The following is a 131,377-nucleotide window of genomic DNA, read 5'->3' on the forward strand; positions in this document are numbered from 1 at the left end:
GGTTCCAGAATGACGGTGAGAGATTATAAGACTTTGCGTGAGACGAGTGTCCCGCGTTTATCAAATCTCCATCTGTCATTCAGCAGTAATGTTATAGTTTACTGACGCTTCCGCCGGCTGGTAAGAAAAAGATATTTTATTGACAGTATCTCATTTCTATCATTTATCACGTGTGGCTGAAGTAAGGGAAGCGTTTTTCTAACCTTTACAGACAACAAGCACGTATAAAGGTGTATTCCTGAGGTGAGGAAGCGGACCTGGCAAACTGGCAATACAATGAAGCCACTACTATGAAAATGTACTTGATGCAATGTCACCTCTATCCAGTAGATGGCATCAAGAGGAAGACAAGAAATCAGGTATTTTTAGAAACTAGACATTTAACATTAGGCCTTCTTTCACTAACAGGAAATCGCAAGAAAATATTTCCACACCGTTCGCTGTTTCAGCTGTTGCTGGATGCTGAAAGCACGCATGCATGCGTGCCCCTCCGGCACAACTCCAACACCCTCTCTCTCTCTCTCTCTCTCTCTCACACACACACACACACACACACACACACAGACGTATTTCTAACCACGAGCAGTATAGTCCTGTGTCTCTTGCTCTGTCTGTAAATTCAGACAGTATGTGCGTGCGGCTGGCGTACAGTCTCTGGACAGGAGTGTCTCCGCGTGCTCTGCGATTGCGCAGGTGGGGGAGGGGCGTGAGGCTGCATGTTTGGGTGTAGTTACATAAACGCCAGCAGTTATTATGCAACTCAAGGCCTTCTCTGCGCCCTCCTTTGTCCCACTGTTATTAATAATGCACTGGATTCACATCAAAGCACGGAGCAAAACGCATTCATAACCCCGTCTGCCATTTAATCTCTTAAACCAATCAATCCCTTTGCAGTTTTCACTTTCAGTTTAAAAATTAAGCAGTTTTGTAGACTGTGAACTGCTACAGTCCAAACCAGTATTCATTTATCACATGAGCGTGATGGAATTAAACAGTTTCTATGCTTGTGCAAAACTATCACCAATGACGATGTCACTGCTGAAACAACATTTAATTAAGAATGACCTCATACTCAAGCACTTGGTATGGTTTTATCAGATTATTCGATTATCATTCATTGTCACAGTCTTTTGCACCGCTAATAACATGCTAGCTTTTCCATGGAACAGTACTTTTTAGGGGGCTTGCATCGTAAATTGCGACAAAGAAAATCCATATAATATATTTCAGAGACACATTTCTCTTTGGCAAATCCGCGCCGCCGTCAGTAAAATTTAAGTATTTAAGTCCAATTTGATTTCGTGCGTCGATGTAAAACAGTTCTGCAGACTGTAATCTCATTTTTCTCGAGCCTAATAGGATTTCTCTCCCAAAGGCAATACTGAAACACGATTTCTGAAACACTTACCAGAACCAGAGGAACACCTAATAAAGAAAGCTGTGTCTAGGGTTAACCACTTTCTGAGAGCTTAGGTCCACAGGGGGTGTCTTGTGGGTTTGTGTGTGTGTGTGAGGGAGCTTATATGTTGATGTTCTGGTGAAAGGAACATGAAACTAGTCTGACTTCTGACTTGAAAACATGCAGGGTTTTTTTTTTTTTTGAGAAAATCTCAAATATCTTGTAATTCACATAGGGGCGTATTCTCCCACGCGCGTAAGTCAAAAAGCGCGCAGCTAGGCGCTTTTCAGCCTACGGGTATTCTCCCCTTGACTTACGACTAAGGCGGCGGTCAGCCTACTTTTAACATTATTATGCACGTAGGATACAAATGAAGTAAATTTACGATATTTGTGTGTCATTATTTTAAAACTACAATAACATTTCTTGTAACCCTATATTACATTGTTAAACAGAAAAAAATGTTTTGCATCGCATGGTGTTGTGAACAAGCCTGTTAAATAATTAGTTCAATTAGAATAAAACAGAAATATCAATTAAGATGAGTATAAACAGCAGAGCGTTACCCATTTATTAATCATGTGTTTCTTCGCTTTTTTGGGACAGCTGGATATTTGAGCAGTTTAGCTTCAGCGCACCAGTAGAAGCTTCAATAGCAACACTACACCCAGAACACAAATATATAATGTTCTAGTTAAAAGTGAGCTGCTGTAATAAGAATACCCCCTGCCCCTAACCTTAGGATATTGACAGTGGGCAAGGAGGACATCACTGTAGTTCAGAACATTAAAGTGAGGGTTTTAAAGGGTGGCAACTATACATTTCCCGTGTGGAGATGTTGCACATGTGATTTGTTGGTAGCTTATGGACTCCACAGTGTAGGAGAGTTCCAGATGCCTAAAAAGTATAAGGCTGCATATGTTTACACAAGATTATAAGATTTGTAGATGTGCATTCTCTTTTAGACCAAAGCAGCTACAAGCCTGTCTTGCAAATGCCCCAAAACAAATAATTATTTGGCAGTTGTTCAAAGTTTGACTTTCTGCTCCAACAGAGTGCTGCACTAGACATCTGTCAAGAATCATTAGGCTTACAAAGGACTCACAAACACTGCTGTTAATTACAAACCATTTTTTATTCTGTCAGGAGTATTTCTTCTGTCGCACTCACAGAGAGCAGACAAACAAGCCATATGATAAATAATGGAGTAATACAGTGCCTTTGTAAGAGTCGCTACAAAGAAATGAACGTGCGTTCCAATAGCTGTTATGGAAAATGCAAGTTTGGACCTGGAATGAAACTATCAGTGTGCTGCATGGTGACTGAGAATAGCATTCCATGCATTCGAGCTCCAAGCTTAGAGCCAGAGCAGTGTGAGGTGAGTTGTGAGTGCACACTAACCCACCGGACATTCATCCTTGGTGCGTGTCTGCCTTAGTTGTTGATTTTGCTGTGGTGTAGATCAGTTAGCAGCAGTGATCAGTTAGCAGTGGTGTAGATCAGTTAGCAGTGGTAATCAGTTAGCAGAGGTATAGATTGATGTTATGGAGTGAATTCCTCAATAGGGCTGTGCATTCTGAACACCTGAGGCATTGTTTAGCCCACAAGCCTGGTGCAGCTTTTCACCTGAATCAATACAGCAAAGAAGCAGCCATATATTCTGGGTACCAAGTGTAATGAGTCACTCTCAGCAAGGAAAAGGCCAAAAAAAGAAAAAAAATGAAGCCACTGCTCCAATGTTAAAGATTTACATTTGAAACTGGACAAGCTCAATTTTAATTGCATGAGATGAAGTTAAATATTCACAGCTTTCATGTTCAGAAGGGAAAAAAACAACTGTGCAAAAGATGCTTTAAAAAAAGGTGTTCAGAGTGATGTTTTGAAGATATAGCTCCTTGAACTGGATCTGCAGGAGAGACCATCAAAGAGAGGCAGCTTTCAGATGTTTGCCTTTGATATAGGCAAGCCAGGAGAACACGGCAACGGACAGAAAGTCCCTGACATCTGACCTCCCGGAAGACTCAACAGGCCTGTCATTATCTCCAACAGCCTCACAGCAAGAAGAGCAGCTGCAGTCCACAGAACTGCTAACATGTCTGCCCAACTGCCATTGAAGCAATGTATATCAACATACTACTGTAACTCTGCAAGCCTTTTTTCCAAGCATGGCCCATCTGGCTGGTTTTTTCACAAAGAGCAAATAATCATTTAACATCATCAAGATAAAAGCAAACAATCAGTCAACCTAGTTCTCATTTACTGATGGAATGAAAAATCCCACATAATATTATTTATGATCTATTTGTGAAACCCTGTATCCATGTCTCCATGGTAATAGGCATCATGGTCTAGTATACTCCTTGGTGATCCACAAACAATATTGATTTGCGAGAAGACAAACCTGAAGGGAAAATTTATAATGATCTTTTTCCCCTTTTTCTTATAACTGAAAGCATTTTTGTCATTCGTTTGCATTTATATCCTTGACAATTGGCAGCACCTCTGTTGTAATATCAACTAATTATTTTTCTAGGATTAAGTTAAATAATGGCCAATCTGGGAATCATTTATCATTCCCATCTGGTTGTAGTAATAGGGTCAACCTAATACTGGTAAAAATGATTTCCCACAGTAATTTGGACAATGCTAATGTTTAACAAATAAACCCATATGGTTGAAGTAATGGGCACCATACATCTTGGAGATTGTCCCAAAGTAAGAATATGATTGTGGCTGGTTTTCCATCCTCTGTTCTATATAAGGCACTAATTCATCCTGCCTTTAGTGAACAGATGGGTTGCTCGAGCTGTGGACTTCACACCCAGACTCCATACTGAGTGGGCTTTGAAGAAAGTTTGTCATGTGCAGGGAGAAGCATCTGGTGCAACCTGTGGTACCATTTTCTATTCTGAAGTTTATTTCATTTTTACTCTGTTAGCATTTGATATGCAATTAGCCATACCTCAGGTTTGTGGCTTTTACTCCAGTTGCTTGTATAGTTAAAAGCTTGATTTTCTTTACGATGCTGTATGCAGCAAGCAGGTGAAACTGAAATGCAGAGCAACATTCCTAAAATAACTGCATTTCAGGGCTTTTAACATTTGGGTTATTTTTTGGCAGATTTTCAATATAATGGAGGCAAACACGTTGTTAGAAGCCTATTTTTTTGTATTCTGACACAGTGGTAGCTTCTAACTGTGGTTTTGTAATCACACTGTGTATATTCCTATTGCAAAGCTGGATGTGAATAGTAAGGCTTTAAGTCATTGTAATTAATACATTTTAGAATTTCAGTGGGAAAGACAACATTCATAAACGTAGTGAAATTATCTTTCTATAAGACGCAGTAGTCCATTGATTGTAGTTGTTAGTGTTAGAAATGTATGAACTCAAAAATATCAGTCCAGTGAAGCACTGAAAAATGCACGCCTAAATTGACATTGACTGTGTGTAATGGTACATTTTTCATATAACAAGCCAGTGGTCTTGATTTCCCTTCAAGAAAATCAGCGCTGTTTCCATTGAAAGGTCCATGTGTTCAGCATGGCTTAATGCAGCTTGGAAGAGACCTAGATTTTGATTATGGTTCACACAATGTTTCCACACTTTGCAGGTAATGCCTCATAATCTTCAACCATAATGACACGCCATTTTTAATACTGAGGGCAGAAAAAATCATTTCAAGAAATAAGAAGTAATGATAAGAATGAGAAATAATCATTTCAAGGGAATAAACTGAATGGATTTGAATTCTGAATGTATTTTAATGAAATCTTGCTGTTCATGTGCTCAGAAAACAAAAAATAAACACAAACATATCCTCTGTAAACCATACTGACATTAACAAAGGCTTTGAAGCTACTGTGAGAACATTGGCAGTCAGTTCCTTCCAAGTACACAGTTTTTTTCAGGCTCAGTACAGTGTGGCCAGTTTTAAAGTCTGGGAGTTTCAGTGCTACAGAGATGAAATGTCATTGATCAAAGCAGCAGTTGTAATACGTTTCCCATTTAACCATTACAATGATCATTAAAGAGCAAAAAACACCCTCTTTATGTAGTTTTTAATGATTGATATTGAACAGTGTTTTTTAACCCCCCCCCCCAACAAACTCAACAAACATGTTTCACACATTAGTACCCGGGGCTGCAGCTAAGTAAACACTTTGACCCGCTTAAAAAAAAGACTTAACGCATCAATGGTTTAGTGTTAGTGATGAGGCCAAAGTTTCTATATACAGATAGCTTTCTAGACAAGCAAAGGAAAAATGTACATGTGTAATTCTAAAGAATTCATAAACTACTATAATGATAATAAACTATATAACTGTGCTGTTAATTTGTCACAGGTAATATTGCTAAGTTTAATTTCAGACATATAAAAAACAGTAACCCTGGCAATAGGGCTTTGGACACCTAAAAAAGGAACACTTATGTCAACACTACAGATGCTGTTTGGACTCAGGTTTCGATTTAATCAAAGTGCTACCATAGCGACAAGTTTAAATCATTTAAAACGTGATACTCTTTTAAATTAGGATTTTTAAAATCTAATTAGGGATCTTCAGCGCTTTGATTGAATCAGTTCCTATGACAATTATCAATTATAATATAGAGAGACGAAGTAAAGGGCTACTCCCTCATCTGGTTATCTCTATTCTCTATGCTACTGTTTTTTGCTTTGGGTCTCCTACAGTAATCAACACCTAGCACATGCTAACCCTTACGCAGAAGTTATACATGTCAATACAGGGTAATGTAGACCAAAAGTGTTTATATTCATTAATACATATTTTAGTATAGTGGTAATTATCACAAAACATCTCAACAATTGCCATTTCTTTACATGTAATGTGCATATATTATAGAATATATAGTAAAATGATACATATTACAAAATATATTCTAAAATACAGCATATGCATAAAACTGCATACATAAAAGAGGCAGTACTCATTATATTTTGCAATCTATGCAGCATATGTTGACATATTAGAATTTTGTTTAATAGATGGTGGAGTATATATTTGAACAGACTGTGGTATATATTTGAACAAATATAACTTTTTCGCAAGGGGACTCTTTGGGTTGTGACTGCTATCTGCTAGTCTGTTTTCTGTCAATACACTGAGAACATCAAAACGGCAACCTCAGACTAGGAGCTGCAAACCCAGTATAAAAGTAATTAATAATCTAACCTGGATTCAGTGATACAGGAGACATGGTGTGTCATTTAACTTTTTAGTCAGAGACATTTATCACAACATTATGGTGTCATTCTGTTTTAAAAGGCTTCTCTTGAGCCAAGATGAAGACACTCCTGGATGCATCTATACTTCCAGTTGCAATGTTCTAATGAATATTTTACACCATGTCATTTGCAATTCCCCGAATAGTTACCCTTTACAACAAAATTGTGCAAGTAAACTTTGTCTGGAGACGCTTCAAATGCCAGAGCTCTGGAGTGGGCTGTCCTTGTCGGTGGCATTTGACTGGCTGATCATTACCAGAGTTTCCCTGCTGCAGTGCTGCCACAGCGTCCCGCTCTGTGCTCTCTCGGAGGCGCCCGCCCCCTGCGCCCCCCGTCCCAGAGCAAGCACCTCCCCCAGGATCTCTCTGCCGGAGCAGGCCGCGTCGGGTGACTCGAAGGACTCCCCCCCCAGGTCCCCTAGTTTGATGTAGCCCTTGCTGCAGGAGCGCTCCAGTCGGGGGCAGCTGAGACGCCTGGTCCTGTCACCCTGCCCCTCTCCGGCAGCTGATGGGCAGCCGGCGGGGTCAGCGGACCTGGCGTAGTCCGCCAGGGCGCTGAGCGACAGGTGTGATGCCATGGCCCTCAGGCCGGGCGAAGGGGGCAGAAGCTGTGCCTGGGAGCCCAGGCGTGCTCCCTGCAGGCTGCCTGCGCTCCTGCGCGTCTCCCTCCGAGCGAACGTGCCCGCCGCAGGGGCCTCCGACACGCTGTCCACCGCGCCGCTCAGGCTATGGCCTGCCTGGGCCTCCTCGGGTCCACCCCGGGAGCACCCTGCCCCCCCGCCCTCACCTTCACCCTTGCCTTCTTCCGGTTCGGTGCGCTGGCCCTCCTCCAGCACGCAATTGTTCAACTTGATCACGGGCAGGGTGAACGCGTTGACGGACGAGGCCACGATGGTCCTGGTCTCCCACGGCTTGGGCACGGGCGCCCGCTCCGTGGTCCGGTTCTGGTCCCGGTAGATGCTGTAGACCGTGTCGGTGAAGGTCGGCCGCTCCCTCGAGGAGCTGCTCCGCCTGGCGAAAGATAAGCGCCTCGGGCCCCCCCCGCCACTGCTTCCACTCCTGCCCTGCTCTGAGGGCTTCCCGGGCATGGTGGAGGGCCAGGAGCTGCGGGCCAGCATGGCGGTGCTGTAGGAGGGGCCGGGCTTCCCGTCGATGCCCCTCGACTGCACGTAGTTCACAAAGCCGTTGAGCGGTGCGCAGTCTTTGGTTCGCAAGCTGTGGACATCGATGACAGTGGAGTAAATGTCCCTAAGGTTTATGATCTTGGTCTTTTTGTCACGGTTCTCATGCAGCACCGCGTTGGCGCAGATGAACAGGAAGATCCCGATGCCCATAATGAGGGGGCCAAACACCTTCAGCTTGTCCGAGTACAAATACCTGGCCAAGAAGTCCGCTATAAAGCCCGCTGAAGGCGGGGCCTCTGTGCTGGTCATGTTAGCATGGCTGTAATTGGTTGTCTCCTTACCCACTTGGAACACAGCCTTACTGTGTATGGTCCAGTTGGCAGAGCCAGACAGGGATTGGCTGAGACTGCTCCTGTGTTTCCCTGGCTTCTCTGATGCCCCGATCTCTGGATAAACGGGGCTGTCCCGGGGCCAGTAGCCCAGCACGGCCATGGCCACGCCCACCAGCAGGATGACCACGCCCACCGCGGCCACCAGCCCTGAGACGGAGCACAGCTTGAGCTTGCCCTTCACCACCACCACGTCGCTCTTCCTCTTCTTCTTGGCTTTCCTCTTCCTCTTGTTCTCTGCCCGGTTCTTAGAGCGGAGCGAGTCCTGGCGCCGGGCCGAGATTCGCAGCAAGCCCCCTGTCGCTATCATGATCCAGATTGGACAGTCGGGTTGTCACTCACCCTGAGGAGGAGGGAAGAGGAGAGGGTCAGAGGTCGACACACTACTTCTTAAAACCTCTGGGCTGTTCTCACAATATGCAGGTGTACAGTATAAATTCCTTGAACCGAACAATAATCCCCTGATCTGCATATTTACTGATATATTTATGACTTTGACATGCAAAACACATAAATATTGATATAGATGTAAAACAGCTCATAAAATATTCCTTATTTAAAGATCGCATGCACATGACTGAGACTCTCTGTATTTAACTGACCTGATGAGCACGACTGAAGTGGTGCATAAAAATGCGTACTTTAATTCCAGCTCTGATTTTGAGAGCCCATCTCTCCCCTGTGTGTTCTGGCATTGTAGCTGACTGGCATATTGTCAACAAGAGCAATACTTTCATATTCTTTTATCGTTATGACCAGAATACCTGTCATTTTGGCAGTGTATCCACCACGGCTTCACAGTTCCGTAAAGACGCAAATGTAGTGAATAAAAGAGACAGTGAGTCTCCCACACCTGATCTCCCCTGCCATCCTGAAAGGCTCCCACAGCCTGATTTATTTATGCATTCATTTTTATTATTAATAGATAATAAAAGCAAGGCTGGACCAACAATAGCTCAAGGTAGCAGAAGAGCAGGAGCCTCTTCCCAGGGTGAGCAAGGATAAATCAATAGGTGTGTTGTCTCGGGCTGCAGTTTGTCACTGGGTGAAAACCATGGAATACAAAACTGCCATCTTGTAGATGGACAGAGAGATAGGCACAGGGACAGGTACTGCTTCACCCTGGGTGACTCTGAGTTAGAACGCTGTACTTGTTACAGCTACCGGGGACTAGTAACCAGTGTGGCAGGGAGCTTCAGCCTCCCAATAAATACTTTAAAAAAGAGGCTCAGAGGGCTTTCTAGGCAATAACTAAATTTGGTGACACTAAAATACCTATAAGAATTTGGCTAAAAATTTTCAATTTAATCATAATTTGTGTTTTATTATATGTAAGGGAAGTATGGGACCCCTCTTTCTAACCTGAATGTTTGGACAAAACCCCAACATCTTGCATCTTCACAGAAATTCACCCACTAAGGCCTGCAGGGCTATACTGTGTCTATTCCCTCTGCAGGTCCAAATTCAAGCAAGAGCAACTAAGTTCCGGTGCCACCTAAACCAGGCAGCCCAGCACGCTCTAAAATTCAAAGCCCTTCTGAGCAGCTAGCTGTCCCACGACAAGGACTGCCTGAGACAACTAGCTCTCAGGCACATTAAACAGAGCCACAACAAAATCAACAAGCCTCAGAACCAAAGATGCAGATAAAAAAATCCCAGAACAATAATTAAAACAGTCTTAATTTGAAAAACAAATATTATGACAATTAAAAAAATGAAGAAAAAAATGACAAAACAAACTTCAGTGCTTTCAGCCTTCTAATACAAGCATTAAATTTGCTTGACATGCTTGAAAAAAGCTTCCATGAAAAGGAAGAGAAATTCTAACAAAGTACAGACTCAGTGACCAAAGCCTTGAAATTGAGAAAGGCAGATCCAAAAAAAAAAATCATAGCTGCCCAAAGAACAAAGACTGTGCAGTCTGTGAGCTGCAGGAGACTGAGACTGAGACACACTTCCTCTTATCCTGCTCAATATACAAAATAATATGAGGCACATATTTGTGTGTGCAAGTATGTATTGTGAGTGAGTGTGAGCAAGCGATAATGTATGGATGTGCATATGTACGTATGTGTATACATGTGAATACATTGATATGTGTATATGCATAATGATGTATATCACAATGCATATGACAAAATGTTTTGACAACACAATTTTATTTGTCATGCCATCCATTTGAATTTGAATTTGAATTTGAGAGACGAAGAATGAGGAAAAAAGATAAAGAGAGGGTGAGAGAGAAAGCGAGACATAGAGGTAAAGAAAAAGAGTGAAGTAACAAAGAAAGAAAATAAGAGAGAAAGAGCAAGAGAAAGGAAGAGAATAAGAAAGAAAGCCAGATTGAAAGGAAGAAAGGAGAGAGAAAGAGAGGAGAGTATGAAACGGTATTGCCTAAATGTCCTAAATAGAGTAAACAGATGAGGTGTGTCATCTCTTCTAATGTACATCACCGGACTGAGGGATTGCTGGGAAGGCTTTTCAGAGCCTTGATGAATCTCATTAAAACTTGCCCAGGTCCATGCAGAACAGGAGGCACTGAGATATGCAAGCTAAGATATTCTGCCTCACTAATGCCTCCATAATGCATAGTAACACTTGATAAAAGAATTTTTGAACATTCCCGATTGCTTATGACTTAATGCACACATTACGGCTGGCATCACATAAATGAATAGCAGTAAGAGTACCTATTCTGATAAAAAGTTGTGGTTCAAACAGTTATAAATCAGTATCAGTGTTTCACAAAGTATGTTGAGACAGTATGGATATGATGTATATTGATATTATTAGTATGGATTTGCTTATTGTTTGAAAAGAGAAATACGAAAACTTTGAACAAACAGTAGAATAATTGGTTATTAAGACAAACAAGCAAAGTCAAAGCGACACTGGAAGATGTCAAACACTTTAGAATACAGAGAGTGTCAATCTGAGGATTAACGTCTACGTAGTCAGTAGCGCCGGAACTGGGGATGCAGGGATGCATTTGCATAATAACCCCACAAACGAGTGCATAGGCATAGCCCAGCCAATCCACATCGTTTTACAATTCACGCCTGCCTTCTGGTCATTATGTCACTTCTACCATCAACCAATCATATGTCTAACTCGCAAGGTAGGTAACAGTACATGAAGGACACATGCGAGCTGTGCAATGTTTCGTTCATTTGGGAAATCGCTATCTGCTACCGCACTTACTCAATATAGCAGTCAGGAGTTTTTTTAACCTATTTATTTGTTCTGTAGGTAGGCTAACATTTCTTTATTCACAGGGGTAGAAACCTAGAGGTTACATCAATCACATTCCATCTCTATTGGCTAAACTCCACAAGTTAGCACTAAGGCTACTAACGTCACTTTGACAAATTGAAATGCAAACACAAACACAAAAAGGTGGATGTTGTTACAGCACAACTGGAACATTTCGGTACATTTGTGTGAATTTCCTTTTACACATCGTAATAAATGGTTATGGTAATATCAGTGTGTGTGCATTTTTCCCACTATTGTGGTGTATAATAACCCCTCACTCTACGAGTTAGCAACAGCAAATAAGCCAGCCCACACTAAGCTAGTTGCCATTGATGACATTTCTGTCGTGATTGCCTCTTGCTGCCATCGCCTCCCTGGACAGGCTAGGTCAGACTGGCCTCATGATTCATGTCGTTTAGGAAAAAAAAAAAAAAATCAGATTTGCTAAATGATGCAGCCAGTGATTTCCTGTTATATCAACAACTAAAGCTATGGGAAAAATTCACAGTTGGGATCAAGCTTCTCTAGCTAGCCTGTCTGTCGTTTATATTTAAACCAATGAGCTATGACAGCTAGTAGCTTGCATGTGCGCCTCCCGCCTCATAAAGGCAGGTTTGTAGAGCCCCAAATCAGATAGAACAGAGAAGATAGCCTATCCACTGTACACTGTCTTCAGCAATAATGATTAATATGGAACAATATGTCGGTTCACCAGTGGTGTTTTCTGATAGCTTATTCAAACAGTTTGATGTGTCCTCAAGAAATGAAATTTCTGTGAATAAAAACCTTGCAAATGTTTTCTCTGATAACAACTCGGATTATGAATGGTTAGGTCCTACTCCAGAGACAAGAAATAGACTACAGTTTCAGCTAACAAGTAGTGTTATTTCCATTCCATTCCAATGTTGTGGAAACTTTAAATGGTAGCTATAACAACCATAATAATCAACTGTTGACAATAACAATAACAATAACAGGAGGCTTAACAGTGGAATCAGCTCTAACCAAGCAAATTACCCAGTTTTTTGGTGTGTGTGGTTGGTAGTAGGCTATGTCTGGTTCACATGTGTAATCGACGGACCCTTCTTGTCTGTCTTTAGGCTACTCTTTTAGTCTCAAACTGTATGAAAATGGCGCATTTAGCTGCCAGAATGTTAAATTGTTAAAAAACCCCCAGACCCCCGGATTTGGCTTGGTTCTGCATCCTCACTTTGAAACTCGTTCCGGCACTGTTGTATGTAGTAGATAAGGCCAGAAACATTATCATGACAAAGGCACATGTACAATTTGTATGTGTTTTCTGAGACTTTAATTATGATTTTTAATTGCTTTTCTTGTACAAAACAGTACCAACAATGAGATCAGCACTTTGAATGCTTGTGATCTTTTTGATTTTCCAAAGGGGATGCACATTGCCCTGATTCCACAAAATAAGGACAACCCATGCTATGAAAAGGTTTCAAATCAAGCCACACAATCTATAGGTCACATGAAACCTAGTGGAAAAGCAAAATGGATTGTGTTCAACATTTAACAGAATAAACCTCTAGTTAAACACTACAATTATACAGTATACACCAATATTTAGTATATCCTACTATAGTATACTACAATGTATATTATATACAGTATGTTTTAGAGTGTGATATAGTGGTAAGGATCAGGGCTTGTAACCGAAAGGTTGCTGATTCAATTCCCCAGATGGGCACTGCTGTTGTACCCGTGAGAAAGGTACTTAATCCACAGTTCCCTCAGTTGTAAATAACCATACATGGATAAAAATTGTAACCTATTTGTATGTAAGTTGCTCTAGATAAGGGTGTCTGCTAAATGACAGTAATGTAATGTAATATGCCAGTATACAGTATACTAACATAGTGATACACTTTAAAGGGATTATATTATTATTATATTATTATTGCACTCATTTATACATTGACATGAGTTTTGTTGAGGTTTCGATTGCTATAGCCTTTGGTCTGTATTTTCAGAATGTCACCTGTAATTCTAGCACTGTGTAACACTGACACTCTTTATATATGGCCTTCTGGCATGCGTTTTTGCAATTAACCCAGGAGCTGCCAAATTAACAAATGTAAAAACAGGAAGTTACTAGACTAATACCTCATACACATCCTGCAGGCTCTCCATTTCACAAAGGCCTCCTAATTATTGACTGGCTTCAAGCTTGAACAGATGGAATATTGTTTAACAGATTCAGCAGAGCAGGAATCAGCCAGCATATTGTGCTGGCGTCTGTGTGAAACTATGACTGTGCATCATTGCTCTGTAGCATTATAGTCATGTTTTTCAGCCATGGAGGAGTGAACAGCGCACTGCCCTTTGCACACAAACACGCAGTGGATGAACGGCCGAGGGGGGAGTGCTTCCAGGCCCGGATCGCTCTGTAAAAGCAGCAGACGGCCTTCTTCTCGCGAATGTTTCCGCTTACGGTTGACGGCCCCTCTGGATGTAGCACAGTTGTTTTTGCGGAAACCTTCCACAAAGCAAAAGCTGAGCACCTGGTGTCTGACTGGGCCGTCAGAGAGCACACAGATGGCATTGTGGGGAGGTGTACCTAGACTGACCCGACGACATCATGTGTCAAGACGCCTCTGTCTGGAAACAGTCACACAGTCCATCTACGGCGTGATTGTTCCTGTCCCACACTCTGCTTCTGATTGGCTATTGGCTTACCCTCTGGGCAAGGGTGGGAAAAGGAAGAAACACAAGGAAATTTAGCCCCTGTGATTGGACTATGGCTCATAAGGTTATCCTATCATTGGTAAGCAACTCCCAGAAACCATCATGAGACAGTATCCTAAACTGAAATAGCATGATTCCTTTCAGATTGAAAAGAGTCATGGACTATGTACCTGACTACTGGGTAGTATACAGGCTGCTTACTAAGGGATCTGCTCATCCCTTTGGAAGGGGGTGTGTTCATGGTGTAATACAGTACAGTCTTCATGTTAACCTTTGACCTCAGAGCTCACCTGCAGCAGGTTATTGTGAACCTATGGCATTATAGTAATTGATTTGGGAAAAAAAAAGCTGATTTAAGAATTTTTACAGTGGAAAGAGGATTTAGGCAGAGCCCTAAAGCTCTTCATTCATAGAAATTGGCTCCAGAATAAGCCATCCTCAATGACTGCAGTTCATTGCTATCAGTCTTCAATAATGAGCAGAATTCATAGCGGGAGAGATCAGGGTACCGCGCTCACAGCACTCTCCCAGTGGAGACATTAGGCATTTTGTGCTGCTGGGGACTGGGGCAGCAGCAAGAAACCTTTGATTAATGCTGTTCATTACCATAACTGTTGCTTGCAGAAAAGACTGCTTTATTTTACAGGTTAAGGCTGACCCCGTTTCTTTGCACTAGCCATAGTCATCAAGAAAAAAACTAAGCCTCCTTTGTTCATTTCCCATAATGCCATTAAGATAACAGCATGTCATATTGACTGCCCTCTATCAAGGCTGAATAGATTAATCTGTTAAAGGCAATGCCTGCTTTCTGCTATTCAGGACAGGGAGGACTTTCATTGATCCTCCCCCATCAGGCCTGAATGGATGAAGGCAATAGCTGTAGTCTGCTCTGCAGGGGCAGAGTAAAGATTTGTGCTTGTCTGATTATGTCAGCACTAATATGAAACATTGACTCCTGTCTTCAGGTGGTCAGGTGGTCAAACGATAGGATCTGCTCTCCCACAATACCTGGAATACATCCACTCAGACTTGGATCGATTCTAGCTTCTAAAGGAGTGTAGGTCCTTTTGGATGTATGCAACCCAATAAATACCCCAAGTGACCCAGTTTCCCCTTCATGGACACCATCTATAGAAAAGGTCTGTTGATTTCATGACAGCACCATATTATAGCTAAACGACAGTGATGTTAAAAAGGTGTTTGCATAAACAATGTTACTGGTCACATGTCAGCAAAAGGTTTTAAAAGCACAGGAGAGAAACTTTAGATTACAAAGTCATTTATTAGGCATCTATATGATTGTGATATTTACACAGAGTTTTAGACCATTCAAAAAGCAAGAGATTAAAAATGACTTAAAAATCAGCACCTGTCAGCACGGGAAGCTTAAACTCAGTGTTACAGGCATGTATATATGGCTGTCTTAATCACTGATTTTAAACTGAAGAAACTGAAGAGTAAGATCAGGCCATCAGTATTTCCTTCGAAAAATGACATTTGCACTATGACAAAGCAGTGCTTGGAATGCAAATAGGATCTGTCTTATTACCTCTGTGGGATCAGGAGAGATAAACTGCCTCTAAAAAGGCCAGAAATTTTCTTCAGACATTTAGTAACAATGTCCTCTATCTTGCTAAATCTTATCTATCACACAGATATAAAAAGGGGACTGACATTCAGAAATATAATATGGTCAAACCTTGTTTACTGATACATAATGGCAGGCTCGGCGCCAGGATAAAATACAGAGGGGCACACTTGTAATCCAAGGGCTGGGGGGGGGGGGGGGGTTGCACTCTTTTCTAGTGTCAGACCATTGCATTGCAAAGAACATTCTGAAACACCATGTCTGCGCACTGATATTAATTCCCTTAACGTCAATATTATTAAAAAGGAGATCAGATATAAAATGCAAGTATCAGCGTCTATTCAGTGCACTGTCAGAAACAGACTTAGGACTAAGGACTCACAGGGTACGCTCAACATCACAGAGAACGCTGCTGTAGCACATTTCGCTAAAGGGTAATTTAACTGTCAGTGACATACTACATGTCCCATTAATTCTATTTTTCAGTTACAACATCATGATGGTATAACAACCAATCAATACAGATGAATCACTCAAGTTGGTGCAGATAGAGGGGGTATGCTACATTACCCCCAAGGGGGACATGGAAAAGAATGCTTGTGATGACTGGAACATAAGTGGCTAGTGGCGTGTAGCAGAACTGTCTAAACTGGTTAGCAGGGTTTGTTGATAGCCAAGACAGCATGTTATGCTGCACTAACAGAATGCAGAGGTGGATCAGAGACAGACTATCTACCCTGGTGGAGTGGCAGATCGGTTGTGAGAATTCTGATTGGTTGAGATGACTCGGGCAATACAAAGGTGAGATCATGTGCTACTGCATTCTATGGAGTTTCATTATGGATAACTGTAAGTTTTCATCAGCTAATTTACAATTAACCAATGGCTGTATCCCTGTCATTTCAACACAAATACAATCAAAGAAAAATGAATGCTTTCAAAACCGTGAGACCCACCTTGCATGTCATGATGTCTCTAAAATGAGAGGAACCATAACAAGTGTACAGTGTTATACAGCACACTGTGTATTCTGCACCACTGCTGACCACCACTTCATTCAACATCTACTGAGAATGCAACATCAATATTTATAGAACACTTTCAGGTCAACAGGCTTTCCACTGCTGCAAATACACATACACAAGAAATTTCAATCACCCCACTTGTTGTATACTTGTTCTGGGTTATGGATATATCACATGGAATGTAAGATGAAACAGAGTCTTTTGGGAACATGGGCTACAACAGAACAACCTGGATAGATCCACTCACTTTCAATCTTAGACACCTACTTTAACACACCCACTATCTCTCTCTAACACACTCACTCATTTTCATTCTCAGAAACCCACAATAACACACCCCGTTTAACACATCCACTCACTTTCACTCTCAGACACCCACTCTGATACATGCACTCTTACAAGCCCACACGTTTCCCCTCCAACACACTGGTGTTTTTTTGCATCTCAGATTCACGGCACCCCCTGACTCCCTCACTGGTTTGTGTGAACTGTTAGCATTAGCATGTTTTTTAGTTAATTAGTTTCTGAATTTGGTCAGAGAAAAAAAGTTTTGGTTTAGGACAGCTTGACGCTGTCCAAGGTTCTGACCCTTTCACAGCCAGAAATGAGCTATGTGCCAATGATCCCGACACTGCTGTTCCTATCTGAATGTCGGGAGGGACGTCACCGACCCGTTCAGGCCTGACCTGGCCATGCAGCACACATTTAACCCTTTCGTACGTGACTTATTTTATGCTATGTAGCGTGCGTGTTAGGTTTACATGGTTTGTTGTTTTCATTAGCGTTACTAAACTTCCCATAGTTTTCGCAGCCACATTTGCTATACTTTGTAATGTTAAATCACTGTTTCCTCAAAGCTAACATTAGCTAGAATTTTTCCAATCTAGTGTTCCGGTTTGACCATATGTGCAAAAGGGCTAATCACACCATTGCGATCGTATGCGCAAAAGGGTTAAACAAGGGAACTGTGGGGCTCCTTTTTAGGGACTTAATGCTGTGCTCTGACAGCTTTTAATGGATGGCTCACACAGTTGAGGGGAATGCCTCTGCAGACGGTGAAACGAGGCACAGCCCTCAGTGTTGGAGGGAATGGCTCACTTCCCCTGCAGATGCCACTGGGCACCAGGCCACACGACAGCTGCTTCCTGCTAAAGGTGAAATGTTGTGAGAGGGGGAAGGGTTCGGTAAAAAAGGAATGGTCCCCGCATACAGACATTGCTCCCAAACGAGGCGGTTTACTGTGTGGGCAAACAAACATACCGCATTTCATTACTTTATCTACAGAGATATAGAAGAAGAAAGGTCTTAATATATCTCGATCCTGAGCTTCCTAGCAGAAACTCAGGATGGAGCAGGAGGAGTCCCTCAGTCCCTGCTCCTGTCTCCCTGTGGGAGATGAAGAAAGGAGAGCAGACTGGTGCAGTGGTGAGGGGGCTACTGAATGTGCAAGTGGGGGGATATGAGCTCAAAACCAGGGAGAAATGGTCCTGCTGTGCCCCTTGAGCAAGTATTTTAACAACATTGTCTCACTTCCTGCTAATCTCGCTTAAAGAATGAACAGCCTAAACAGGTATGATGAGTGTTTTAAAGCCTGCCTCTGGCATGAACAGCCCAGAATAGAAAGTTCTTTAAAGACTACCTCTTGCAGAGCTGAGCCCTGTTAACTTCAATCACACATCACACTAGTGGTTTTAGATGGAGTCTAAATTCTTGGGGGGTCACTGTCTGAAGAGACCAAGGATTAGATGTCTGCCCTCTTCTGCCAGCTCAGTTCAACAGGCTGTAAGGTCCAGGAAAAGCCGGATCAGATACGATTGATATCAGTATGCAACACTGCCCACAGCGACACCCATAACAGTGCAGTGATAAGGCAAGCACTCTCATAAGCAGTAGGTTGCCACTTCAAGTCTTGGATGGGACACTGCTGTTGTACCCTTGACCAAGGTAATCACCCTGAACAGCTTCAGTAAATTCAGCTTAATTAAGCTGTCTGTATGTCTGCTAAGTAAACAGGTAACACAATTTGGAGAGAAATAAAGCGTCCTGTAGGGATGGGAACTATGTTAATGACTAAACTAAATCAAGAAAGTGTACTCCTCCATTGCCGCTACAGATTAACTGGGGCCTTAAAAATTCCCTTTTCACTGGCTTCTCAACGCACTGTAGAATATACAGTTTCTTAATAAAGAATCCTTACTGACTCAGTAAGGACTGCAGCCTGGGTTTAAGTGGGCATTGCGCCTTCAGATGACAATAACTGTGAGCCCACAGGACAAACTGCCCTTGTTCTGCCGGGGTAGGGGGTGTGTATGCCAGCAGGGTCTGCTCACCTTGCCACTCTCACTCTTCCTGGCGATTTTTCAGGTGTTTATGAGTCCTTCAACTGATGATATGCCTGTCCTGCATATCATCAACCCTCTGGTGTTGACCTTAATGTGTATAGCTGGCAGCTCCAATTTCCAAGTGCATACAAGGGGGGGGGGGGGGGGGGCTTTACATGGACTTAACGTAAGACTGCACCTCCTCCACCACAGTATCCAGATAGTAGCAGATGGGTACTACTAGTTTTGTGTTTCGTTTCCATGCTGTGTTAGAGGAAGCGTCATTGTGGTTTTGCTGTCACAAATGTAATATTCAAAACACTCACAAAACCAGCCAAAACCTTCAACATTATCAATCTAAAGAAAACCCAAAGGAAAATGGACCATGACAAAATATGTTTTTGTCTTTTCTGGCATCTGCTATGGCATCAGACACGCTCAATTCAGCACAAAACTGCACCTTAATTCAATTATTCCATTCAAGTGATATTTTCCTATGAGACTAAACTGGAACCAATAAATCGTGCATTTCTGTCATTGTAATATATGATAAGTGGTGAGGAAGCGGTGGAAGCTTTCAAGCACCAGCTCTCGCGTGATTGACAACACATAGTTAATTTCAAGCCAGCCTAATCCTAAATAAAATGAGCAGCAGTATCTCCGCGAAAGCTACCCAATCAGATTAGCGAGTCAGGGGTGCAGTTCAAGTAGAGAGAGAGAGAGAAAGAGAGAGAGAGAGAGAGAGAGAGAGAGAGAGAGACGGGGGGAGGGGATTGGGGGGGGGGGGGGGGGGGGGTGAGTGAAAGAAAGCAGACATTCACAGCAACGCTGCTACACAAAGCAGTCTCCACAACGAAGTGATCTAGCAGCGCCTGTAACTTCAATTCCTGTAAATAACACATATACATACTGAGCTACAAATATAAAAACTATAAATAGTTTTCTATAGATTATGACAATGATGAACTGTAATGAACACATCGCTTGATTACGTATTCATTACATTGATTACACTGAATAAAACTCAATAAAAGTGCATGAAATACTGTACCTAAATGAAACTGTTTACGGCAAATTTATATATTCACCGCTAAAGTCAATGTATATTTTAGAACGTCAAATGTAACCATTGAATCGATAAAGGCATGAATATTCAGAAACATGAGCTCACAATAATTGCCTCTAGTAACGCACGTCTGCGGTAAAATGATGAATAAAGGATTCAACGATCTCACTAGATCAAATACCTGAACTGTCATAACTGTGAAATAGTGTAATTGACAAAGGACAGAAACGCCTTATGAAGGAATTCATCATTGTGTTTTTACGAATTCATTCGCAAAGGCGTCACAATAATAATTTGCGCAATTATGGTGCCTTAACATTTCCGCACTCCTGCCGTCAGCTGCGAAGCATCTGTCTTTAGTCACAGACCTGCAGAATACGTAGTTATCTGAAAGCAATGTTCTTTATGATGAGTAACTATACAGGTGATACAAGCACCTGTAATGTCATGCTCTGCTTTATAAACACTGAAAATACAAAATATTCTGAATCTGACATTTGACAATTGACAAATATGCAATATTTCAGTATAGACTACATACATAAATGTGAGACGTGGTAGCTGCATGCATTATATATAATTCAAATGTCAAATGTGTGGGTAAGTATTCATTTAGCACTGATATAACATTTACCTATTGTCTAACGTTTAAAATGAACCTGGGATTCTTTCAAAAAAAAAAAAAGAAAAAAGAAAGAACAACGGATATTCAGATTCATTTCAATTTCAGGATAATTTCCATCAATCTGAAACCGATTGTCTTTTTTGTTTCAGTTCCATCTTTGTATGGTATGTTGCTTCCTGCCAATACGAACGGACACGTGAACTCACCAAGTAACCAACGACAAGCTCCTCAGCGCATGAAAACGAGGAATTTCTTTTTAACGCGTATGTTCGCCGGCAAGTTTCGTCCACAGCGGGCACCTAGCACAACAAAGCAAAACTCTGCTTTGCATTCCGTGCAATTCCATTTGGACAGGTACTCGAGGGTGCTCGTTAGAAAGAGCGAACACGCCACACTGTAGTTCCTCCGCGGCTCCAGCATTTCCTGGCTATCTACCTGAGTCTCGCACAGACAGTCACCTTTCCCATTTGTTCGGCGTGCTCGCGCGACTCTCCCGGGGGCGCAAGTCAAAGGAGTTTGTGACGGTGACTTGTGTGCCACCAGGCAGGGGTGTTGGGGCATATTGCCACTGTTACTCTGAATCCTCCCTGTCGTTGCTATGATACCACAGCCGGCGGCATGCAGAAATTTTTGTAGGATGGGAGAAATTTCCCTCTAAGCATACACCTAGTCACGAACCCCGTTGCATTTTACACGTTCGCAAGCCACGTTCTTCCAAAAGCGAGAGAGAAAGACGAGGTTTGAACGATCGAAACCTCTGTAACAGCGCTACCGACGCTGTAACTGCACCGATATTAAAAATATCTTAAAAGTCTTTCCCCCGCAATCTTTCCACCGATCATACTAGTCGTATTTGAATGCATACAACCTTATAAGAAGTTACAAATCAAACCTTTATTCAAATATTCCTATTCCTTCATCGAGGCAGGCTGTGGAAACTCAGTAGAGCTATTGACAACCAACACAATAGAATCAATTTCCATTACATCCATATCATTTGCACTAAGCAACATTATAAGAATGGTATTCCATATTGATAACGTATAGTATTCCCTGCATCTTCGCTGTTTATCGTTTTGTCGCCGGCTGAATAGCTGCTCGGATAACGAAGCGCTTTGGCGCGTGCCTTACCAGAGACTGCGCTCCCAGACCACGCATCTCCCAACGCGTTTCCCACTCTGTAATACTGATCCAAAGCGTCCAGACCTGAAGCCGAGAATAAACGCTCCAGCTGTGTGGGACTTGACAATATTCCTCTGGGGGTGGGGCACGTACGTTTACGTTTGGAGAGAATTTTGTGGAGGATTTCGCAACACGTCGCTTCCACGTTACTTCGGTTAGCTTTATAGTACACAATATGGTTATGACACATATTACAAATTATGCGTTTTTCGTGTTATCCATTGTTTTACGTTTTTCTCTCAAACATATTGTTCCAATACATTTCGCCCCTCAGAAAATGTGATTTGTATTTCAGCAGTCATCTGTAATTAGGTACAATACGTCTAATTGTATAGCAAGACGAAGGACATTGGCTGGAGCGGCTGAGATTCGATTTAATATGCCATAAACAAACAGAAAAACTGGGTGTATTTGCAACTGAATGAATGGAATTGATTAGTTCCCACAATCGACATGTCAGCCAGATAACAGACAGTAGATTGATATTGCACGCTTTTTAAATGGCCAGACCACGCAAAAGTGTATAATTGACACAACAAACAGGTTTAAATGTACGACGAAAGAGAACGGAGCTCCATTACTCTTGCTCACACATGCCACAACGCAGGCCCACACTGCGGTCCACGGTCGCGTGCCAAATGTTATTCTCAATCTAATCACGTGGCCATTCAGAATATGATGGCCATGATGCAGCTCATTTGAAAAACAACAAATTTCATGTTTCTATAATATTTCTCAAAAATACATGAATTCCTACCGTTAACCCATGTCAATGAAACCACAATTTTCCTTCTGTCTGGCAATATAAATCTGTTTTGTTCTAGTAGCAGTTGGCTGTATTTAAGAGGGTACATGATCATTCATGCATTTCCAGTGCAAGTCACCCAGGTCTCCAAGAGAGGCCGTTTGACAGTAATACAACTGTTACTCCAGTGACTCTGATGGAGACAGGAAAAGGTTCAAGAGAGGGTATTAAGGGCTCTCCTTCAAGGTTTGCAGCAGTATCTCATTAAGAGAACCTCCTGCACCTCTGATGCGAGCTGTGCTAGGGTTCACAACCTGCTACAAGACAATTGGAACACACTGTTTCCTCATGCTAAAACTAGTTTCCCTCTCCCTTCCCCTCGGTCACTGCGGCTACATCCTCCACCATTCTGCACTTTCATACTACGCATTTATTTGCTTAGTCATTCTCAGCCAGCCCATTGTGATTTCAGTTGTGATTTAAATTATTTTCATAAAATATAGTTATATAAGGGGATATTCATTGAACCAATGTGGGTCGAATACATTGCTCAATTAGATGTCAAAGAAGTGCCCAGAGTGGCATTCAAACCTACAATATTCTGGTCACACAAGCTCAGTTCCTCAGTGGTTCCATAAGAATCATCTCCTGACACTATGGCTGGGTCTCCTGGATACTGGGCTGTCCTGATATAGATTACCTGCCACTGTTCCACTGATTCTCTAACCCTTACACCTCTAGAGTAGTAGCACTTCCGCTAAATCTTCTGTGTTTCAATTTTACAGAGCACTGCTTTTGGGGCGAATATTTCTGTACACATGCACAGAAAATTAATACTAAAAGCCCCGAATCTTGTGCCTTTGGATCTGTATTGACAACAAGATCTATAATTTGCCATAGATAAAGACATCTATTGGTGAGTAATCTGTGACTGCATATGCTGCAGTTAGGCACAGTGGTCACTGGGTGGCGCCGTGTAAAATATCGCCCACCGGTGTCATTTCAGAATGCTGTTCTGACTCGGAGAGCTTCTTATCAACGAGAAGTTGACACTTGGAGTTCCAACCAAAAACGGAGACCTCTGCCTGCACCTTGAGTTTGCCGCCTTTAGGAGACATCCCATGATGCACAGTGTCTGGCATCCTGCATGTGTGAGCCGCTGGCATAACTCCCATACTGGACACTGGAGCCAGGACTGCAGAATGAATGCAATCCAACAGTATGTGGAATAATAATTAGTAAATAAACAGTAATGATAATAATACACTGATTTTATAAAATGCCTTTCATGGATCTGAAAAGCTTGCAGAACAGAGTCAGAACAGCATAGAAATAAAAGCACCAACTACACAGAATAAAACGGTTTGATTCAATTATTAACTTCAGAAGGGGCAAAAGGTCAACATGTTTTAATGTTTCAGGGCATAATGTCTCAGCTGAATTTCAAAGATACCAACAATTAACAGGATATTTGAATTTAATGACAAAAACACATTTGAACAGCTTATGCTTGTTTATTAAATTGTAATCCAAACTGAAATATTGTATGAAGCAAAATTACCAGCTGGAAAAAAAGTTGTAGTTTATATATCTGTACAGTATGCTTGTGGGGTGTAAAGACTCACTGAATTAAGCACATTGAACTTCAATAAACAACAAACAATCAGCAACAATGGTAACAAATGGTAACACAAAAACAAAATGATTAAGACTTCTAATTGCTGCTTTGGAACAGTCTAGGAAGAAAAACAAAAAAAATCTGGCATTTAACAGACAATTTCCTGAAAAAGGCTCAGCTACCATTTCTGCACATTTAATTGTGCATCATAACATGTGTGACATTTTTGATGTTGATGATAAAAAATCCTGATTGTTATTATTTACTTGTTTTGTGGATGATTTATGGCTATCTTGTCAAATCCAGAATCTGCTACAAAAGAACTACGACTTAAAAAAAAAAATACAAAGAGCTGTCATGTTTGAATTATGTTCTACCTGTTCATATGTTTTAAAAATAATTTCTTTGCATGTGGAGTATTATAAAATAAATTCTGTCACAATTTAAAATGTAAATGAAATTTTGGTATTTCAATATCTTATATATTAATTATATTTCATAACTCTGAAAATGCTTCAAATTCACAACTATGTCACAATAAATAAGAGTGAATCAGTTCAGTGAAATTATATAGCATTTATACAAAAGAGACTTAAATTAAATCAGAAAACACAAAGACATTGAGGGCATTGCCCTTTACAAAATCAGTAGCACAGCCCGTACATTTCTTCAGAAGTTAACATCTGTTTGTATTTCACGTGTTGTGCTTTGGACAGAGAGCACCTTGAGTTCAGAGCTGATGGCAGAACCACAGCACAATGCCTTGTGATTGATGATTGCCAATTCTGTTGTCTGCTGTCTTCGTCGTTATAAGAAGATCATTCGAGCAGGGTCTCTAGCTATAAAGACTGTGAAAGGGTTCCTCCAAGTCACAGAATATACCATTGCACCTGTATGGCTTAAAAAGGCAAACCTTGGTAAGAGGTTTCAGTCACTGCAACCATCACCATGAGGGAGTTCAGTCTAACAGCACTGAGGTTGCTCCATGGCCTTTCACTATCAGATTCATAAAAGATTTACTTTTTTGTTACAGTACACAGTATTTTTAAAGTTAATTTCAGTAATGGCCAAACACATCATCTTCTATTCATAAGTAACGGTAAGGAAGGTAACATTTGCTTGATTAGGGAAAAGCCTCAGTGCAGTGAGTGCGAACTCCGGCCCGCGGCTGTCTCGCTGAAAAGATGAGGCGCGCTGCGCGGCTCGCGTCATGGCGGCTGGGAGCGGCTTTGACCTCATGCGCTGGGCTCGCTGCTTTGCGACCGGTCTTTCTCGGCGTTTTTGAACATCAGGATGGAGTTGTAGATCTTGAGCGCTGGGCCCAGCTTCACGCTCATGATCTTCACAATGTCACTCTGCGTCAGCAGCAGGAAGGACTTCCCGTCGATCTGCTGCGGAGAGACGAGAGAAGGGAGTGAGGCTCGGAGCAGCCGGCGCACGGCCAGCCGCACACGTGCGCGCTGTAATGGGGACGGAGAAAACAAACTGCTGACCGCAAAAACTCGGCGTGAAACTAGAGGGTGGAGTGCAGTCCCAGCAGGGTCCTTGATAAGAGGTACTCCATCTGTCCGTCAGTTCATTCATCTAGGCAGTGTAGCATAGTGGTAAGGAGCAGGGCTAGTAACCAAAAAGTTGCTGGCTTGATTCTGTATGCTGTACCCTTTGGCAATGTACTTAACCCACAATTGCCTCAGCAAACATCCAACTGTATAAATGGTAAAAACTGTAAGTCGTATAATGTAGTAGTAGTCGTGTAATGTAGTGTATAATAGCTTCTGCTAATTGACAATAATGTAATCTACCCTGTGAACCTCTATCATCTATGCTGGTGCATAATACAAGAAAATGGAGATGTTTATAAGTCAACATTTTCAATATCAGTCTATAAAGTTTGCCAGTAACATACATGGGATATGTTACAATCATATCAGTTGATGCAAAATTACTCAGCGTTAAATTGCGGAGCCACGATGTGGTTTTTCGTAAAAACTGACTAGTGATTTCTAACAATTGGTTTGATATATTGCTTGAATGACGGTTTTATAGGGAGTAATTAACTGTTAATTGTGTACTTATAAATCCACTAGCTGTACTAATAATAAAACCATAATGTAATAATGAACCTGCCTTCAATGAAAAGGTTAATTAAAAACCTTATGAATGCCACACATTCCAAAGAGTCACTGTGCTGCCAGTGAAACTGGTCTTTTTCTGGGGGGATTGCTTGTTTGTATGCTGTTGGTCATAGGGAAGCTCCTGGGTGTCCTGCTGTGTGTTAAATCATCTGTGTGCCAGGCGGCCTCCTCCTCCACCTCTCTTTGAGCCCAGACAAATCCCCCTTTCCTCCTGATGCTCGCTAAACTGGCTCGGAGGTGCTGAAGCGTGCGCTCCCCTTGGTCCCATGGTGACTCGCAGAATGCGCCGGTGGCGCAGGCCACAGTGTGCCTGATGAGCTTAATTAAGGGGGTGCACGGCGGAAAAGGGGGAGGGGGCATTTAGACTCATTAACTTGGTAGGGCAGGGCTTTCCGACGACCCCCCCACCCCGACCTACTCTTACCTCATCTCTGAAGCGCTCGGCCGGATCCTCACAGCCTGGGAGGGACTCGATGAAGCTGGCCACCTGCAGACAAGGTGAGGATCATTTAACTACTTTTAATTACATGCACAAACATAAGAACAAAGAAAACGAGCCATTCAGCCTACCTATGCCTGTCATTTTCCCCATAGCCACCTGTTTATCTGGCACAAGTGATTTAGTACCACAGGAACTATTAAAGCAAATCTGCGCTCAATTGATAATAGATACGTTTTGTGATTTGTATCATGTTTGTGTGTGTGACTGAGCATTCCTAACCACGTCCTGAGGGCCCGGGGGACAGGCTTCCCCCAGCGGATGACGCGAGCCGGAGAGACAGAGGGAGAGGGCTGTGTTTCTGGCCACACAGCTCTCCAGTCACTTAAGCTCGTAAAGGGAAGACTGAATGCGGGCCTCCTGTGGGAGGATTCAGCAGTGCTGACCATGTTTGAATTTAAATAAACTCTGGCACGCTGTCTCCATGGTGATCTTCACAGCATCAAAGTGATGAAATGGCAGCGTGCTTGACACTTCCTCAGAATGACTCTGATAGATAGTGTTTGTTGATTTACTCGACAGCAAAGTGTGCCTCTGCCAACATAAACACCACTGGAGCAGTCATAATAACCTAACTCTGAGGTCAAGAGGTATGTCTAGAGGGGATTAAAGAGGGGCAGTTAACTGCTGTGAACTCTGCACATTGGGAGTGCTCTGCCCATTTTAAATAAGTCACTCATTTGAGTTTTATCACATCTCTCCAGCCACGGGGAAATGCTGCTAATTACAGAGGAATGCTTAGAGAGGGGGAAAAGGGAGAGAAGAGAGAGAAGGAGAGACAGACTGCAGACAGGACTACTCACACTTAGAGAGCGAAGGATGACAAGAGAAACCAGACGTGATTGGAGCAGGTTCTCTAAGATCTTGCTGGGATTAAAACCTGACATCTGCAGGGCTCAAATCCCAGGTAGGCATCACTGTTGTACCTGTGAGCCAGGTACTTCACCTGAACCCCTAAAAATTTGGCTGTATACATGCATGAAAAGGAAGATGCAATGCAGGGTGCTGTGGACAAGGGTGTCAGATAGCTAAAAATCAACCACTCTAGCAGGTGAGATCTACACATACAGTATCTTCAATGTGTGCTATTGCCGTGGATTAATATATGCAGAGGTATTGCAATTGCTTCATTAAGCCAGTAGGTCTTGCCTTTTGCCTTGAAACAGAACTTGTGCAGATCTTGTGGTTTGACTTTGCCTGGATTTTGGGGGCTTTTTTTCAGTAGATCAGCCAATCACAGATTGGAGTAGCTCCTATTTCCTTGACAACTGAATACAGCTAGTTCAATAAGGAATACAGAGATTCACTCAAAGCTGGTTAAGGCTGAGTTCCCTTTGAGGTGATGAGCAGGAGGTTATGACCTACAGGACTACTTACACTTACTGAAGGGGACAGGACTCTCACAGCTTCCCCCCTTCATATCCCCATTCACCCTCATAAGCATCAGGAAGGTGTGGGCTCTCTCTCTCAAAGGCGCGATATGACAAGTCTAATTCCTCAAGACACAGACTCAGGAGGTTAATATTCCCGTCACGTTGCCAGTCTGCCAGACCTCTCCCCGCGCATTGCCTTAGATGCGACATATTTATTCCCCATTTCTACAGCAACGCGTATATGTTCAGAGATATCACGCTACAGATCATACAGGTGAATTCCCTGACGTGACTGCACAACCTTTCACACCAACTGTCAGCACCAAGCAGCACCAGGATGCTCTGAGTAAAGACAGAGGTTTTGAACACTGCCACTCATTTCTTCATCCAGGAGCGACATGCTTAATTCATCTGCCCAGGTACAGTAACTGGCAGAATCCTCAGAGACATGAAGGTGTAGACCCTTGGACTTCATGCACCTCTGAAATCTATTAATGCACTGTAGATTGTACATCACCACTGTTGCACTGTAGACCTCTCTTTCTGGTTTACCACGTTTCATTTTAAAATAGAATCCTCTAGCAGTGGCAGTAGGCACTGTGGCATTAGCAGGGCACGTGGACGGATTGGCAGCATTTGGCTTCATCTGTTAGTGATTATGAGCCATTTTAATTTGTGATTACAGTGCATCAATTTTACATTAATTATTTGCTCAGAGGATGCCCTTAGCTTATGTACGCTCAATTTTGCCGACCATCTATTTATAGTTGGATATTTATTGGAGTGATTTACCACTGCCAAAGTACACTGCTTGTGGGTATTAGACTAATGATTACTCTCTCTAATGTTAATGTTTATTTGCTTTCATGTGCATATGTCATCTGTGGTCAGCCTATATAATAATGCTTGTTGCATGAGAGAGAGAGTACTAGTAATTGGGTCAGAGAGAATATTAAACTCAACCTCATGCACAGCAAGAGCCGTCTGTCCCTTCCAAGAAAGAGCCGTCTGTCCCCTATACAAAGGCCTGTACAGAGGCCCGCCCTGTCAAAGATGGATCTGCCGCTGTGTCAAACACGCAAACGCAGCTTAGAAGCAGACACCTTCAAATTCTACGAATGCGAGTGGTTTACATTTGACGCTGTAGCCATCTTCCTGACTGCCACATCCCACACCTACAGGGATGTCATTCATTTCTTCCTTCCTGGCTTTAATGAGGACAGCTACATTACACAGGGAAAAAAAAAGCAGCTTTATATTGCCATTATGAAAATGGAGGAGATCGGACAATTTGTCAATTTTGCCTCATCTTCAGGTTTTACAGGCAGTCAGGTTGCCACAGCCAAAGAAATTATAAGACACCCTGGGAATTCTGAACATGTACAACAACTGGTAAACCAAGACCACTGGGTAAACATGCTACCCAATTTATGTTTATATGCTAACACAAACTCATCCATTCAGATTGACTAACCCTGTAACTATGTGTGGTTATGTGAAATGTATTCAACGTATTCTGAGGCATGAACCTCACCTGGGACTTGAACCTTGACCCAGTGCCCTTCCCATGTGATGTGAGCATGTGAACCTGCCTATCCCTGGGCCTCAACCGATGCGGCAAACCACAGACTTTTCCCACACACTGAAACTCGGCAGCAGCTGCTAACCGCTCCGCACACCACTCATTATCCTGCGGGAGCTTCAGGTAATCAGAAACAGCCCGGGTGCGATGATGGATTATTGCAGAGATAACCCCCTCCCCCACTCACTGAGCGAAAGAATGATAAAGGACAAGCGTATATACATCACGCTATATTTAGCTCCTGTGCCGCTTTTTGTAAAGGGATTCACATATTCTCTAAGCCATCTACAATGACACAAAAGCAATCCCATGTGCTCCTCAACATCACACAACAGCCATGCCATTTCTGGCTCTGAAAAAAGAACAACACCTTCAGAATACACCTAGGCTTTACCACTTCACAGTCCTCCATGGACAAAGTAGATCTAATGTTACAAGTTGTCCTGCACCTCCTATCCCTGCCGCTACTGATCTTGTTATTTGTATAGTCTTACAGTAATAAGCTTTCTGCTTGGCAAACATCTGTCCTTCACCAGAAAAATGTAAGCACAGGTCGTATAAACCTTTCACCTTGTGCTTGAGAGCACTGATTGGGGAGGTGGAATTGAGACAAACCAATCACGTGGCAACGCTAGACACGTACATCCCACCATCAACTGTTGCCAGCTCCAAGCTTTTTAACTTGTATGTGCTAACAGCTGTATTAGCTATGAAGACCATGAGGAACTGTTCTGATAATACAGAAGTAATAACAGTATTAATCCAAGCTGGAGCAGCGGTATATCCATGAAGACTAGGAGGGACTTCTTCAAAATACAGTAGTAATAACAGTCTAATTCAACACTGCAGCAGCTGTATCTCTATAAACACTAGGAGAGGATTTTATGGTAATACTGTAGTAATAATAGTGGTACTCCAGAGAAGGAACTGCAGAAACTCTCAGGAGTGTCCTATGCTACATGTGTGTGACTTCCTCTAGCCTGGTCACGACCCTAATTCGCTGACAGGTGACCGAATGTTCTGACCACTGAAATCGGCCTCTGTGTTCTGAAATCTGAACATTAAGCCCTAGCGGTTGAAGTTAACTGTACGTGTTTTTCACTGCATACCAGCTATTCATAGCTCAGGGATGTAGGAAGTATTCTGCCAGGGGCTGTGGTGAGGTAGACAGGGAGGAGGTTCATTAACATCAAATTTTCTAATTTCCCAACAAAACTGAGACTTAAAATTTGTTCAGAACTGAGGGTGAATCCACGATGTTTAATATTTCAAATGTGAGGCTGGAGAATGTTGTTCAAATAAATTATTCATTGCGCAGAAAAAAGTTAGCAAAGATACTCCTCTGAAAACATATAATCGGGGTCTAATCACCCTCTTTCGGCGTAAAGCACTGTGAATTATTTGGGCTTCATTGTCGACGGGATCACCAAGAAAAGGGCACGCCATGTCAGGCAACTGTCTTCAACCTAAATGCTGCAGGCTCGGCGGATGTTCTGATGAGTAACTCCAGGTTAGTTCAAGTAAACCTGCTAGCGAGCAGATAAGCTTCAGATCATAAATTGCTGCAGTAACTGACCTAGAATTAATCTGATCTTGGCATTTGGAACAGAAAATCCCAAATTTCAATCTACTCCGGGTTAACTAACTCAACTTAGTTACTAAACCTGCTTTCTGAAATACCCCCCCGGAGGAGCAGCAGCCTATAGCTCTTTAAATTAGAAATAATAATAATAACCCCCCCCCCCCCCCCCTTTTCTTTCACTTCCCACATCCCTGTCACAGTGATAGTCTATTATATGTATTTATTGAATATCTATTGGACGTATTCATAAAACCAATGACAAGTAAAGAAGTAATAATAATGAGTCAGTTTACCACTGCATTTAATGGTTTAAAAATATCTTTGCTTTTAGAGAAGAGGAGAAGTGCAACCAAACTCTCTTACAGCCGTACATTTTACTCCCACTCCCGAAACATTCGCTAATGATACAACTGCTGATCAGCTGGCTAAAGCACTGGTAAGTAGCTAACTTACAGAAAACCTTATCTTTGAATATTTTATTATGAGAAAAACAGAACTGTTTTTGCAATCAGCACTGTACTCACACACCATTTATTGCACTTACTGTCAACTAGTCAGCAGTAAAGCAAAACTTGTTTATCAGGCTTAGATCATGGCTGGCGTTATGCCTACTTCGTTAGCTAGCTAGTTAGCTAACATAGCTAGCTACTGTTTCGCTTTTGCTTGTTAGATTGGCTAGCTAGCAATATTCAGTAACAAATTTGTCATGTCAACTTAAGCCACCTCCTAGACAAGACCCATAGCCTGGTGTATTCTTGTTTCGTGTCATTGTGATTGTTAAACCCCTAGTAGCCCCTTGGTGGCCCTTGTCCAGGATTCAGTACATGTGAACCAATTTTCAGGGCATGAACAATTGGTATGTGTATTCCGATTCCTCAGGAGACCATGTTGCAACCCTTGACCTCTAGCATCCTCTTCCTCAGTTTCCTCAGCCGAGACCACCTTCATAGGCAGTAAGTAATTGGACACTGAGGACTCGCGTGCCGGCCCGCCTGATTGGCTGTTTCAGGAGCGGGCAGATCTCCATGGAGCTGGTCTTCCTCTTTAATTGCAGAGGCAGTGCAGAGATCCCTGTTAAAAGCCACTTGACGCCAGCCTATTTAAATATTAGAGCACGCCAGGGCCTGAGGCGATCGAAAAGTCACCCATTAAACATGTGAAAAATATTATCTTAATTATTCAGGTGGTTGGCATTTCAAATCTGGCGCAATTTACATTTTCGTGGAACACCAGGGTGGTTGGCAAATCAATATTAGCTCCTACCCTCAACTGCATCAATATCTTGCCTTTCCTGCTGATCAGGGTAATGAGCCAAGATGTTGTCACATTTTTATTCATTATATTCTTTGAAAAAAAGAAATACACACACACTATATATATATATATATATATATATATATATATATATTCATGCTTTTGTAAATGCACACGAGGTACTCTAAACACAGCAAGAGTGAGAGAGAGTAGTTGCTTAGCAAAGGCACTACAATCCATTTAGCTGTGCACAAAATGTTAACCAAGCACTACATAATGTATTATGGATAATGCATAGCAGTCTTTGTCCCTGAATTCTTAGCCAAGCCTCTTAGGTCCACGGAAGTAACATCTCACAGCTGCCCACTGCTCCACCTCTCAGAAATGACTAAATACAGTTTGCAGCCTCCAGCCATAAATCATGTGGAGTGGTCCAGGGCAAATTACAATACTCACACATTCAAAATCATGTTTATCCACTTACACACTTGAGTATGTGCTGATACTGAGGAACCCAACCCATGATACAACAGCAGTGTCTTCTGGATAAAAGCTCTGTGTTAACTGCTATGCTAAACTATTAAATATACAGACATCTTTAAATCCAAGCGTGGGAACCCTAAATGATGAATATTTATTTAATTTAATTTGTTTCATTGCATCAAATTAGATATTATTATTGTTTTGTTTGTTTACTATTTGCTTGTCTTGTGTGGTAACTGTCATTGTATGACAGGTACTGTATGAGTAGATTTGATTATTTAGATTATAATCATATTTATTGAACTGCAGAATGAAACAGATCTCCCAGGACAGTGGAGCTCATTCATTTAAATTGATCACAGCTGGAAACATGTGGGAAAAATAACGTGGAGCGGGGCCACGTGATGCTCTTGACTTTCAGCTGAGTGTGATACCTGTGTGTCTGTGACGCGTCCGTGCCTTTGTGTGCCGCAGGGAGCACTGCGGCGTTCCCATTGTTGGGGTAACGATCGAATGCAGGTCCAAAAGAGCGTAGCCGGAGAACTGACGGTCACACACAACCTGCCTGTGCCCAGCTTCCACCTCTCGCTGTCTGCACAGCTGCACATGTGAGAGCCCAGCATGTTTAAAGACACCGCTGAGCAGGAATTACGCATTAGAAGCGCAGAGACTAGCAGTGACTGATCAGACTACTGAGATTCCCACCTCATCCTTCTACTGGAAGAACTGTAATGGGTGTGGTGGACAAGCAGGTGTAAAGAGGGTATAAATTAGGGTCCAAGACAGACAGGATGGTGCGTCTGTCTGGCGTCCACATTCCCATTCCTCATTGCCCTGAAATGGACAAGCGTGTGTTCGTCTGACAGACGCACTGAAATCAGCTCCTTTGGGTAACTCCCTGAGCCTGACCCTTATTACAGCTAAACATTACACTCAATTGGCCTCATACTTCACTGCCTCTCCCTTCCTGCATTAAGCAGTACAGCATCAGCCCACAGAGCAGCAGCTACGCAGGCGCAGCAGCAGCCTTATATTTAAGACCATTGAGATCAAATGATCTCAAATCCAGAGGCTGACACACACTCAAAACTGAGGTAAATAATTGACCTATGAATTACAATAGAGTACCGAGGTGGGTACGTCATCACTGGTTCTTTGCTGGTGTCGGAAGTAAATTCCCTATGGAAAATTACAATGGGCTATCCATCTTTACTCACGCTTGGATTCATTTCAGGAGCTGGGAGTTTCCTGAATTAACTTGTTCTGTGTGAGGATATATTTGGACTCATCAAATGTTTCAATATTTTCCGAAAATGTTAGGATTTAAGACTTGTAGTTCGTTTTGTAATCCACATTTCGAACAACATATCCAATAGAGCAATGCGGGGGGAACGTCCTGACAAATCAGATACCACCATCTCATCCGGGCATTCTGTGATCTTCGGTTTAGAAAACCGTTGGCTCTGAGAAAACTGATGACTGCTAAAGACAAGCTTGCAAGTTAGCTGCTATAGCGATAGCTGATAGCGATGATTAGCCACATTGGCCGGAGAGCAGGAATGAGAAAGCTCTGTGGTTTCATGGGACGTGTAGTTTTTAGCCCGTGGTTGTACTAGCATATAAGATAAAAAATTTAATTATGTAAAATTTAGCTCGAAGCAATTAAAATAAACAACATAAGTGGCAAGTTGGGATCACAATATATAATCCGGAAATCGATGGTAAGCCATAAATCACTAGAAGTACTTTAAAAGTGCGTTTTAAAAAATGTTTATGGCTAAAATGAATGGAGAATTTCACTTTATTATACTGTCACATGTGTGGTAGACTTTCAACATTAATGCATCTTGTAACAACCCATTTAGTATTAAATAAATACAATTTATATTCATATTACACATAAATATATAAATTCCCTGGATGTCTAAAGGAGTTGCTGTGTAAGACTTGCTCATGTTTGTGGCCCTGAGTGTGCTTAATAGCAAACCCTTTCCAACATGATGGAGCCTCATTCTCATTTCCAAAAATCCACACGGCATCCAATGTCAAATGTGATTGGATGAAAATGGACATGACTGACGGGTGGCCACGCCCCTCCCTCACTCCCCTCCTCCATATTCCTTACCTCCTCGACGGTCCAGTGCGCTACGCGACTGGCCTGCACCCCAGCCACACCCGGCAGGAGCTTGCAGTGCTGTTCCCAGCACAGAGGCAGGTCGCAGCCCGGCTGGGCGGGCACCGCCGACAGGAACACCGACTGGTGCAGGGCCCGCTCCAAGCTCTCCACACTGCCCTCTGCAGGAGAGAAGGACACAGTGTCATATGGAGGCAGCTGACATTTCCAGCTCAGCCAGGGTTACCAGGCCTGTGTATGCTGAGATCTTGCTTACTTAGCATTGACCTGTTGGTTCAATCCTAAGGAGGATGTGACATCACTTAAGTAAATGATATTTTTACATTATGAAGGAAATAGGTTGCCAGAGGGTGTTTTGTAGTGACAGCAAGATACAAGTAAAAATACTTATTTCTCTGCAATACTCCAACAAATGAGTAACATTAATCAATATTTGACTTGATTAAGAGTATTTGTTCAATGAACCAATGACCAATTAACTGAAGAAATAATTAAGCTTCACTGAGATAGCTACTACAGTATTTATGCATTTATTAACATGAATAAACCCATTTTCTTGTGTCCTTCGAATAACAAAAACACCTCCATTTAAAAATTTCTTTCATCTGCACTATCGAGATGGTAAATGCATATAAATATGCATTTATCTCAATTAAACTAATCAACTGCAAACTAGTGGGAGGAACAAACACCCAGAAAACACAGTGCTGCCCTCAGGACTAAGGTAAAGAATATGCATAGAATGATGGGGAAATGGTACAGTTATGATAGGGTTAACCTGTAAAGTTGAGGTTACGGAACAGGCAAGAGATAGTGATAAAGACATTTCTAATAGTTTACTACTGGTGTTACTTAAACTGGTGTTTGTTTGAGATTCACTGCTCTACTGCCAGCATCTTCAACTATTTCATGACTTCGGTGATAATAAGTTCTCACTTCCTGATTAGTAACAAGCACGATATGAGTGAGGACCTAACATGCCCTACAATACAGCGTCAGACATTCATCCATCAGTTTAAAGCAGAAATAACTGCACACTAGAATCACATACTTTTATCAGTGATTGATTCAGGATCCAAACACCTTTCACAATGATCCACAGCCAGGCCTCTGAGAAGACCAGATATGGTGAAAAGCTGGGAGGATTAATGAGACCCACTGAGCTAATGCGTGACGGTGCTGGATGCCCCAAAAAAATGGAAAAAGATTCATTTCCATCGGAGCAACAATTCATGGGGAAGTTACGGGGTCATCCCCCAGGGGTGGATAATGAGGCAGGTGACAAAGCGACACCCGATGTGGGTCGCGGAAGGCTTTCGGAGCCGGGTGTCCCTCGGAGTCGGCTGCAAGCGGTTTTGTGGGTCACCGCCATGAATCTCCTGCCAGCGTTTGGAGCGGAACCAGTGGAGGGGGGCATTTCCCTGGGAGTTTCCCAGCAGGGGTGGAGAGCAGCTGATCCTGGGTCAGATTAACAGGTGTGACCTGGTCCATGATAGAGTACTATTGCTGGCTGGGGATCAGGAGTTAGCAAGGACCTCTGTAAGTCCCCCACTTCATCACTGTGCTCTATTGTTCTGCATCCTGCTTACAGTTCAACAACTTGCAACAGATCTCAAACTCTTCTGAAGTGGGTGCCCCTTTTTGATTGTGCCCTCTATACGAATGCCTCTACCCAAACCAGACCTGAAGTCAAGACAAGATGTCTCTATGCCGTGAGTCAGTCCCAGGCCAGATCTATAGAGGCCCACAGCCAGACCAAGACCAGACTTTCAGAGACCCAGAGCAAGACCAAGACCAGACCTTCAGAGACCCAGAGCCAGAAGAAAACCAGACCTTTAGAGATCAGAATCAGAACAAGACCAGACCTTTAGAGACCCACAAGTAGACCGAGACCAGGCTTTTCAATGCAAAATTTAGGGAAGTGATCTCACTGTTTTTTTTTGTACAGTCTGACATTTGTATTGTCTGGTTTTTTTCAGAACTCAAAAAGTTAAGAGTGCTTGATGGCTGCCTGAAATAAGTATGAATACCCTTGAAGTGATGATTGATACAGTTTCAGGTAATCCTACAATTACACCTCAGAAATCCACTCCTCCTTCACCCAGTAAAAATACCTTTGAGGCTTAAGATTCTTCATTGATGCTTAAGAACATGCTGACCATGTACTTTGCTGCCAAACATGCTCTCATTCACAATACTGAGGTTGTGTTAATGAAGACATGGTACAGTCAGATGTGACCACAACTCAGGTTACATGATTGATTGATCAATTTACAAATCACAAAATACATACATATATCCTCACAAAGACAGAGAAATTCTAAAATGTGAAAAATAAGTTATTGAGGATAATGTATAAAATTCTGAAACACTTAGTCGTGTGGTCCACCACACAAAGGTGAGAAGAAGACTGAGGTTGAAACTGAGGCTGAAATACCTGCCAGCAGCAGTTCTGATCTGACACCTGCCCTTTGACATCCGAACTGTTTGTGCTATGTGCTCTTTTGCTGACACAGCCCCAGGTTACAATGACCTCATCCAATTCCCACAAATGGGGGGAAGCAACAGAACACAGTCAATTTCCAGAAGGTGCTTCATTTCCGCCTGTTTTGACGTCGATGCCTGGACTGACCAACTCTTTCAAGACGACGGGTGTTGATTCATTTTGACAAATAGCAACATTAGCTACATTTTGACATTAGCTACGTAACTGTGGCTCCAGAAAACTGCTTGGTGTGTACAGGAATAGGCTCAAACTGATTACTTGTATCAACGCAGTGAGAGATACACTAGAAAATAAACTGAAATAACAAATTGAAATTTATGGGTAATGAGGTAGCGGTGGCAGAGCCTGGAGACCCAACTGCAGAGCCCCTCTCTGTCCCCCGGTGCTTTAGGCCGGCATGCTAAACCTCCTGACCGCTCCATCACCCCCTCCACCTCCCCTCCGCCATCGACCGCGGCCGTTTTCCTCTTGTAAAGTGTCAGGCTGGATTCAGCAGCGCTGTGCCCTCCTCCCGAGCTAACAGCATCGGAACAATAAGAGGGCTTTAATATCAACATGAGATGCAGTAGCTTTGATCAGTCATCTTTGATCATTTAGGTCAGGTCTTAAGGGAGGCAGCGAGAGCTTGTAATGTGGAAAACAAAATCACGGCCCACTACTCCCATCTGATCCTGGATCAGATTCAAAACATACACAAAATAGCTGGGTTAAGACTGGGGAAGGGGCAAGCTGATCTTGAATCTGTTATCAAGGACCGAAGGTACCTGGAATATCTTAATGTGGAAAAAAAAATTACAATCCATTACATCGTCATCTGAGGGAGAGCGTGGGATCGCAGCATTTTATACATTATGAAGTGGGCTTTTCTAAGATCAAACATTTTTCAAAAACACAGAAACATTGGGCAAGACTATCTGGAGAAGATCTGAGTCCTTAACCAGTCAATATCTACATTGCACTGAGGTATGACGAGTTCAAAAGGAGTAGTAACCATGGCAATCACTTCATTATGTATTAAGGTGCAGTTAACCACATCCACTGCAGGAAGTATCACTCTAATCAGGTGGGTTAGGACCTGAAGAGCCGGTTGTATCCTCTTCAAATGAAATAACTGCTGATTGTAGCATTGAAATGCTACAGAGATAGGCATGGCCTGCCGGAAAATATCACCCGCTCCCCGCTGCCTGCCCCTCGGGACTCAGCCAGGAACCCGCTCAAATGCTAGCAGAGAGCATCTCTGACTCTAAAACAGGGGTGCTGCAGGGGCTGGGCCAGGGGGACTGTTAGAGTGAAGAGACAGTGAAAACTGCATTATCAGTGCTGTAGGACTGGACTCAACCTGTAGTCTCATACCTGCGTTTTAAAGACGTACAAGTGGAAAAAACAAATGAGTACTGATCCTAGATCCCTATTCTATGCGCTTTTTCCTAAATGTTGAGTAAAAATGTTGCCGCCACTTTCATTTTAGTCACCAACAATAATGAGCTGAAATGAACGAATAACTCAAAACAAACTCGATGAACTCTTCTAGAAGTTAAGGACAGATTGCACTGGACCGACTGAACGAGTCAGACTTGATGTTTGCTTAGTTGAAAGGTGTGCTGTACTCCTAAGGAGCTGTTCCTCTTTTAACAGGTCGGATTCCTGAATTAGCGATGAAAATCTCTGGGCTCCCAGATGGCGTAGTAACCGGGTCTGTTTATTGATGAGCCATAATGCTATTGTGAGACAAGGATTTAGTTAAAAATACAGTGGTCCCTGCAGGTTTCCAGTAAAAGTCCTGGCACGATTTCCGCAAAGCCCCGGAGCTGGGAGAGTACCCCCCTTGGTGAGCCAAACCAGACAGGCCTCAGAGAAGCACAATTCGCTTTTGCCCATTAGCACTGATCCTGGACCAGAATCAAAATGTACACTAAAGAGTTGGGGTTCAGACTGGGGGGTGGGCAATCTGATCTTACATCTGGTCTTAAGAGTAGAAAGCACATAGAATATCACACTGGGACAAGTTTCACAGGGCGCTGCAGAAAAGCAAGTGATCAGACATTGCTTTTAGATCACTATTTTGCTTCACCCTGCTGCTTCTGACACACTACCAACCCATTATTAAACATTACAGGCTAATCATTCTGACAGCAACAGTTAGGTTTACAGAAGCAGTGCGCACGCGCACGCACACACACACAAATAAATGCTTCTTTCATCCTACTTCCTCTCATTCATCACTTCATTGATTGAATCCTATCACTTGTAATTAAACCGCAATTAATATTAAGTCGCAACCGATTTACTGATCTATTTATCCAAACATTTGAGATTTCCAAAACACTTAACGTTTGCTTGGCTAACTGCTTGCCACCTTTTACTCAAAATGTCTGAAATCTATATTATTTGAGTTTCTGTTACATTATTATTATTATGAGATAATGTTGTGATATTTCCTTTAGCTAAACTTAATGTTGTGCTGCTTGATTTTGTCATCATGGTAGATTTGTGACAGCTGTTACTGTGAAACTGTGAAAATGCATATGTAATATCCTATTCTTGCTAACAGTCAGTGACCAACAATTGTGACAACAGTGACACAGTTAAGCAAATAACATAAACAGCTTAGAAGCACAGGCATATATTTAAAATATTTCCTGGAAAATTTTAAAAAGAAAACCCTTGACCTCACAGCTGTCTTTACACAGGATGCACAAACTGCTGTTGACATGACAATGGTCTGCAGTGAACCAGTGGGTACATTAGCTTCTGGTGCAGTTTTCCTGTTCCCACAGTGGAGGCCCTCCAGGGTGGCACGCAGCCAGGGAGCTCAGGGAAGCAGCAGGTCACAGGGAATAAGCCTGCCTACCCATGAGCTCTGGATTTAACTGGATTAAGAGGGATTGCTTCATCTTTGTAGCCATTGTCTTCCGATTGTTGGCGTTTCACGCTTTAGTTGGCGCTGCGTGGGTGGCGGCTGCATTGCACGGCACAGGAGAAATGTGTGCGGACAGCACCGAGGCTAAAGCAGAGATACAACGACTCCCGACACTGCAGGACTGGAAAGCAGTGAGTGACTTTTTCCACACAGATAACTGATTTATCACAGAGCATTTTATAAAGGTCTTTCAACACCACTCCAATTGTACCCTAAAAATAGATGCATAACGTGGTGTTGCAGACTCCCTGTTGAGAACAAACTGAGATGGAAAGAAATTGGATCAAACATTGTTCGCTTTATCTGGCTTCTTGATAGTGGGGGAGAGGGGGATCTGAGTAATTGGTCTGTGTGAGTCCTGTCTGTCATTGCAACAAGCACCTGGAAACTGAACAGCTCCATGCCAGAGCCCAGAAACCACACTATTCTCCACGTCAGGGCTCAGAAACCATGCTACACTCCACACCAGAGCCCAGAAATCACACTAATCTCCACGCCAGAGCTCTGAAACCATGCTATGCTCCACATCAGAGCCCAGAAACCACACTATTCTCCACGTCAGGGCTCAGAAACCATGCTACGCTCCACACCAGAGCCCAGAAATCACACTAATCTCCACGTCAGGGCTCAGAAACCATGCTACACTCCACACCAAAGCTCAGAAACCATGCTACGCTCCACACCAGAGCCCAGAAACCACACTATTCTCCACGTCAGGGCTCAGAAACCATGCTACACTCCACACCAAAGCTCAGAAACCATGCTACGCTCCACACCAGAGCCCAGAAACCACACTATTCTCCACGTCAGGGCTCAGAAACCATGCTACACTCCACACCAAAGCTCAGAAACCATGCTACGCTCCACACCAGAGCCCAGAAATCACACTAATCTCCACGCCAGAGCTCTGAAACCATGCTATGCTCCACATCAGAGCCCAGAAACCACACTACCCTCCACACCAGAGCCCAGAAATGACTACGCTCCATAACAGAGCCCTGAAACCACACTATGTACCACATCAGAGTTCAGAAACCGCGCTACCCTCCACAGCAGAGCCCAGAAATCACACTACGCTCCACACCAAAGCCCAGAATTGACACTATGCTCCACACCAAAGCCCAGAAATCACACTACGCTCCACAACAGAGTCCAGAAACCATGCTACACTCCACAGCAGAGTCCAGAATCCTAACTGTGCTTCATGCCAGAGCCAGGCTCTGCAGGCGAAAGCAATTCCCACAGCCCTCTTTTGTAATTCCAGCACAAATGAGCTCAATCATAGCAGATGTGTTTCTTTTTGCTCGGGGAGGTGACAGAAGCGGCAACAGCACCCCATCTGCATAAGCCCCTCCCCGCGGGACAGGGAGGGAAATGAAGATTTTAAAACATCACTGTCTGAGTCACCAGCACAAAGCTCAGCCCCCATCTGGAGCCACATCCGTGAGCACTTTCCCCATTTCCTCATTTAAATACGAATCAAACGCTGAGGTAATGACAGAGCCATGACACACAGAGAACACCCTTCCGCTGTGACACTCTGCAGCTTCAGAGCAACATAATGTAAGAAGGCAAATCAAATTCTACAGACACATGACAAACATCAATGTGATATAGAAGCCTGATGGATAATGATTTATATGATTTTGTCTTCACAAAACAGGAATATGACTCCACAGGTTATTGGAATTTTTTCATAGATACGCTATTATCAGTCAGGCATGGTTTTTATGAAATATAGCAGACTATTTTCAAAATGCATATGTCTTGTATGCTAAGATTTGTTGTTCTGAATTATCAACCTTTTAAAATCTGTATTTGCTGTATAATACAACTTAGTTCTGCTTTGACCTACATTGTAAACAACCAAATGAAAATCTTACTAAACAGTAACAACTAAGAGCAATTACCCACAACCATTGTCTCTCCACTCAGAGAAGCAGTGGGTGCCACATATAAAATCACTAGTATTAATAGCCTGGGGGCTATCAACTATCTAATCAGAAATATTCTATATTCTGTCTAGATATTTGGCCTGTGTGTTCCTTCCGTCCTCTGTACTTCTGTGTCTAGGAGGGTGTGGTTGTTAGCTGGCGCTTTCAGTGCTGTGTTTGTTGCAATACTAGCTGTGGATGCTGTGTTTTAGAACACACCTCTTCAAGAATGTTCAGGTACAATAGAGTACATACACACATACAACAGAGTATATCAGAACACTCTTTGCTTCTGCAACAGCCGAATCAAAACCAATGAACTATCTGACAAATATATCAAATATATGTAATCTACCCACAACATGTGTGACTGTAACTCTGTAAAACAGGCTAATTGGTTTGAAACAACAATAATGGTGGCCAAAGGGATGGATGTCCCTGCTGTAAATTCAGTCTGCCACAGTGTCTTTCGACACTTGACCACTGCCCTGAGAAACACAGCGAAAGGTTTAGCGCCACAGGATCTGTGGCATTCACAGACAATGGAGGGAGCTGTGAAACTAGATCATTCCGTTATAAACAGAAGGCCCAACCCGACCTAATCAATGATCAATAAATTCCTCTTTGTTGAGTAAATATTTATTTACTCGCGGAAAATGGAAAATAACTATGGCTTGTTCAATGGTGTAGTACCCTGTCGTATTGATGTAATGTTATGTAATATAATGTAAATGATGAATCAGAGGCCACAGCACAGTACTATATACAGTGCCTATAGAGAGTCATCATACCCTGTGAAAATCTTTACCTTTTGTCACATTATACCCTAGAAAAAATAAATTAAGTCTAACTTTTTTGAGCTGTATGTACACATCATAACAATCATCATCAAAGTGAAAATAACATTTTAAAACATTCTGGAGAATTATTAAAAATTAATTAGTGAAATACCTGGTTTGGTAAAGTGATCAGCCCCTTACAGTATACCCTTATAAACTTGCTTAGGTGCAACCAATCAACTTCCAGATCAAACACCAGGCTAACTGCCCCACGTGACATCAATTGTAGTGGTTTTGATTACTTCAGAATAAAACCAGCAGATTCCACTACTAGTAGTGCATGGTACTGCAAAGAATTCACCGTGGTTGGAAAGTGCTTTCAAAAGGCCTCCGGGATAAAGTCGTAGAAAGGCACAAGTTAGGAGAAGGCTACAAAAAGGTTTCGAAGGCTTTATCTATCCTTCTGAGTACCATTCAGAGCATCATTAAGAAGTGGAAAGTGTATGGCACCACCAACACGTTGCCTACATTAGGCCGTCTGTCCAAACTGGATGACCGAGCCAGGAGAACATTGATCAGAGAAGCTACCAAGAGGCTAAAGGCAACTTTGAAGGACTAACAAGGCTTTATGGCTGGGACTGGTCTGTCTGTGCATGTGACAACAATCTCACAAGCTTTATACAAAGCTGGCCTGTATGGCAGGGTGGCAAGAAAGAAGCCTTTCCTGTAAAAGTGCCAAACTCAGTGTCCTTTGTTTTATACAAAAACACACCTGGAAGATTCTGATGCCATGTGGCAAAAGGTGCTATGGTCAGATGAGACCAAAATTGACCTTTCTGGACTGAACTCCAAGCGCTATGTTTGGCAAAAAGCAGACACAGCACACCACCCAAAACACACCATACCCACTGTGAAGCATGGTGGTGGCAACATTACGTTGTGGGGGTGTTTCTCTTCAGTGGGGACTGGGAAATTGGTTGGGATTGAAGGGAAAATGTATTCTGCCAAGTACACCCAAATTCTTGAGGAATACCTGCGTCCCTCTGCTAGACAGCTGAAGATGGGCAGGTCATTCACCTTCCAACACGACAATGATCCTAAACATACCGCAATAAGAACAATGCAGTGGCTTAAGGATAGGAAGGTGAATGTCCTTGAATGGCCAAGTCAGAGCCCTGACTTCTTTCATTAGTTTGATGTTGTAAGGCAGAATTTGTAAATAAAGCTGGAAAAGGTTTTTTTGGAATGGGTTTTAATTTCAGATTGTACGACAAATAAAGTAACTATTTCGAAGGGGTATGATGATTTTCTGTAGGCACTGTAAATGCACTCTGCGGATGATGCGAATTATCCTCATGTAAAACAAACACAAATCGCTTTTACTCCAGCGATTCTGCAGCCACCTGCTTCTCCTCTTTGGATATGGACACATTTTAAACTGGGCAGGAATGAAAGCGGAGGCTAAAAACAGGCTGATGATCTCACAGCAATGTTTTGTTTCGTGAGTCATCCACAAGCAGAATATGTTCAATGACCCTTCCCCATGTTGCTGACCGCCTCGCTGCTGTAGCAGCCTGGAGAGCAGGGGGTGGGGGTGGCTGGTTCGAGTACCCTCCAGCAAAGTGCTTCAGATGCACTGCCTCAGTGAGCACCCAGCTGGAAGGACGAGGAATGAATACATTATAGAAATGTAAGGGGTGTACAGTAGGAGGCACTGGAAGCTGGCTGGTTAGCACATAAATAGCAAGAAGAACTGCATTATGAAATGGAAACGGCCTGCTGGGAGCTTCTCTGAGTCAGACCAGAAGTGTCCTTGGGCCAGATGTCAAGGTAACAGCAGGTGGCTTGACCTGGGCCTTGCCGTGGTTAACCTGTTAGTGCCGCCCTGGCATGGCCCAGAGGATGATGGGAAGGTATGCAGCTGGGCAGGGGTGGGTGAGTGCCCGTGGATGTGGGCTGCACTTGCCCAGATATGCCAATGCCATGCTACCTAGGCGCCGGCAGGCCGGAGTCAGAGGGCAGGCTGTAACCACGGCAACTGTCACACTAGATCATTGCAGGAAAATGCCCCAAGGAGTGAACCACTCGTCTCAGAACAAAACGCGCTCTCCCAGAACTGCCGTAGGAAATATAAACGGGGAACGTATAGTGTCCGCTATGCGTGTCGATAATGATAACAAACCCTCTTAAAACAACAGCGGTCTCAGAAAATCTATTGATTTCCTTGAGAGGTAATCAAGATTCCTTTGGGTTGGATGCCATTCAATGTTCAACCTTGTTTTGTTGGCAGCTGTTCATGAAACGAGCTGAGCATAATGACAGGGGACAGTGTAGATGGGAAAATGAGGGGAGAAATAAATTACTACAATCTTCAAGAAATTAGAAATGATCCTACAAAGCATTGGCAATCAATGGCAGAGTATGACTTGAAATAATCACCCAATACATTAGTCATCATCAGTGCTGGCATCACAGCCTACCCAGTATAAAAGACAAATTAAGACATGAATTAATTTAAATAAAAATACAATACAATCTAATTTAATGAGCAAATAGCAATGTTAAAGGCAGGTTCAGAGGAGCTATTTATGGAGAAAGGGGGGAGGACTTCACTCAGCAGCTTCCTGCAGAGATCTGCCTCCCCCCGAAAAGCACTGAGCTGAATTCCCAGCGAGCAGTCATTTGGGGGGCAGACAGCCCAAAACTCAGCACGTGTGTCTCTGTGCCGAGGACTCGACAGTGAAGCAGCAGGTTCTCTGGGATTGGGGGGGGTGTGTCTGAACCTCCCGGGTCAGCCCAGGACAGGGCCGTGCGTAAAAGCCTGAGAGAGCCAGACTCTTCATTTGGCTAGGCCCAGCACACGGAGCCCCCCAGTGGGAATGGTGCACTTAAAAGACAAATAACGCAAAAGCTAAAAATACCACGATTCGCAGCGGCTCTGTTGGATCCGCCTTCAGAACAGACACTGATGATAACAGGGGGAGGCTGGAAGGTCCTAGACAGCGAGAGAAACTAAAGATTTTGTTCAGAGCAGAATCATGCCCCCTCGCTGTCCGGCTACAACTCTGCCAGGGCTTAGAAATCAAGCTTAACATCTGTGTTCCTGCTATTATTATTCTTTCAATTATAAATTTACTCTATTTGTATTACACCCTAACACAGTGTTACAAATGACTGTGCTGAAAATAAGCAGCAAAAACAACACAAAACAACATGGATTCTGCAAAATGGCAAGAGGGCAACACAGAGTCTTATCCAATGAACCAAATATCCCTGAGTACAATGACTCCAGTATGGATTGTGACCACAACTAGCTGTATGCTATTAGCACACCCAAAAAGGGCATTGTCAGACAGGTAATGTAGATGCAATAGTTTGCCTAGATTAGGGCACAAGCAAGCTGGGTGAACCCAGGTACATTCTGAAGAGACAGGAGACAGAAGGTGTAAAGGTTCATGTTTGCCTCATCTTGTGCTACATGTGCTACATGTAAAACATTCACATTAAACTCAGCTTCTAGGCCCTCAGTACCAACACATGGGTATTGTCCAGGCTTAACAGTGTACCCATGTGCACACCCTACTCTTAACACACTCTCGACCAAAGACAACTATTGCTTGTCTTAGCATAATGTCAGCCACATCTGTTTATACTTTCTTTTCAAAAGTGTTGGGATGTGTTAATTTGTCGAGAGAGCGAATCCCTTTCCAGTCAATAATGCAGTGTATTCTACTTAATTTAAGTGGCCTCTTTGATGAACAGCATCCCAGGGGCTTAGCTGCTAGAATCCACAGTGTTGGTGAGTAAGCTGAATAATGAGGACGATACTTGATGCTCACACAGCTGAAATACATCACTTCTCAGTATCAGCCACCAACATTAGAGCCCAAACATTAGACTGGAATTAAACACTAAATTAATATGAATTACTTGAATTCATTCAACTTTACCACCGTAAATCTCATAGATGTCCTTCTGGTGATTTGACAGGTAATGTTGTGGTTGCTAATGGTAATTCTGCACTCTGTACCACACTAACAATCCCTACCTGCGAGCACTGAAGTTACACTAGCAAGGCTTGCAAATGGACAACACAAAACATCTCTTCCTGGTCTCCCAGCATGAGTTTGTTTCATGCATATTTAACACATGCTAAAGATTCATACATCACATTAAAACTGACAAAACTAGAGCAAGCCAAGAAAACCCATTTTTATGGTGATGTATAATCTGTGTACAATGTAATCTAGTGCAAAGTCCCTACAGACACGTCCTTGTTTCCAGGAAATGGCCATGGGTGGAAGCAAGCTGAGCATTATGGTAATATCACCAGATTAAATGACAGCATGTGTATTTCAAAGTCCCTGAAGCAGTCAATGGAGAGAGGGGGCGAAGTCACAGGCCTTCCACGCCCTTGGTGTTTTTCCCTGGGTTTGAGCAAATTCTGTCACAGCCAGTTATAGTCATTGTATTGGATAGTATTGTCTTCCACCCCAACCCTGCTGTGACCATGGGACTCTCTATCTGTTGCATGATGGCCCAACTTGCTGTCATTTCTGTCCCGTCTGCGCACCTGTACAAATCCGACATCAGCTTGATTAACAAATTTACAAGTGTAACTGCTCTTTGTTACACCAGATCTTCTGTTCATCGACCATAAAACTCGTGATTTTGTGTAAAATAACCAACAGAAAAAAATAATAAAATGCACTTAAATTTGGTGCTCAATTCTATGAGGAAATTCCTTTGAGCTTTGTGAATGGCCTGAATCAGACCACTCCACTCAAATGAAAATGGCTGTGTACAGTTAAAAAAAAAAAAAATAAAAAAAAACACTCAATATCTGGCAGACCCTGAATGGAGGATAAAAAAACACTCAACTGTCAAAAAACCCTGAAGCAACAAAGAAACGCCTGCCTACAATAGAGAACAAACAGCAGAGAGAGCAGAGACTGGCACTTTATCGTTTCTTGAACTTCTCCAGGTGTGGTGGAAAAAGGCAGACTCTGGCCTCATTATAGAGACAGACTCCAGTGAAGGACTCCAGGGAGCTGTCTTTGTGCTCTCCAGGCCCAGGCTGAAAAGCCTATTAATTATTCAGTTTAACGAACAAAATAATGACTTACTTTTTTCTGTACCCGTGACAAAAAAAATGTTGTTGGCAGAAAGGTCAGCTTTTGAAATTATAAAACCAAGCTCTCTATTTAAAAGAGATTGGTGGGGGGGGGGGGGGGGGGGGGCGCTGGCTGTGACAAATGGGAAACAATGATACTGAAGAGCAGGTCACTACTTAATCTCATGTTCTGATTGGTAGGGCTCCCGTTCTGCCTCCTTATGATAACTCACAGTATGATCTGAAAAGCCAGGCCTGAAGGAGAGCTCCCAATATGCAGAGGGAAATCTGAGATCCTCTATTGCTGACATCTATACTGGGCTACGCTCAAACTAACCAACAGAGAAACTATAGACTGCGGTGTCTTGGGGGTCATACACCCTAGATTTAATTAGACTTCCTCACTACTAATCTGCTCAAATGGTTTGGCCTCCTCCATTAAATTTTTAGGTCAAGATTTTTCCTTAGAGAACAGAGGTTAGGAAAGTCAATGGTGCAATACTGGCAAATACACACAGCAGAATCACCATTTGTCTAGCAAATATTAGGGCATTGCTCTATGTCTACAACTGTTTACATAACTATATAGATATTGGACATGTGGGTTAATTACACTGGTCAATGGCAAGACAAATAAAGAAGCTGCTGCAAGATTTGAACCTAGAATCTTTTTGGAGATATTTGTGTTTGTAGTATGAAAAACTGCATTCTAAGTGTCAGATAATAAGGCATTAATATCCTGCTAGCTGATACTTTATTCATTATGTCCTTTAGCCAGCAGGCAAGCATAAGACAATATTACTGACAACAGGACCTTGGTGTACACCATAGCAGAATGACATGGGGTGAGAGCTCACACTAAAATAGACATCTAATACTAAACCAGACCTCTACAATTGGAAGGGAAAGATGGACGCACTCCTTGGAACATCAGCCAAAGGAGGTCAGATGGCATGATCACTGACAAGACATGACTGATGTGCTGTAGTGTGTCTGCCAGTAATGTGTGTGCGCTTTCTCTGGGCAGCTGTCAAAGCGAAAATGCTGACACGAGTAACGATGTGTTAGAGGAGCATCGCCCTCCATCTACTGATGACAGCTTCAGGCAAACACATGATGCTTACATTGGACAAATGGGTCTGAACACCTTGATCGTCTGAGAAAGCTTTTGTGTTTTGTGCTTAGTAAGCTCCAACTGGCAATCAAAACACCTGGTGGCAGCTGGTCAGATAAAATGACATCAGCATACACACACATACACTTAAATATACACTCTCACGCACATTCACACACTCACCCACAATTGCACACACAGACACACACACACAAAGGCACGCATGCACACACACACATCCACACACTGCAGACAGACTGATGAGTGCACTAATTGATAGCTAAAGCTCTTGAGCACAATGTTGCATAAATACATGGGATTCTGTGACGTGGTGTCCTCAAACATGATTCACAATATCAAAGCCTTTACATTCCCTGCTAAACTTCACAGGATCTGCAGGACGTCATCTCCATAGTGACCTGCATTCATCTTGAACGGTTTCAAACTGATGAGACTTTTCATATGCAAATGAGCTTAATCAACCGTGTCACGCAAATTAAGTGGATGGCTCAATCAAAAAGACAATCAATAGGGGCGTTTGAAAGCCGAACAAAGTAATTAACCTTCAGGCCAACGAGGACAGACCTCCGTCACTGTGTAGCTGGCTTCTTATTACCCCCCAAAAAAACTTAAACTGTAATCATCATGCCAGTTTTGGTCAATCTGATTATTTTTTATTTTTTGATACAATCCAGTTTGACTCTAAATTCAACAAACACAGCTATGCTTACTCTACCATGCCTATTGCATCCTAACTAGCCAGGCCAGGCCTGTCTTTCAGGAGGCACTGACCACACACTGTGTTTTGGCTGCACGCACTTTAACTCCTGAGCACTGTTGGAGACCTAAGCAAATTACTTGAGCAGGCACCATGCTCCTCTCTCACACATGCTGAGCAATACGCATGCACACTAAAGATGAAAGTAACCGCAGCCAAGGCCATTCACTGACACATTAAAACTGCAATGAGAGAAGAGTATCAGCAGTACTTAACCATTAAAATATCCATAAAATACTAATTATGCCAAAGTGTTCATTAAATCTACAGACAAGCAAAATGCAACAACATTCTCTTTGTATTCTTGCATGTGTGCGCTCTCAAAATAAATCTTGCCTCCTACTCAGAAGAACTGAGGATGAATATTCCTGAATCCCTCACATTTGTCTCTCTGTGTTTTCTATTACTGGCAACACCACATGCCCACTCCTATTTTCTCAACAACAGACTCTGTTAACAGCACAACGACTACACACCCCTACACATGGTAAAAATGACTTTTGTGTGAATGGTCCTCTGGCTAACCACAGACTCATGTCTAATGCACCACCATATCTCACAGTAGTAGCTGCTTCAGGCCTATTCATGAGGGACACAGCTCATCCATCCTCAAAGGAGTCGTTCACACCTCAGAGAAAACTGTATAAATTAGAGTGTGTGCTCTCTGAGGATGGCCAAGTCTTGCTGCATCCAAGGAAAGCAATTACCTGGCCCTGCCATGCAGACAGAGGCCAAGGTCTGGGCCATCGAAGGTCACATGAGCCACTGAACTTGTGAAGGCGATTGCCCACGCCACAAATCAGGAAGCAGTAGCGTTTTCCATCAGCCTCAGTGGCAGCACCCCACCGATTTACTGCTTATTACAGTTCCGAGGGAGTGATGAATACGGAACACCCATGACTCATTCACCAAAATATAATTAATGTAAAGTGCCAATACTGCGGCCTTGTCTGCATCAGTGCCTAAATCTGTGGAGTGGTCCAAAGTCCTGCAGGATGTGGCTGTGATACCCAGTTCCTCCTGGCCCCAACAACTCCGTGGAGACAATGCAGCCTTTTCATAGCTGCATCAGGGGTTATGATCCTCCAATGAACTCTGATTCCATGCTAGTTGACTGTGCTGTAACACCACTTTCACTGCACTTTGACTCGACCACAAATATGCACTGACTGCACTTCCACTGTGATTTGAACATACCCATTGTACTCTAACTCCACCCACTATGCTTTGACTATTCCCTCTGCACTTTGACCGTACCCACTGTACTTTGTCACCACCCCCCACCCATTGACTCCACCCACTGCATTTTGACCCCACCCCACTGTGTTTTGATTGTACTCTGCTGAGCTTTGACTCCAGTGCATGCTGGTGGGAGTAGAGCTCCTAAGGACAGCCTGTTCCATCGAGCCCGAGTCTGTGCGCCTTGGGGTGGCTCTGTCAGGGGCTCCTGTGTCCCTGTACTGAGCTCTGCAGCACTGCAGGGTCCACGAGCAGGGTCATATCAGCCTGATCTGAGCACTGACAGTCTCTCTGCAGCCGAGCTTAGCTGCAGCTGCCAGGGACCACATCCACCTCTCTGCGCTTACCTCAACCAAGTCAACAGAAAGCCAGGCACTGCAACCACGAGCAAAGAGCTTACATACTGCAGCAATTTTTCCTATGCCTAGTACACCAGCCCTGATAAACAGTAACTTATGAGATACAAAATATGAAATACATGTCAATTTCACATACATGTGTGCATCTCAACATATTTTTCACAGACTGAATGAATTTTTTATGATGTGAGCATTATCTGGTGTCTATTAGTATCAGGCATCTAATATGCTGCAATTAATCTGCAACTGCTTCACCATCTAACTGCCTCTCTCCTATTGAAACAGCTCAGTTTTTTCTACTATCACTATGGCTATGCTTTCTATGTGAGAGTCAATCATTCTCACAGCCCCTTTGATGTTATCAGTCTGACAGACGTGTCCTATTGTTGATGGATTCTCGATTCTGCATTCTAATACCAAAGATAGCATCCCAGTGTTGTTATGGCAACCACAAGTCGATGACTGTTGAATAGAATTATATTCCAATGCCAGTGACTATGCAATATTTCACTCTGGCCTATCCATATGCAACAATAAGCAGCTTCAAATAAAATCTACATAATAATAGCAATTGTTTTGCATATTATTTATTCATTTATTTAGAAATATTTGCATTATGAGAATTGAGCCTTAACCATTGAAATGAGTCAGAATCAGTCCTCTCAGTCAGAATGAGTCCTCTCTGTCAGTATCAATCCTCTGTCTGAATGAGCCCCCTCTGTCAGAATGAGTCCTCTCCGTCAGAATGAGTCCCCTCTGTCAGAATGAGGTCTCACTGTCAGTGTGAACAGAAAGAAAACGCTTATGAGATTATCCCTCTTCTTCCTGTGGTCTCTGAAGGTACATGGTGCAAGTCTGACACAGCTCAGGCTGAGAGCAGGAAGCACTTGGGATCCAGTCTAAGGAAGTCATGAAAGCCTACATCTCTGACCACCATGTCTAACACAGTCTCAAAGCATTGAGTTTCATCACACTCTCAATGCTGCAGCAAGTGCAGCTCGCTGTTTTTGCCTAGCTGTCGTTAGCGGAAGAGAACGCTACAGCAAGAGGAACTCAGCAGTCGAGGTGACTGCCGAGTCTTCCATAGGAAGGGTCAGCTCAGGGGTCGTGGCCTGGCAGGCATTTCCCGGGGTGACTGACAGGCAGGACTGAGGGGTCCCCAGCTGCAGGAGAGAGGAGCCGCAGGTGGCCGGCGGGAGGGAAGCCAGACCTCCAGAGACGTAAACTGGGAGGGGCTCCTCCCGTCGGGAGCGACCTCTTGCTGAATGTTGAGCTGGTTTTTTTTAGAAGCCTGGGGTGTCCTGTCCGTGTTGCCATGGCGGCATAATTTGATCTACATAAGCCTGTTTCACCTTCATGCTTCAGTATTGCTGTATACTCAGTCAGCTGATGTCCTTACCCACACACCAGTACGCTGCATTAGCTAATACCGGTGCAATGCTACACAGGACGCATAATAACATTAACTGGGCACGGTACAATGGCAGCAGTTGTGTCAGCTATATTTCAAGCAGTGCATGGGATGCAGGCTAGAGGCATTGCAATGATGTCACAGAGTAATGCACACGGTTCTCTGCAGTTTAGGGCAGCGTATTCGGCGCCCAGCGATCTGACCATCAGTGTGGAAGCGCGTGGCGCATGTGGCAGCCGTTCGGGAGGTGACTCATCTCGTGATGTGTCATGATGTGTGGAGGTTCATAAGCAGCAGGAGCCCCTGACTGCGTACGCCCTGGCAGCCCAGAGCAAAAACAGCAAGGAGAATCAGGGTCGTAAGGGCCCACATTCAGTCCAACCCCGGCACACTTTGGGCTTTGACTGTCAGCAGTAAGTAGGTCAAGTCTCATTTTCTTGTCACTTGCACAACATTACAAGTTTGGGGATGTTGAAACAGATTGAAAATGATATCCGAGTGGTGACAAGCATTAGCATTTCATTGTAGAAGCAGACAAAGCACGCTGTGGTTAGACTGAACCTGACTGAAGTGACTTTTGTCATGCCCTGTAAGGCAAATAACAAATCCTTACTCCCAAGTTGACTACAAAGCCATTTCAACACTGAGTAGCTATCGACTAGCTATTCAAAAAAGGAGCTTTGAGTGCAATATTACTTATGATACGATATAAAGGGCTTTCAGCTCTGTTCTGTTTCATTATGCACTGTTTGGAAAGGCCTGAGAACACTGAGCAGATTGCTTTTCCCAGCAAAATGATTTCATTACAACGTGCTCTTCTATAATTAACGCCGGCTTCCATTCTCTTCATAACGAACCTCTGAAGCGGCCGCTTTCTTACAGGCTTCGTTCCATTATTGAAACAGTGGAATTCATTTCATATTCACCAGGGCTGAGGGACGTTTCTTATTGCTCTGAGTGAAATTTAAAGGTGTGTTATTACAGCGCATGAAATTGCTACTCGTTTGATAGGCCATTGTAAATGAATTTGCAAACCTACATTAAGATGACTCTTTCTTTTCCAGAATCTGTATGTCCCACTAGTTTACCTCTGGTGAGGACGAGGGCCTTGCTCAAGAGGATCTCACCTGACATTTGAGCCAGTTACAGTAGTCTAGCCTCGGCTCCTCTTTGCTGACTCTGAGGCAGTTATAGCGCCCTAGCCTCAGCTCCCCTTTGCCAGCGTGAATTCCACTCCAATGGCATTTTCCATTGAACTGGTGAGGCTGTAGACACCACCAATGCTTGGAGGCAAACACATAACACTCACATTAGATGAATGGACTGACTCATTTGTCTGTGACAATTGCGGAGACTTGTGATATTTCACAAGCTCCGATTGGCTAGTCACTGCCTTTTCATCACCTGATAGTGACTGATTGATTCAGAGTGTTAACTGCAATACCTTAAGACATTTGTAATACCCTAAGGCCTTTCATTTGACTTGATTTCTACCAAAAACCTGACTGAAACTTCCCAGCATAAATGTCAATGCATTAACAAATAAGATATTTCTGTGGCAAACTGATTTTTGCTTTGTCCTTTTTCATTATTATACAGTACATTCTTATACCTGAAAAGGTGTGACACAGAGATCTGGATATCTATTGCTTCTGCAGTTAGAGACACCAGTCTCTGCCAGATACGGTCCAGCACCCAAAGAACCATTCAACAGTGGCGACACAAGAATCATTCAAGCAGCTGCTGCATCCTTCAGCCAGGTGCATCCGTAAATATTCAGCTGTATAAATGGAGGATATCTAAGCCACTCTAGATGAAGGCATCAGCAATGCAAATAAATAAGTCATGAGAAAATTCCTCTCTCTTCCATATTTGGTTGGGCAGTCAGGCATAGCAGTTAGGCAGACACTGCAGGTTTGAACTCCCAGGCACTAAACCAAAACTGCTTGAGTAACTGTCCACCTGTATAAATGGATAATGTTTAAAAAACAGATGCAGGTCACTGTGGGGTAAGGAAGACTGAAAATAGAAAAAAGAAAAATGAAATCCTTTCCTCTATATCATTATTTCTATTGCTGAGACACAATCGGGCATTCACACTATGATGTTGTGCAGCGTCAAGCTGCTTTAGAAATGTGCCTGGCTTTTGACGAATATTGAGCAGGGAGGTGCTTCAAAAGTGCAGCTATGATTTTCATCTAAGTATGCATGTCTCATAATGTTGTCTGCTCTGCGGTTTCATTGTAATGAAACGCAGGACTGAAGTGCGTGAACAGACAGCTTGAGGGTTTGGGGGAGGGAGAGAGAGACGAGAGTGTGTCTCATCACACCAATCTGACGACCTTAATTCGCCTCCATGGCAACCGGCGAAGGTGCGAGGACCCTTTCTGGAAGGTGAGCGCGGTTGTGTCACCCTGGTTACCGCCCGGCTGGCAAGGAGCGGGAGACCTTCTTTCGGGCTGCTATGGCAACGGACGCATTACGCTCAGCGGGGCTGTCGTTACCATAGCGCCCGGAAGCCGATTCGTGATCACAGTCGAAATGATTTCAGGAGTTGATACATGAGTTCAGGGGTGTGAATTACTCCTTGACACAGCGCGGTCAGGAAGAGGAGGATGGGGGGAGGGCGGTGTAAGAAGTTCGGATCAGATCTGCTGTTCACAGCCCTCGTCCCATGGCCTCTTGCAAACACCTGTGGCCACGCCCCCTTCCTCTGGCCACACAGAAATAGTTGCCTTCCCTTAGTTGGTGGAACAAGGGATCGTTGTGACTCAATGCCAGGAAGAGGGACTCTGTCTACCAACAGATCAGTGATGAATATTCATGACACCGTTTGATCCTGGCAACACTGCCACACTGGCTGTGGGCGGAGGAAAAAAAGCCTGGATTTGAAACATACGCTCGGTCTCTGACAGTTTATCTATGGCCCGTATCTGTCTGAAATACACATCAAAACAAGCAAGATTTCTGACTGATATCAACACCCTAATTAGCGTATTAACATATAGACGTAGCTAATATGCATAAACAAGAGTCTTGAGACTGCACAAGAGCCTTGCTGATTTCGGTTACCAAAGCTGCCATCGGTTTCATCATGTTATGCTGGAACCTACAGATGTTCCAAAACTGGGGCCTGCAGATATGAGATGATAACTTTAACCCTAACCCAGACCCTACAGATCTCCACATTGCAAAGTTTAGGGCTGCAGTATATGCTTTAACTTGAATTTGAAAATCTGGGTTGATTACATGCTACTAAGTCTGATAACCGTAACCTGAGCCTATGACTTAAGAGATAAAGGCATTACTAGCTGATTGGCATCGGCAGGCATTCAATGCGACGTGCGATGTGAAATTCCACAGACACAAACATTTCCAAAAAAATAAACAGATGAGCAAGCAGGCAGATGGTCTGTGCGTGCAATCCCGCTGTCACACTCAGAGAGGCACAGTCACCAGTGCTTTCAGTCACGAGCTAGCCACAGTCTCACCAGAGGGAGCCTGGTGTTCACGCCCATCTCCTGTGATGGGCAATCCGGACAGTCTGACCGAGTAAAGGGCAGAGCTCTGTAACATACCCTGCACAACTCCGCCTCGGGCTCTTTCTGTGCTGCACAAACCGCTCCCGGCCATTTTGCGGGGCGCTGAAATCCGCTATCTGTTTCACATACCAAACTGTGTCACTCCGGTCCAACTGAGCTGTTACTGACTTCAGTTGAGCAGCTCAGTGGCGAGAAGGAAACCAGCCTAGCCTTCATATCCACACATCCAACACAGGCAATCATGACAAGTGGCAAGGCTATGGAGACAGACAGACAGACAGACACAATTCAAGTCAATTCACTTCAGTAAAAAGTTTTCAACAGACCTGAACTACTGTTATTCATCTATTACTTCTATGTAGTTATTTATTACTGCATTACATAATCATCAATGGGCAGACACTCTCTCCAGAGTGACTTACAAAGTACATGCAATGAATTAGCATGAAACTGTACAAACAGGACACCATTGACCACATATGAACAAGCGTCAGTGCCAAACATCGTGCTGAGATTGCAAATGTGTGACTAGATCAACATGCAAACATTCAATACATGAAATATCCATGACAGACAGATATACACCATTCCAGACTCATTATTTTTACACAGAATCAAAAACGTGAATTCTGTGAAGAAGTATGCTGCCTATTTCGTAGATAGCAGAGTGATAACAAAGAGGAGAGAAGCACATGGGTAAAGAAAATGAGGATCAGATCATTCTAATTAAGGCATGACAAGCTACAGTATTGGAAAAGAAATGCTTCAAACAGACGAAGCCATTTGGCCCCGCCACAATAGTGTCTCTCTTTCTCCTCTCTCTCCTCCTCTCTCCCATCTTTTCATCCTGGCAGACGGAGGACAGTGTCCCCGGTGTGGTGCTAAAATTAGTTTCTCACTTGAATGAACCCCTAACAAATGCGCGCGGTCAAAAGCGGTTAGCGATCGGGGGCTGCGTTTTCTTTTCCACTTTTTCGCGACACGATTGAAAAACAAAAAACAAAACCCCAAAAACGAACACGTCTTCCTGCTCCACGCCAGGGCAAGCGTCCTTGACTGTAACATTTAGAGTGCATGCGATGTGGCATGAATTCTACACACTCATTCAGCAGGACTCAGATGCCATTTAGGCCGGCAGTGTTTCGATCTTTGTTACCTCAGATGTTTTCTGTGGAGATTAGATGGAGATTAAAGCCTTTTTTCAGAAAGGCAGACATGGTGAGCGCTGGGACTTCACGGCTCAGATAAAAGTGAACCACATGGAACAGATTAAAGCTGCACATAATGGACAAATGAGGCAGGTCGTCTGAAATACTAGCTCACTAAAATAATAGCTGGTGATGGCTTCATGCTGGATATACATTATGAGGGCCCACAGCCCCCCATCCCAGCAGAATCTCCTCTGTGTGACCGCAACAACCTTTGGGTGAAATCCCCACTCAGAGGTATCCATCACCATGACAGAAAGGGTGAGGCGTCTGTAAGGTTTGGTTTTCTCTGATTTTACCAGAGCTTGTGAGATGCAGCTGATAGCATTTTGACAACATCTCAAAGGTCACCAAGAACAGCGGAACAGTAAAGTGTAAGAGTACACGCTCTACTCTAAAACTCTAAATTGTTTTAGCCGCACAGTCATAAACTGTATAACATTTCAACCCCTGTATTCTCTGGCTGACAAGGATCCCCATTTCCCCATGGAACTGCTGCCTGTTTTATGGCTATGTAGAAATAAAACTATTCAGGAACATAAGAGTAGTGCCCAGACTCTGTTTCTTCCTTATTCACTGATGCTGTAGTCCTGTATCTGCCACCAATCTAAGGATGTGAATGTAATTACTTCTTAGTGTTAGAAGTGTAACACTCACCAGAACTGAAAATGAAGGCTTACCATGCACCCCTGACATGAGCTTGAGTCAATGTCAACTCATCAATGGGTATTCACAAGACTGGGTTTGTGGTACGGTTGGCCGAGCATATGCTTCACCTCGGATTTCCTTCCTCATAGAAACACAAAGTGTTAAATATAAATGGAGACCAGCTGTCACAGTGAGCTGCCTTCATTGCTTGTTACAGTAGCTGGCAAAGAATGTGGCTAAGTTAGCATGCTATAAGACGTTTACCGCCCAGAGTATGTTGGTCCATTACATTTAACCACCCTGAGCGGAGCTGCGTCTGCCAGGATTTCACACAAATCACCGAGCCATAAACCCCCAGCGACGGAGGGAGACGAGAAAGCTCCCCGTTGTTAACACGGTCGTTGCTTGCATTACCAAGAGGCCAGTAAAAAGGCTGAGTGCAGCTGTGTGGCCCTTTTAAGCGGGAACCATGTGACACATTAGCGCAGTGAGCTCTTGCTACGGCTCAGTGAAACTACACCACAGCTTCATCTGTGAGTGCTTTAGGCTTAACACTAAGGGACAGCTCTGCTGGGGTGGACAACAGATATCCAGTGAGTCTATCCTAACAATCCTTCTGGAATGTTCCCTGGTGTACAGCCGTGAGGCTTTTGCGTACACTGATGTCAAAGACATGCCCTTCAGGTAAACTTTCCTTTCTCAGTTCTCCAAATCAGTTTCTTGCTAATCAAACAGGTGAAGAAAGCTGAACATGGGTTGTGATTTAAATTGAAACAGGGTCATTTGATGTCAATTAAATACAGGTGTTAATGATTTATTTTATATTTTAAACTGAATGGTCAAACGATGTCAGCCAAGTACATAGCACCATAGCCCTCTTGTTCCAGAGACCACTCTCAAGGAATTTTCCTAAAATTCTCTAACCGCACGTACCAGGTGATGTCACAGTTTATTCTCTCTATACCTAAACTTTGGGATACAGAGAGACCAGCATTCTGGAAATGTGGAGGGTGGATGAAGTATAGAGGAAGCTTACAAAAAACATCCTGAATCAGAGGAACTCTACCCTTTTTCTCCGAACATCTGGAGACACACGACACTATGTTACCTATGATACAACAGCCCGATTTTGGAAAGTTTCCACAAGCTTCAGCTTTCCAGCTCTAATAGCACATACAACAGAATAACAGAAAACAAGGGCTGACGGAACGCAATACAATCCTCAAATTTACTAGGAGAGCTACGCCTCGATGCCATCTTGATCTCAGTCCAGAGAGTATGACATGCTAAAAGTGGGGCGATATCAGCATGATGCCTCCCGCAGAGAAGCAGTTACCTCTGAACAAACTCTGCAAGTCAATGTCCTCCTCCTCCTCTTTGATTTCCAGACATTTGGCTGACTGAGCGTGCCTGGGCAGAGGAAGGAAGAGAGAGAGAGAGAGAGAGAGAGAGAGAGAGAGAGAGACCAGTTGGTTATCCTGTCAAGTAGAAACAAATTTGAGCTGCTGTCTCAGCACACTGTACAGAATGATATCATTGAGGACAGAGCAGAATCAATCAGATCAGCATTAACTGTTTGGCAGATCCCCTTATTACAGACAAGCCGATGCTCTAAAGTGTCAATCACCTTGGCAACCTGTGCATAACTATCCATACCACTAACATCAAATGTTCACTGGAGTTGTTAAAGAGGCCCTAAAGGTGGTATTGTGGGAAAATGAATTCCAGAGATAATGTTTGTTTGGACTCTGTAAAACAAATGTATAATTAATTTAGATTGTAAAACGCTAATGTTTTATGATCATGTCACAATGATTCAGACAGATTCAAATGCATTTACTTGCCATATTTAAAAATAAGCTTTGAAACTGTTCTTACACACAGTGTATTCTTGCTAAGGAATAAACCCTATGACCTTCTGGTGCGGGCAGCATGCTACAAAGGCCGCAACACACTGCACACCGCTTTCGTGCTGCTTTCATTCCTGCTTTTTTTCTTTTTACTTTATTTTTAAATTTCCTGTTAACTGTTCAAATGAACTTTTATCAGTTGAATTAACTAGAAGGCTATGACCGGTAGAGATGATGGGAAAAACCACGTCTTTTAGCGACTTTTTAACAAGATACAGCTGGAAACTGTAGCTGACCCCACAGACAGAGAGTACATCTATGGGGAAGATGTGACCTTCTGACTGAAATCACGTCATGGACTCTGCTGACCCGGTTCTCGTGGGATTTCTTCTGTTTCTTGTGTCGGTGCCGAGAGAAACAAACGCTGAGAGATTACTTTATAATGGAATGTGCTTTTAGGACAAACACACTCATGCCACCCAGACAGGAAAAAACAGCTAATGCTCTGCACAGAGCATTCTCACACTGTAGGCACATAAACACCAGTAGGAAGTAGGAATTTTTCAGGATTTGTTAGAACCCGCTTGGTCTAGAGCACCGTGCATATATTTTTATTATTTTACTAATTTCTCTCCCTCTTGGGCACCCGAGTGGCTCAGTGGCAGAGGCACTTCCCTTGAGCGCAAGCTGAGCTCTATGGCTCGGGTTCGTTTCATCAGGCAACCGGCAGTTGCTCAGACGACATCAGCAGTGTAGCACCTATCCTCCAAGCGGCGGCTGCTCCACTGTAGTGTGTGGTGTCACTTCTAGTGTGAAAAAAGACTGCTGCGGCACGCAAGTCTATTGGAGGATCGTGTTCACCTCACCTCAGCACTCCTGCATGAATGCGCAGGTTGTCACGGTGAGACTAACCTCCAATTGGCCATTCCAACATAGGGCGGCATGAAGGGGAAAAAAGCATACAAAAGGTTCCCTCTTTTAGTTCAGTTGCAGTACTTTTTATTTTTGCAGATGAATGAATCCGAATGGATCGATGAAATGAGACAGCCTCCCAGTAGTGAAGAACAGATGCTCTAATCCCTGTTCTTAAAAGCACCGCACTTTGCTCCCACTCAGTAGTGCATTTCTAAATGGAAGATGACTCGGAAAGCACCATCTGCACCTCCTGTCTCTCCTCTGGGAAGAGTCGGGTGGCAGTGAGGGATTCTGAATGTCTGCGCAGCATGGCACGGCCTTATGGAAGTGGACTTAGGGTTGCAGGTTTGATTCCCAGACGGGGAGCTGCCGGTGTACGCTTCAGTGCTCCACAGGCATTGCTTCAGTAATCATCCCGTTGTCTAACTGGGTCCTGGGTGGAATGTAAGCTGTGGAAGTGGCTCTGGGCGAGGCCGCCTGACAGCAGTCGGACAGGGGGTCTGCTGCGGGATCCATTAAACCCAACACTTCACTGCTGTGTGTCCTCATTGTGGTGCTCAGCTCGGCGGGCAAATACCCGCAAATACGGCCCGTGGAGGTAGGCAACTACTTTCATAATCTGTTCACGCGGAGTCATTTTGATTCATAGAGAGTCATTCTGATTCATTATCTGTTCTTAAGAAATAATTTTGATTCATAGTCTATTCATACGGAGTCATTTTGATTCATACTCTGTTCATACAGAGTCATTTTGCTTCATAATCTGATCATACAGTCATTCATAAGAATGTTCACAAGAAATCTTGATTCACCAGTGCCAATGAGTCTTTTGATCATTTAGATTTATGCAGGTTTTTATAATATCTGCTGAATAACAGCGAATTCCACTTCTGCTGACAAGGGAATTAAGATGGAGCTCTGTCAGTGCATCCAACCAAAGAACTCACTCCTTTCTCTAGCCCTCTAGTTCACTATAATTCTCATTTCACATCTCCTCAGTAGAAAGAGTCTGAAACTGTTTTGCCCGTTTCCTCAAAGCAGTATAATACCCGTAAGAAATGAGGAAAGAATACTAAGGGAAAGCATCTGACTGGACAACCCAATCACATACTACTTTGGACAGCCTTTCCAGGGCTAGTTTAGAGGTTTCTGGGCCATGCGACCAGACGCTTTCCGTGGATGTTCATTTCTCAGAGAGGAACCTGGGGGTTCCTTTTAAGCAGCACCAGTGCGTTCGCACTGGCATGTGGTAACAGGAAAGCTTGGGGGAGCTCTGGTAAGACTAGTATCTGGAGCTCCCCCCCAGCCACACAAGTCCTCTGCAGAGAGATGAAAGCTACTAACAGTCTGCAGAGCCATAATTTCTCCAGAGTTACACGCATTAACACAAGCACCTAGCTGAGAATCTCAGCATGTTCAAAGCAAGCCAGAGATACGCCTGCAAAAATATGTATTCCAGCCCACCAATTGTAAGAAATACCTTCTACTACAGAGAGAAATATTTGAGTAAATGTAAGACAACACCTCCAATTTGAAAGAAAAAAACACTGACAGGCTGAAAAAGGGTAGAAGAACATTTCCTTGACAGAAGCCTGGTGAGGGTGGTAAAAATGTCAAGACTTTTTGAAGCACTGACAAGAGACACATATCAGGTGATAATCAGGTGTAGACAAAGGTTTAGAGGAGGGGCTTTGGGAAAGAGGGAGGGGCTTAAGCAGATGAGGAAGGGCTTTGGGAGATAGGGAGTGGCTTGAGGATATAGAGAAGAGAGCTTGATGGGGTGGGATTGAGAAAATGGGGAAGAGTTTAAGGAGATAGGAGGAGATAGGGAGGAGCTTGTGTCCTACCTATTTTGTGGCTTAGCATTCTTCCTGGCCGGTGAGAGTGATCTCTGTCCCTGAGTGATGGGTTCATCCCCATGCCCTCTCTTCGTAGGCCCCTGTCCGGCAGGTCGTGGGTTCGAAGCATATCTCCCCCTGAGGCGGCCTGCTCCCTCATGCCCCGTCATCAAAGCCCTGTGGTGCCAATCAGAAAAAGAACACAGGCAAGAAATGACATCACTCAACACCTGGAACGTCAGGCCATTCCATGCATCATAAGCTTAGGAGCACCATGTGAATCAGTTTGAAACATATGGGCTTTAAGTACTGTGATTGTTCTAAAGGTTTCATCTCCTTCCTTTGAAAAACACAGAAGCTCAGACTACTGATGCCAGACAGAATCCTTTCTAGTTTTACCATTTGCTGAGTAATAGAGAGCTTCATCTATCCAACAGTATTAGTGGGCAAACTCTGTAACAACAATAAAATATGACAATACCAGGCACACTGCATTGAAACTCACTATGCAGTATGGCCAAATGTACTTAACAGTATTCATCACAGCACTAATAACCAGCACTTTTATCCTGTGACCACTGTCCAAAGTCTGGCAGGGGCAGGGAGGAGTCTGAGCGATGGAGGGAAAATGACTTAAGAACATCATTCTGAGCTTGAAGTAAGCTGATTTGGGGCACTGAGTCAATAATTAATGCAGCTTGTCTCAGAGCGCACAGCTGTGGACAGAAAGATTCCCTTTAAAGTCAAAATTTCTCTTCCAAAAGCAAATATAATTCCCACCCAGCCGCAAACTCGAGAAATGGAATAAGCATGACTAAAACCACACAAATGATCACTTCTACTCTGTAATCTTAGCACCAGATCTGCAATCTTTGACAGATGAAAGACAGCCTCTTCAGAATCATTATTCAGACAGAAGCCTTATTGAGAGGTTACGGTATACGGCTCGAAACCAGCAGTTTGAAGGTTCAAATCCTGAATGAGACACTACCATCACACCACTTAGTATTTCACCAAAATCACTTCAGTAAATATATGGCTATATAAAGAAAATCTGTGTAAAAATACGACTCAGTCTCCATGTCTGAGGGGGGAATAATGGGAGTGAAACAGCGGAGCTGAGAGGGATGGGTGGGCCCGGTGCTGAGATTTGGGAGAGGAGGGGCAGACCGTGACTGTATGCACAGCGTGCACCGGAGCAGGCCCGTGGCAACGTTCGGCTTTCACAGGCGGCTCCGCCCGTCCCTCTGTAATCTGTGAAGAAATCATTTTCATCTCCCCAGCGCCCCAGGGAAACATGCCCCAACTTGCTGATGGCTGCAAATTCTTTATCTTACTTATCATCTTCCACTAATCCACATAACTGTATAGACACAATTTTCTACACATTATATGAAAGTCACCTTCACCTACATGCATGCCCATAACCAGCTATGAGCTCATCAAGATTTTTAGAGCTAAAAATAAAATTTGAAGCGAAATACAACTGGATAAAAAAATCAGCATGCTTAATTCGGTTTAGAATTGTTATTTAGTGTCCGCTGTGTGTGAGAGTTGTGAGAGAGGGTGCGAGCGCAGCCCCTTGCATCATCAGCACTTCCACTGACAGCAGCAATTGGAATTTACATACGTTGGCAGCGGCAGGCGGCTTGTGTGTGAGCTGGCAGCATACCATTCGGTAAGACAAAGCAATGATCGTTATGCCATTATCTGTAAGAAACGTTCAAAACAGTAACCTGGTACAGCATGTAGAATAAAGGCAATTGTATGAAACATGTTAAAAATGCGTACTCTGGCCATGATGAAGGCTAGGCTATTTCTTTCATAATAGTAGGCTAGCTAACGTTTCCCACAACGCCCTTGATTAAAAAACAGCTTATGTAGGCGATGGTATCAATAACAGTATGCCTACAAAATATTTCAAAGCCAAATTTGGAAACGAACATAAGTGTATAATGATGTCAGCTTGTAATGATGTTACTCTAAAGCATTTTGATTTTATTTTTATAGCTAGCTAAGGTTTCTATGTATGTAATGTTTATATGCGTAATTTTGACAAATCATATATTGTCAAATCGTATATCGTATATTGTCAAATCAGTCTTCTGAAGGAGTAATGACACTACACATTACTGTGGTGATATCACTTTCAGAATAGAAGTGAGTTTATGTAGGCTTCACTGTGTGACACCCAGAACCTTCCTTAACATTCTCTTTACAAGTGTACATTCATGAGTGTGTGTGTGTGTGTGCGCATCTGCAGGTGAATAAACATCTGTGTTGCTGTGTATTTGAGTGTATGAGTGTCTGTGTGTATGAACATCTGTGTTTGCATGTTTATGTGTGAATGTGTGAACGTCTGTGTGTGTGTGAATATGTGTGTGTTGATGTCTGTATGTGTGTGTGTGTGTGTGCATGTGTGTACGTGTTTGTATGTGTCTGTATGTGTTTGTGTGTATGTGTGTGTGTGTGTGTGTGTGTGTGTGTGTGTGTGCATGTGCGTGTGTGTGTGCGTGTGTGTGTGTGTGCCCAGTAGACTCCTCCAACATGTTGATCTTTAAATAGGTTATGAATAAATCATTCTACATGTGTCTTTGTGTATATGTGTGAGCACATGTGCGCATGCGAGTGTGTCTGCACGCATGCACGAACACCTGTGTTGGTGTGTATTTGAGTGTATGAGTGTGTGCATGAACAATTTGTGCATGTTTGTGTAAGTGTGTGAATATGTGAATGTCTGTGTACGTGAATGTGTTTATGTGTGTATGTATGTGTGTGTGTGTGTATGTGTATTTGTATATGTATGTGTATGTATATGTATATGTATATGTATGTTTACATGCATGTTGTGTGTGTGTGTTTTTGTGTATGTGTGTGTGTGTGTGTGTGTGTGTGTGTATGCGTGTGTGTCTGGGTGTGTGTGTGTCTGTTTGTGTATGCACATGTGGTCTGTCAGGAACATCCCTCCTCAGCCTCACTGTTTCCATCACAAGTCAAATAAAAAAGGCATCCAGGAAAAACAGCCAGATCTGCCCCACGTCAGCCTATTAAAGTCCTGGTATGAAATCAAAAACATGTCACTTCCTCACATGTCAACAGTTATTTCACTGGACTGGATTTGCATAAGTCCTCTCAGCAGTATTATTACCACAAATCAGCCAAACACTCACCTCGGGCAATCTTTCACTCAGCTTTCACTAATGACACCTTAACCTTTGAGCTGTGTGTTGAAACGATGAGCGACTGCTGCCCTCAGCCAGTGCTGTCAGAGTCTGGCTAAAGCATGTGTCTTTAATACACTGAGTCAGGCACGGCGTGAAGGCCTCACAGCTTTATTCAGGGAGGATGAGGAAGGGATGCTGATGTGCACCTGCGGTGTGTGTGTGTGTGTGTGTGTGTGTGTGTGTGTGTGTGTGTGCGTGTGTGTGTGTGTGTGTGTGTGTGTGTGTGTGTGTGTGTGTGTGTGTGTGTGTGCATGAACATGTGTGCACGTGTGTATGCAATATGTATGTGTGCATGTGTGTGTGTCCGTGCACATGCTTGTTTCATAGTGTATACAGCAATGCATTGCATTTACTCTATGTCATTACTTCTATTTGACTCTCTCCTTGCATTTGAACTGCAACAGCACAAATCTGCTGCTTCCTGCTCCACTACCCATTTGAGTGTAAAGCACATCTTTGGTCTGTTGACAGTCAGTTAAGACCTCAGACTCCAAGACACAGGCAGCGAGGCATGCTGGGAAGTTTTCCTGATGTGTGTTTCTGTTGCTGTAAACCCCGCTGCTCTCGGAGACAGGAGTGCTATTACCCTGACATCCCAGAAAAAGCAGATCCCGCAGAGTCCTCCGCAGGTGGAGGGCGGCCGTCTCACCTGGTCTCCATGCGGCAGTCCCCCGGCGTCCTGTCTCCAAGCTGCCGCTCTCCCACCAGACGGTCTGGGAGCGCCACCTCCTTCTTCATATTCATCTCCGAGTATGGACAGCCGAAGGCACTGCAGAAGCAGAACCAGAACCAGGCACAGTCAGGAGAGAGCAGGACTGTGTCTGCACCAGGGTCACTCTTGCATTCTGTGTTACAGTCAGTTGTGAATGCAAAGCTGACCGCAACTTGACTGCACTGACCCCGTCTGTATGTTGGGACAAAATGGTCACGCTGTCAGTGTCCAAAAATTAGCAGCAAATCAGCTATCAAAGACCCACTCCAGTCTTCATTTCTATTCTTTAATGAGAAAAGCATCAGTTTAAACGGGACATTTTATGTCTTTTTTCACCACTTAATTAGCATGACAAAAGGTAAAAATCATTTTTAGAATTCTGCTAGCCAAAGACCTCTGACAGAGAGGTCTGCAGGGCATGATGTGGGAGTTCAGATTCATATTCATGAGTATAAATATTCATTAAACCCAGGGGTCGAGTATGCAGGTTAGGTATATATTCCTGACTATATCAAACTCATGCTGAAGTACTACATGGTGAACATTGTGAAAAGGTAGCAAACAATTACTCAACAGGGTAGGTAATGAATCATGGCTAACAATCCTGACACTGCGCGAAAGCTAACTTGCGGCAACAGACGATACCTATGCATTCCCCTGCCAAAGGACACATCTAATTTGAGCGCTGATGTGGGGAAATAGCTCGTCCTCCGAGCCTCTCCCATGACAAAAGAAGCATTTCATGAGGCGTGGGAGTCCCTCTTACGGATGTCACAGGCATGTGGGATGATGCTCTGGAAGGCAAGTTTTTTTCATCATGACAACGCTGCCCCGCTGTCAGCTTTGTGTCAGAACTTTCCTGTTTGACGGGCCCTGCCAATGATGTGGGGCGGAGCCTCCACTGAAGCCACGCCCCCCCCCCCCCCCCCCCCCCCCCACGTGTGAAATACAGGTCTGTCAGTGTGGAAAACACAACCCTGCCTTGGTGTAGAGCTCCAGAGGCAGCGCATCCAGCCTCAGACACTGAGATAAGAGGCAATTAAAGGCTGGCCAAGGGGAGAAGACGGACAGAGCTCACGAGAGAATGCCACGGTTGACGACTGACAGGGATCTGAAGATTACAGAGAAGATTTCAGCCTTGTTCTTTTCCCCCTTCCCTCTGCTGTGGTTTCCTAATTCGGGCAGCTTTTAAAAAACAAGCCCTGGGGGGGGTCGGGACTAATTTGTTAGAGGCAGGGTCCTTGAGGGACGGAGCGCTTTCTATTTAAAAACCCGAGAGTCTGCATCTGGGAGGCCATCTGGCTGCCGGTGCTCATTCCCATGCTCAGTTCTCTGTAGTGGCTCCCTCTATCTCTGTGCACACAAGCATATGGCGGCAGGAACACTTCGCACAGGCGAGCGGTGTGACTAACGCGCTTCCAGTCTCCACCAAATGCTTCAAAGTGTTAAGGAAGCTGTCGGCTGCACGTCAGAGAAAACGAAGGCGTTCACGTAACAGTTATTGTAAATAACACACATAAGGATTTCTGACCTGATTACAAGTCTATATATATTACATACTATATATATTTGTGTGTGTGTATGCGTGTGTGTGTATTGCTGGCAATTAGAATTGCGTACCTATATTGTACATTGCACATATTGCACATTGCATACATACACAGACACACACACACACATACACACATGCACTATGTATACACACAACTTGCATACACAGTTGCCAAGTGCAGTTGTATACATATATCGGACAATATATTCTAACATATACAGAATACAACATATATATACAATATATACAGAATTACACACATGACAGTGGTATTCAGTGATATATTTCCTGAACATACCACACAGATTTCCGTTCCTGTGGGAAACGTTTAATGCCACCGCCCTGAAGAGGCTGATGTGTTCACCCATTGTTCAGAAAATCTTTGATGTCATTGTCATCAGAGATGTACGCATCACAGCAGCAAGCAATGCTTTGTAGCGGTTGTTACTGTAACCCTTCCAAACGACTGTAGCTGGAACAATAGTCTATTCATTACTCAGTCTGCGCTCCCACTGGATCTGCTCCACCCGTCTGACAGTGGCAGTCACTCAGACTCGACGAAGGGAAAAGAACTACGTTCTTAAAGCAGTAATGATGTGAGATCTGGCTTTTTGTAAACCCACTGAGAGTAATGAGCAGAGGCCCCATGTGAGAATACTGCAGAGGCTTCTGGTGAGTTTAGTGAGATCTGCTGCTGTCAGGCTCATCACTCTAAGCTGCTGTGCCTTGTGCCTGACCGGCTGATGGGACACAGGGAGATTCAGAGATGGGATGTTTTGCTGCATGAGAGCAGGAGTGGCAGCATAAAGTGACCACAGTAGCTAACTCCCACACCTGATAATAACGGCTCCTGACAGAATAGATGTTCTTATTTTTAGTCTGCCCGTGTTTACTTTTGACCTGAAATACCCATGCTTACGCAGGTGCACGCGCACACACACACACACACACACACAATCTCACACAGCCAAAGACACACAAACACATATACACACACACACACGTGCGCGCATACTCTCTCTCTCTCACACACACACACACACACACAATATTCTTACATTCTATTATATGTCATGTGCGCTTCATTTGCAATGTGTTAATTCTTCTGTAAGCCACATCCACTTACCCGCGCACTACACTCCCTTCATTACGAATTGTGTCATAATTTCACAGTGTCACACTCTGCTGCCTGCATCGTCCCTTATATGTCCCTGCGTCACTCTTCATTCCGTTAAATGAGACATCTATTTCAGTGCCTTGCTCCGCCGCTTCCGCGCACCCCACCCCCCCCCACAGAGCGGGTGCTGCCAAGAGCGCAGCGTTCGGGACATGAAGCCTCCTGAGGAGGAGTGCTCCCGCTGCGCGGCTGACGATAGGAAGGTGACGACGCCACCACCGTTACCCCCCGCAGAGCCGCGGGGGAATCAGGGACACAGGGCAGGTGAAGTGCTGAGAGGATTCGAACCTGTGCTTTTGCGTTCAGCGACCACCCGCGGCGCCGCTTCAAAAACACTGCCATTTCAGGCTCCTCTGTAATGCCACTGGGACTGGTAAAGTCAACCTCAGCTGCTGAAATAAGTCTAGCTGGGTCTTCATTCCGAAGGCATTAAGCCCATTAATCTGGTCATGTTCTCCAATACTTCATGAGTTGGTGTGACTCAGCTCGTCACTCATCTATAGTAAATGGGGTGTTTTCATGTAGCTCAGTCCTATTACCTTAAGTGTTTTTAATGTACTGAAAGGAACCTCTACTCTTCCAATGAGAAGAGAAAGGGTGTGGTCTGACCACCTGGGCATCAATTAAATCAGCCCCATATCGACCCTTCATACAATCTGTAGATAATACAATCAACTGGACACATCCCCTGGGATTTGGTTTCTAATATTACTCACTTCCGGAAAAGATAATCAGAAATCTATCAGGCTTAGAGTAGATGATAATTAACAATTGTAAAGCAAAGCACTAGTCATTTCTATGACAACAAATCGAGGTGCCCTTTAAATGTCCTGCATGTAACTCTAGCAGAATTCCCAAAACGTTCACTGAAATCTGAATTTGAATTTGAATTCAGTCCCATTTAAGAAGGTGTGCTTTGCACTTGAGCAGTCTGCGGACAGAGCGTCCAGAAATACAGCATTGGGAACACGTCCCTCCCCTGCTGTCTCTGAAGAAAAACACAAGGGCCGACTTTCCCCTGATCTCATAACCTTGGTCTGTCAGGCCTGAGGCCAGACCTACAGCCCCGGAGACACCATCTGCCACCAATCAGAGCTGGTTACATTGCTTCACTGTTTACCTGCCTGGCAGGCTTCCTTACCCAGGGAACTTACCAAATTACATACATTTCTTCAGCTCAATATTTACTGAAAACAATACAGATTAAATATCTCACTCAGGAGTACAACAGCTATGTCACATCTCAGAATCAAGCTTGCAACCTCCTTTAATCACCAGAGAGATACTGTAGATATATCTGTAGATGTAACTGGTATATTTTGGCTGTGAGGACAGCAGTGAAATAGTGCTGTTGCTAGGGTCATTGAGAACAATGTACCTATATTTGAGTTTTCACAACAAGGGGACCACAGATAACTGCAAAATGGCACAGATCATTGGGAAATTCCCATAGTTTCAAACCCATGACATTTTAATGGAAGAAAAAGTTTGATCTGTACATAAGCACATTACTATTTCAGCAGGATTTTTTCTTACACATGTGCAGATAGGAGCCATCAAGACCTTTAAACATCTTTTGACGCATGGTATTCTTTATTTAAGTCTTTAGCTGAGACCGAGGCCATTTAGAAACCACCCCAAGAGACGCTCTGGTTCTTACTACCTAGCAGTATATTTTTGTGGTTCTGCATCTTGAGGCACAATGCCAGCATGCCATGGTGTTTCTGTTTCAGGAACTGGACTTTGAACCAGGAGGTTGCAGGCTTGATTTCCAGAAAGGGGCACTGCCGTTGTACACCCTTGAAAAAGTACTTAACCTGAACTGCTTCAGTAAATACCCAGATTGACATATGGATAATAAGTAAAATCAGTCTAATAACCCAAATCTAAGACAATTCTCAAGAAAGCTTCCATGAATAAGGACATATGCTAAGAAAACAAGGAGCAATAAGCACAGACATCACATTATTGTCATTTAGCAGACATTCGTATCCAGAGTGACTCACATAGTTTACAATTTTATCCACTTATATAGCTGGATATTTACTGAGGCAATTCTAGTTTAAGTACCTTTAACCACCAACCTTGTGGTTACAAGCCCTGCTCCATACGACTATGCCATACTGCTGCCCATGGTCTGTCCCATCCCCTCCCCTGATTGAGGCATGAGACTTAATGCTAAGAATAAGCTGAGCAGAGCTGAGGCCGGCTATTCCAGAATAGACTGCCAGGCCTCTAAAATTATCACGTCTCGACGGGTTTAATTCTCCACAGTCCATCCCATTGCTTCTGGTGGCACTGATGGAAAAATGAACAGCAATTTGTGTTTCTAAAAGGGTGCTCGGGCACGCTATAAATTCCTGCACGCTTGCGTGTGTATAATCTCCCCGCAATTACATCAACGATTTATAACGACAACGTTATTGCATGCATTTATTATTGCAATTAGCCAGGTATTGTCTGCGCCGTGGTTCTCTGTGCTTCGGTTGGGGGCGTTGTTCAATCTAACTGCAATGCGCGTGGTTATTAAATCTCACTGTGATGTGAATGAGAATGAGCCCGACTCCTCTCTTTTCCAGTTCAATGAAGTTTCTGTCACTTTGTGACAGAATTAATTATGATTTCTTCATTTTGCAGAGCTTCTTGGCAGAAAGAACTATAAAACAAAGCTGTGCCAAGAAAAGCACATAACCTTAAATGCCTTAAAGACATAAAATACACGCATACATAGCCCTTGTAATCTTTGACCATAAACTATTATGCTTATTTCATAGATCAGGAATTGCCCATACAGTAAAAGTATAGAGTAAGCATAAGATCAATATACAAGCAGCCACAGGAGCTGTAACAGCTAGCATACACACAGTGTTGAACACTGATCTGTAATGCTACATCATACTAGGGATGTACATCTCCATCACTGAGGCTGATGCGATACACATCTCGATGCATTGCCAAAGATCCGATACATTAAAGATACATATGAAGCAACTATTAACGCGATACGATACGATTCACCCTATTGCGATGCACTGCGATTCGACATGATTTGATTCAACACAATGCGATTCAACGCGATACGATGCGATGCAAAAGAATATGATTCTATGCAATTCAATATGATACAGAGTTTGATTTTATTTCTTTGGTTCTTCTTAAGCAGACCGCAAATCATAAATTAACTAAAAAATGCCATTTTTACCTCACACATTTGTTTCTCTAGTACTGCAATTCAGTAAACATTTCATTTATGTTTCTTTTCTTTATACTGGCACGGCATATTTTGCAAATTGCATGCGTCTTGTCAAATTGACCGTCTCTTTTGAAAAATCCGAAGTGTCACCAAACATTTGATTTTTCGCACTTCGGTGGAACGTGCAGCTCTTCCTCCTCCATGATAATGTGACCCGCCCAGACACGCCTCCAACTCGCGCGAAACTTGGCCGAGAGACTTGACTAGAATTGGCCACTGACAGCAGTGGAGATGAGAGCACGCGCTTGAGAAACAATTTAGAGAGGGGGAATCAATCTAAATTTAAAATTATTGGTCACATTTCTAATTAATAAAGGCATAGGGCCTCTACTAATAACTATATATAAATAAATCGATTTTACCGATGCAAACATGTTAGAAACGATGCATCCCGAGTTCATCCCAAATTGTATCCGGTGCACACTATTTTAATAGGGGCAATCGCATTGTGAACTTTATGCCGGTGCACCGATGCGAATTGGTGAATCTAACCATCCCTACATCATGCTAGCATACGTAGTGCTTAACACTAATCTATAATACTGAATCACACTAGCATACACACAGTGCTTAACACTGATCTATGGTACCAAATCATGCAACCTTACATACAGTGATTAACACTGATCTCACTGCAGGTGAGGGGGTTGACATATGAGGATGCAGGCACAGGATAAATCCATTGGAACTAGGGCTGCCCCCTAATAGTCAACTAAACGTTAGACGATGAGAAGAGTCTTAGTCGACCAAGTTTTCATTGGTCGGTTAGTCGCAGAAAAATCCCCTCAAACTCCATTCAGGAGCTGCGCCTTGTTGTTAAAAAGTTATCAGACTATGTCGGGCAGGAAATCCTCCAAAGTGTGTGATCATTTCCAGCGTGTAAAGGACGACCCCAAGAAGGTGACATGCAAACTCTGAATGCAAAGATTCGCCTATCATTCGTCTACCTCAAACATGACTTATCATCTGAAACATGTAGGGGAGAGCTGGTACGAAAGTAACACGTGACAAAAGTAACACGGCGATTTTCTCTGAGCCCATAAAAGTCTGATATGCCTGACTGTATCAGCATGTACAGCATGCAACACTTACCAGAACCCCGAAAATCGCGTGTATAGGCCTACATCATACTTTCGCGAAGTTATACCCGAGAAGCTGTTTTCGATTACGGAAAGTAAATTCAGTTTTTCAGTTTAGAAGCAAGTCAGGTTTGACTGTCAGAAGTCATAGTCGGGACGATTATAACAGTTGTTTCCCTCTGCAGTAACAATAATACTCATTAGGCTATATTATTGTAGTCGTTCCACATTTGTACAAAATAGCACCTGGTATTGATAGAACACACATGTGAGTTGTTTATCACAACGAAAATTAGTTTCTGTCTGTAACGTTATCTTTTTCATTAGAGTTATTAAGCTTCTCATAGTTTTCAGTTAGCATTTGCTATATTTTTAATGTCAAATCGCTGTTTCCTCAAAGCTAAAATTAGCTAGATCTTTTCCAATCTAGTGTTCTAATCGCACCGGTTTTGGCATACGCGCTAAACGGCTAATCATACCGGTGTGACCATACGCACAAAAGGGTTATTCCATTATGCTAAGCTAAATAATTAATCTGCTAACTAACATTAACGAATTGCAAAGTTAAAGCTATATGCAGCTAAATACATATATTGTCATATGCGCTATTAGACTTATCCAAGTTTTCGTGGGGGGTGGGGAAGCTAAATTACCTCGCTTACTACATGTTACGTCATGTTCTGTTTTTTTTATTTATCATTTGTTTTAGTTATTGTGTTGGTGTTACAAGTTTATAAGTTGTGTTATGTTATAGGCAACTGTGCTGAAATAAATTAACAAAATGTTTAGTCTCCTTGCTGGTTGTTCCGACACATTCAGAATCATTACCGCTTTTCCCGTTAGTATTGTCGTTAACAGGCGGCGTTGTGCGTGCGCTTGTAAAATTTGTATTTTAAAGGCTCATTATTACGGTTTTGTATTTCTCTGTGTAGCACACTGTTAACAATGTTATTTATAACATTCTTTCTCAGCCCTGGAACTCAAACCATTTTCTGATGCCCTCAAAAATAATCAATATATAGGCTATTTAAATAATTCAATTAATATCATAAACGTGCGACTAGTCGACTAATGGCTTGAGCTAAGGACTACTAGTCGACTAGGAAAATCTTTAGTCGGGGGCAGCCCTAATTAGAACCATGGTGTACTGTGTGGACAGGCAGGTTCTGATTCAGTCTGAATGGGTGCAGGTAGCTCATTCCATGAGCTGGGGGGTGGCAGCAAGCATGTCCCACCAGTCCATATGTTCAGATCATTCTACTTCACTGACTATACAGGAATCAAGTAGAGCAACAACAAACACTGAAAGCCTCAAGACACAGACAGGACTTAGCACACGTCTTCTGCTGACTTGCAGTGATGTGAATGGTAAATCACCCCCTAATCTTGTAATTAAAAGGCCCAGAGTGTGTAAATCTTGCTTACTGTGGCTATCTCTCGGATTAATCTCCCAAAGACCCCTTAAGTCATGGTAGGATCTACCCTACCCAAATGCATGACAACATCCACATCACATGCACCCTCGAAGCAGTGTTTGCCAACCAAACCTCGAAGGGAGAATAATTTTCCCCATTGGTCTGCTGTTAAAAGCTGCATTCCCACATGGGGACAACACAGTCACCCAGGTCAACGGCATGCAAATGAATGCAAATATTATGCAAATTGAATGATAATCAAATTTAGGATGGCTTTATTTTGAAGAGCATGGTAACTTCATCAGAGTCAACCATTGCTTACAAGTTCTGAGTTGCAGTGTCTTGTGGCAACCACAGTAATAGTACTGTTTATCATAAAAGTACATGTTGAAGTACATCTATACCTGTGACACACAGGAAAATGTCAAGGAGCAAGGAGTAACATACTACTGGCCCATACAGTTGAGATCACCATCCTAAAAAATATAGCAAACCCTCTTTTGCTACATAATGGGGGTAGAGACAAAAATTTTTAGAGAAGGAGGTATCCTTGTGTCCCTTTGAAACGGAAGCACCAATGCATTCTGGGCCTAAAGCATGCTACTGCATCTGAAACGGAAGCACCAATGCATTCTGGGCCTAAAGCATGCTACTGCATCAGAAAATACAATATAGTCCAGCACTTATTCTCATGACAACTTTAGCTTTCCTAAGGACAACAAAATCTGTACCGCACTCAGCTGTCAATCATAAGTATCACACTGTTCACTAACAAATAAGCAAATACTCTAAGAAACTGAAACATTCATGAAAAGGCTAAACTATAATACGTAATCTATGACAGACCCATAAATACAGAAGTAATTTTCAACAGGGTGACCGAAAAATCTATCACCCCACACAGTGAAATGGCAGATGTGGGCATGGCCTAACAGAATGCCACATCAGATGTGTTTAGGCAGCCAGCACCAAAATCACAGCTTATTACGCACTGTGTCTGTGCCCATCCGCCTGACTCCTACACCTCTAGCTGCGTGAAGTCTGGATTAGGAACTTTAGTGTTCGACTTTGCGCAGGAGCCCAATACGTTCAAGGCTGTGCTGTTTCGCAAAAGGAGGGTCACAGTGAAAGAAACCCTCACAACCCAATGATTTATAACTTGGTTTTGAGTATTCAAATCAAGCAGTGCTCCCTGTTCATGGATCATCATTGCATAACTTATGCATAACATTAACGGCTAACTTATTGCCTTACTACACTTTCTATCACTTTTTTACTTTATATATTTGTTTTGTGTCCTCCACGGCATACAAGCCTAAGCAAATACAGTACTGAAGAGTTTTTCATTTTCATTTTCAGGAATGGAGGAAAAACAATAATTTTCCCTGGAGAGCAGATAATTAACTAAAGGTAGTCAGGTGATTGACAGTTGGTGACAAGCCAATCAGAGCTCATTAAAAATAAATGACTTCTATTACCTTAGAACAACAAGCCATTAAAATACATTCATCTAATGTGGCCATGACAAGTTTACTCAAGGTTGCCATCTACGGGTAGATTGCTGTGTCCCATTTGCAGGTTAAGTGGGCTACATCCTCTGTGGGAGAAGACTATTCAGTTGTTCATGATGTTCATCTGACAAGGGGCCACTTACGAATTCTATATTTCATGAATGAGGAAATGACAGTACCTGAACTCACAGTAAACCTCTCCATTTGGGGTGTAAAAACGGCCGCAGAATAGAACGGGCTTCAAAATGGATATGAAGGGCCTGTGCTGCAGGAGCAGCCTGTGTGCTATCCTAACCGTTCAGCACGGTCACACACGTTTGGTACTGAGGGCAGTGAGACAGTCACAGCAGGAATCAGAGCAGCAGTCAGATTCAGGGTCAGAGCAGTGTTCAGACTAGACTTCAGAGCAACGTTCAGATTGTGGTCAAATGAGAGGTCAGAGCAGCGTTCAGAGCAGTAGTCAGAGCGACAATCAGAGCAGCAGTCACAGTGGTGACCAGGGCAACAGTCAGAGCTTAGATCAGAGCAGCTGTCAGTACGGCAATCAGAACAGTAATCAGAATGGCGATCAGAGTAACAGTCAGTGTGGCGTTCAGATCAGCAGTCAGAACAGCAATCAGAGCAGCAGTCAGAGCAGTGTTCAGAACAGTGTGCAGTGCAGCAGTCAAAAGCTCACTCACCTGTGGTGTCCGGTGTATCGGGGACCTCTGATGTGACCCACACCCCTACACCCCAGGGTCGGGCACACTCCCTGATTGGCTGCAGGCTTGAGTTCCGAAGGTCCTAAAAATCAAGGATAATTCTATGAGCAAGTAAAAACTGGACAAATCCTTTGCTTGGACAGAACAGGTTTTTTTTAACAGCCTACTGCTATTGCTAAAGCTAAATCCAAGTATAACAATTTCCTGGAGCATTACTATCAAATATATATTCACACTTTCCGAGGAAATAGTAAAAGAATTTCAAGGTCACATTACATGCCTCAACTGACAATGGTAAAGTGTGAGGTGTCATACTGCTCAGTGAATTAATAAACCCATAACACACTCCCTGTCAAACTCCCAGCATGCTCCGTGTCACACTCCCAGCATGCTCTGTGTCAGACTGACAAGAGCTACGGCTAAATGAAGAAAATCAGCATATACCCAGCCGTACACAGAGGCTCACTTTATGCCAACAGCACATTTCAGACTACCTGTTCAACATAATGAATGAAGTGACCTTCTCTCCACATAATCATCCTAATTACTCATCCTGCCCTGCTGCAGGGACACTGTCAATACCTAAGCCTTGGGGTGTCACCTTCTCTCAGCTCTGATCCTTTACAATCCAAGGACTGCAGCTAAAAGGTGTTACCTAGTAACAACAGATAAGGACTGTAACAGGTTCCCTTAGTTATCCCAGCAGTAAATGCTCTAGCGATAATACATGCCATGTGGAGGGGAAACTGTGCCTTTAGGTTGCCATGTTCAGCACTGTGCACATGCTGATTAATGGTCTGATCTCACAAAAAGATGAAAACACCTGCTGGAATTATGTGAATGTATTATAAGCAGTAATTATTCACTGAGAATACAGCTTTCATGTTAAAAAGTAGGGCACTTTATGCCAGAGTGTTGCTTGTTAATCAAAGGCCCCTTATTTCTATGAGTGTGTGTGTGTGTGCGTGTTTGTGGCTGCATATGTGTGCTTGTGTGTGTGTGTGTGTGCGTGTGCATATGTGTGGGAGAGCGTGGGTATGCATGTGCATGCTACAGAACTGCAGTTCCACTCTCCACTTTCATCCCTCTTTAAGCCAGTACATGTGACTTGGGTGGAGTGCTCTGCATTCTTCCGTGCTATGTGTGCACTGACAGCTTGGCCATACACATCATGTACTGATCACACACCCTTTGACCAGCTGCTCCAGGCTCACCAAGTGAATGTGGCTCACCAGCCTATCATGTCTACATACAAATCTGTATCTGACGCTAGACGCTGGGCATAGTGGCTTCTTTTCTCATATTCAACCAAGGAAAAGTTTCAGGAAGTGCAGTCGCTTTTGTTTATGGACCAGTATCACAAAACTGGCAGATCAATAACCAGCTCAGCTGCTTAAAATACAAGGAAATATGAAATGTGGTATACTTGTACAGCAGTTCACCATAATGGTAATGCAGCATTTTCCTGGGAAACATTCCCCTGGTATCCTTTTGAATGTCTGAATAAAACACCTCTTTGGAAATGCAGTCAATAAATTGGTTGTTTAAAGTATGAATTTCTCCCTCAGCATGACTCCTGTAGAGAGCTGGGTCTGAAGTGTCTGTTTTGTGAAAAATTTCTTTGGTATGTGAACCCAGATTTTATACAACGGTGTGTAGTACAGGAAGACTGGCCTGGAATGGATAAAATGCTTTGCTTGTTTTTTATTAGTACCTTGATATGGTATCCTATTTCTCAAATGCCTCAAGTAATACCACCAGTGTGCAAACACAGGTGGAGCTGTTAACTTGTCAGCCAAACTGGTTGTACCAATATCTGCAGCAGCCATACATCAAAAAGCTGGATAAAAATGTTTTCACAAACTTAGCTGTAGCTCAGTTATACCTGAGGTATTACCGCTGACCCCTTTTGCTGTAGCTCAGCTATACCTGAGGTATTACCGCTGACCCCTTTTGCTGTAGCTCAGCTATACCTGAGGTATTACCGCTGACCCCTTTAGCTGTAGCTCAGCTATACCTGAGGTATTAACGCTGACCCCTTTTGCTGTAGCTCAGCTATACCTGAGGTATTACCGCTGACCCCTTTAGCTGTAGCTCAGCTATACCTGAGGTATTAATACTGACCCCTTCGCTGTAGCTCAGCTATACCTGAGGTATTAATGCTGACCCCTTTTGCTGTAGCTCAGCTATATCTGAGGTATTAACGCTGACCCCTTTCGCTGTAGCTGAGCTATACCTGAGGTATTACCACTGACCCCTTTTGCTGTAGCTAACCTATACCTGAGTTATTAACACTGACCCCCTTAGCTGTAGTCCAGCTATATCTGAGGTATTATCGCTGACCCCCTTAGCTGTAGCTCAGCTATACCTGAGGTATTAATACTGACCCCCTTAGCTGTAGTCCAGCTATACCTGAGGTATTAACGCTGACCCCTTTTGCTGTAGCTCAGCTATACCTGAGGTATTAACGCTGACCCCTTTCGCTGTAGCTCAGCTATACCTGAGGTATTAACGCTGACCCCTTTTGCTGTAGGTCAGCTATACCTGAGGTATTAACGCCGACCCCTTTAGCTGTAGCTCAGCTATACCTGAGGTATTAACGCTGACCCCTTTCGCTGTATCTCAGCTATACCTGAGGTATTAATACTGACCCCTTCGCTGTAGCTCAGCTATACCTGAGGTATTAACGCTGACCCCTTTTGCTGTAGCTCAGCTATACCTGAGGTATTAACGCTGACCCGTTTTGCTGTAGTCCAGCTATGCCTGAGGTATTAACGCTGACCCCTTTTGCTGTAGGTCAGCTATACCTGAGGTATTAACAATGACCCCCTTAGCTGTAGTCTAGCTATGCCTGAAGTATTAACACTGACCCCTCAGCTGTAGTTTAGCTATACCTGAGATATTAGCATTGACCCTCTCAGCTGTAGCTCAAACATGTGACCTCATCCATTTATTTACAAACAAATGCAATGAAGAATAAATAAAAAGTGTAGGTGGGTCACTGGTGTAGCTGAAAGTTAAATATAAAAGGCTGACATCTATTAGGAATGAAACGAACAGATGATTTACTTTGTAACCATTAACCAGTAACCATTACTAACAACTAAATGCATATTGCTACTGCAGCTCTTTGCGTCCATTTTCTTTTCCTTTTTACTCTCAATCTGATATTTCCAGGAGAGGGAATTCTGGACCTAGTAGTTTTAATTGAAAATGCATGTAATTGAATTTACTGCTTACTGCTTATGATGCTGGTTAAAGCTTCAGTGAATCTAGCTACACCACAAGTCGCACACAATAACATGTACAAAGTTACAACAACTGGGAAACCATGGTTAAGGATGGTGTCACTCCTTATTCATAAATATCCGGCAGAGAAGGCATGTGCACGGGGGCGGGGGACTCACGTAAGGGCATCTCCAGGGGGTGGCATGTCCGGGCGCACCACCCGGCGGGGTGCAGATCTGGATGGTCCGAGTCCACCCAGAAATCGAACTTGTGATGCCAGCCATCGAAGTGGACCTGTTTGGGCAGGAGGACACAGCTCTGTCACTAAACCTGTATTGCAACTCTCACCGAGCCTCTGGTTTCCTCATACAAAACCATCTAAGACACAAACACAGTTCGTTTAAATATGAACTTGTTAAACGTTTCCAAAGTAAATTACACATTTTCATTTCCTAATGAAGCTCCTCTTTGCTACAAGAATACACGCAAGCCCAATGTGAATTCTAATTAATTGTGTAAGGAAGGGTTACAATTACCAGATCAGACAACCATGAGAAAATACACAAAAAGTTCACACTTCGCCCCCGCTTATAATACAAATACAATTTGTTGCAGTTGAATGGCCCCTGTCCTCAGGGGGGAATCTTTGTAGTGTTATTACCATTAATCAGCAGCTTGGCTACTGCTCTTATTAAGGGTGACTTTCACATTTTAGATACAACTTTTAATGCCTGTTTTCCCTTTTATACAACACTTTTGGAAATTCCCATTGTACACCAGACTCTTCTTCTTCAGGAAAACTGAGGCAAGATGAATGTAATCTTCCAATAACCTCACATGCAGCCAACAGCTAGGTCACACAGCGCACTACAGCAGAGTGGATGCTCATTGGAGGATGGCCGCTACTCGTCATGTCAACCAATCAACTCGCATGCAGCTGATGATTTGCACAGAGCCTGAGGGTAGTGAAGTGAGAAGACCCTGGCTAGCCCCCCCCCCCCCCCCCCCCCCCCCAAACCCTGTCCCCAGTGGGACAAAGTCAAGTTGTTCCACAACTGTGGGATCCCAATTAAATGTCACAGCTGGTTTCGAACCCGAGTCATGGGGCTCAGCCTGCAATCAAACCGAAAATGTTGCTAACTGAGCTGCTCAGGACCCTAGATATAATTTTTTGGAAAATTTTACACATTATACACTGATTTAAATGGATATGTAGTGAAGTCACTCAAGTGAAGTGCCTTGCTTAGCGGCTATACCCCCCTTGATATTCAAACCTGCAAACCTTTGGGTACAAATCCATTGCCTTAACCAGTATACCACATCCAACTGCAGTGGACAAACTGCACCACACTACACATCCAACAGCAGGGACACTGCATTACACTATACATCCAATAGCACCTATACCAAGACAATACCAAAACTCAATGCACCATATTCTTAAATCCTAAATCAATGCCTTTATCCAATCAATCAACTAATCAATTCCCAAAATAATTCCTTTTCTGACATCCACTCAGTAAAATGTGGGTTTGGGGTTTGCTTAAAGATCGGCAGTATCAGGCAGGATGTAGTTACGTCGGTATGGATTGGCTCGTACCCAAAGCCAGATTGGTGACGGTCTTTATGTCAAAATCCTTTACTCATGCAATCAACACTCAATTTCCAATTCGCCATTAACACATGGCCAGATGCCCTGAAACTGAAGCCCCACTGAGCTCCAGCCACGCAGCACTGATTAAGAAGAGTAGCTGCTCGTGCATCTTTGCAGGGCCGAATCAATGCAATCAGAATAATCGCTTAACCCTCCCGCTAAGGGTGCTCCCGGTTGACGATCGCCAGTTGATCCTGTTAACTGGCGCGGATCACAGCAGGAGGTCGTCCCAGATCAGCCGACACGCCAACGCTCCCATCCACACCTGTCCCCTCATGGAGGGGATTAATGGCCATGACCTTGCTGTCTTCCCAAACGGTCCCTGTACAAAAAAAACCCCGCCCACCTACATCACTCTCACAGGGATCCCTCGCCACGAAAGGTTAACAGGAGTTCTTTTCTTTCGGCACATTTCTGAATCTCTCCTTATCTTCTGTGAAGCAAATGTCTTGGACCCTTAACTCCTTCAGTGCCTTGTTGCTTTTGTTGCATTCTTTCAGTCTGTAAATTTAGCCTTGCATGTATCCTACTCTGGTTTCAACTTCCTGACATCACATCTGCATTACCGTTCACACGGCATCCCTGTCAATCACACTGCGAGGGGGGCCACAGAAAAATACATCTGATTTACATTCACTCGCTTGGCTGCTTTGTCTTGTGCTGCAAGACTGAAACACATTGGGGGAAACTCGACACAGTTTCAGGCTATTCCCACACTTGTTGTGTTGAAAGCTTGAGGTCTGTGGGTGTTCAGCGCCTCCACAACTGTTAATCTGAAACAGAACTGATCATTTGATTTTAGGGCAGCTACCTGCTGTGTGTGCCATTTTTACGAACAGGGGATCTCATTTAACGCCAGAGAAGGCGTCCTTTCATTTGAAGCAGGCGTTTAACTAGGCCGCCTGCTGAGCACTTACATGTTAATGGTGGTGGATCTTTTCGCTCCAACAAGCACTGCTGTAGGGTTTTTATTAAGAGATCACACTCGTTTGAGTTTTGCTGAAGCAGTAAATCGAGCCATTGTGGCTGTCTGTGTGTGTATTGCTCCTCAGATGTGGAAGCCACCATCTGTGTGTCGTTGTTCACAACACCCCCCCACCCAAATTCACCTTCACCCTGTAGTCTTCAGTGTCTACAATGGTAGCCACCCGCACCAGCATAGGATTCCTTCTGTCCACAGCCTCCAGCTTCACATTCAACTGGAAGACATGCGGTGACCTCTGCAAAACAAACGGTTAATCCATTTTAACCAAGGATACCCCCAAAAAGGGCTGCAGAAAACACTCAAACCTGAGCTGCTGGCTTCCATGTTGTGACACTCTGTGCTCACTCTTATTTAGTGTCCCAGTAACAGAAATGAGTAAGGTTGGCAAAAAGAAAATTCTAAAAAAAAAAAAAAAAAAAAAAAGGCAAAAATGTGATTGTCACATCAGCTGAGAGGATGTAAGCACCCGATTCATCGAAGATCATGCAGAATGTTAACATCAATGAGCTCTGATTGGCTAGTCAGCATCTGATAATCCCCTGACTTCTACTGAGTCATCATGTATTCACAATTGGGCACAACTACAATATTTCAATTACAAATACAATATTATCTGAATACTACTGAGGTACAGAACATGAGGTACAGAAACAGTGTGCCCGTTTACACTGTGGTATACAGCCCTGAAGAGTCCTGGTTCTGCTTTTATCAGCTGAAATAAAGTCAGCCTGAGTCTAAGCGGCAGACAGCACAATCAGTTCCTGCTCCTCCTGCGGGCTGCTGTGATGTGCTTAGTGCTTACCATGCAGAACGCTTCGCTGGGAACAGCCTCAGATCCCGTGTCTTCTAAATAGTCCCCCCACGAGAAATGGTCTGGATTGGGGTGTCCTAAATACATGAGAGACATGTCAGACCGGGAGACAGATGGAAGGGATGAAATGCGCCTTTCTGAGGGTGTACATTACAGATGCTCAGAAAGAGAAACGAGTGAGGAACACGTCGCATTGGTTTGGGTTGGGCTGCGGTGCTCAAGAGGCCCAAAGATCAGCTGTCACAGATATTATGTATAAAGCAGTCAGCTGAGTGTGCCTCACAGTAAAAGTTCCTTCTCTGCCAGCTCTGAAGCTGTCACTGCTCCGATATGCCGTGTCATTATGAGCATTCTGGAAGGGGTGGGGTTTAAAAGAGAACATTCACAGATAGCACAGCAACACAGACAGAACCAGAATGTCCTGCTTCTGACGGAGGTCAGAGGTAATGCAGGAGTTGAATATCTGGTCAAAATTTAGTATATCTCTGCAGTTGTTGTGCTGTTACCTCAGACACTGACAACATCAGTTTAAACTTGAATGACACCCACTGTAATCGCTAGAGCAGGGGTCTCCAACACGTCGCCCGCGAGCTACCGGTAGCTCGCTGCCTGTTTTTGAGTAGCTCGCCAAAAGGTTCAGAGATTATGTACAAAAAATCCGACAACAAATAAATGCACCCTGGAAACCTCTCCCCTCTTCAATCCAATCAAATACACAGATGTCCCACCCCCCTCCAACACAAAATGATATCAGCTGTCAATCAAATAAGTTAGACATGAGTAGCTCTCCGTCACTTTCATTTTTTCAGAGTAGCTCTCAGATGAAAAAAGGTGCACTAGAGTGATACTGCAGAATGATGCAAATATAACTGAATGGTCCCATTCTGGGACACCTTCGGTGCCAAAGCGCTGAAACTTGAAATATGTGTAAGGTTAGAATTCCTGAAAATGTATGCAGGCTGTACCACGCAGTTCCAACAAAGAGCACCAGGCCTTATGAACAAGGCTAAAGCATTGCCAAAGGACTCAATGCCTCGACAGTAAATGAAAACAACTGCAGAATAATACAGGGGTTAGTCAGCTCATAAGTGCATAATGCCCAGCTTAGTAACTTCTAACCCTGAAAGTCTATGATTATGAGTCATGTGCTGGTGGCTAAACTCACCACACAACGCCTCTGAGCACTTTACACCATTATACTGGAAGTCATGAGTTGAAATGCATTTCATATCATCAGTTTGTATAACTGTATTAAATTCTTTCATTCCTATTTTATCATTATACCCAATAACCTTTTTCAGTCAAAATAAATAATCATATCTTTAAGTTTTTTTAAAGAAAATGTAGGGCACATTTAAATAAATGCCGAGGTGTGGCAGGGATTCCCTGGACACTCATGATGAAATATGAGCACAGTCGCATCGTCTGGCTCTGCCTGCCTCTGTCACAGACATCGCGCCTTGGCCACTATTCCTCTGAGAGCTCCCTATGAGCGCTGCTGTTGAGGTCCCTGCATTCCTCTTCCAGAGCATCACTCAGTCTGTAAGCTGGGCAGCCCCGACCTGCAAAGGAGCGTAGCCAAACAGTCTGGACCCACCTCTGGCTGGCCACCGCAGAGAGGGGGCGCTCTGAAGAGCTGTGCTCGCGGGAAGGGGGCCGCGCCTCATTTCCACGTCCAACCCGCATCGGCTAATCCAAAGTTTCCCATACTGTGGGGGAATTCGCCCGAATGCTGGAATGCACTTTCATTGGGGGGAAAATAACAAGGAAGGCTTTCGGGGGGACTAGCGGAGCAGGTGGGCGGGCAGGAGATTTCTCATGCACATTGACGTGCGATTCCGCAGTGTGACAAAGCGAAGGAGTTTGTGATTTACTACACCATCCTGCCACTCACACTAAGCTCAGACTAGGCCCGGAGGTGGACTCTGTGAAGCCAGACTCATGTGGTTTAGGGCTGCTGTCAGGTTAACAGTTCTGGGACTTGAGATAGCACAACCTGGTGGAATAGGTTACCTGTCAGTTCTAAAATTTGAACAAGGTTATGTATGGTGTCGAAGTGTCCCTTAATTCCATCAGTACAGTTGCTGCGTGGTGAAGTTATTTGAAATATTTCCTGTAGTAAACACAGGGAGAATGGCATCCATTTTTGTCAAATTCTTGCTATTAACAGCAAGGTATAGTTCTACTTGTACAGTAATGTTTATTTGTGCGTCACACTATAATTACCTAATTGTTCATAGTTCAAAGATACCCAAGTGTGTTTCTGAAAAACCAATATAAAAACAGAAGCAGTAATTCTTTGATACATATTCATTATGCTCCCAAGAGGTAATGAAGATCATAGGTCGGACGTTAGGGGGTGATGCTCACCCTGAGGCGCAGTGAGTGGCCGTCCGTTTTCCTGACACCACCCCACTGGGTGAATGTGTGGACTGCTGGCATCACACCTGTAACACAACAGCTCACCATTAGATACATGACCAACTGCTCCCATTAGGAAGGTGACCAAAACACAACCACTCCTATTAGGAATGTGAACAAAACACATCTGCTCCCATTACAAATGCAACCAAAATACAACCGCTCCCATTGAACATGTGACCAAAACATATCAGCTCTAATTATGAATGTGACCAAAACACCACCACTCCATCAGACCAACACAAAATATATCACAGTTGTGCTTCCACAGCCTTACCAAAAAAGGACTGTGAACATGGAATCAAAAGGCTTGGACAATCATAATCATGACTGCAAAATACGTCCTCTTGTAGGCCTGCACATTACTCTCACATTACTCTCATCATACCGAAATGGTATGCAGGCCTGCACATTACTCTCACATTACTCTCATCATACCAAGATGGTATGCAGGCCTGCACATTACTCTCACATTACTCTCATCGTACTGAGACGCTATGCAGGCCTGCACATTACTCTCACATTACTCTCATCATACTGAGACGCTATGCAGGCCTGCACATTACTCTCACATTACTCTCACCATCCTGAGATGCTATGCAGGCCTGCACATTACTCTCACATTACTCTCATCATACTGAGACGCTATGCAGGCCTGCACATTACTCTCACATTACTCTCACCATACTGAGATGCTATGCAGGCGTGCACATTACTCTCCCCATCCTGAGACGTTATGTACGCGTGCACATTACTCTCCCCATCCTGAGACGTTATGTACGCGTGCACATTACTCTCACCATCCTGAGATGCTATGCAGGCCTGCACATTGCTCCAACCATACTGAGATGCTATGCAGGCCTGCACATTACTCTCACATTACTGTCACCATCCTAAGATGCTATGCAGGCCTGCACATTACTCTCACCATACTGAGATGCTATGCAGGCCTGCACATTACTCTCACATTACTGTCACCATCCTGAGATGCTATGCAGGCCTGCACATTACTCTCACCATACTGAGATGCTATGCAGGCCTGCACATTACTCTCACATTACTGTCACCATCCTGAGATGCTATGCAGGCATGCACATTACGCTCACCATCCTGAGATGGTATGTAGGCCTGTGCATTACTCCGGTCATTCTCATTTATCTGCACAGCAGACATCCTTAAGCAGGCCAGTTTGCCTCCATTTCATCTTTCACACCCTGTAACCCATTTCTACAGCAGGATTACACTGAAACACCTGAGAGAAGTAAAACTGGGATCAGAACACCAACAAGAACCAGGTCCACAAACTGTTCCTCTAACTTCCACAGCATTTACCATCAATCTATATGTCCTATTTACATCTATATACTCCAGAGAAAGACAGATACTGTATGTATAGACAGACAAACAAACACAGACAGATAAACAGACACACAGAGAACCAGACAAGCATTTTGACTGACAGAAAGATATACAGACTGACAGGTGGCTGGATAAATACTGTACAGCTATATATTGACCTCCACATGTATACGTATGCATATTTAAACAGGAACAAAAACAAAAGATAACTGAAAAAATGTATATATTGTATTTTTTTGCTCAAAAAGGTGTAAAATGTTATAACTGAATCCTACAAGCAATACAAAGAGCCAAGTCACACAATGAATTTGAAAGTGCAGCAGCAGTAGAGGAGAGGAAAGGCTCGCAGTGCCCACTGCACCACACTGGGGCTGTTCTCCCCTTTTCCCACACAACATATTTGTTCATTCCAGTGACTGTAAGAAACAAACAGAAAACAGGCCTGGCCTCTTTCAATTCGTAACTCAAAGCAGGGGCTGAGCGGTATCATGGTAATACGGAATCATAGTATGGATTCCATTCCTAGTCCGGAGTCTCTCACCAGTAGTCGTACGTATCGTCCCAGTTGTCGAAGTGAACCAGGAAGCGGTCATCCACGACGTCGGCGACGGACGCCACGCACACCAGGCAGGGGTTCTTCCTGTCCACCGCTTCCAGCTTCATGCCCACTCGGAAAAGGGAGCTGTTCCTCACCTGCTCCCAAACGGCGGGAGGCACTCAGACACACAGCAAACGCTTCCATACACTCCACAGGCGGCCATTATCATAGAGCCTTCACCTATACAGCCTATGTTTTGACTCCACATCTCTGTGAAACCCTGTTAACTCCGGTTCACATCTGTGGGTGCTCAGAGTTTTTCCTAATTAATTAAATAAGGCTTTCCATACCATACCTTAAAGTCCTAAGTCATAATTAGGTAAGTTACACACATTCATAAAACTGGAAACTACAACACTTTTATTGCAAAGGCATAGCAGACTTATAGCAATAAAAATGGTCAAAAAATTGTCATGCTGAAAAGACATAAAAAGTATAAAAGGATAGGTAATAAGGGGCAGCATGCTTTCTGTTTGTATTAGTGAAATAAAATGTTTCATGTCCACTAATAATAAATATCAGTATATCCTAAACAGTCTACTAGACCTTTTCTTATGACCAAATTGTTCTAATGCAGTTCCCACCACAACAATTTTCTCATAATTTGTTTCTATTTCTAATCTGAAAAAAAAATCTTCATGAGAATAAAATATATAAAAACATTTTAAGCAAATTCGTATTTGCATTCTTATTCCACGCTAAAGTTATGCTAAGTTTAGAAGCCTATTTCTTTTATTGCAGTGTTGTCATTGTGTGGTCATGGCATTCACTAGATCCAGTTCTCCCTATAGTATTACTAAAGTTAGATACAAATGCCAATCTGTTGTGGTGTGATCATTGTGCGGTCATTGTGTGGTCATTTCTCCCTGTAATATTGATTCATACAGGATGTGCTGTTCTGGTCATTCCATATCCAGAGGACTTACCGTGCTTTGGTTTTTAAACAGATCAGTAGGTGCGGTTTGGGCTCCACAGGCCTCTTGGTATTTCTCCCAGTTAAACTCATTTTCTTTATACCCTGACATAAAACAGAGTCGAAAGAGAGATTTGAGAGTACATTGACACTATAAGTACAACAATAGTGTGACACGCATAGTATATTAATATCTAATTTTCTAAAATTGGATCAGGTTTAATGACTGCTCCAAACATATTAAATGGCCATAAATCTACTAATCTCTCCAAGAGTCTATAATTAATGTCTACAGCAAAATTGGTTGTTTGACATTTTGAAATCAAGGGCTGGCTCTGTGAAGACGTATATTAGCACAGAGGGGAAATTCATCTAAGCATCTGAAATCCTACACTGGAACTTCCCAACATGAAAATGTATTATGTTTCAATGACATAAAAAGTGACCTTTGAATCCTTAACCCTCCTTGATGGTGTATAATCAAAAACATGATCTCTAGAAACAGATTTTCTGCAAGATATATTTTCATTTTCGTTCAATGCATGGTAAACCCCGAACTTACACAGCAATGAAAATGTGAAATAAAGTGTATTAAAAAGTAACCACAGTGTGCTGGTTCCACAAGGGAAAAACACAAGAAAAATATTTAGTCGAATCAGTTTCGTTAGGGCCTACTGTGAGCTTTGGGAAAACTGACTTTTCCAACTTCCCTGGGGTTCAGATATTAACTTTTCTTTTTGGATGTGTCCCAACAAACTAAGCCCAAGCAACAATTAGATACACAGGAGATCATTGTAAGGGAACCCTTTGAGACTTCCCTGGGTATCTCACTGTGTCAGTTTTGAAAAGGCTTGGCAGTGTTTGAGGAATACTGACAATGTTGTGTGGAGGACTGGTATTTTAGGAGTGCTAGGAGAGTTTTCAGGACTAGCGAGAGTGTTGTGAGGAATACCGGAGAAAGAGGCTTACCTTTCGGTGGCAGGAGTTTGCGTCCTGTCAATTCACACCAACCCGCAGGCCGAATGTCTGGAGAATTGGCATTTACCCAGAAGTCATAGCACTCTGGGTACCCGTCAAAGTGGAGCCGTAACCGGTAGCCAATCACCTTGTAGATAAGTACAAGGAGAGGCATTCTATAAGGGTTTAATATTTAAAAATTGCAACACATGCTGGAGAATGAAATTTAAAGATTATGTTATTTAATTGGATGCCCATAGGCAGAGCAATTTAGAAAATGTACATTGTATCTGTCATCAATCTATACAGCTGGATGTTTACTGAAGCAGTTCAGGTTAAGTAAACTGCGCTAGAGTTTGACATCAGTGCTCTGCCCAGGAACAGATCTTGCAACCTTGCAGTTACAAACCCAGTTCTTGAACTTCCAAAGCAGCGAAACTGGACAGACCAGGGCGCTCCAAGGCCGCTGGCTCTGCCATGTGGCGTGCCTTGATGAATGTATACATCTACCTCTCTGAGAGTTTGGAGCACCTAATATTAAATTCATACATTAAAGTTTAAATTCACATGTTTAAGTACTTCTGCACATAAAACAGTTCAGACATTCTGAGTACTGCTTCAGGAATGTGACACTAAAATCAAACTGTAACAAAGCTTTTCAGAGAGGAGCTGGCTGAGGCTGAGCATAAACTTTGCGATATAGCAAAGAGGAAAGAGGAGTAGGTTCAATGACGAAGGCACTGCATCAGGCAAAGGGCAGGCCTGACTGTTTCTACAGGCTTTGGAAAGTCCACAGCATTACATAGGACAGGCAAAAGCAAGGAAAGATCGGGACCGTAGCAGCCATAGCTATTTCCCTTTGGCTAATGGTACACTGTAGCCAAACTAGATTTCACTCTCAAAGCGAGCGCTCGTAATGGGGGTAAGGCCAAGCGCCCCCTGACTGGAGACGATGCTGTGGGCCTTTCAATGGGCCCACACGAAGGCTCCATCCGAACGAAACCAGCTCACCTCTGCCACGGACAGCACGCAGAACTTGGAGGGGTGGAGGGGGTCAACTCCCTCCAGCAGCATCCCTGCCTTGAAGCTGTTCCTGCCCTGGGGGAAAGACTGGAGCTGCATGGAGACAGGAGTGGGGGGTCACTCACACACCCGCTGATCAGCGAGCGTTCTTACACATGTACACGCACCGATCCGCACCCACTCGGCGTTGCCGCGTTTCAGCTGGCGGCTTGGTAACCGTGGAAACGGCTGTGCCAGCCTGCCGGTGGGAACACATGTCTGATCGAATCTGGGTGCGGAGAGACGAGCTGAGAGCGGCGTGCGGGAGCGGATCTATTCTGGGATGGGTCCCTGGCTGCAGGGTCTTGGAGACAGAGGACCATCCGCCCGTACATGCTGAGTCCTCTCTCCCCGGCCTTAAGGCCCTCGCAAACCAAGCCCCATTTCTAGGGGTGTGATTCCCCAATGAGCACACAATTCCTCTGTGACCACTTGTACACAGGGTCCGAAGCAGTCAAGCCATGCTGGTCTGTCAATACTGCAATGGTTTCATTTTCACATTTTCTGCTGTGCGCCAAGTTAGACATTCAAAGAATTTTTGGAATAAACAGACAGCACAGCACACTCAGTATGCCATGACCTTTCGTGCACGAGAAACAGGAAACGGACCCAAACTATGGGAAGTAGACAGCTTGTGGTGTTTGTGTGAGATCTGCAGTCCTCCCTCCTACCTCTGTGAAGACTCTCACAGGGGCAGCTACAGCCTTCTCTTCATCCAGGTACTGATCCCAGGACCACTGCTTCTTCTTAGTGCTTGCTGCTCCTGTGCAAAGAGAAGGGAAGGGCTTCTTTACACCAGCTGAACTGTAGCTGGGCCCAGACTGATGTCGCAAAAAAAAAAAAACATTAGCTCACCTTGCGAGCTGGTAACTTTGTTCTTCATCTTTGCCTCCTCCTCTCTCGGTCGCTCCTGTAGAGCATCAGGCGTTATTAGCGTGTGTGTTGGTTTCGCAACCACGTGGTTAGAATGTTGGCTGTGACCTGAGAAAGCCAGCTGTTTGGTTCAGTCCCTGGCTGGGTCAAACCAAAGGCCATCAAAATGGTACCCAGTCTCCCTCTCTCAGCAAGAGATTGTGCATGGTTTTATATGTGGAGCCTTATTCAAGGGAAATACATGCCTAACATTTCATACTTAAACAGCTAGGCATTTACTGAAGCAATGCAGATTCTGTATACTTAATGTTCAAGAGCAAAACAGCAGTGTGCAGGCTTAGATTTGAATGTGTGAACTGATATGGTGTATGGTAGTATACTTGGCTTCCCTTGGTTAGTCAGGTTGCACAGGTTAACTTGTGGTAGAGCTTGAATAGTGTTACGCTCACACTCACTGGTCTGGGAGTGTTGTTAGCCTGGTCTGACACTGTTGCTCATTCAGCTTTAATGGATACACTTCTGTTCTTTTGTGCTGGAAGTTGCTCTGGATAAGTGAATGTAATGTAATGTAAGGTAGATTTGAACCTCCAACCGTCTGGATGAAATTCCACTTACACATCCAGCTTCCTCATCATACCTCTACTCAGTTGACACATTAAAAGAGGTGAATTGTGGGTAATGGTCCTATGATGCAATGGTAAAACACTTGTACCGTGCATTAGGGTACACTCTGACTGTTTGATCAAATCAGGCAAGGACAAGACATTCAATTCCACTTTGTGAAAGCGAGACAAGTTGGTCTGTTGGATTGAAATCTATCAGTGAGCCGAGGTACGTACTCTGAGATGGTACTCATCTGACATCCCTTTGGAATTCAAGCTCAGTCTTCTTCTCTTGGCCTCGTCTTCCAGCATCACTAGCGGGAAATACTACAGAGAAAACAAACCAAAATAAGCCAACAAATATGACTGCATATTTCATGACTTCATTTTTCACGTCGCAGCCTGCTCGGATTTCCCACAATCCTCTGACACATCCTTTTGAAACAGGCATTTATACACGGGGATAAACCAAACCTGCCCTCGAGTCAGAACAGCCAGGCTTTGCCATAGAGAACGTGTCCTTATCCTCCACCAATGCCGTTTCCTCGGACTGATTTGCTGAGAAAGCTTTATGTGGTTGTGGAGTTGGTGACTGTCTTGTTCTTTTGTTTCATACGTTCCCGAAGAAATTCCAGAGAAAACGACACGCTTTCCCTGGAACGGGCCCTTGCTACTCCCACGCGAGTGAACCAGATAAGGCATGCAGCATTTTGCTGGGCGGTCACAGCTGACTTACCCATGTACACAGCACAGCGTAAGAGAATATGTAAAACAGTACTCCTAATTTAATATTTATTCACATTTCAACGTCTATTTAAGAATGAAGAAAAACATCAACACAACAAAAACTTAACACAAATAAACAGTGTTAAAAAGACCTGGCGATTTTTCTTGGAAACAGCCGGAGCTACCGCTCAAAGGCCCTTGATAAAGGATTCAGACATCTTCATATTCTGCCCAAATGCGTGACCTGTCAGCTTTGGGATATAATGTGACGCATAATGTGTCGTGTGACCATGAACCCATTACATCAGGTATGCTCAGCTTCACAGAAATAAGATCCTGTGTGCATTTGTTGTTTGAAATGCCTCAGTCTTGGGGTAATGGTGGACTGCTCATTTGCAAAGCCTCACCCTTACGCGGTGCCTTCTCCTGGTCCTCTCTACCAGGGACTGAAGCACCCGATTTCCACAGCAATCACCATTCTCCCTCTGCAGCTCTGCTCTGCCCCAACACCTTGTCTGTAGAGCTAAAAAAAGCATATATTCATTTTTAAAAAAATGTAACCTTTTGTCACTACTCTACACAAATATCAACTCTAGCAAACATTATGAAACAAAACAGTTACTAGACATTTAATACAGTGTTATGTGAACATAAAACTCAGCCCAAGTGTTGGGCTGGATGGCACAAAGCCTGTTGAATCTCCATCCAAGACTGACTAGGTTGGTTTGCTTTGTTGTATCCTGCTACAGGCTTTCTCCAGGCTTTCCCCCGAGGCCTCAGAACCTCATGAGTGTAAACTTCCCCTCCAGCCAACTCCCACTCCTCAGAGCTAGTTTACAGCAACTGTTGCATTTGCCAGTGATATCAACACTTACGCAAAGGAGTAGATAATTTGTGGTCTTCTGAATGCAAATTATAAATGGTAAACAACCTGCCACGACAAATATGCAGGAACACTGAAAAATGGTAGTATAGATGATAAAATGATGAGTTAAAATTTCTTTTTGTTTAGGTTCACAGCAGACAGTAGAGAACTGTTACAAACAAGCAAAACTGCATGACTTAAGAAATATCATAATCGTAAAACACCACAAACACAGTGTGGATGCTACCACATCCTCACCAGACCGCCCCACACCAGACTCAAAAACTCCATTACTGTTTCATAGCATGGATCTTCTGCACAAGGCTCCAGTCCTTGAACGCTGCTGTATCATCTGCTTTTATGTAATACAGACTGCGTGTGGGATTCAGAAAGAATAACCTACATACAGTGACCACTTGACTGTCGCATTGCACCCTGAGCACTGGTGGCAGTAAGGCACTATGGGAAATGTAGTATATATCAGCTCATTGTTATGGCATCCCGAAAGGCAGCCATGGTTGCATGGTGTCTATGTTTGTTTCGTTTGCTAAACTTACGCATAGCGCCACACCATTGTTTCTCTAATGGTATTGTATTCTATTGTATTGTTTTTGTATTGTATAGCTCTGTCTGCATTTTTGTTTTCAATGTTGACACCTACACCAAGAGGAATTCCTTGTACATTTGTACTTGGTGAATAAAGTTCTGGTTCTGATTCTGATTCTGACTTTTCCAACAGAATAGCATGCAGAAAACAGGGCATCAGAGTGGCCTCATGGTAAAGGAATAGAAGAGGTTTGAATTCCATTGCTGTTGTACCGTTAAGCAATGTACTGAATTGTTTCAGTAAATATCCAACTGTAACCATGGATAATGTTTTATTTAAGATATTTCTGTCTCCCTGTATTATGCAATAATTACTGCATGACACTGTATCTTGGTGGGAGCTGGGCTTGCAACCTGTTCTAACTGTACCCTTGCATCCCCTGCATTTATACTATGAATACTCTGCTCTATTAATGAATCATATATAAAAAATGTAAGCTCTGAAAATTGCACAGAATGAGGGTGTTTGCTCACAAAACAACAGGTCAGAAGTCCACAAGCACAGATGGTAAGCAGTCGCTAGTTGCCCTGACCTCTGAGGAATTAATCCCGTTTACTGTCCTCTTACGCAGTGGGCTTTGTAAACAGAACAAGTCAACTGGGCACCGTTTCCTACAACTTCACATTTAATCCAATTGAATTTGCATTTAATAAAGTTGTGAAAATGCCGATGCCTTCGGCAGGTCATCTGAAACCCTGCCAAACCCACAGTGTGAGGCCTCATACTGCAAAAGATCTTTCCAGTCTCTCACTTACCACAGATTCTAAATTTATGGACCAGATAATCAGCGCGGTATGCATCACGTTGAAAGCTCTGTCTCTGCCATTGTTGAAAGCACAAGTGTTTTGATTTGCTGTATTGCTATGAACATTCGTGAAGGGGCATTGCCTAAAACAGAACATCCATTCCTCCTTTTACCAACTCTTAGACAGAGGATGGCAGCAACGCAGGAGCTGAACATCTGGTCATAATAGAATATCTGTGCTTAAACCTCCCAAGTGCTCACGGTACATAGACCAGTATCTGACTCACTGGATTTGAATATCAAACAGAGGTTTCAAAGACATGCAGTCATGCACTAATGCTCATATTACTGAGTCCAAAGCCTTTTCATTCAGACAATGAGCACACATTCTCCTCTAAGCAATCAGGGATATACATTTCAAGCAACCACTGAGTCCCTGGAGTGGACATGAAATTTAGTTTCTATCACGCAGATTACATACCGCAAAACTGGTGCGGTAGCTCTGGCTCTTGGAAGCAAAACAACTAACATTTCAAGATACTAACAAAAAATCACAGCCTTTAGGAATACCATCAGGGTTTATGTTTTCGGAGCTACACAGCTACATATTCAGCCAATCAGTGTGAAACCATGAGGACTGAAAAACTTCATATATTATGTATACAGGGACAAATATACATTTAACAAGAGCACAGAAGTCTGCAATCCACATTAAGCATTTACAATTCACTGTATAATCACAATGTTTGATTTGATGAATCATTGCTTATTGTTGCTTTCTACATGCTCTCTTAAAATTAAAATGAACTTCAGCCGCATTCAACATGTTTTTGTGGTGAGTTACTGTTAGGGAGCTAATACTTTTCCAAGCAAGTTGCTGCTTCTTGCCTCATTGTTCTGCTGTAAAGCACATAGCAATTAAAGCAGGTGCTTTAATTAACAAAACATTCAAAAAATTATAAAAAAAACATAACATCTGCTTATAGTCAAGGTGTATTGTGGTTTGACTGAACAGACACCTTAGAAGATAAACTGTCTTTTTTATCGAAAAAAAAAAAGAACCTTACAACCACAATTTTTCTGTCTTAAAGATAAAATATTATTTACTTCACCCTGTCAAGTCCTGGAAGATTTACATAAAGTGACTAACTTTAAAAAGGGCCTACCGGGCTTCTGTTGCGAGTTTGTGACAGTAACCACAAACAGCCACTACGATAAATCCAATCTGTCACTGACTGCAATAAGCTCTGACAATAAATATGTTTTGTTCTCTGAGCTTTGGGTGTAGATGCAGCCCTGGTAAAAATACTTTTCCCACCTTGCTGACAAAAGCAAAGGTGCAGATGCTGGAATAACAAACAAGGCGGAAGCAGATAAACAACGGGATGACTGCAGCGATACACTGGCAGCAATTCTAAAAAAAAAAAAAAAAAAAAAAAACGCATTGGTGATTCAGTATAGGTCTAATTCCTCGTGTTTGATTCTATGAGCTGTTTCCACATTTATGGGAAACAAGGTTAGCCCACGTTTTTGTGTGTGTATGTGTGTGTGCGTGTGTGTGTGTGCGCGTGCATGCTGACTGGGAGTGGGAGGCATGTGTGTGTGTGTGTGTGTGTAAATGGATTTAAAACCTTATTTTGGAGGGATCTAGAAACCTCCAGTGAGGAGCCCTTCATTCTGCTGTAAAGCCCCGTGTGAATGATTCAGCAGGGAATTAACACTCCCATCAGCGACAGCAGAACATGCCCAATGCAGGCACTTTGGGACTCTCCCAGCATTCTCCTCAAACCACGCACACCCAAACAGCCTACCTGTTACCCAAAAAAACCCCAGATTTTTCCACAGTGATACCAATGCCAGCCAATACCCAGCACATTCAGCTCTGCACTGTCAGAGACGCATTTTATTAGCCCTACACCAGTCCAAACTGTTCAGGCAGTCAGAAATTTACTGAGCTGTTAGATCTTCCTCGTGCATTATTGAAGCATGCAGATTAGTCATCTACCAGTAGCAGCAATTAAACCATCGTTACTATTTTTAGTTATTTACTTCTCAACTTTTCTACGCAGCTCTGTGTCAGTTTCACTTCGCTACACAGTTTGCATAAGGACATACAGTAAGATATACATTTTATAGACTGACACAGATGGTTAGGAGACTGCACAAGTTGATCAATCATCATCAATCATGAACACCCTTTGCATCAAACTAAAATCAAATTTGGCACATGAGCATTAAGTTGAGCTCAATGGGAAAAAAGGCCATTCTCAGACAGCAGAACCTGGGACAGCTATCATCTAGCATTATTCCTGCAGGAAGAAAAATAAACTCAGACTTACAGAGACCAACAAGTACTTCAGGACAAAAACACTTTGTCTTAAATCTCTTTTCCTCCTGATTTTTGACAATCGTTTCTCACCTCTGAAGTTGAGATCAGAGGGCGACCAGACACAAGCCTGGACACACAAGCGTTTTTCCTTCTGTTTTCCACAGAAGCCAACAGACTGGCAGTTTAACGGACTCTCCATGCTCAGAAGATGATTTTGTGGCTTTGCAAGTGACAAGCTGACATAACCCCCTCCCTAAGAAGTAGGAGATGATAACGTTACACTGCAGGCAGGGGGGGGTTGTGAGGTGGTGGGGGTGGCGGTGACGGGTGGGGGAACGGGTAAGTCAAATGAAGTAACTGCAATCACATGCACTGCAGATGAACAGGAAGAACGTGTAATCTAAACAGCGCACAGACCAATAGACAAAAAAACATGAGACTCTGAGAGAAGACTGCCAAGGAGGAATCGTGGGTGTGCACCTTATTAACGGCTGTCCTCTCATAGCACAACAAGCGGCCACGAGGAAGCACACCACTCACCCCATAATTTGGTTACCAACCCTGACAGCAAAGAAAAAACAACATCTCTCATCCAGTAAAAAAACTAGCAGTACGTCATTAAACAAAGAATGCCTTATGGGACACTGCAATGTAACAGGCATAGCTTGTGTGTAAAAATACAGAGTCAATTCTTTTGCATTGCATTCACTGTATTTTTATCAGATACTGAATGCCATAGAGCAGAAAATGTAATGTCATAATAACGCATTGCGCTCTGGGAAAGTTTACATGAGTTGTAATAAGTGGACTTGATGTTCATATCCTCAGTGGAATTTTCCGCCTCCCTCATGATAAATTGATAAAGATGTCATGACAACAGCAGAACTGTCAAGCCGGGCGATTCCACGCATAACTCACTTCTGAAAGCGTTCCTTATATCTGCAAGCTCAAATCATTCTATATCCGCTTCAAACAGACAGATTCCCTTCACATGGAGACCGACACAAGGACTTTAATAAAGGAAAAACGAAACTGCCTCAGGTGCTAAACCACATTGTGTGTTAATCAAGCATAAATTTTCATTAAAAGTCTGAAATGGTTTAAAAAATGAATCAAAGCACAAATGACAGGCAATTCCCTTGCAACTCATAACACAACACAAAACAAAACCACAGCAAAAATGGTATGACTACAAAATTATCAGCACTGGTTTCATCACACATTTAAACACTTGAGAACACCATCAAAAATGGCTGAGCGCCATCCATTCATTGAAAATGTTCACCCAGTTAAAGAACATTATACTATTATGGGCCCACACAGTCACTGTCATAGCATCTTACCAAAGACATTCTGGAACTGAGACGGCAAATTCTTTGTACTTAACACTCAAACTCTGCCCCTGTATTGTTTTATCAAATGTTCCATCAACTTAAATTTAAAGATTTAAATTGTAGAAAGTGATAAAGACACACATCCTCCCAACTAATTAACACTCAGATTTGTTGCTTTAGACAACTTGTTTACTCTAATTATTATACCATTATTTCATGTTTTAGTTTGATATTATCCTTTGGCCACGTAAAATGCACGTGCTACTTAAATAACATGGTTTCTATGATCTTAATTGAAAGCAGCAGCTGCACTTGTTTCTCTCAGAAAAAGAAAGTCTAAATGTATTATTTGCTTGCAGCACACTACTATGGTCAATATGTGAGTCACCTTTTTCTCCAAACGTATTATTGAAATATGACAGGCAGGGAGGATGATGTCATGCTGGAATGACACAGAGATACCTGATGTGGGAGAAGACAAACAGCACTGCTGCCTTTTCCACTGCTAAAATCTGCTCCCAAAAGCACACAAACATTTTTGTGAGTGACACTTTTTGAATCAACAGAGAGGAAGTCAACTCATAAGGACTGAGTCTGGAATGTAACTTCATGATGAGCCCACATGATATGGTTTTCTTGTTTACTTAATGAACTGTATCACAAGCCATGTTCATTCATGCAACAAGCATGATGTGTCTTTCTTTCCAATTGAACTGGGATGATCGCTGTTATTGGTGATCATTGTCATGGTATCAGATTAATGTAGAAAACCTTAAATCCGAATTAAACTTTCAAATCATTATCTGAGACGTTTACACCGATATTAACTTTGTAATCAATTAGCTAGATAGGGACCATTAAAATGTTTGGAACTGTTATTACTGTTGGTCGTGTCTTTGAATTTAAACTTACCATGCTTGTTCGGATGATACGATTATAAGAATCATCGCCAGAAACATGGCTTACAGCTGCGAACAAGTAGTGTTGGACCGTGGAGTTTTCATATAATATGTAAAGGATGTTTATTGGTGTATTTTGAGTTATTTCAAACTAAAATGGCGGAGGTGATCAAAGGATGAGAAACAAAAAATAGAATATAAACTACGGTAGGACACAAACCGACAAGGCATCTAAGGGAAGTAACCTTAATATCTACCGTAAACCCAGTAAAATAATGTATAAAATAAATCAATGAATTCCTGCTCTTTCGACTTGGTATAATAACGCCGTTACACGACGAAGAACACTTTAACACTTCAGGAAGAGTTGTACTGCATCCAACTACAGTACAACGACAGTACAAATAGGAAGCATTTCCGAGAAGAGAAAATAATAGTTTCACTTAGACTCTTCTTGAATACGTTGCAAATCGCGGGATTTCGCCGAGCTGTAAATGTATTCTGCCCGAAAACAAACAAACAACAGGGTTATCTTTTCTGCTTGATGCTAATTTTAATGGAACAAAACCGAAAAAGGCATTTATTATAGGTTACCCTAACAAGAAAACATCGTTAACAGATTAATCGCAAACCGGATTTCAACGGAATGGGGCCACTATTGAGAACACGCTTCGATCTGTGTCAGAATCTTATTTTATGGAATTCACAAACTTATAAATAAGGTCCTGTATCCCTATGGTTGCAGGTATGTATCGTTATTAAATTCTTACCCACACGGCAGTCGACTTGCCCCTCAACGTTGTGACAGGAGAAACACGGTTCCTTTAAGCGGTTCCTTCTGCGCATGCTCCGATACAGCCCTCTAACGGTGACGAAGCTCAGCGCAACCTGGGTGTACAATCATACAGGTAGTAGTAGCCAACTTACAATCTACAATTTACAATTTGGCATTTCGCAGACGCTTTTAAACCACAGCGACTTATAATCAGTGCATCAATCAGGTTTAGCTGACTTCCTCATAGGCAAAAGATCGCAGTAGGAATGCCAATTAATTATTTACAGTACCATGCCCTTGTATATCCTGCAACAATAAAACAGAAATCTGCAAACATACAGACAGGATTAGTACAGAAGTTTTTTATAGAAACCTAACAGAGAGGTTACAAGGGGACAGGTGGATTCTGAAAAGGTGGGTTTTCAGGCTCCTGCGGATGATGGCGAGTGATTCTGCAGTTCTGATTTGGTGAGGAAGGTCATTCCACCACCGTGGAACGAGGGCAGAAAAAAGACGCGGCCAAGTGGAACGGCTGCCAAGTTCCCAAAGTGAGGGGACCGCCAGCTGCCCAGAGGAGGTTGAGTGGAGAGATCTGGTTGGAGTGTATGCAGTGATCAGAGACTGAAGGTAGGGCGGAGCAGAGCCTCTTGTGGCCTGGTAAGCCAGCACCAGTGTCTTACTGGATGCGGGCTGCTACTGGAAGCCAGTGAAGTGCAGTGAGTAGCGGAGTGACATGAGAGTGTCTTGGGAGGTTGAATACCAGGCGTGCAGCAGCATTCTGAACCAGCTGAAGCAGCCTGATAGCGCAGGCCGGTAAGCCAGCCAGTAAGCCGTTGGTTTAGTCAAGGAGGGAGATGACTAGTGCTTGAACTAGGAGCTGGGTTGCTTGTTGGGTAAGGAAAGGACGGATCCTCCTGATGTTGTAGAGGGAGAATCTGCAGGACCGGGTGACTGCTGCAATGTGGCTTGAGAAGGTAAACTGGTTGTCCAGGGTCACGCCCAGGTTTTCGGCTGACCTGGAGGGGGTCACCACAGAACCCTCAATGGTGATCAGAGCGTTGATCGTTGGGGAGTTCTTTGCTGGAAAAAATAAAAGCTCACTCTTCTCCAGATTGAGCTTAAGATGGTCAGTGGACACCCAGGAGGTGATGTCGGCTAGGCAGGCTGCAGTGCGTGACTGGACCTGAGAGTCGGAAGGGGATAAAGAGAAGAACAACTGTGTGTCATCTGCGTAGCAGTGGTAGGAAAGACCATGGGCAGAGATTACCTGTCCAAGTGATTTAGTGTAAAGGGAGAAAAGGAGTGGTCTAAGTATGGAACCTTGTGGGACCCTGGACTGGAAAGGGAGGGGGCAGGAGACTGATTCCCTCCAAGATACCTGATAGGAACGGTCAAACAGGTAGGATTCAAACCATGTGAGCGCAGATCCTGAGAAGCCCATCCCAGCTAGGTGCGAGGAGGGCAGTCTCAGTGGAGTGGCCAGCTTTGAATCCCGACTGGTTCAGGTCCAGGAGGTTATTCTGGAGGAGATAGGAAGAAAGTTGGTTATAGACTGCGTGTTCGAGGTTTTTGGAGAGAAATGGTAGAAGAGATACTGGACAGTAGCTTCTGACATCAGCTGGATTTAAAGTGGGTTTCTTTAGCAGTGGCATGACCCATGCCTTCTTCAGAGCAGAGGGAACGACACGAGTAGACAGGGAGCTGTTGATTAAGGAAGAAATAAAGGGAAGAATGTCCTCAGAGATGAACTGAAAGAGAGAAGAAGGGATAGGATCAGGAGGACAGGTAGTGGGATGGTGGGATTTTATTTTATACTTAGCTACCGGAGGAACCCCACCAAAGTCACCATAGTGCTAACGGTAGACTTTCACTGAACCTATACAGCCAATTGTTGATATATTGTTTATTCATTTTCACAAACAAGTTATAGCTTCACTAAATCTTACGCTAACTGGAATTCCCCACCCATTAGAATGTGTTTGATTTAACATTAGGTCCTACTGGATGTTCTCTGCAGTAGCCCAGACTAGGCATTCATTTCAGCTTTTCCTTTTTTAATTTTGAAATGTTGTATGTTTTATGACTTAACCTTGGTTTTCTCTGCTCTTATGCTACATTGGTTGCTTTTAACACCGAGAGTTTTGAAGAGAAGTAGGTCAAGTGGCCATCAGCCTTTATCCAGGTGAAGAGCTTTTTGTTCTCCATTATAGTCAAGAAAACTAAAGCACCTGGTGCCTGAATAGTGTGTGAGTGTACCATGTAAATAGCGTTCTTTCGTTTTCAAACACATTTTATATAGCTCAGGCTGTGTCTGTCATGCTACCTTTGGTGGGGTTTTCTGTCTTTTTTTCCCATTTTATGGTCGTAATACGTATCAACTATACTAGGCAGCTTCATTCATAGTTTATTTGATTCGCTCTATGTGTTCGTTTTTAAATGAAGACACTTTAAAAATTACACGTTGAGGGGCTTATTAAAATACATGATTAGGCTATGGAGATAATTTGATATTACAAGTGTCATAACTATGAATTACTTCCCAGTGTGTGCTCGATTCCAAGTAAGTCACAACTAATGTGCATGTGTCTCACCGGAGAAAGGACAGTGAAGACCATGCTGTAGAATTATTCATTCATTTCCTCGCGTCTTCACGCAATGAGGAATGAAGCCCTGGAGGGACTGCTTCTTACCCAAACCGCACTTCGATCAGACCGTCTGGACGGAAGATATTTGACTTAGCTGGCTGACTTCCTCTTGTCTCATAACGGGCTAATTACCACCTTCCCTCTGACTACAGGGCCATCAATATTTATATCGGGCTAATCCACGAGACAAATTCCCTCAGTGGCAGAATGAACATTAATATCGGCAAACCTTATCCTTCCTTTTAAATTTATACGCACAAAGAAACCTGTTTTTCACGCAAAGCATTATAGAAATTATCCTTTTCCACTGTTATGTATGTATGAGTATGTTTTGCGTGCCTGTGTATTTATGCATTTATTTCTATGGCCCTAATGAATTCGGCCTTTAGAACGGAATCCCCTGTCGTATCTGAGAAAGCTTCACAATCATTGTTTCTCCCGGCAGGTCACACGCAGGGAGAATTTGTATTTAATCACAGATCGCTCACCGAACAACTTTGGGATAAGAGCAATGATTACACAATTACATTACCATGTGCACCATGATTACATAATTATAATATGATCGCAGAATTGCATCACGTAAAACAGATGCATTACGTAACCATTAACAAATCGTGGTTGTTTGACCATTTAGACATTCATTAGTGTAGCTTACTCATGTCTTGTCTAACTTCCGTTAGTTAGGTTATTTGGCACAAGTGGTTCATTTTCGCTCATTTAGAGTGATGACAATATTGTTGCAATACATAGGCTACTGTGACAGAATGATGTTTTTCCTTAAAACTGTGCCTGACAATTTGCGCTTAGACGTCTGTGTAAAGGATAGAACATTTCTGATTAAATCCACGCGCTGCCTCATCTTCCCGTCCCTCGGCGGCAGCTTTCAATCTTCACTCTCTATTCCCAGAGCGATCCCTCGTCTCACCAGCCATTAGTAGCCATTAATGAAGTTTCCCATTTTGGGAACATTAAACGCCAACGGCTGCCCTGGAAGACGGCAACGCCGACTCCAGCATCTCCGCGTCTCTCCTAACACAAGATGATACAGCTCCTATCCGGAGATGAGCGGGTCGCTGAGAGAGTTTCTGTTTGCCGCATGCTTTAAGCACGAGCGCATGCACCATGCGCCATGACTTTCTGTGTGGGTTTATGGAGATTACCCACAAAACCGTGAAACCAAGTGTATTCTCACTGCTAAGTGCACCCAGAATTAAGTAAAACAACGTCCTGTTACATTTGTGCGATTATGATGTAAAAAAAAAAAGGGGGGGGGGGGGGGGGGGCTGGGGGTGAGGGTAAAACGAGTAGAAACTCAGAGTAGCTATTGGTTTGCGAAGGAGGCCTGCTTCAATGTCTCCGATTCCTGTCATTCATACGCACATGTTTTCAACAAAGCGCAATCGTTAGGCGCTTCACCCTACTTTATGGGATGAACAGTTTCCCTCTACTGTCTGCTAGAGGGAATGCACATATATGTGGGCTTCAGCGTGGAGTCAGCATTGAATAACATCCTTCATCTCATAGGAAAATAGGGCCTACGTCCTGAACTGTGAATCACCCTGATATCCAAGCAGAAGTGCAAGCATTTGACCTAATCTCTAAAATCTGCTTGTTTGTACCACAGGTCAATGGAAATATTGATCAACCAAACTCATTTGTTGACGGATTTGTTGCCTATCTCCCACATCAACAGATCTCACCACATTAACCAGTCTAAACTAAGAAGGTGGTCACTGCTATGGTGAGTTATTTCATAATCAGTAGAACTGTAACAGCCCTCAATGTTCCCAGAAAGACATTTCTCCTCTAGCTCTGTTTTGCATGCATTGCAATAAATGTTCAAAGAGAACAAGCCAACCAGCGCTAGAGAAAAACTGACATATCTTCCCCTAAGATTTTTTGATAATTGAAAAAAACGACCTCGGCCATGAAGCGCAAAATGCATTCGTTGAGCAATATTTAATAGTTTAAGAATAGCGCCTTGAAATTATCATGGACTGGAGTTCTGCCTTTCGGGAGCTTGGGGTGGTTCTGTTATCAAAGAGAATGGAAAAGACTACGCTGTCTGATATCGCCCTGATAAAGCCCTCTTGGGAGCTGATAGGAAAAGCTTCGTTGATCCTGAGGCATCCTTGGATTTCGCAGCCTCTCCAGCGCTGTAACCCGCTCGCCACATCTGTCATCTCTAGTGACCAGTAGATGGCACTATGATAATGTCAGCGTCCGTAGAAGTACGCTGGAGAGGCAGATTTCTTCCGGATGGGTGGCTCCTACTGCTTCTTTATTTGCCATTATTGGCCATGCCAAGATCACACAATACCAGAGCAACGTGCCTTGACTGCTCTGGTGGAAGAGAATGGATACGTGCGCGGATAACATTCATTTAATGAAAGATATTACCATGGATTACGCAAAGGTCCCAACACATTTTCATGTGATCACCCCCCCCCTCCCAAACACACACACACACACACACACACACACACACACATACACACACACATGGTTCACATTACCAGTGAAATTGCATGAAAGTTTGTATTTTTACAAACCAGAATGACTTACTAAGCAAAGGTACGTGCATACGACCTGTACTGAACCTAAGGCCATCTTTGATCTTGAATCAATACGTCACAGTCCTCTAATAACACGCTTTTTGTGAATAGTTTTGAGCTTTCAAAGCTCCGACACGCGTGACAATATTTTTCGAAAGAGGCCAATTAAATACGTCCTCTTCTATTGTGATCATTAACGACCAATAGATGGCAGTATGTACATATACAATACTGATGCGTACAATGGCTTCCTAGTCTCACTTGTTTTTCGCAAAATCTGATGTAAATACACAAATATAACTGAACCGAGTAAAACTAAAAATTTCCGGACGGGAATGCTTTGTCACAAAAATGTTGCGGTCATATTTAATCATGAAATCAAATATCCTGTAAGGGTGAACCAGCCCGAGGCGTTGTAATCTGTCGTTTGAAAACTTCCTGAAAAGAGTTTCCGCCGAAAAACTACAGCACCGCGGAATTTGAATCGATGACCTCTCCGACTTAAGAAACTATGATACTTCGAAAACACTGCCAGTATTTTTTTCTGCTATAGGCTTTTTGCTAATGGTTCTGTCCAAACGATTTTAAATTCATAGCCCTTTTGTGGTGGAAAATTTTTGATAAAGTGTATACCCCATATGTAAATTATGAGTATTGCCACTTTCACCCGCCCCCCAGAGAAAAGCGGAGCTTGACGTGGTACGATTAAGCTTGTTACATGGTGGAAATAAGTTATTGCCAGCAAACATCATAAGCATTGCCAACAGATGTTAGCTTTTGATTTTAACCACAGTTATTGACATATTAACTGAAGTTATTGATATATTACATTAGATATTTATTTTATCTTTACTGTACATGTGGAGGTCTGGAAGTGTATAAGGAAACCAGACAATCTAATATGTTAGCCTTAAATAATATGTATTCTATTATACTTCGTATGGTGGAAAATATTGTTTGCATTAAGCACTACTACTGAAAAGTAATATGATGTGATTCTATGCCTAAATAATGCTGGGGGTTACCCTAGGTCATAAACATTGCATGTAGGCCATTGTAAGACACCGCTAGGGGGGTAATCTTGGGGGCTATTACAGGACAGTGGGTGACCTTGGAGAAGGAACACTGCCTTCAGCATTGCCCCTCCTTGGACGTCACCCCAGAACCTTTGTGCGCTATGTTGTTGTTTCATAGTCATGCCATCCTCTCCTATTGGCTCCTAGTCTACGCTTATTGTATCTTCTCTCCCTTCACGTCTATTGGTTCATAGTCTACGCTTATTGTATCTTCTCTCCCTTCTCTTCTCCTATTGGTTTACGGTCTACGCTTATTGTATCTTTTTCCTCTGACTCATAGTCATGCCACCTTCGCTTAATGTATCTCCTCCCCTTGACTTGCCCCTACAGCATGTCAGCCTGTTTTTGCCCCTTTAACATATGCATCCCATTTTAGTTTTATATTTTCTTTTATGAGTTATACAGCTAGAAAATAACAGCTGATTGCCTGCATTGGCCTAGCTGACATCTACTGACAAATGCTTGCAAACTGTATGTGGATTTACTGCAATTTGTCATAGTTGCCCATCATAGTAGTGCTGAGCCAACGGCCCCCCTTTGCGGGGTTTAGTTCTTCTGGCCCATCTCCTGGGCCGTGTCCAGACGGGGCCTAGTTCTTACATTAACCCTTTGTTTTAAGGCTTAACCTTGTAGCTTATGGCACATAGATATCTGTGTGCCTTCTTACAGTCTGCAGCACCGTGGTCTGGTTAACTGAGTTACTTAACCTTTTTTATTATTTAAATGTGGGCCTGGAAATAATGGTAATATTCCAGGCATATATGCTGTGTATTATTTAATTATGTTTAAAAATCATATAAGTGTGGAGTGGAAATAATGGGAAATTTCAGAAGTGTTATGTTTAAAAATAATACACAATTAATGACTATGGAGTTTATGAGACTTTCCAGGCAGGGTAAATGTAACAGCTTAAAAATTAAATAATGGTGTATTAAAATGGAAAATGGGATGATCTTGAAGGAGGAGCCTGGGAGGAGTTGGAAGTTGTGGTCTGGGATAGGAGGAGCGAGAAAAGGCATAAAGGGTGGATGTGGGCTGAGGGGAAGAGGAAGTGATTGGGAAGTGATTGGGAAGTGATTGGGAAGTGATTGGGGAAGTGATGGAGGAAGTGATTGGGGAGTGTTTGTGAATGTATACACACTGCATATACACCTGTTGCTCCGCGGACCAACCCGGTTTACTGTATGTGATTGATCACCATATGCAATAAACCAAACAACCATGATTACATCAGACTCTGTGAGGACTTATTATTTTCTGGAAGGCATCAAAATGTGGAGGAAGACCCTCTGTCCATTTGGCCCAGACCAGGGGGATATCCACCACACTTTGTAGAAGCCCCTTTTGACTAAAAGCAGAATTTAAGTTCTGTAATGTTTACAGACCCTCTTGGTAGTGTCATGAGTTCACTGTAGCCTCATAAACGTCTATTTTCGTGCCAATATAGCTTCCAAGATGGCCGTCTTTTTGATGTCGCAGGCTCCACAAATGGACAACTCAGAGGAGAATGGCAAAGAGCTAAAATCAGTCACTGTTCAGAACTTAACTCTGTGATAAAAAGAGAAGATGCGAAAGTCTACATAGTTATTCTGCCTCTTAGTTTTAATGACTCTAAATTCCTTCTCAACACATACTATGCCATACCTAGTTTAGACAAACACACACACACACACACACACACAAATGGGACACCAAATCATACAGTCAATACCTTATTGACATATTTACCAGAATGCCTTGCTGTCCATATTCTTGTTTTGGAGATTATTATAACAGAAATATTAATTTCTCAACAATTCAGACTCATAGTATGCATCTCCTTGTTCTCTTGCTCCCTATATTTCACTGTTTTTCTTTTACAGTGTAATAAAGACTTTTACATTCATCCACCCTCTTGCTTCTTAAGAAACAGGCCAATTTATACAGTAAACACCTGTGGGACAACCAATAGGTGTGTATCATTTCCAAATGTGTCTCAGATTGTTTATGTATATTTAAACAATTAATAGATGTGTAGAGTATGTCACTAGATATTTGGCAATCAAATGCCGTCAAGTTATCAATTCATTTACTGATTGATTGAGAAATTGACTCTTGAGGATGATACATTCTGCCCATCTATGAATTGTTTACAGCCAAACATAGAATCATCAATTGTCTGTATAAGTCTGTAATCATGCTGAAAAATTCAAACATTTTGTGTGGTTTTGTGCTTTTAGGTTTAGTCAGGTGAAAGCAAACAAGTGAAACTAGAAGTGGAGGAATTCAGCTCCTCCTAATGACAGCCAATGTTCTAAACATGCCCCTCTCCAGAACTTCTTCATTTGGGTTTTCCTGAATTCATGATCCATCCAATCAAATGCCCAATTGAGTATCAGCTGACACTAAATTATTCAGCTCTTCCATAGAAGTGAACTGGAGGGTGGGCATGATAAAGACATCTGATCTGACTCAGCCTCTCAGCTGCCCAGTGAATCAATGATTGTAATATCTGCTTGATGACAACTGTGTATTGGCTACATGCATATTCAGTAATGTTGTACACAACCTCAGCCAACCCCCACCATTGAAGCACTCTGTTCCCTAAACAAACTGAAATCTTCACTCTCATGCATGCATGCACACACTTACTCTCTCCCCCTCACTCATTCACACACACTCATTCTCTCTCACTCCCACCTCACACACACACACACACACACACACACAACACAAACACACACTCGCCTTTTCTCTCTCACACGCATACACTCCTTCTTCCCCAGTTCCTCCCAATTCCTCAGCAGCCTCTGTGGTCCACAGTAAGGGGTATAAACTGTTCCCCACCAAAGCTGGCCAAAGATAACTGCCTCATGGTTACCCCCCTGGTTACATGAAGTGGAAATCAGGGTCTGGGAGTTCAGGGGGACCCGTTCCTCAGCCAGGGCATTCATGGAACGTTGATATGGTACTCTGCCAGTCAGGAGGGTGGAGCATTTCCCTTTAATGCTGCTTGCAAATACAGCAGAAATGCAGCTTCCCCACGCAAGAGACTGACCGCGGTAAGAGGCTCTTAAATGAGTCATTCACAGCTATGACTACAGTCACCAGCGTCAGACTGTCTCTGGCGTTCTTTGTGCTTGTAAAATCATGACTCATGATGTCATTACAAGATCTGCATCAAAGCTCATTAAAGATGAAGTTATTCTTTATTATGCTTTGCTGTCTTGCTTTTGCATTGCAGAAGTGACAAAGCAATTCTCCTCCTGAGTGGAATAACTTGTAATGAAAAGTACGAAGATGATCATACACCTATTATTGTTCCGATCAGTTGAAGGATGGTCAACTTTGCTGATTGTTGCCAGTATTTTTCTCTCCATCAGGGCCCACAAACATTACTGTCCTCTGATGGAAAGGTGTAGCTTGTTCTGAGGCATGATGAATACAGTCCTCCAATACACATGCAGGCCAACACCTATTTTTCACACTACAAGTCCCACATTGCATCATGAGAGGAAACACTGAATGGAGGATAGGTGCATCTCCCTGACTTCATCTGAGTGACATAGATGTCTTAACTTTTCTGAAACTAACTCCAAATGATCTCTACCCTCATACAGCGGGAGAAATGCACTCTATACCTGTCTGTAGAGCAGTAGCCTTCTGTTCACTTGCTTCTTCAGCATCCCTGGGCTTGCCTACAGTACTGGTTATTGTCATAAGACTTCTCCATCTATTATTCTCTACCTAGTCAAGCATTTGAAATTAATTCATGAAATAAACTTGGAAAAATATATAATTTCAAACATTTTGAGGGTGCTAATTTTATAATAACTCCTTTGAATTTAACCACATTCCTCCTGTGACTCCCTGTTGACATGCTGTACACAAAGCAATGATTATAAGGCTTGTAAATCAATTGCCAGGTGCCTCACCCTGCAGTCCCACTTTAAACCAGCAACTACTTTTCACACTACAAGTCCCAAAATGCACCAGCAGAAAAAACACTGGATGGAGGATAAGCACATTTCCCTGGCCTCATGTGATGGACTTGTAGGTACATGATGAATCGTAGGGTGCCAAGAGCCATGAGATGAGGGAACCCTGGCGACAAACTGCCCTGGCAGAATGAAGCCAACTGCGTTCTGGTGCTCTGTGCTCTCAGTTGCTGCTCACGAATGGCACACCTCGGACTCGAACCCCGGCCTGAGTGCTGGGCCGACCCTCGGGGGCTGTTGGCACTCCTCAGTGAGAGCTGCAACGCGCCTGCAGATGCCAAATGCACTGTTAAACTTTTGCCGGACCCCTCCTGTCAGGAAATGGCTGAAACAATGTTAAGGTCATTAGTGCTCCACTTATTCCAGCCCTCAAGCGCAGACTAATTCCGGCCCCAGCTTGACAGGCGTGTGTGACCTCCAGGCCAGTGATGTTAAGAACCTGAGTGTCTCTGGCCCCATCTGCTGCCAGGGAAGCCCTGGACACATGACTGACAAAAGCCTTCTTTTCCCTTGCAGTCCGATGACCCCTGACTGCCCGGCCTCACTCTGGGTGCCTATTAGGCACAGATGGAAAATGGATGGCTAATTTCAGAAATTCTGTGCCTCCCCATGTGTCTGCAACATGTCTATCTTCTGTTGAATCATCAATAATTAAAGAAGTGTTCAGGAAAAAGGTCAAAAACGGCAGTATACAGTATATTTTCAAAACCTAGAACAAACCAAAAAAAAAATGATTTGTGCAAATGATTGTTAATGCTTTTTCTAACAGGTAATTCATGCTTAAATAGATTAACACTACAAGTCCTTGGCTCACTGAAATTTCTTACAGGCATAGAATTTGTCATGATATTTTGGAAGATCTATGATATTCTGCAATAGTACAATGTTATTTTTTATATGACGTTACATGGATATGATGATGTGATTTGATCTTACATTATACTAAATTATGCTGAATTAGACTGGGGAGCGAAAAACAATGCCATCCCAGCTGATATACACTCATGATGTCATTATGCACCATCTTGAGGCCTCTGCTGGAATGCTCTAGAATACATCATAATACTTTAGAACATTCTGGAATATGTTATGAGCTAACAACAGCTGCAGCTGCTAATGGAGTAACTCATGGTGCACCACAAGGCTTCCCAGCTGCACTTATAGAACTAAACCATGCAGTGAGGTCACAGACTCCAAACCTTGATAACCTTCCAACACCTGTGGTCAGGCCAGGGAGGATGTAGTCACATGCTTGGCCGGTTCACAGGAGCACTGAATGGTTACTGTTTTTGGTGGTGGTATAATGTGCTATAATCACAACGATATCTGGGCTATAGACATTCCCTCATTCACCAAACCACTTTAGTGCTCACTCCAGTGCCAGGGATATTAGCCTGTAGGTCACTGTAAGTGTTTTTATATATTTCACAGAGTATTGATTAAATACCTTGCTCCATGGTGGCAGCATGGCTAAACATAGGATTCAAACCATCCAGTGCCCTCACCATAGCTCTATACAGCTGTTTGATTGATTTGAAAATTGCACATCAGAGTAAAATGAGAGACTAAAAGAACATTATTCCTCTGTTTGTATTCTCCTCTATTCAAGCTTTACTTAAAAATTGATTACTGCCTTTACCAAGGGTGTTTTTCCAGGTGATGATATTATGCATGAGCGGGCTACATTATGCTTTATATGACATATCCCACATCCTAGCACCATGGCACAGCACAGAAAAATTAAATCAATGCACCATACGATAATTGCTCTGCCCAGTGCCAGGGCCTAATTCGTTGCATTATACCAGTGATGGATAATTCTATGGCTTTTAAGGGAATATCTTAGTGGTCCAGATGCTGCACAGCTAAAGCAAGCTTATCTGCATGGCACTTTCACATTTAGAGGGGGCTTAGAATTCAAATGTTCTTGGGAAGGCTGAATGAGTTTCTGGGTAGCACAGGGTTTAAGGCACTCACCTTTGGTACACATCAAATTATAGGCATTTAGCAGATGCTCTTAAACAGAGTGACTTACATTGGTTACAGTTGTTGTTGTTTTTTTTTACAGATAGATATTTACTGAGGTAATTGTGGGTAAAGTACATTTAGGGTACATTTAGGCCCAAGGGTACAGCATCGCCCCAGTGAGGAATCAAACCAACAACCTTTCAGTTATCAGTCCTGCTCCTTAACCACTATTCTACATTGCCGGCTAGCTAGCATTCTATAAGATGTAAACTTTCTCATGTTTTCTCAGGACAATACAGTGAACTTGATGGGGATCCATTTTTTTCAGACACATCTCATTTTCATACTTCTGTTTACCTTGCGAAGGAGAGACTTTACCTGTTCCCCAGAGGTGTTTGTTTTAATTAATCAGTTAATTGTTTAAATGTGTAAGGATCCTTGCTTTTCCATATTCATCTTCACCATAACTGAGCTCCTTTCAAACAAATGCACTCAAATTGTGATTTCTTTAATTGTAATTATATGCCTGTAGCTGTAAATCATTGTCTGTTTAATTATAGTTGAATTCTCCACATATAGCCACAGCCAGCTTCTCCATATACTTTAAAAAAAACCTTAATTGGCATAGTGCCACATTCAAAATATCAGTGCTTCAGAACACGTCAATGCTCTGGTGCTGGAAACCTTTTCAATGAAAGGGGGAAATGCCAGGGTGTAAGCGATACCAGTGGTATTTCATGTTTAGGGTCCAGCTGGACAGACACAGCATCAGTGACAGGGGAGGAAATTCAAGGTCAGACGACAATTAACTAAAAAACACAGAGCGGGGTTAAATGTCAGACATGCGGTAAAAGGTCTGCTGTGCCAGAGAAGAGGGAAGACCCAGAGGTTAGTGGGACTCCCAGTTAGTGGAAGCGACTGTTTTTGCTGTGACACCGGTGTTTCCGCTGTCCAGGTTCTGGAAACCGAAACTGTGCTCTCATTCTCCCTCACAGCTCTAAGGATCAATTGGTTCCATTAAACTAAATATGATTTAGAGTTTACTTCTCTTAAAACTTACTCCACTACAAATCTCTTTGGACTGCAGCTGGAGGTGTGTCTGTGTTGTTAATAAATGAGAAGGCATGTTTTGAGCTTGTTTTTGTTTGACCCTTGTCTATTTCCTATTCTCTTGTTAACCTTTCTCTGTTTATACAGGTGACCACTCAAGTCTTCACTGTGGGCTGGTACAGACCCTGTAGTCAGAACATCCTTAGTTTGTTTGCTCACTTGTAAACTCATTCCTTTCTGGTAGCTTTACACCAGTGTGTCTGGGCAGTCTGGCCATTTCTCTGCCTCAGCATAAACATATCTGGGCCTTTGCTGGTTTGAATAATTGCTTTAGGTCAATTCATTTTTAATTAAGCTGGTTACATATCTGTATTATCAATTGGCTGGAGAGGCAAATCCTTCTTTCAAACCATAATTATATTTTATTTTATTTCTTTGCTCATCAGAATTGCAGGATTTGGAATTTTGCTTTCAGTAACTGATGTAAGTCCATTTTCTGCCCTCTTTGAAGAACAAAAGATATATAAGTGGATCTTGTGGGTAAATTCCAGTAGCAGTAATAAGAATTGATGCTGAGGGCTTTTCATTTTCAGAGAGTGTGCATAGGCAGAGTGTGGTCAGAAAGGCTTGGGTGCCTCTGAATGCTTCATGGTAGGGGTGGGGAGGGGGTAATGGTGTCCCACTGGGACCCTGCATGGGGGGGCGGGGGTGTGTGTCCCCTGTCTCAGGAGCGTCAGCTGCTGCCCCACTTCCCTAGCTGTCAGCCCCCTCCTCAGCACCATCTCCCGCTGAGCGAGCAGAGCAAAAGGGGACAAAGCAGAGCTTGGCACCAGGCAAACATCCTTGTTCAGGATGTATGGTCCCCAAAATGGACCCGTCACGTTCATCAGTATTATTATACTCTCCAGTTTATTCAGGTGTGCTGCACTCTCCATGTGATTTATGTGTTTCAGAAATGTACCATTCATGAAAACCCCCATGTGCTGGCCCAAAAACATGTCCGAGGTGTTCTAGTTGAGCAAATTTCTTTTTTAATTTTGAAATTTAAAATTTTCTGCAGTTTTTAGGAACTGATTCAAGGGGAAAATGCCCTCAGCTATTTTTTCCTATTTAAAGACCTCACTGTTCTCACTGAAAATTAAATTCATTCTTTTCTTTTTTTTTTCTTAAGTCTTTTTTTTTTCTTTTTGTCTCTCTCGTGGGTTGGTCCCTACCTAAAGTACTACTGTAGTGACTGTAATTGTCTTTCTCCTGAGAGCGTTCTATAATTAGCTGGCAGTTAGCTGCTGCGATGAATAATTGATTATCCTGCAGATACGATTTATTGAACTGGCCCGGCCCACATCTGGAAACCAGGTTAATTAGTTCTGATGAACGACACGGGAGTATGCCGTAAGAGGCTCGTATATATGGACAAATAAATGAGGTGACAAATCAGAACAGCGTGAGTTAATATAAATGTGCCCAGAAATAACAGCTGGAAGAGCTGGTTGACGCTCGTGGAACAGAAAAAACGCAGCGCGAGTGGAGAATGCGCAGCTCACCGGGACGTGCGCTGTTTTGACGGCTCTGCTACGCGGGGGTTTATTTCCCTTGATTAAATGCCAGCGGAGTGGAAAAGTAAAAGACTGTTTCTCCTGACCTACAAAGGAAATGGGCCTTTTCACGTTATGGCGTTCCCTACGTTCAACCACAGTCATACAGCACTACAAAGTTCCCTATGCAATCGATCCTATACTAAATATGTTAAAATGCTAAATGCGATCCAAACAATAAGATGCATTACACAGTGATATATATCAAATTATCTTGCATAGATCAGGAATATCACGCGGTGTCATGTATGGAAAGTCGTGTCCATATTACAGAGGCATTGTTAGGATCTTGAAACAATAGGGGCTTAGCCCGTGTGAAGTATCTGCTGCTTGAACGTACTTGCGTTTTTGATTAACGATGTCAAATTATTTTCGAGGGCTTTAATGCATGATGAATAGATCCGGGGCTATTTTTTTATTAGGGGCCAAGCATCGAAGGTGCTGGAGCCCTATTGTTTTTGTATGCTTTTTCATTATTATACATCTGCCATGGGAGTCTATGGCAGCCTATAGATCCGTTCGTTCCGCTTTTTATGAAATTTGGCACACTCATAGAGGACAGTCCCAGCTGTCCACTCACCAATTTTGGGGTCAGCAAATCAAGCCCTCTAGCGCCACCATCAGGTCAAAGTTCAGCTAACACACCCATTGCTGTCAAAGTCCGCCATATTGGATTTTCCGCCATTTTGAATTTTTTAGTTTTTTTGCTACTTCTCATATTTGGTTGTCCACCACTTTGAATTTTAATGAAAACAATCTTTTCACTACTCCTCTGACAAATTTTCTCCAATCTTCACGAGAATTGAGTCAGAGCATATTGAAACCATGCCACACAAAAGTTATCCATGATTTTTTGTTTATGTAAAGCATTCGCTAGTAATGCACTAACAAACTCAACAGCGAAGACATCAAACAGGTAGTGAGGCCATATCTACACAATGCTTTTGTGTACTGACACCAAATTTGGTGCCTGTGTTTGTGCCTATGCCCTGAGGGTGCCCAAGCATTTTAGTGTCATCTGACCACTAGGCGGCGCTATAACACATGTTGCATATAACTTACACCTATATTTTCACATATCTTTTGAATTGCAAGGCCTAAAATCATAATTCTTTCTTCTTCTGATTCCTTCAGTCATGCCAAGTTCAGCACACATAATGGTTTCAATGTCTGCCATATTGGATTGTCTGCCATTTTGGATTTTAATGAAAACAATCTTTCTGCTACTCCTCCCACAAATGTTTTCCAGTCTTCAACAAAATTGAGATTGAGCATAGTGAGACTATGCCTCACAAAAGTTATCCATGGATTTTTAAATTATTTTTACTTATAATTTTTACTTTTGTCCATAATGTGCTAATGAGGTCAACAGCAACAGCAAAGCCAAACAGAAAGTGAGACCATATCTCACAGCTACTTTTGTGTACTGACACCAAACTTGGTACGCATGCTTGAAACCACACCCTGGGGATTTCCAATAAGTTTTGTGTCAATTAACCACGGCCCTCGTTGTGCTTGGACCCTGTACCGCTGCTTGCAGCTATATTTATTCCTATTTTCTTTAAAAAAAAAAATTGAGATCCGGGGCTATTCATAACACATTCGGGGCTGTAGCCCCAGACGCCTAGGCCTACCGACGCCACTGCCATATTAACACACTTTACATGTAATTTTAGAATAGATTCAATTACATAAGCACTCGTTCATGAAAGTGGCAATATTCTGTATGTTTACCTTAAAAAGTGATAAATTTGGATAAATATTTAAAATGTATTCCTTTGATTTGAATTAGAAGTGTGTGCTAGTGTGTTTGCGTCCAGTCTTACTTATAAAGCATGCAAAACAAAGCAATTAATGAAATAATGTGGCTCTCACCTGTGAGTTTCCAAGGAACTCTTCTGAGTTGTGTAACAGTTTTAAACTACCAGCATCTGTGAAATGTTTAAAACTCTTAAATTAGTTGAAATATACTGGGTTATGAGGTCAACCAAGGTATCTCATAATTTACAAGTGGGCCACCAAGGGAATGAGTTTAAGGGGCATTTATTTAAAGCATTGTCTTAAAGTCCTTGAGCAAAGTAAAAGTTAAGTGATAAAATATTACTTGGGTTGTTTTACTTCACAATGGCCCCCATCCGTCACTGAAACTGTCATAGGTACGGTAACCTTTGCACAGAAATTGAAAAGAGGAGGTTGTTACAGAAATGACCTCAGCTGACATCTCAGTTGAACAGTATGAATGAAAGCCATGGAGGTCACATGACCTTTCTGACACCTGATTTTTCAACAGTATCTAATGTCTGCAGATGAGATTGGCATTTCCTCCACAAAATGAAGACTAGAAATCTCTGGAATTTTGGAGCTTGCATCTGTTGAATCATTTCTTTTCATTTGAAGGTGCCATGGTTTGTCACAAAAGTCATCATATATATTTTAGTTATTCCAGCCCAACTATTTAATCTTTCGTTGTTTAGATTGTTTACTGGTATGTTGTGTAAACCTTTTTTATACCCCCAATGATAACATCTGGTGCCCTTTCGTGGTAGGCTCCTTATTAGTATTTCAAGCAATACAGATATCTGCTTTTCATGATTCCCCAGCAGTAAACAGGACTTCAGATCCACAGCCAGTAATTTGTGCAAGTTTAATGCACACCACATAATTAGACATCTGTTAGAAAAAACTCAACATATTGGTATTGCATATCTAACATATATCAATGTGCAGTCTCATACATGTTTTGTAAACCATCTCTTTTCCCCTTGGTAACAACACCACACAATACATTCCAATCCTCCATGTGGCTGTTCCTTATGAAAGCAGCATGACTTGACCTCAGCCCATTTTGTGTAATGTAATAAGATGAGCTAATTATCCCGTCTTTGGAGTGCGCCATCGTTAGAGCTCTGCAGCTAATTAGGGTGTGAAAGGAGAAGAAGGCCTATTTTTAACTGAGAGTAAATCAGCAACCTTTATGTAGAGGAGACTCATTCCAGATTTCCTGTAATAACAGCCGTTTCTCAGCGCCTGCATTAATGGATCTGTGTGTTATTTAGAATAGCAGCTTCCTATGCGCTCAGTACAAAATGTGGCATTTCCCAAAGAGCTCCTACAGTAATGTGATTACTTTGCAAACTGGAAAAGTACACGAAAAATCGATAAGATTGATGGAAAGCATTTTAAGCAGCACAATCTTGTTAGATATCTGTGTGTGCCAAATCAATGTATGTTTCTAAATTATGGCAGAGAAAAATACAGCGTTTTCCATCTTTTTCATGCCACTTTATTAGATGCACTTTATTTCTTGCTCTGGATAAGAATGTCTGCTAAATGGAAAAAAATTAAAATGTGAAAGGTATGTCCAACCGTAAGGTGGTGATTATCATGTATTAGTCACGCTGCAGACATGTACTGCACAAGAAAGAGGCCCAGAGCCATTCTGGCTGCAACCTGTTTTGTTCTTGACTCCAAGAAAAACATTTAGGCAAGTGTTCTGTTTTTTACTTTTTTGCACAACAATTTCTCTGTCATGATATTCTGTAATTGCACAAATTGTAAGAATTCATTAATTCATTCATAAATCAATGAATGAACAAGTGCGTTGTGGTCGAAATGTGCAGAAGCTACAAAAATTCTAAACCGCTGCAGTGTTGGTTGACAGATACATGTGCTCTGGGTGTCCATATTCGCTGAATTAAGGCAAGGCTTATCTCCTATCCAGCTGAGGCTTCATCTCCTCTCCATCACTGTTAATAACCTTGTATCAATCTGGATCACCAGGTCACAGCGAGACTATCCACTTTAATTTGCAGAGTGGCTGTCCCTGACAGGTGCTACATCCTGTCCACTGTCCCATGCATAACAAATGAAAATTAGTTTCAAATACAGTAACATGGAGCTGAGTGTGAGTGTGAATGTGCATAACCATCAGACCCTGTGAGCAGCCCTGCCAGTTTTGGCACAGGGAGCAACCCTCAACCATCTCCAAAGATAAATAAATGAAGTTTTTAACAAAGATTCTGGAGGAGAATTTTCAGACAGTCCCTATGCAAATAACTATCCCACTGTCCCATCCATAAGTATAAAAATGACATTACATTGCATCACATTCATTTGGTAGGCACTCTTATCTTCTTAAACGACTCCCAGCACAGGAAAACAGAAGTGAATCCATACAATCTATATCAAATAGTATCAAATACTAAAGGTATCAGGTGTTAGGGGCACAGATTGAAGGGCAATTGAGATGCAGTCTGACAAGGTGGGTCTTCATTCTGTGTTGGAAGATGGCCAGTGATTCCGCTGTCCTAACCTCTGTGTGGAATTCATTCCACTATTGAGGGACCAGTACAGACAAGGATTGTGTCTGAGAGGAGGAACCCCGTCGGGTCAGGACAGTCAGTTTCCACATAGATGCAGAATGCAGCAATCTTAAGGGGACATAGACTCTGAAGAGGGGATGTAGGTATGAGGGGACTGTCCCATTCACTGTCCTATGCCAGCACCAAGGTTTTGAACTTGATGTGAGTGATAAAAGGTAGCCAATGAAGTGAGGTGAGGAGGGGAGTAACTAGACTATGTTTGGGGAGCTTGTAGACAAGCTGTGCAGCTGCATTTTGGATTAATTGTAGATGTGTGATTGCACAGTCAGGAAGGAAAGCAAAGAGGGAATTACAGTAGTCCAGGGGTGAGAGGACCAGGGCCCAAACTAGGAGGTGTGTTGAATACACAGTAAGATAGGGGCAGATCCTTCTGATGTTGTACAAGAAGAATCTGCACGCCTGACTAATCATTCACCACCTGAGAGGAGAAGGACAGTTGGGTATTAAGCATTACACCAAGGCTTTTGACTGTGCTATTGATGGTAAGGCTTGCAGAGTCTAGGCTGAGGGAGTGGTCTTGAAATGGGGAGAACTTGTTGTGGGGCTGATCCTGTGATAAGGGGGTGACATTGATACCGGTGTTATCCACTTGAAGGGACTGCTGGAACAGGATATGCCAGCAGACAACAACCTGTACTCACACCCCCCTGTTTGTTTCAGAAAGAGAACCCCAGCGTTGCATAGACACAATGCCTGATATGCAGAGGGACCATTACTGCCACCAGTTTTGTTTTTTGGGTCATTTGTTCTTCAGGTGGCTAATTAACCATCTGGTTAATTAATGTCCATCAGCAGGCCTGGGAGGCATGTCAGGGGATTGTTCTTTTGCTGGACACATGCCATAGAATCATATGTGCCTGCTCATCACATTGACACTAACAAAGCACCTGGGGGTGATTCCAGGAGGACCAAACTTGGGGAGAGTGTTAGGCTGGACAAGCCAAGCGCTTATGAATCAGCCTACTGAGGGGCATTGTGCTGGCATGTGGTTTGATTCATCCAGCCAGGAAATGTTTGTCATTTCCTGTAAACTCAAAATTAATTTCAAGGTCCAGATAGATATGCTAAATGGGTGAAATGATGATTGAATGTGACCTTTACTATATTACACAGAATACACCTGGGTGCCTTTAACTGGTCTCAGACACAGAGACCTTGGCTTAATAGCGTTGAACACCTGTTTTCTCAGAGCCCCTGGTCTTTTGCCACAGTGGGCTGAAGACTGCGGTATGGCTGTTTCAGATAATCTTAGTATCGGTGTGAAAGTATCAGACAGAAAGACTCAGTAGCAGTTCTTGGCAGACCACAGGAATTCTGGGATACTTTTTTCCATCCTATCTTGTTCATGTCCAGAGCAGTAGGGCTGTAAGATATGATGATATATATCATGTGAAGATAGAAAAACGTCTATCATTTCATATTATGCTCTATTGTTTATTTTGTTGTGTCGCAAATCACACACTTGAGGGCAATATTTTTCGTCATTTGGACGACGCTTTGTGTTCTTCCACATGACACGGATGCAGGCAGGAAATTTGCACGAAGACAACACAAACAAACATGGAGGAGAGTGAATGTGACAGAACTATAGTTGAAAAGTGTTTTCTATTTACCTTTTTATATTGTATACATTAATAGTTTATATGCCGTTACATGCTTAACCCTTTCGCATGTAACTTATTTTTATGCTAGCGGTGTGTTACGTTACATGGTTCGTTATGTTTTCATTAGCGTTATTAAGCTTCTCTTAGTTTCAGTTAGCATTTGCTATATTTTTTAACGTTAAATCGCTATTTCCTCAAAGCTAAAATTAGCTAGAACTTTTCCAATCTAATGTTTTAATTGGACTGTTTTTTGCATATGCGCTAAACGGCTAATCACAGCAGTGTGACTGTACGTGCGAAAGGGTTCATTGAAAATTTGCACAAAAGTTCTAAATAAAAGGAGAAAAATAATCAAATATGAGTAAGTACCTTTTATTTGTCAAGTACATAATTCAAAATGTAATAAGAAATAGGCCTTTTCATGTGGTCATTTTATATAAACTAATTATTCATTGAATTTAAAGAAAATGTGCTATATCGTGATATGTATCGTTATCGGGATATGAAATGACCTATATCAGGATATGAGATTTTGGTCATATCGCACAGCCCTAATATTGGGATATGAGATTTTGGTCATATCGCACAGCCCTACAGAGCAGTTTGAATATTACACACCTTTCAATGTGAATGCAAGGTGAAATGACACACAGAAAAGTGAGCATTAATAATAAACTAATAATTACACAAAGCTGTATTATTTAGAGGTAAACCTGCCTGTTATTTTAGAGCAAAACTAAAGACAGACGAACAGAAAGTCAGACAAAGAGACATAAGGAAAATGTGCAGAGCCCGGATGAAGACGTTATTAATGCGGAGCAGAGGAGCGTTCCTTCCACACCAACGTTTGCCAGCTGATTTTTCTTGGCACCCTGGTGGTGTCACTCCCAAGGCCTCCTGGCTGAGACAGACAAGGGCAACAGGGAGAGCTGGACTGAAAACTGCACATCTGCACTTTCCAGTGGCATCTCTGGGGGAAAAAAAAAAAGAAGAGGAAGTGGGGAATATGTCTTGCTCTGTGTGTGTGTGTGTGTGTGTGTGTGTGAGTGTATGCCTGTGTGTTTGAGAGGGGTTAGGTCCTGGAGTCTTCTGCATGTATCTCTCCTTCTGACAGAACACAGGAACCCAGGAAGACCAAACTGAAGCTAATGGGGATACAGTCGTTCCCTCTCCCAGCTTCTCTGTGCTAAAATAGGTCACTGCCTAGAGAAGGAGCTGGTCCTGGACGCTCAGCCACACCTCTCATGTTCGTGTAACAATGGCCACAATGTACCCTGCCATGTGAAAACACTTAAAAGAGCTCAGTGAATGAGGAGACATAAAGACCTAGAAGGGCACAGTATCTGGAAACCTGGAGAGGGAATAGGAAGTGAGTCTTTGTGAGAAATATTTGCTCAGTGAAAACTGTGTGACTTGTTTTTTTTTCCCTTTCTGGGGGGTATGGGGTCAATCTGTTCATCCTAGACATCTTAAATGAAGAAACTGCCGACCCTTTCATCAGAATTTCTGCTCATTTTAGTCTTCACAAATTCAAATTCAGACTTTAACTCCCAGTAATTTCACAGTAATATACTTGTCATGACAGACCTACCTAACAGTTTTTTCAGATACATACTTTTACACAAGAGATATTTACTAACAGAATTTGCATTTGTTTCATGTACACCCCCCCCCCCACACACACACGCACACACACACTCCAAAATTAATTTACAGGACACAAAAAAACAAATACATTGCAGCACAGAAACAAGACACAATATTGGTAACATATGAGTTTATTAATAAGCAACACTAATGCTTAACAACAACAATCTGAACTGCATCTGAGATCCTCACATGAGTGTCCAACATATGAAAACAATTTCCGTTGATGCTCAAGATGAACAATGCTGACAAGGTTTACTTGAAGGTTATAAACAAAAATATATTTATGGCCGTGATCAGGCCCTCCGTGGTTTGCAGTAAGTGTTCTCATCTTGTGCCATTTGCTTACCGGATGCAAAACAAGACAGTGAAAGGTTTGTTTCCTCTTACCTCTTGACCTACATACCTGTGCATTGAAAAAGCATGGTTCTCATGTCCATATTAAATTGATCTACATTATCTATGAGCATATACAATATGATCATTTGTAGAATGACAGAGACAGCCTGTGGAGAGTTATTTTTGACTTCCAGATTTCAGTCTTTTTGGTGCTGTGGTTCCCTTCCTCTGGCTTTGATTGGGGCATAATGAAAACCTTCCTCACCACATTGCAATTGGATAATGCCTTTCAGATATTGGGGCCAATGTATTTACTCCCAACATCTGTGGAAGCCTTGTTTGCTGGTTTCCTGCTACGATCTTCAAAGAAATCAATTGCATCAATATTTTCCCCTTTCACAAAAGGCCACATACAGTACTGTAGGATCACAGAGTAAAACAGACTTTCCGTTTCTTTTTGGGTCTTTTTGTTTCAAATGATTTCCTTAATGTAATGTAACTTTAGCTACAAATGGCCATCCGTTTATGTTTCACTTCCAAAACACTGTACAGTGTCATTTGCCCTTTTCACCTGCGTCGCCATATTGATTTAAAAATGAGGCTTGGGTGGGTAAATGAATCTCGGTCCAGAGGTCCTGAGCCTTAGCCTTCACACCACAGCTATCCCTCTCGCTCCTCCTGACTGAAAAGCAAGTTTTGTAATTCACGAAACAAATCCTACATTAAGACCTATCATTGATAATATGTCATTCTCAGATTTCTTTACTTAGCCTAGTTAAGCCAGCTAGTGGACACTCGACACTACAAATCTACTTTCTACTCAGTTATTTAGCGTTTTCAGTGTGTTTAAGTTGGGTTTAGCTACCTACTTAGCTTCATTCATATTTCAACCGTGTTTAGCGATTTTTTAAAAAAGATAGCTAGCTAGCTACCCACCAGATGACTGTCATGAGAGATGACTGTCAGATACGAGAACGAGGTAAACAAGCTAGATAACAGTATCAAAACACGATTAACCTATGAATGGACAACATTTCAACACGAATTAACATCACACTAACACATACAGGCTACACAAACTGTTAGCCAGCTGGGGGACACTTTTAGCGATCAGCTAATATTTAATCCGTGTTTAGCGAGCTAAGAGAGCTAGCTAGGCAACGTTACCCAGATGACTGTCAGATGCGAGACTGAGGTAACGTTAGCTAGCTAGATAACGGTAGCAACATACAATTTACATATGGATGGGCTACATTTCAATAAGAATGACCATCACACTAACACATACAGGATACACAGGAACTGTGGGCAAGATGTGCCCTTCTGAACTGATAGCAGGAGGACAACTTTAGATAAAGCAGAATATTAGCTAACTAGCAAACCAGCTGACAGTATCCCTTTGTTTGTACACTTTTCGGAATCTGATGCTTCTCATCTGTTCAGTTCTCTACCATTGGGGCTACTGGGGCACAAACAGTAGGTTTTGTGTCCATCTTTCACATGCCATGTCCAGCTATTGTCAAATTACCTCAGGGTAGGGGAGAACTGTTCGTTTACTAGTGATGTGCAGTTTGTGAACGAACAAATCCTTTTGAACGAATCTTTGAGGTGAACTGAGTGTACTGAATCCCTAGTCTAAAAGATTCGTTCCTTCCTCTTTGCAAACATCCGCGCTGATTGGCTGGCATAGCAGCTATAACTCTCAATCCAGTGGATGTTAAATATGCGGTCTGTCCACAAAGCAATCCCCGCTGGGACACTGCTGCTGTACCCTTGGGCAAGGTACTTAACCCACAATTGCCTCAGTAATACCCAGCTGTATAAATGGATAACATTGTAAAGAACTGTAATGTAAGTCGCTTTGGATAAAAGCGTCTGCTAAATGAATAAATGTAAATGTAAACTAGCCGATGGCTGAAATGCTAAAACTCTCGAAGCACCTCCCACTGGCCATGTCGGCACAGCTGACGATGTGGGACAATGCAAAAGATCCGGTGACTACGAAGACTCTAAACTCCACTTACTGACCTGATGAACTGCTGACAAGTTCTTCAGTTCACCAGTTCGTTCGGACTCAAAGGAACTGTGAGTCCTCAGTTCACCAGTTCGTTCGGACTCAAAGGAACTGGTGACTATGCTGACAAGTTCCTCAGTTCACCAGTTCGCTCGGACTCCAAAGATTCACTGACTATGAAGACCTGGTGACTACCTGTTGCCAGAATCGCTAGTTCTCAGTATAGCAGGCTTGGGCTACATCCGCCATTGACTGTGATGATGCAAAAGGAATCAGAGCGCTTCCGTGACATTATTGTAGGAATTGAAAACAATATTAGATATTATTTTGCTCATCTACCTACAATATTATTTTATATTTATATTTTTAGCAGTAGCATATTTTAGGTGCACACAATGTATCGCAGTTCTTGTTTATCGTAACTGCAATTTTTCAATTTTCTGCATAGTCTACGATGTAGGCTATTTAATGTTGACATCACATTTCCTTTCAACATGAATAAAGTCCTTATTAATAAATACTGACAAATCAACATAGTAGGCTACAAAACAAAACAGAAATGTGATGCATAAGCCTATGCATCACGTTTGTAGCGTACTATAAAAATAGGCTACGACATCAGTGACTAGGCCTACAAGTATATTAAAATGTTTGGGCTGGGTTAGTTCAAAACTTGTAAAACGAAGTTATTCACTTCGGATGTAAGCGTGGTTCTTTTTTCCTGATTTTTTTTTTTTTTAGTTTTAGCAAATGACATGTAGCCTACTTAGGCTATTATAGGCCTACGTGTTAAAATATGGGGTTCTATTAGCCTGTACCTTCCTAAAGACGAAGTATTCTTTGCGGCTGCATGATTGTTTGAATAGCATGGTGCAGTTCCACGTAATGAATATTACGATTTAATTATTATTAATTTCATTGACATTTGGTTTCACACATGCTGTTTTGCCGCAGAGCAGGCTAATAATGGACATGATGTTTGGTATGTATGCCGCCTGACCGGATATGGAAACGAACAAATTAGTGAGTCAAAGATTTGAATCATTTTATTGAACTGAACGAAAGGAACCGAATCACCAAAAAGAATCGTTTTGAACACCACTATCGTTTACCCAACCAAGCATCTTTTTAACTTTCAATATGGCCGCGAGGTGAAAAAGGCAAATAATGCCTTGATAGTTTAAGTTAGTGCCCTATTTCAACCAACATGTGTTATGAACATTCTTGCATTCTCACAGAGATGATTATGACATTGTGCTGCCCCTTTAAGAGAGTCGATAAAATGCTTTTTATCCATGTAGACTTTTTGTAGACTGTAAAGTTTTGCAAGCACAGCTGTTGTTCTTTTCCTTCTGTTCATTTTTTCTCTGTCTGAACCCTAAAGAACACATGTCTGTAAGTAATCAGTGATATTTGATTTAAATACTCACTTGTATGTGATACTCACCTGTAATAGTTATGTGGAAAAGTTGTTAGTTCATGCGGTAAACTTAAAGACGATAGCGATGCTAATCGCGTTATCTTGTCTATGGCTTTTCCAATGTTAGCATTCACGCTAATTGTTAGTCAGCTGTAGTCACTATATTAATGGCAATCCCAACACGTTTATGTGTATTTCTGTTGTGCATAGCAATTTATGATCCAGTGTTTGTTAATGTGAAAGCACATTACAATTTGTGAATCGTTACTTTATTTCTGTATTTCAGTTTCACAGTGCTTCTGACAGTAAACATCCTAAACTCACCTGCTGTCTCCTGGATATTTATTAAGGAACCTGTTTAGCTATCTGCCAAGCTAGCAACTACTTCCACGTTCTAGTAAGGGCAGAATAGACATAATGAAGAGATGATGATGTCATCAGATTAACCTCAAAATAATTGCCTACTCTCCAAAAATATGCCAAGAAAATAGGCCAACTGGCAAACAACTGCATTTATAAGCAAATTCTTCAATGGAATGGGAAAAAAAGACAGCGCGATCACAAGTAGTCAAGAATGTGGATGATGTTTACTGTAAGCATTTAATATGAAAATCTTATTTCTTTTGTTCCCATGTCAGTTATTATAGTGATGTCACACAAAATATAAGTAGGCTACACGTAGCCTTTTATGACTATACATTGTACAATTTTTGTATTAAGGGTCTGACCATGTTGTTTGCAGATATTCATGAGGGACATACTGTACTGAACACTGTCCTATTTATAGCTAATTCCACTATATAGCAAGATCACATACCATCAACCTGCCTGGAAGCAACCAAAACCACCAAATATGGTATGGAGAGTTTGTCCATAATCAAGATAAATTCAATAAGGAAACAAACTAAGACTGCCTGATATGTGCATGTTCACCTCACTTAAAACTATGTAGGTGGTCCCGCCGTAATCATCACATAAACTTCTGCTTGGTCTTGAGTTCCAGAACTGAGGTCAGCTCTTATGTTCATGCAAATCTGGCAATCCCAGTTTCCCTTGATGTCTGTGACAGCCCAATAATACAACTACAGACCCAAACTCACTTTCACGTTATGTAAACACAACACAAACTCGAATGTTTCTCAGAGTAACCATGGTTCCTGTCTCTGTGGCTTATCTTGAGATTACTTCATGTCTCTGCTGTGGCTCCCAAATGCCTTATCTTCTCAGCTAATTAAAAAAAGAATGTGAAGTCTCCCTTTGATGCAAGACTCGGGTCTAACTGTAGCTGCAAAGACTAGATCCCACAGGACCACAACAGTGACTGCCTATTTCCTGTATGTGCATTCAAGGCTTAGCATTGATTAGCAACATGACACTTGAAAACAAAAAAAAATCTATGTATGTATTTTTCAGCCATTTTAGCTAGATCAACATTTCTGAATGAAATGATGAAATACATTTTCTGCATGCATACAGCTGTTGAGATAACCATAGTTTCATAGGAAATGGGGTTTTCCAGCCTTCCACCTACTAGGAGTTGTTTGAAAGCCTGCAGAGCACAGAAGCAAAGAGCTGTGGGTTGTCGCATCTAATCTGCCCTGACATTCGCCAGTGTGGAAGTGTGTGGCTGCATAAGGTCCAGCGTTATTTTCATTGCATAATTAATGCCAGCTTCTGAAACAGCTCGCAATGGAAGAGGGTCCCTCTGTAAAACTGACATGTTTGATGGTGATGGGGGGGAAATGGCATCGCCGGGGCGACACTCCCCCTCCGTTGGTCTTCCTCTCCAGGGCTCAGGGCAACTTACCCGAATCCTCCCCGGGTTGTGGGGCGGGGGCCTAGAGGGTGTCACGGGAGCAGCGGACAGCAGTGGAAAAACAGACAAAAGGGTCACGTCTGTACTGTACTCTCAGAATGCCCTCTCCCTCCACCCCCAAGCTCCTCTCCTGTCATGCTGTCTTGTGCCAAACATTGTGCCCCGCCCCCTCCAGAGCTGCACGACCAATCAATGCACATAACACTGGTGCACTCTCCTACTACTAGGGTGTGGTGTGTTTTTAAACCAAGACAATGGCATTCCAAGACATTGCTGAGTATCAAGATCATTTAAGGTCGCTGAAATAAATCGGCAAAACAAGGCAAAGAAAACCACACCTTGTGAAATCCTTACAGAGGACAGCTAAAGTTACCTAGAGCAGGGAGATAGGATCTTGCCAGGCCAGATGTATTTTCTGTTACTTTTGTCATATATTTAATGGTGGAAGAAGAATGCATATCTTTTTACATACAGTGTGCAGGCATGGCTAAATGCCTTGAAAGCAATGGGAAATTCATGCAAGCCTCCAAAATGTGGCACTATGACTAATATTAAAGCAATGGAACATATGGAAATAATCACACAATGGTCACATGACCTGTTTAGCATCACCCAGGGAATCACCCAGGGCATTCAAACAGGGAAAACATAACCGGGTTATGATTTTCTGGCTTAACACAGATAGCATGTGATACAAGAGAGCTTGGAAATGCAGTGTTTAAACAGCACGGCTCATCCAAGAGATTTCAACAAGGGGTTGTTTAGTGCTTTGAAAGAAAGACTCACTTGTTTATGGCTCTTAGTATACCAAAGGTGTTGACTTAGACGTGCCATAAACACGTGACAAAGTACAATGAGGTAATAAATACTGCGAGCAAACCTGCTCACATCCACAACAGCCTGAAATTCATTCAGGTAAAACCGATGGGGGCTTGGGGCTTGTGGGATTGCGTGCTTTCCCTAATGCAAGAGCTCCTGGTGGTAAAAAAAAAAAAAAAAACACAGGGAAAGCACATGGTTGGACAGCAAGCCTAGATAAACCTGTCTCTTCTTTGACTCCTCTGAACAATTTACCTGCGTACCATTTTCAAATACCTTCCTACCTTTTCCTGCAAAGATCTCCAAGCACCAACTACACATAGACAGCATGCTGTAAATGAAAACTGTAGGCTACATTGCTGGTATGTATTTCTGAGAGCAGCCCAAGGGGTCCCTAAAGGTGAGGTCATTGAGAGGCAGGGGCTGCAACCTAAAGGTTACAGATTTGATTCCTATCTGGTGAACTGCTGTAGCACATCTGATCAAGGTACTTAACCTGAATTGCTTCACTAAAGTGGATCTTTTGGTACCTCGCAGCAGTAAGCTATGTACATTTCATTGGAAGAGTGTGGGTTCTGGTTAAGGCTGCTGTAAAACAATTGTGGGGATTCATT

At 42.9% G+C, this 131,377-nt stretch overlaps 2 protein-coding genes across 2 annotated transcripts; both read right to left on the reverse strand.

Moving 5' to 3' along the window:
* Window positions 1-6,840: 6,840 nt before the first annotated feature.
* On the reverse strand, window positions 6,841-19,135 carry LOC118770947 (transmembrane protein 200C-like). Its single transcript, XM_036518736.1, has 2 exons — window positions 19,064-19,135; window positions 6,841-8,502 (listed from the first exon to the last, which is right to left on the reverse strand). Exon 2 carries the CDS (start codon window positions 8,467-8,469, stop codon window positions 6,841-6,843), a length of 1,629 nt encoding a protein of 542 aa, XP_036374629.1. The 5' UTR covers window positions 8,470-8,502; window positions 19,064-19,135.
* Window positions 19,136-24,952: 5,817 nt separating this feature from the next.
* LOC118771399 (lethal(3)malignant brain tumor-like protein 4) lies at window positions 24,953-101,905 on the reverse strand. Its single transcript, XM_036519383.1, has 20 exons — window positions 101,849-101,905; window positions 94,707-94,822; window positions 93,811-93,900; window positions 92,954-93,008; window positions 92,770-92,861; window positions 92,048-92,152; window positions 91,049-91,184; window positions 90,093-90,184; window positions 89,110-89,261; window positions 87,159-87,235; window positions 84,780-84,865; window positions 84,102-84,212; window positions 81,518-81,632; window positions 78,090-78,192; window positions 67,360-67,479; window positions 63,496-63,663; window positions 60,220-60,293; window positions 35,324-35,493; window positions 26,850-26,912; window positions 24,953-25,681 (listed from the first exon to the last, which is right to left on the reverse strand). Exons 3-20 carry the CDS (start codon window positions 93,883-93,885, stop codon window positions 25,526-25,528), a joined length of 1,950 nt encoding a protein of 649 aa, XP_036375276.1. The 5' UTR covers window positions 93,886-93,900; window positions 94,707-94,822; window positions 101,849-101,905; the 3' UTR covers window positions 24,953-25,525.
* Between the last annotated feature and the right edge of the window lie 29,472 nt (window positions 101,906-131,377).

This window comes from Megalops cyprinoides, chromosome 24 (genome assembly GCF_013368585.1).
Source record: "Megalops cyprinoides isolate fMegCyp1 chromosome 24, fMegCyp1.pri, whole genome shotgun sequence".
In the NCBI taxonomy this organism is placed as follows: domain Eukaryota; kingdom Metazoa; phylum Chordata; class Actinopteri; order Elopiformes; family Megalopidae; genus Megalops; species Megalops cyprinoides.

Coding starts and splice junctions, on each gene's coding strand:
- LOC118770947 (XM_036518736.1), bottom strand. CDS start 8,469: ATGATAGCGACAGGGGGCTTGCTGCGAATCTCGGCCCGGCGCCAGGAC.
- LOC118771399 (XM_036519383.1), bottom strand. CDS start 93,885: ATGCTGGAAGACGAGGCCAAGAGAAGAAGACTGAGCTTGAATTCCAAA. Junction 93,009..93,810: donor CAGATGAGTACCATCTCAGA/GTACGTACCTCG, acceptor GATGCTCTACAG/GAGCGACCGAGAGAGGAGGA. Junction 90,185..91,048: donor CAAACTCCTGCCACCGAAAG/GTAAGCCTCTTT, acceptor GTTTTATGTCAG/GGTATAAAGAAAATGAGTTT.